The sequence below is a fragment of the Ochlerotatus camptorhynchus genome, unplaced genomic scaffold, assembly GCF_037179485.1.
Source record: "Ochlerotatus camptorhynchus isolate MF236.1 unplaced genomic scaffold, CSIRO-AGI_Acam_v1.1 ptg000291l, whole genome shotgun sequence".
In the NCBI taxonomy this organism is placed as follows: Eukaryota; Metazoa; Arthropoda; class Insecta; order Diptera; family Culicidae; genus Ochlerotatus; species Ochlerotatus camptorhynchus.
The window spans coordinates 708,741-826,462 of record NW_027040780.1 but is presented as its reverse complement, the minus strand read 5'-3'; the positions used below and the strand labels follow the sequence as shown (position 1 = coordinate 826,462).

Genomic DNA, 117,722 nt, shown 5'->3' with positions numbered 1-117,722 from the left:
TAACAAAATCTCCTTTTCTGTGTCTTTTGTTGGGGTGCAGAGGTAAACACGGCCCACAAACAACAAAGGTCACTCTAATATTCCTTCCCTACTCCCACCTGATTGCAAGGACGTGGCCGGCGCCGTTATTGATCTACAACATATAGAGCCACTGAAACTTGTACAATGAGAATGGATGGTCACTCCCAGCCCCATTCAGTTGATTCATTGTACAATTTCACTGATTCTGATCAATCACGGAGTTGCAACTTGCAACCATTGATATGTGCAGTCAATCTAAGCTAAGCTAGCTATTGGTTATCGTATATGTATAGTGTTTATAGTAATACATATCTTTCATTATTGACTTTACATCATTTAATATTATTGTAAATTACATTTTATTATACTTAATTCTTAATGTTAGCTATTATGAGCGGCTCCAGGGAAGCATAGTGCCAGCTTGAAAAGAAATCTGAATCGTTCATTATCTGTTTTGTAAAAATCTTGTTTTTATTGTATCTTGTTACATGGCATTATAACGCATTTTCAATATTACATTACATTTAAATAAGTATTAACCCGGTTACACACATTTCAGGTCATCCAGGTCTTAAATAAGATGGGATCCGTTCATTTTATCAACAGTTGTGATATTGCATCATATGCTGAAAATATATGAATTATCGCGTATTTCTGTTGTTCATTACATACCAGGTGAGGGCTTAATCATGTTTTGCCGTCTAGTGTTTTGGTTTTGAGATGCTCGATAACCTTAGAGGGATCGGTTTTGCTTAATGAGCAGAATATCATGGGTTTAATCCCAAGCTCTCCCACAACATAACACAACACAAACATATGAAGTATCATTCTAGCTAAAAATATTTATTTGCATAATATAACCTGGAAATTTCAGGGTTACATCTTCCTTATTGGGAGCTAAGGAGAGAGAGAGAGAGAGAGCTGCATCATATTGTATGTAAAATAATTATTATTTTCATTGCGGAATACCTGTTTTTTATCCATATTAATGTATTTTCATTATTACGTATTTTAATGTTCTGATATATTTCATTTCTCCATTACATATGTTTACTATATATATATAAATAAATACTGGGTTGGGAAGGAGCATCAGGGTATCATTTGACCTGGAACTGGACGATTGGAGTGGTATGACAACCGGAGTCTAGGAGGGAATAAACACTATCATTTTCTTTATCCTACCGATTCGATTGTGGTGGTGTGAATTCTACTCCAACAGTTTCATGGAGATTGACGCGCCCTTCTTAACAAACCATCCTGTAGGAAGCTTAATAAGTATTGCGAATTGCGTTATTCGATTTGTTGGATCGTATCGTTGGAAGGAGATTCTTAAATTCCCGTGGATTTCGTGTAAGTGTCTCTGCTTACGGGTCCACCCCACCGTTTTTGGCCCTTCATACAGCGATATTGTGAATTCAGATCGGTAGCTCAAATTGATCTTGCTATTAAGTGGAGCTGCATACAAGACAAGATCTTCGAAGGGATGGTGGCTACCTTACATACATACATACATACATGGAATAATCAAAGGGTGATTGCAGATGACTAAGTCTATTTATATCATCATCCGACGTTTGATCAGCTTGGAATTCGAACCTCGATCAATGGCGTGACGTAGGTAAAACAAATCCAAGATCCATGATTTGATTTCTCCGGAAGGTTTTCAGACTTCACGCTCAACTTTTCAAACAGTCCGATCGATTCTCTTTATCGGATCACCATGAGGCATTTGAGGATATTTTCGACACACAGTTTGATGAAAGAAGGAGCGGTCTAGCATCTACGTTTCACTCGAGCGGACTTTTCGATTTTTTTGGAAGAAGAGTCCCATGCGTCTAAAGGGTTCGAAATGAGAACTCATATGTTTTTCCACTTAAGAACTGAAATCAGTATCTAAGCTTAGTCCTAGAAAATTTTCCTAAGATGGCCTAAGCTTAGCTTTATTCTAAGATTGAAACTGTGCTCGTTCGCACCTGGCACACCTCGAATAAAGTAACAGATCAGAACAACTGCTATAATTATTTAATCTCCGGAACCTTTTATACATGAATTGGTTACTTAAACTCTACAACTCCAGAATGTATAAAGCGAGACAGATAGATTAAGGTATCATAAAGACTTCACTCATGAATGGTATCTATATTTTACATTTTGTGTATTATACCTTGCAATGAGCACTCATACATCGGATTTCCAGTGAAAACTAGATGTATGCGTGCTCATTGCAAGACAGCGTACATATATCACGTGATATACGCTGTAATGTGAACGGGGTATAACCATAGAGGTAACTCTAAGACCACTGGGTCCCGAAGAAAATCATTATTCTTTTTGGCTCACTCAGTACCAGAACAACGGTCCCAAGCAGTACCAAGCTATTTCACTCACCCCTGCATGTTCTGCATGAATCCACACACCCCTGATATTATCTGTCAAACTTTCATATAGCGAATCAAAACAAACATAGTGTAGTAATAGAATTTCAACTAGAATAGGGTACGTTAATCGTTTGCTTGGGACCAATAGGCTACTAAAGTGGTGAGCCAATTTAAAATCGTTAGTTTCGTATTGATTGTTGCTATTAGAGTTATCTCTATGGTTATACCACAAACGAAGTGACAGACGACTAACTGGCGAAGAAATCAATTAAAATAATGTGGATCGCTGTAATAGAATTTTCTTAGAAGCTTGTGCCATCATCCACCAGATGGGATAGTATTTTTGTTTTGGTTTTGCACAAAGTTGATTTTGTGTACAATGATTCTTTGACAGTGTGCAAAGAGTGCGTATCATCAACAATCAATACGAAACTAACGATTTTAAATTGGCTCACCACTTTAGTAGCCTATTGGTCCCAAGCAAACGATTAACGTACCCTATTCTAGTAGAAATTCTATTACTACACTATGTTTGTTTTGATTCGATATGAAAGTTTGACAGATAACATCAGGGGTGTGTGGATTCATGCAGAACATGCAGGGGTGAGTGAAATAGCTTGGGACTGCTTGGGACCGTTGTTCTGGTACTGAGTGAGCCAAAAATAATAATGATTTTCTTCGGGACCCAGTGGTCTTAGAGTTACCTCTATGCTGTTATAGCGCTATCTTGATGGTGGTTTCTATGTTGCAATAGGCTACTAAAGTGGTGAGCCAATTTAAAATCGTTAGTTTCGTATTGATTGTTGCTAGCACCGAGTAGGGAGAAAATTCTGAACAACTGTCCACCAACGAAAAGATCTTCACTTCATGAAAAACTTTGCCAAATACATTTATTCTTTATCTCGTCAGGATCTAGTGATGTATGACATGCGAGAACTTAACATGCATACGAGCACTACCTAGTGAAAAGATTTTGAACTACTGTTAATCAGCAAAAAAGCTATCATGTCCTGAACAGCTTTGCAGTTGGAAGTGATTCTGAACTACTCTCCACCAGCGAAAAGATTATGATCTCTAGTACAACTTTGCCCAAGACAGTAATTTTCTATCTGGTCAGGATCTCGAGATTTTCCATGTTGTAACCAATTAAGTCAAATCCCACGTAGTACGGACGCCGTTTACGCGGTTTCCAATAACATTTGCTCTATTATCTGCATTTTTGTGGGTTAACTGTGATAAAATTTTAGCTTGTTTAGTTAAAAAGAAGTTTTTTAATGAATACCCGTTGGTTTCATATCGATTGGTAGCTCGACTGTAAAATGGCAATGGAAAACTCACACTGTTGTACAAAGTACAACGTGCGAGTACTCGTGTTATAAAAAATGGCGCGAGTAACGGAGGGTTAAAGGGGGGTTTCGTGAGAATTGGGCCTTTGGTTGGCTTCATACCTGAAAATTTATATCAATTTTCTTATCTTATTTTGTAGTTCAATTAATTTATTCATCATTTCAGTAAAAACAGTATAGTTCATCAGTAAAGTGATTCAGTAAAAACAAAGAGAATTGCAAATTTGATCATAAATCAATCCTTATTGACTATTTTATCAAGAATATTTCCCCTGATTTCACGAAGTAAAAACTGCCGTTGCAACGGCAATTGGTTTTCCTCAGCCCCTGTGATGATAGTGTCAATCCTGTTCAGCGCTGATTGATCTGGAACTGGTTCGTACTCCTCATCTTGGTTGTCATCTGCTGTAGAAATGTTTGCAGTTTCATCCAGAGTGGTGTTCGTCACGTGTCCTTCATAACAATGTGGATCATGGTTAAGAACAGCATTGACTATGTCAGCATCAGACATGACATCGAATTCCGCATTCTCGTCTTCATTTTTGCCTGCAGCCGCTTTATCAACAACCATCAGTTGAATTGTTACACTATCATCCCTAGAGCACCGGAACTAATATTTGCAATGTTAACATTTCAAAAATATTAATGGAAAATGGTCGAAATTGATCGAGTGCGTCAAGTTAGGAACCGCGTCAAATATGGTGCCTTCACGGTAGCCGTGATTTTAAGCCAAGCTCAACTTTGTCTCTACACACTCGTGAGAGTCGCGAGACTACGATTTTTCTCAAGTTGAGGGGTCCCATGGCGTGGTTGGCTAAGCATAAGCGCATAAGCGCGAACCATAAATTTACCTTACCTAAAATGGTTATAAATTGTTTATAATCCCTGCTAAACTTTAACTGAAATGGTTATGGAACTTTACATGAACGTTTAATGATAAAGTTTTAACCTTAAGTATTATAGTTTTTTGGAAGTGGACCTTACAAATAATGGGTTGTTAAGAACCATTACCATCCAAAATTCTTGTTTTCTCCATACATTTTCGGAAAGAAAACTATGCTAAAACCTTTTAACTTATGGTTTGAGAACATTAATGGTAATGGTTATGGTAACCAGTAAGGTCCACGAATGGTTTTGTAACATCGATCAACTTTATGTGGAATATATCGCGAATTGGTTGCCTGTAAATTACTGATTACCAATTCACGATATATTTCACGTAAAGTTGAGTGATAATACAAAACCATTAATGGACCTTACTGACTACCATAACCATAACCATTAATGTTCTCAAACCATAAGTAAAAACGTTCTAATATAGTTCTCTTTCCGAAAATGTATGGAGAAAACAAGAATTTGGAATGGTAATGGTTCTTAACAACCCATTATTTGTAAGGTCCGCTTCCAAAAAACCATAATACATAAGGTTAAAACTTTATCACACAAATGTTCATGTAAAGTTCCATAACCATTTCAGTTGAAGTTTAGCAGGGATTATAAACAATTTATAACCATTATCGGTAAGGTCATGTGATGGTTCGCGTTTATGCGGGTTCTCAAGCGGATGGTCCATGGGTTCAATTCCATTGATCTTCTTATCGAATTTTGATGTATTTTAATGTGCCTCATGATAGGTTATTATCCAAGTCCGGTTCTGGTCACTTTCCCGGGGCACCCGGAACTTGCCCGGAAGTGGCCAATATGGTCCAAGGTACTTAATTTTTGCCACCATTGATCTGGTTATCGAATTTTGATATAATCTGATGTGTCGCATGATAGGTTTTTATTTAAGTCTGGTTCTGGCCACTTTTCCGGAGGCACCCGGAACTTGCCCAGAAGTGGCCAATATGGTCCAAGGTACTTAATTTTTGCCACCATTGATCTTAATATCAAATTTTGATTTAATTTGATGTGTCGCTTAATGGGGTTTGTTCCTTTCAAGTCAAATTTAGCCTCATGGCCCATAAACGCCGGAACTTGTTCCGCCCATATCTACAAAACCAGTGGTCCGATTCCATAATCCTTTAATAGCGTTCAATGGGACCACTAAAAACATTAAATGAGACCACATAGGTCCATTAAAAAAAAAAAAAATTTATGGCTCGATTATCCGGAGTGAATTTTTTTTCAAGACTCCGGATAATCGAGTCCACTCTGTACTATAAAGAGGTGATTTTTCGGAGAGGATGTCCGGACACGAAGGCATCCTTTCATGAGCTCGAGTCCATTGTATTCCTATTTCATGGTATTTATTGAAATTATTCTGCGTCTGTGAATGATTTAATAAATATATTTTATTATATCCTCCTTGTATTTTACAATATATTCCGAACATTTTAAATTAAGTTATCATAATCAATAACAAACAAATGGCTAATAAAAATCATTTGTCACTAGCTATAATTTTCATGTGTGACCACACATAAAACTTATTGAATGGCGGATGAAACTAATTATGTGTCACACACATAAATAATATTTGTAACATCACATTGCAAAAATTTATGTTTGTGGCACATAATCGAAATATCAGTGTCAACATTTCAAAGGGGCGTAATTGCATTTATAAACAATGACTTTAGCCGTCGATTTCTCGTGAATTAAAACTTACTCATGAAGATTAATGACACCAGCAGGTAGAGGAATGTTTCCTTTACCAGCTAGCATTGTTAATTTGGAGGGATGGACTTTTATTTGCGAGAAATTGATAGCTAAAGCCATTGTTTACAAAAGCAATTACGCCCCTTTGAAATGTTGACACTGATATGAGCAATTTTCACAGTGTGAAAATAGGAATAACTCTTCGGTCATCAAACAATACTTTATTTTTCTCGGATCGGTGCGAATGTTACTTTCGACATAATGAAAATTTGCTCTTCAATTTACAAAAGCAATTTCCCCCTTTTGAAATGTTGGCTTCGAAATGAACTTTATTTTGGGTTATTTTTTATTTCTGTGTTAAAAAAATTAACGTGTATTTGCCCCAACAACAAACGGCTGTCAAATTTCATTCTGTCCCGTCCCAATCTGTCAACCGTCCGCCATCGGAACGCGCGTTTCAGTCGTCTTTGAACAGTGATTTTAGGATTTCGTTGAATATTGTGAATTTGCGTTCAATTAATTGTGTTGAAATTGACTCAAAATGGATCAATACGTACCGGTGCAATATCGGGAAGTACCGATGAGGCAGCTCTTTTCGAACGCGAGCAGCTGGAGAGAGATTAATGTTAGCACCGGTGAGTGTTGCGGCTTTGCATGGCGGTGTACAATCGTGGTGTTTGTTATCCCGAGTGCGAATGTGCTGTAAAATATGGTTAATGATTTTGGTTTCGATGTTTATAGGAGGGATCCATAATATGCTGCAGGATGTCAAGACTTCAGAGCAATGTGGCGGCTATTGCTTTGCCAAACGGGAGGATTATCGCTCGAACCGGTTCATCTATTGGTAAGGCTGAAATTGAATAATTGATCCCGCTGAACGGGGGTGACTATTTGTAAAATTTGAAACACATTCTAGGCGTACGTGTCGCGATTCCATTTTTCTGAGTGAAGTGAGCATGAATCTAAACTTGACGAAGAACAACCTGAAGATCAGTTTCGACGAAAGTCCGATTCTGTCCGTTGACGTTAGCGGCAACCAGCTGCAGGTTTTTGTGCTCATAGTCACTGTCACCAGTGTGCATCGTATTGTTTTGAGACATCCAAAGGTAAACAGTGTGAATCCGGATGGGGCGCTGGAGTCAATTTTGGCAACTGTTACTAGAGATCACATTTGCGATTCGTCTTCGTTTTATGTTATTAGTAATGACATTGGTAAGGTGTATTATTTTGTGTGCCTATGATAGAGAAGTACCTATTGTGTGTGTGTTTTTTTTTCAGGTCAATGCTTACCATCAATCGCGGCTGCCTATCGTGTCGAATATGACACTAGCGATAGCGATGCATTTTTTGCTGTTGCTACGGTATCGGCGCTGTACCTGTTTCAGATGGGAAATCATGGAGGCGTGAAAATGACCGAGCTGAAGCACAATCAGCTGATCTCTCGGTTCTTCTCGAATCTAACCGATGCCTGGAGGTTCGGATATATTTTCAAAATAAATCTGCATAAATGTTACCATTATAATTACTTAACTTACAGGAAGAAAAATGCCAACGCTCCGGATCAAATTGTTTCGCTGATGTTTGATCAACTGAACGGGCAAAAAGTGCTTTATGCTTTCTATCGGAATAACGTTGCCCGTGTTTGGACCACCAGTGGTTCCTGTATTGGCGCGGAGTGCTTCGTCAAAAATGGCGACCACAAGCTGGAAGGATGTAAGTGGATGTTGTATTTAATGTTGATTCTAACTCAATCCTTACGGAACATTACTTTTCATACTTTCAGCTCAAACCAACATGGTTCGGAAGTCTGATAACCTCATTGGTGTGTTCTTGGCGTACTCCGATTGCTCGGAGTTTATCATCCTGAGTCCCTGTTTGGACGACTCGGGTAACGTTTCCCTCGTAAAAGAAACCGTCATCCTAGCTCCCAACTACGATCTGATTGATTTTAAGCTATCCGATCAAAGCATCTGGGCTCTTTGGTGCAATGCTGAAGGTAATTTCAATGTAAAAGTAATTGTGGCTTTCGATCTTACCAGGGCTTTCCAATTTTAGGAGAAATGCAAGTCCTCACGTACTCGTTGAGCAGCGAAATCGACAGCTTTTGGCTTCCGATTCCGCTGGAAAGCATGGATGACAAATATACGGCAAAGCTCGAGAAAGGAACCGATCTGAAGCTGGTCTACTGTAATCGTATATTCCACTCGGGAAGATTCCACAATAACGTCATTGCTAAGACCCTGTCGGTAGGAATAATTGCTTTCCTTTGTTCGTCTTGTTTGGAAATTACTCCACCATCCTTTTTTGCAGATGTTCAACCGAAGTTTTACCTACTCGGGAACCAACATTTCGACCGCTGCACTGAAACGTCACGTTTGCAGTTATATCGACGGCGAGCTGCAGAACGAACGCAAATTGCAAAACATCACTGATGAGGAGTTCATCGAGCTGTCGTCCAATCTGTGGGAGAAGTTCTACATGTGCTGCTCGCAGTACAACTTTGAAGCATGCCAACCGATCGGCATGCTTATTCTCGACCAGATGGACGCATTCTGCTTGATTAGGAAAAAGTTCATCTCATTTTTCCGGCCGTGTGACGAGCTGGAGGTTGCTTTTCTGTCGGAAAATTATCCGGGAAGTGTTGTCGGCGGTGGCATTGCTGGGGGTAAATCGTTGCAGCAGGATGTGGCCGTGCTGATTCGGGTGCTGAAGCAGATCGATAAATTTGTGCCCGAGGATGACAAGCTGGAGATTGAATCGTGCTTGTTCCAGCTGCGTTCAACCAAGGATGTGATGGAGGCCATTGCTGGGTCACAGTGTTTTGGAAATCAGGTAGGTGGTGCTTGGATATCGATATTTTTTAACCTATTTGTAGGGAGTTTGACCTATCTGGATCAGCAAATTCGAAAGCTTAACAGCTACGTGTGAATTCTCTAAGGATGAAAATCAGGGGCCTTGTGTATGCAAGTCGAAACGTCTTTTTCATACTAGGGTACTTACGAAAAACGTTCTGTTTCGACTTCCATAAAAAGGTTCCTGATTCGATTGCAACACTGCATGAAGTGGTGCGCAGCATATTCTCCGAATATTGATCCTCGTGCGATCAAATCTTAAACGCTATGGTCATCCGGAAACTTTGATCAATGCCATTTCCGAGAAAATCCGCCAATTTGGACAATTTGGACAGCTTCGTCGATTTCGGTATGGCGGTTGATAATCTACGGGAACATCAGAAGAATGTAAGCAAACAGGCACACCTAAAAAACGTCACTGCTCCGTGATAGGCAACAATCCAGCCAGTGGCTGAAAGTCTCTTTAATAAAGAAAAAACTGAAGTGGTCAGCACCCAAGCATTCCGTCGTGGAGGTGATCCTTGAGATGTTTGGTTTTGGCAATGTAATGAGTTTACCCGAAGCTCATAGTCACGTCAAGCAGAATATCATTCGGTTGGGCCAACGTCGTCCCACTGACAGAAACATAACCAGGTTGTTCTATATTACCCCGAATTCCCGTGTTGGTCAGGCTGCCACCCTCCAGTGACCATCCGTGTAGATGCCACAATCACCAGAGACTCCAACAAAATCGCTCACTTTATGGGGAAATACTTCACTTCTCTCTCTGGTCTCGGCTCTTGAAGAGTACGACGATCGCTACGACGTCGTAAAAAAACACGTATCGACGAGCTCGTTGGTTAACATCCCCATTGATGAGGACGATCAGCTACTGAAATTAACCAATCTTGTCTACCACTAGTTGTAGCTTTGTCCATGCTACGGGGAATTCGGCTGGTTCAGATAACATCGGATACCCCATGCTAAAGAAACTATCGTCGGAAAGCTAGTCCAGGATCCTTGGCCTTCTCAATACGGAATGGCAAGGCAATACCATACCATAAGATTGGAGACACAGTTTGTTCGTCCCTATCTCGATGCAGAGCGAATCGGGTCACCAGCCCAAAGACTTTCATCCGATCTCGCTAACATACTGCGTCAGCAAGGTGTTGGAAAGAATTATCAACCGTAGACAGGTGCTCTACCATCGCCAGAACGCCTTCCGTCCAGGACATGGCACTGGTACCAAATTACCTCTATGGTACCAAATTTCCAATGAGGTTCCTCTCAAAATGGTTCTCACTGGATTACCTTTATTTTACATCGACGTGCTGAAACAGGAGCTGACGAACACTAAGTGGCCCCAATCGAGGTGAAAGTTCTGGCATCAAAAAACAGCAAGTACGTACGCTGTACTTTGTGAAAGGATCAGTAAAACTTCAAGACCTGCTAAAAGTTAAGGCTCTGTTTAAGACAACGGATGTCCTACAATACTACCGATGCCAGAAGTTTGGTCATGGTGAATCACACTGCAATCTTCTGCCCTTCTGTGTGATATGTGGAGAAAAACACCTTACCAACCAGTGTAACCTGGCGCCGAAGACTGCCAACAGAAGTAAGACACGTTCTCATACCAAGTGCGCGAATTGCAGCGGAAACCACACTGCAAACTATCTAGAACTACCTGGAAAATTTGCAGAAGAAGAGAGCTGCAGGCAGAAAGGAAATCCAGAAAAACAAATCCAACTTTACACTGTCAAGATCACAGGCAGCTCCCAACACATGCATCTGTACCTCATAGAGTATACCCAACCAATCATCTGAACCGACCAACGTATGCCTAGGTGGAGCGGCAGTCATCATTGTCGGTGCCGACCTCGTCAGTCCAGGCCACGTGGGAGTCCACCTCAAGTCCCGATGTTTTCACAATTTCGGAAATCGTGTGACGTGGCGCAAGCCAACAAAATCATTTCTTCATCCATCCCACTGTTGCATACGGATGGACAGACAAAGCGACGAAGCAGATCGTGGGAGGGGTGTGGCAGTAGTGAAACAAAGGGAATTGCTTATACCGTGAACCCCCGGTAATCTGACCGTTCTAAAAATTGCTCAAACGTCAGAAACGGAGCGCAGAATCAAAACAAAACAGCAAATAAGGCTGCCAGAAATTCGCTTTCCTGCTGATCATAGAGTTACTAGAAGTTCAAATTAAAAATTAACCCCGTTATTTGTACGAAGTGTCGTTCAGATTAACGGGGGTCCACGGTACACAAATCAGCATCAGTACGACTGCCGTCGAATCTTTTGGTGTCGATATTCATCAAGGTAATCAGCATACTTGAAGATACGCAGAAGGCAGTCAAAGCCCGACGCAAGGACTTCGACGTGTAAACGGCTCCCCATTGGACACCACGATAAAGAGGAAGCCCTTTGTCCAACCGTGGACTACACAACCAATGCCGACAAGAAATCCGTGATGCCAAGCAGTGTTGGGAAAATATCAAAAAATCAAATCTCGCCAATGCTTAAGATCACGCTTGATTTTCGTAGACAAAAATCAACAAGCAAACAACAGCGGTTGATTTTGCAAGCTGTGATATCGCAGCTCGGAATATCAAGCTAACAAAACTCACCAGCTGCAAATCTCAACAAACTGTGGCGAGATTAAGTTTTATGATTTTTGCTTTACACCCGAACGCAACCGAAACTTCCATAACGACTGGCAGCTTGATTTTTGCACTTTGTGAATAGTTCGCAACATCAAAGGACCTTGTAAAATCAATATCAAACATGATATATTGTTCCAATATCACGTGTGATATTGAGAGTGTATGAGAACGGATAATATCCTTTGATTGATGATTTTGCCAACACTGATGCCAACACTCTGGCAGCGAATCAACGCCCTCAGTGGGAAACGACGCACGACATCACTTCACGTCCAGGTTAACGGTTCCACGGTTTCTCGCAGCCATCGAACAAGTATGACAACAAGTTCAAGCAGAAAGCCAAGCCATCGACCGCATCCATCGCAGACTTCATAATACCCCCCGACACCGCCAGTACCGGTATAATCCAAGCCTTCTCTTGGCAGGAACTGCAGCATGTCCTTCGCTTCGGATATTATCTACTCAAGAGGCTACCAGTACCACGACAGCTACGGACACTAGACCTCTTCAACAAGCTCTGGCTCATCAACGGATACCCCGCAGTATGGAAGGAAAGCTTGGTAGTTCCCATCCCGAAAGCCGAAGCAATACTTCGAAGCTGGAAATTTCCTTGATCACCGACAGCACGCTTTCCGACAATGTTTCGGAACGTATATCTATTTTGCAACTCTAGGGGAAGTTCTCAAGAACGCCTACGACAGCGGTCTGTACACCGAGTTAGTATCGCTCGACATATCGAAGCCTTCAACAGAACGTAGACGCCCTTCGTCCTTAAGCAACTAATCGACTGGAGTCTTAACGGAGCCATCGTTCACTTCATCCCGAACTTTTGTCCAACCGCTCATTCCGAGTCGCAGTCGGCAACACCAAATCCCGGCTCTTCCCCGAGGAAACGGGTGTCCCTAAAGTTTTTGCTTCAGAAAATGCTTCATTCCATTGAATGTCTTTTAGGAAGCTTTCATATAGATACAACTCAAACAGAATCTGTACAATCAACATGGTTTTTCTTCTTCTATCTTTAGTGTAACCTTACCTCCGTTATCCAGTCAATTGAAGATCTACCGAAAGCCATGGCAGTCGTATTGCAGAAACTCAAACTGGACCATGAATCCTCTGCGGATGCCAGTTGTAAGTGGTGCTACCTATTTTTTTGTCACACAACTTCTTAATGGTTTTCTCTTCCACCGCAGACGTCTCATTTTCAAAACAACTACCGTTCGGTGGTCTACTCGGCGTCCAGCTGCTCACGGAAACCGTCCGCCAGATGATCCAACTGCGCTACATGGTCGTCCGCAATCTGATCGTGCTGCAGCATTTACTGTTGAACAATTTTGCACTGAACTGCAACGCGATGGAAATTATCCGTTCCAAGTGCATTCCCGACAGTGAGGTGTTCCTGCAGTCGTACTACGTGATGAATTGGATCGCCGAGTCGACGGTGGACTATGCGGTCGTCAGGAGGTACATTCTCCCAGTCTTGCCAAGTATTGAAAGGGGTTCTAATGTTTCGTTCCTTTTTTTTTTCGCACAGCAAATCTTTGGAAAGTGATGCCTCGCTGGTGATCGGCCATGAAGAGGCTTATGCGTTCGAGTATATTTCGCTGCTGCACCTTTTCGTTGCCACCCGGGGTTTGAAAACCTGCATGGCTACCGAAGATGGTCAACGTATTGCTGGTTGTGCAGAATGGTTCTCGGTACTGCTGGACATCTCCAACGGTTTACTCAGGCTTATGTAAGACCCTGTGGTGTAATTTTGATCCTCTAAGTGCAATTCACAGTGTAATTTCAGTTGGCCCGTGGCAGGGGATTTCACATTTGGCCAGTGGCTCATGCAGGGCGAGATGCATATTTTCATCGAAGAATACGTTCGGCTTCTCAACTCCTGGTGCGAATGGAATAATTGTTCTCGTAAGTACTACAACAATAATTTGCTTAGGCTTCAAAAGTAATTTTACCATTTCAATACTGCTCAGGCAATTTCATCCTGGCCAAATCCTACCTCATGAACGGTGAAAATGCGAAAGCCCTCGATCTGTTCCCTCAATCCGCAAAGGGTATCGTCAAGGAACCATACCTTATGAACTTCACCAAACCATCCGACTCATCCTCGGTACCACCGGATGAGATGCTAAGCATTTTCTACCTGAAAGTAATTCGTCTATTCGAGCACTACGGAGCGTACGATTGCATCAACGTGTTGGCTCAAATTGCCATCGGCACGTCGGTCCAAAGCAAGCAGCAAGCGATGTTCCAAAGCATTGACTTTAGCAGCCATATGGAATTGGGACACTACGAGGAAGCGTATCATTCGTTGGTGTACAATTGCGAAATAACACGGAAGAAGGATTGCCTGCGTCAGCTGGTGTGGCGATTGTTTCAGGCGAAGAAGTTCAACATTCTGGTCGATCTACCGTACTACGGATTGGAAGTCGACTTCCAAAATATCATGGAAATGCATGCACGCTCGGTGGAAATTTCCGAAAATAGTCACTATGACTTTTTGTATTCGTATCATATTCTGCAGGGAAATATGCGAAAAGGTAAGCGCTTTAAATTGACAACCATTAAATCTATTGTTCACTAACCGACACCTTCGCTTCCAGCTGCGCTGATCGCTTACGAAAAAGCCATGCGATGCCATCTAGAATGCAATTCATTGATATTTTTGAAGATGCGTTGCGAAGCGTTGCTCAAGTGTATCAACGCTTTGAACCTGGTAGTTCCGGAGTATTCGTGGATTGCAAAGCCAACGATTTTCAAAGAAAGTAAATCGCAGGATGAATCGGTCAGTCTTATTCGGTTTCGGTTTAGCTGCCTAGAGTGAAAGATCAGTTTTTTGTTCACTTCTCAGGCACCTCAAATTGAAGTTATCAGTTTGGCTGATGTCCGCAAGGAGCTCATGGTTATGGAAGCGGTGCTGGAGATCTCCAAACATTTGGAGGATTACCGAGCGGTCCTGGACGTGGATACCAACGAGCTGATTGTTATTCTGGCAAATGCCAAACTGTACTCGACCGCTTTCAAGTTGGCACATGCACTGGACAAAAGTGTACTACCGGTGTACGAAAGTTTGGCAACGGCCTGTGTAATGTGCGGCTTGCAGGACACCGCCGACAACTGGGACTGGCTACATAAGAATAATCTCACAGGTGAGTTTGTTATGTACCTCGAATCTACGTTATGCGTATGTAGCTTATGTGTTATATACCTGTAGATATGCGCGGAGGAGTCTACCCGGTTTGCCATAATGCCGTTTGACATACAGTCGTTCAGCATAAAGTCGTTTGGCATAATTGTCGTTTTGTATAACATAAAGTCTGTTCCAGTTAGTATTTGGCTGCTTCTTTTTAATTACTGTAGCGCCTCTATCGTAGCAAGAAACTATTGACAGCGTTTTAATCCGGAAGGATTGTTTATTTAGTAGTGAAAATTTCATCAGGATTCATATACTCGTTCAAAAGTTATCGAAGATGGAACGTGACAGACATGAAAAATTCTGCACACTCACGTGGAAAACATGCGTGGAGACATGATTGCAAAGACTCTCAAATTTCCAAAATCGACTGTAAATACCGTGCTTAAACGTTACCGGAAAACACTAACGTTGAATCGTGCAAAGCAAAACAAACGTAGAAGTGGAACATATGACCGAAAACTACGAGCGAAGGTCATAAGGGCAGTGCAAAAGAATCCTGGGATCTCCGGTCGTGATTTGGCGAAAAAGTTCAGTGCGGCACACAGTACAGTGCGGCACACAGTACAGTTCGGCGAATCTGTATGCGAGAAGGTTTCCGGTCGTACCATGCCAGCAAACATCCCAACAGGACGCTGAAACAAACCTGGTTGCCAAAAACCATGCAAGGAAGCTTTACGAGCAAGTTCTGACCAAGTATAACGGATGTATTTTGATGGACGATGAAAAAAATGGACTTTGGACAAATCCCGGGCCAAACATTTTACTTTGCTAAACGTAAGGGGGATGCTCCGGATAAATTCAAATTTGTCTTTGCAGATAAATTCGCTCGCAAGTTGATGATTTGGCAAGGCATCTGCAGTTGCGGATTTACCGGAGTTCCATTTGATTTTTGGGAAATATGCTGATTGAAAATCAGTGTATTAATATAATCAAATCTGTGATCGCAGCCACGCTGTTTTCAATACGGATGAACGGAGTTTTCAACAATCTTCCCAAGGAAATATACATTTTTGTGTATGCAGACGACATTGTCTTGGTAGTGATAGGCTATCCGCAGAAAATTAAAAGCACCCACAAACGCTGTCCTACGGTGGACTAAATCCGTTGGATTCCACCTTTCGGTGAAAAAATGTGCTTTTACTCACATCTGTCCGATGAACCACCATGTACTCCGCTCTTCAATCAGCATTGATGAAAGAATCATGCCCTTCAAGAGGTCTATCCGCATCCTCGGCCTACGACTCGATAGGCATCTAAACTTCATCGACCACTTTAATGAGGTGAAAAAGAGCTGCCAAACGAGGATTGATTTACTCCGAATACTGGCAAAAAGACACTTAATGAACAACCGTAACAATCGTATGAGTGTAGCAAAAAAATTAATCTATTTATTTATTTATTTATTTATTTTATTTATTTATTTTATTTATTTTAAATAAATAAATAAATAAATTAAATAAATAAAAAAAAAGCGGTAGTTGATTCCAGACTGACCTACGGTTTAGAATTAACTTGCCTGGCTGCTCATAGGGTGATTTCCAAACTGGCTCCAGTGTATTATCAGGCCATTAGGGTCACATCAGGTCTTCTCCTATTCACCCCCAGGCTAGCCTGCGTGAAGAGTGGAAGGCTGCCTTTTGAAAAGTACATAGTTGCAACTGTTTGTAAGAAAGCGATTGGCTTTACAGAAAAGACTACAGGGACAAGTGACGAAGTGTCCCTCCTCATAGAGGCGAACGATCTCCTGAATAATACCGCCGACCTGGAGCTAGAGAGGTTGGAACTCACCCGGTCTGTCCATCGATCCGGCGATAAAGAACAGCTTCCAGGCGTTAACCAACTCCCCTGCACTAGTGAGAACAGTAGCCGAATTACATCGAACGAAATACAGCAATCATCAAGCACGATACACCGACGGATCCCGAAGCGATGGTAGAGTTGGTATTGGAATTTCCGATTCGGAGCTGTGCATCTTTTACCGACTACCAGACCCTTGCAGCGTTTTCACTGCTGAAGCAGCCGCCATTCTCGTAGCTGCCACCCTACCCTCCAACAAACCGAGCGTCATATTCTCCGATTCTGCCGGTGTTTTAGCAGCGCGTCAGTCTGAAACAGCTAAACACCCCTGGATCCAGGGCATCCAGCAGTTCGCTCCTAAGGAAACAACCTTTGTTGTTGTCCTCCGGAAGACAGTCCAACTTATACACCAGAAAGGTCCCGGCCCAGGAGATAAAGCGGTGGATCACAATCACGATATAGAACTGCTGGACTAACGAATGGAGACTTATCTATCCGGAAGGTAAAAGGGGATACGAGGAAATTGGAGGATCCACCCGGCCATACCAAAGTCTTCCACCACATGGGAGGCGGAAGCGGATTCAAACGACAGTGCGATACGTGTACAGTGGAGCATTTCTTATGCGAATGCCCCCAGTACCATGGGCCTTGTTCTCTATGCGGGATCTCAGGTAACATCAGGGATACCTTGAGGGATGACCCATCCAGCCTCGCTGCACTTTTCTGCTTCCTTCAGGAGGCAGGTCTGATTAACCAAATTTGATCTATGAAAACCCAAGCAACGACAACGGACAATGATTCGGACCAATATCTGGACTCAAAACTATACCTCGGCAACAAATACTGACTCGGACACGGGTGAACAAAGATATCGAACCAAGCAAAGCACGTCCAAGGACACGGAAATGGACGAATGACGGCACTAAAATTAAATACAGCGACTACAAAGGAACAGGACACGGAACTTGACCACATGACCAAGATTATTCAAAAGGACAGTAACATCGGTAACATTACCTCGGGGTTTTCTTCTGGAAACTCACCTTTCCTTCCTATTAGCTCTGTATGAATTGAGAGTATGTAGTCCCTTTTCGTTTCCCATTCATTTTTCTATCCAAAATTAAAAGTCTTTCTGTAAATCCAGATCTTAACCAAATTCAAATTTAGCACATTTGTTGGGGACCTTACTACAGATTGAAGTAGCAGTGGGTGCAGAGGGATGTACAGTTGACCTAAAATAGTACCCAATTTCTGCACCGAATCAGCACTACTTAAATGCCAATCAAATTCAATGTATTTCAAATCTAGGCAAAATGATTAAGACCGACCCGACTTAATTTACTTTCCATACAGATTCGGTCATAAGCCAAGACAGTACGGACACCACGTGGAAGTTCCTGAAGCATTGCCTTTCGAACGAAACCAAGGACCAGGAAGCGTGCCACGTCACGGCAATGAGTCAGATCATTTCGAAGAATACATTCCCACCTCAATGGTTAACGGATTGGTGTATGGTGAGTAGGAGTTTATCTAATTTTCACGTTTCGAAATGAACACTTTTCTAAAATATATTTATTTTGCAGATCAAAACCCCCACCAAACTGTTTCAACTCTACCTAAACTATGGCCGCTTGGAGGAGGCATACGAAATTGCGGTTAAATTGATACAGGCTCAGCTGATCAGGCGCAGTTCGATTACTGCACTTCATTTCCATCGATTCCTGCTTCCAGTTACCTTGATCGATCGGCTTCAGTATGAACTGGGCAAGGAGGTTAAATTCCAAGAGGTACGAACGGTAGTGATATTGCTTCAAGCGAGAGAAAAAAACATTTGATTTGATTTATTTTTACTTTCAGAAAACAAATCTACTGGAGCAACTTATCGGTCGCATAGCTGAGTAAGATATTCAATTGTTTTTTAGTCGTATTCAATTGGAATAGTTATTTGATAAATGTACTTGAATTTTTTTCAAATTCAACGAATCATCGCTTCATTTTGAGAAAATCCTTTGAATGATGCCTACTTTGGAGCTTTGCACAGCCGGTCTTATGCCAATCTGCAGCTGGGTGGCACTGCTATAGACGTATTCTTGGTTCTCTGCCGGGAATGTAAGAAGCTTCTTGATGTGCAAAGTATGCCCATAGTTGAAGTCCTTGGTAAACTTTTTGATTACGGCTTTCAGTTTATTCAGTTTGTTTTCGATTTTAATGAAAAAGTCAAATCTGTTGATAGTGGAATTAACTTGAGAGTGTGGCTTCATTTGCACGTAAGTAGCTTACCGTCCCACTGCGCCATCGTAATGCTCTAAATAAGCCGAAAGGTATGTAAGCCCCTCATAATCGTAGGAGTTTAGCACGAAGCGCCATACAGTGCCGGTTTCATCTCTGAAGAAATTATGGATTCCGGTGGTAAAGTTCTTTCCAATCGTATACAGTGTTTCCACATAGTCCTTTCGGTTGCTATAAAAATTGGGGGCAATTAAAATCGAGTATGGTTAGAACACTTTCCGATATGCTTACGGATCGTTCACGATTACTCGGTATAGCCGAGCGCACTGCAGATGATACTTGAAATTGGTAGGTCTTAATCCTACGTTCAAAACAAGTTCGTGCTGATCCTCCAGATTGGGCCATACTTTATAAATTCCAGAAGCATCGGAAATGCTTTTGATTTCGAGGACCTTTTGGAAGCGGATCTTAGGTTGGATGCAGTCGATTTTCAACTCATATCTGCGTATATTTAATGTGTCTTTATTCGAATGAATTACCGTTACACATATTTTTCTACTCACCTGCCTGGGGTTCCAGATAGTAACGTAAGATTAAATGAGACGTACGGTATAGTTTTGAGCATTGTCTTGTACTTGGGATACATCTTGAACTCCCATAAATTTCCATGCCCGTCATCAAATTTTCTGACATGCAAAGTTTGCGGGGAGCTTGACCATAGCTCAATGTTCATTGGGAAAAATGAAAAGTCGTAAATAGTCTGCGGTTCCTGCTCTTTGTTTTTGCCAATCTCGCTTAGTAGTTCTTCAACCTGCTGTTTTATCTCAATTCTACGATGGATTAGATGTTTCAACCCTAATCCTTCAACATCCTTGACGAGTTGGTTGACTTTAGTACGCAGCAGTTGATCAATTCCGAAGCTCCGAATGTTCACCAGATTACCATCGCCAAGGTTGTTAGCCAGCTTCCCTATGGATTCGATTCCGTCGATCATCTTCAGATATTCATGTAGCTTACTTATTTTTAGATTTAGATCTGCGCGTATGTCATCGATGTTTTTGAAAGCATGCAAAGCGTGTTCCGATTCTTTTCCCATGCACTGTTTGCAAATGCACATATTGCAGTCCGTACAAACCAACGTCAGTAGGAGCGTATGCTTCTCGCAGCTGTACTTATCACATTGTGCACTATACGCTTCTTGGGATTCTTTGCTTCGACAGATGGCACATCCGTTTTCCCGTTGACATTTCGTCATACAGTCGAAGCAGAGCAGTTTCTTGCAAGTCGTACAAAATACCGGCTTCCGGGCATCGTCCATACAGACCACGCAGTTGGTTTCCGATATTGAAAGTTCCTTGGGGAAGTGCAGCGGAGAAAGGGTAGTACATTGATCCGACATTGTTATCTGAGAGGCTGCAATGAGAAAATACCTTTACGTTCATGAATAATGCATTCAGTTTCTTGACTAGGATGTTTCCGTTTCGATCAGGCACTCTAAACGCTTTGTCGATGTATAACGCGAAGTAAGAATGAGGTACCCGATCCATATACAATGGAGTCTTTTTTTACGCGGCTTTTTTACGCGAATTTTGGAATTTATGCGGTTTCTTTTTACGCGGATTTCCAAATCTACGTGTTTTTTCAATACGGATTCCGGAAACTACGCGGATTCTGGAACTTACGCGGTTTTTTACGTGGATTTTTTAAAGATTTGTGAGGCAAATCAGGGAGGTCCGAAGTGGAATTGTTAAAGATTTAGGCCCTAAAATGCTACCTTGAGGAACTGGTGGGCGTTGGCCAGATTTGGTTTTTTCAGATATAATCCTTAATAGGACCTAGATTATTTAATACTCTAGTAACCTCAAGTCCGTGCTCTGTCACAATGTTTCATTGTGATTAATCAACACTCAAAGGGGTGAAATATCAAATTTGGGGTGAATTTGAAAGAAAGGGAATTTGAAGTGTAGAGCACACTGCCCAATGGATGATTCTGAAGTCTGGCCAAGTGAGTGGGGTATGGGTTTATTTGATTGAACGTCATTTCCAATTTATATATCGATACATTCAAACCATTGGCATTTGAGATAAGACAGAGATAGGATGCGGAGGGCCCGCTTAGGGGAAACGTAACCCATGTTATGGTTTCCATTTATTAAATAGTTCAGATAGGCTGAAAATGACAGGTTCATAGTGAGAAAATGTACCATATGGGACCCGTTCACTGATCAAAATCAGATTCACATCGTCAGACCCTGCCCAAGAATAAGGGGATTGACGATGTCTTGTCAAGTTTTATTTTGAATTTGCGTTTTGCAGTAAATCTCGCGTCCGTGCTCATTCACAACAGTGTGATGTGTCAATACTCACTGGGTTATGTCTTAGACCAGTTCCAGATTAGTTTGCTATTAATATCTTCTGCATCGCAGTTCGCGATAGATTACTAAATATGGGTTCTCTTTTCCGACCATAATAGTGTGAGGGAAGGGGGTGAGTTAAACGTTGCGATATGAGAGCGAATAGAGGCAAATAAATAGGGAAGACAACACCATGACCCAAATAAGTAACCAATGCATGCGGCTCACACTGCACCGGCAAGAGGAAGCAGACAGAAAGGGTAGCTTGTATCTAGGAAAAGTCGTATGTGCAGGAAACCGTAAGAAGGATAAGAATCGTAAAAGGTGTGTGCTTGCTTGATAAGATCCTAACTTTACTTTAAATACACGGTAGGAATCGAATATCCATTTATGATTAAGGTTTTGCCTATTGTTGGGGGAGGTTGTTCATTGAAACTTCCGGTCCGCTTCGTAGCATAGTGCTGACTAAGATGTGCCAGGTGGTAACCCACTGATTACCTGACGATCGGCCAAATTTGGAAGACGTCTGCATTGAATTGTCTCACATTGTAATATTCCGCCCACTATATCACAATCAATTGCGAGTAGCTGAGCGGAATGGAGACAAGGAAAGCATTTGGTACAGGACCATGTCTCTCCCGGCTGGCGCCAAAACAATGAACCTGGAAGCAACTGGATCAAGTTGTCATGGGGCACGAAATGATCCTGTTGCATGGCTTGGAGCTGATGCAATCGAGGAAAGGGGGGGGGGGGGCGGGTTTGGTGCTAATGTTCATAGGCGTAGCCAGATAGGGGCAGGGGGGGGCGACTGCCCCCCCTAAACTCGGCAACACAAAGGCTTTCGAGGAAATGGCGTTCGGTGAAATGGCATTCGGCCAAATTTTCCATGGTAATTTTTTTTTCGCCCCTCCCTAGCTCGAAACCTGGCTACGCCCTTGCTAATATTTAATTTGTTTTTGTATAATTTCAGGTGTTAAGATGGTTCGTTGCCTCTGGATAGTGGGTTTGACGGTGGTTCAGCAAGAATAATATTGAGACATACGGAAATGCAACAAACGTGTCAAAATAACTGCATTGGTAACGAAAACACAGAGGAGCGTACACCTGATGTCACACACTACCCGAGCAAAGCTGAAGATCAAATTGAAATAAAAATTTGCTGTTATGATGTAACTTATTTTGAATACTCCAGTTGATCTCATTTTGGTTGACTTAACGGTTAACACAGCAAAAATGAGAGCAAAATTTTACACTGTTGAAGCAAACGGAAAACTAATGCTGCTTTCAATGAAATCAATTTGATTACTGATTTTGCATTCATAATGTTCAACTGAATACGGGGCTGGAGTAAATGGTTACCATTAATGTTTCTCAAGCTGAAAGACTTGCGCTCCAATATCACCCCGGGCAAGTCACGAATGACCTAAAATGTGTTAAACAAATCAAATAAACAATAATCATTAGCTCAACGGCAGATGAATTTCAATTAAATTTTAAACAAGACGTAAACAGCAGAACTTCAAGTTAAGTTGCTTTCATCTAAAAATTCTTGACTGCATAATGAAAGCACAATATGATATCAGACTTATGTCACAACATTTGAAATCAAAATGAGTTTTCATTATGATAGGAACTGCACACTTTAATATCGATTTGCTTTCATTTTGTTAACCGACTTTGCTCGGGTAAGGTGATGGTAATAAGGTCGGTGATAATATGACATTAACACAAAAGCGAAGATCAAATCTGATTGGTCAACGTACCAAAATTCGAAACTTCGATTAAAACGTGGAATCTGAGCAGCACCAGTGGAGAACACTCAAAAGCTGCAGGGCTCATCAACCGCTGCCTGCGGTATATAACATGTGGCTGGTGGCCTCACAAATGGATCTCAGATGTAAATGTCATCAGAAACCGATTGCAATAGAAACGTCTGCAGGCAAGCGTTTGATTATGAATTAAATCCGCCAGAACATCGCAGCAAAGGTAAATACTAAGGCGGCGGAGCGTCAACAAGGAAATTAAGCAAGCCGATAAGAATTTGACCTGGGCCCAGAATGGAAGTCTTTCACGATGGCCCTGTGCACCTCTGGAGGTTGCCAGGTATTTGAGTACGACGACGATGGACGTTGCCCCTTGGAACGGAATGAAAGCGAACAAACCTGATGTTGCACAACAAGCCGGCGTGTGTTTTTTTTTTTCAGCAAAACAACATAATTCTCTATCTTCACTTCTTTATTCTTTTAATCTCTTACTATCCCCTAATCGGACGCCAGTGGGACCAAAAAGCCTGCTAGTGAAAGGAAAGTCGTTATGCTATACGGTCTAGCATAGGCCACGACTAAATTTCCGTAGGTTCATGCCTGGCTTAAGTGCAGATCGGTAGGCAGCAGCCAGCCAGGGTGTGAACTGAGCAATAACAATAACAATAACAATGATTAAGGTTTTGCCCATTGTTCAGTGAGAGTGGCAATACTCATTGATGAGTGATTTATCGTACCCATTTATTAGTAACTGTTAGTAGCTAATGATTAATTGATTTACCTATTTTAGAATTACCTATACTTCACATCAGAACCTCGTTTCCTTCAATTACTACTCCGTCGCAGCACACACCTTATATGGATCGCTAACCTTTATTTAGTTTCAGCATTATAATCAAAAGGTGAGTTTTAAAAGTATAATTATTATGCATATAGATAAGTTAATGTACCAGAACCTCGACGGACACGAGCCTACCCAGGGGAGGACCCGGATACGACCACCCATGTGTGTCTAGAGTATCGCACGAGCTGACGAGTGCAACGGGAAGGATAGTAGGTGTATAGACTAGGGGGTTGGTCCCTAGATAAGCCTTCTTAGCGGAAGGCACAGCCTATGCACTGAACAATTACAATTACAATTAGAATGCTACCTTGAGGAACTCCTGCTTTAACAGGTAGTCGATCAGATTTGAAATTCCGATAATTTACTTGCAGAGTTCTGTCAGTTAAATAATTTTGAACTAATTTCATAATATATAGAGGAAAATTAAACTAACAAATGCTTTTTTATGTCTAAAAGAGCAACTCCAGTTAAATAGCCTTCAGATTTGTTTGAACGAATTAAATTGGTAACTCTTAAGAGTTGATGAGTAGTTGAATACCCATGACGAAATCCAAACTGCTCATTCTATTCAAAATTATCTCTTCAAAAAGTTTACTTATTGAAGAAAGCAAACTTATTGGACGGTAGCTAGAAGCTTCAGCTGGATTTTTATCCGGCTTCAAAATTGGGACAACGTTTGCATTTTTCCATTTATCAGGAAAGTATGCCAAATTGAAACATCTGTTAAATAGTTTTAAAGGGCGAACACGAAATTATTGCGACACATTCAACAGGGCATAACTTTTTTTTACCATTGGGTAAAAATCAACCAAATTTTGCACACTTTCTCATTGATGTGTATTGTGTACATGCTGTCAAACTCGAAGTCGTGTTTTTCGATTCAACGAAAATGGAGGTGAACCAACGCGAGTTGAGAGAACAAATTCTTTCCAAACACCTGGAATTTCCTGACCTGTCGCACCGGCAGTTGGGAAAAATGTTGAACATTCACCATTCAACCGTCTCCAGAGTGTTGAAGCGGTTCCAGGAGCGGTTGACGTTGGACCACGGCAAAGGAGCTGGAAGAAAACCGGGACCGGAGAACAAAAAGACGGAGGGAAAGGTGAAGCGGATGATCAAAGCAAATCCCAACGTCTCAAGCCGTGATTTGGCTAAAAAGATCGGCATGTCGCAGAGCTACGTCCAGAATGCAAAGAAGAGAGCTGGACTACATACATACAAGGTACAGAACTTTCCAAACCGCGATGAGCGGCAACAATCGACGGCTAAAACTCGGGCACGGAAGCTCTACGAGAAGATGCTGACAAAATATGGCTGCTGTGTGATGGACGACGAAACGTATATAAAAGCCGATTTTAAGCAAATTCCGGGGTTGGAGTTTTTCACCGGCAAGTGCATGTTCGATGTGGACGACAAATTTAAGAAGAAGAAAATGTCGAAGTTCGCCTCCAAATATCTCATTTGGCAGGCCATCTGCTCTTGCGGACTGAGCAGTGAGCCTTTCGTGACAAAGGGCACAGTAAATGGCGAGATCTACAAATCTGAGTGCCTTGAGAAGCGCCTTTTGCCGTTCTTGCAGTAGCACGACCAAGCTCCGCTATTTTGGCCAGATTTGGCATCATGCCACTATTCTAAAAGTGTCCTGGAGTGGTATGAGGCCAATTCTGTCCATTTTGTTCCAAAGGACATGAATCCGCCAAACTGTCCGGAGCTGCGCCCGGTGGAGCAGTACTGGGCAATAATGAAGCGGGAACTTTGGAAGAGCAAGAAGACAGTCAAAGACGAGAAGGACATGTTAAGAAAATGGAAAAAAAAAAACTGAGAAACTGGTACCGGATGACACTGTAAAGACTTTGATGGAGGACATCAAGCGAAAATGCGTTCAATTTTACACTCAAGGCTCCATCGATTAACTTTTCTTTTGATTTTTGAAGTAAATATATGTATAAAAACTACCCTAAAATTTTGGTTTCATTCTAAACATTATAAGAAAATTGGCATGACATTTTCGGTGTCGCAATAATTTCATGTTCGCCCTTTACCATGAAAGACAAGGTACTCTCGAGTTTTTTTTTATGAGAATGTAGAAAATTCTATCATCACCGGGAGCTTTAATATTATGAAACTTTTTAGTTATAGATCTAACTTCGTCCAAATCAGTCCCCCAGGAATCATCAAAAATATTTTCCCGGGAGAAAATATTCAGATAATTAGCAACCTGATCCTCAATAGGAATAGTAAGACCCAAACTGAAATTATGGGAATTCTCGAATTGTAGCAGTAGCAGCACCTACCCCACCCGTGTCCCCTCGAGATCATCAAGTCGACGATGACAGGAGCACATATCGTGGTAGGGGTAAACAATAGTTACAATTTCCAAACCTACGACTGGATGCCTTCCTTCAAATAACAACTGAAGTGCGGTAAAAAATCGGTAGAACTGTTTCAAACACATCGTTGGTACTTGAGCGGTCGGTTTTCATCTCTTTTTACCGGTGTTGGTGGGAGGGGGGGGGGGTGAGACACCCCTCACCATCCCTCTCCAAAGGGGGAGTTTGGTAAAGAGAAATGGTCCATCAGGAACGGTAATAGATCATGCCCTTACAGATTTGTATTGCCAAAAATTCTCTGTGTGTCTAGATGACGTTAGTTTTACTGACCATAAATCACTATTAATCAGCTTCGGTTATAATCGTTCATCCAATATTCGTGCAGATAGATGCATAGTTAAATATGATTTTGGTCGCATCTCCACTGAACTAACGCAGTCCTTAGAAACAACAGTTGATATCGATAGTTTCACTGAGCTCATTACCGGTACAATGGCGAGAAATTCGTATCAAGTGCATACTAGTAACAGATGCCGTAGTAAAGCACCCTGGATTGATGAAGAAGTTCTGAGAGAAATACGGTCTAGAAATCTGTTGTATCAAAGAACCGTTCAATGGCCAGCAAATCATATAGGGTATACGTCCCTAACCTCGGTCTAATATGCAGCCATCGATTACGTTTTTAATCATAACTCATCAATGAATTTACCTGCAAACGATATTCTACTGCTAAATGGTATGCTTAGATATGCTTATCATGTCGTTTGCTATCAGAAACCACGAAAAGTTGAAAAACTTACTTTTTTTAAGACAATAACTCACGAGGGAAATGTATGTAATATGGGTCTATTGTCCCCAAATTGGGTCTATTTATGGATGCAACTTCGTCCTATCTTGTTTGATCCTCAAAAAAACGCTCTTGGTAACGTTTTCTGATGTATTTTTTTTTATCACTATCACTGTTAACTTAATGCTCTTCATTCCTCAAAACATTTCTTAGAGAAAATTTTACGAAAACTACATTAAATCACTCAATTTAAAAATTAAAAATTAAAAATTTCGCTTATCGTCTTTTGACCGCAGAATATCTAAATCAGAACATTGTGATGTTCATTATACAGGTTTGGCAGAAAAAATCTCCCTTCCTGTTCGTTCCTTATCATCCAAATGCAAAACAACATTGTTGACGTTACTCTTATTGCTATATGCTGTCAAATGAATTTCATGGGCCATAGTTAGGAACATAGAAAAGAAATGTGTCCCTAAAGTTGGGTCCATGTTTTACTTGTGAAAACGTTGTTAAACAATTAAAATAAACATAAAATATTCAAACAGCAACTGTAAGTTTTACGTCTAGTGTGTATTATCAGGTAATTCCAATCAATAAATGCCATAATCAGGCCATTTGATGATCGTCAGTCAACCTTCCCATCTTAACCTTATAAGTCATGGCGGCTAAAAACTCCGAACATTGTGATATTCTCAACCAGTTTTATTACTTACGAGAGCTGAAAATGTATTGAAATGTTGTGATATAAATTGATTTGTGTGTGGTACACATTTATCAACCATCAGTGATCAATATTTTCCTTATTTTTTGTGTAATATTCCTTAATTAATTATTTATTTGCGTGATAGGCCGAATGAAAGGACTAGACCCACATTACATACCGTAACCCTAATTCAACAAAATTATAAAAGGCAAAAAAACTATGTTATACGTATCATAAAACAAAAACAGAAATCTTATTACCAAAATTTGATAGCACAAAATCGTTGTAACATAAGAAAGGTATGGAGTATATTAAATGAAATTGTTTTCCACAAACATACTAGAGGCTTCCATAAACGCATACCAGAAATGATTGTCGGTGATACGATATTGAAGGATAAAACGGAAATATGTAATGCTTTCAATAATTATTTCATTAATATACCAAATGAGCTATCCAACAATTTGTCCCAAATTTTCAACCATGATTCGCAAAATTTGACACTACATACAGCCATTCAAAGTTCCATTGTTATGCTACCAGCTACAAATAATGAATTAAGTAACTATGTTCGTGGTCTTAGGAATTCTAGTGCGGTAGGAATAGATGGAATTCCATCCAAACTAATTAAAAATAACATTCCACTGTTTGTTCCCAAATTAACATATTTAATTAATCAGTCAATCGAAGAAGGCGTTTTTCCAAACTGTTTAAAATCTGCTAAAGTTGTGCCTATTTACAAAAGTGGTCAGAAAAATAACACTAGCAACTACAGACCGATTTCAATACTTCCAATATTGTCCTAACCATTTGAAAAGCTCATTGAGCATAGGCTATGCAGTTTTTTTGATCGACACAAAATAATCAACAAAAATCAGTATGGTTTTCAGCCAAATTCTAATACTACTAGTGCTACATGGTGCTACTGTGAACCTTGTCAACGAAATTCAACAGAATATTGACCAACGTAGAATTTGCTCCACGATCTTTATAGACGTGTCAAAAGCTTTTGATTGCGTACCGCACTGTATACTGTTATCAAAACTACAAAGCTATGGTATAAGGAATAATGCTCTAAAACTAGTTGAAACATATTTAAATGGCAGGAAACAACGCGTAGTAATTGATAACCACACACGCTCAGATCTAAATGTTAATTTCGGAGTACCCCAGGGTTCCATACTAGGCCCAATGCTTTTTAATGTTTTCATCAATGACATTTTTGAGCTGCCGTTAAAGGGAAAACTTCAACTGTATGCCGATGATGCTGCGATTGTTTATGCTGCTAATAGTATAGAAGATTTATTTCAAAACATGCAGCACGATCTGAACTTGATACATCGGTGGTTCTATGATAATTCTTTAACAGTTAATGCATCTAAAACCAAGTTCGTGATTTTCTCCAGTACCAACCGATTTTGTGACCTAAATTATGACTTGTGGCTAGGTGAAGAAAAATTAGAAAGGGTTGCTTCTACAACATACTTGGGGCTGATACTACAACAAAACCTTAAGTGGAATCTGCACGTTGATCAAGTTCACCGAAAGTTAGTAAAATTTCTCGGAATTCTTCGACAAAGTAGTCATATGATCCCTATGAAAGAGAAAAAAAATCTGTTCTATGCCCATGTTCATTCACAAATTTGCTACTTAAATATAATTTGGCAAAATGCACCTACTTATGTTACAAGCAAAATATCTACAACTTTGAACAAATTCATGAGAACTATTTTCTGGGAACAATATTTAGACCCGAATGTAAGAACTATTGATTTGTATACTAATAATAACGTGTTGAATTTAAGCCAAAAAAAAAATATTATGAATCGGTTCTATTCATATTCAAAGTAAAAAATAACTTGATCAAACATAATGTAGATTTTCAAACACTAAGTGATACACACCGATATGATACGCGAAATGTTAACAATATTCGAGTTACAATCCCTAGAACCAACTATATTCGATTTGGTTGTATTTATCCCGCTATAGTTAATTTCAATAATTTGCCAATGGATCTTAAAAATATCCCTTCGATTTATACATTCAAAAAGGCTTTGAAAAGGTACGTCACAGAAAATATTGCCTAGACTAAAAAGCTATTTTTTTTTCTATATACCAATCAATATAATTAACTCTCATTTGCACAGTTGAATATCGAAAAAGAACCTCCCAATCAGTCTCTAGACTGCCAATGGTTCATTGTAACTATTTTGTATGCATTGTAATGAATTAGTTAGGGGAAGAAACCAAGAATTGTAAACTATTGTTAATGAAATTTTGTACAAATCTTTTGAAAGGGGTTTTTACGCCTGAGATTGAAACATAAGGAATTATTAAATGTTTCCATCTTGGCTTTTCCCCTTGCCGAAAAAAATAAATAAAATAAAACATCAAAAATTACGTAATAAAAAACCGATTTGTACCTTCCTTAAAAGTTGTCCTAGCTCGCTATTCTACTATCACATGATCTTCATTAACTTTTTGCAAGGCGTCTGCTTATTAGTTGACTTATACATTTTATGAATAAACAGAAATAGAAATTTGCCAAAAGGTATAAGGAGATTTATATCCGTGTAAGATTTGTTGAGCACCTAGAATTGAGATTTAGATGTGTCGCTCCCCTCGGTCATTCCATCTCAAGTGACCGAGTAAATTTGTCAAAATTACATCGACCCTCTCCGATTTGAACCAAAGTTGGTGGAATAACTTATTGTGGACCAATATTGGAAAATCCAAAGTCGTAACACCGACAAACTGACATGAATGATCATACAAAGTATCATCAAATTTATGATCAAAGCACAAAACTGACATCTGCTGCCGTGTTCGCGAAAATTGTGTATCCTAGCCATGAACACGCATATAAAATGTATGAGTTGGTTCGTGTAGTCTATTCCGGGCAAATTATTTTTATCTAGATAACAAATTTCTATGGTTTTGACAAATGGGATCGCTGCACATTTGAATCCGCCGTTATGGATTCTCGATCAAGAGTTAAGTTTAAGTTTCATGTCGGTTTGTCGGTGGTCCCCCCATCCCCTTTTTTGGCGATTTCTAATAAACACCAGTTTTCAATGTTATATATCTCTGCAACCATTACAGATACAGGCGGCATTGGGTACCGTTTTAGTAAGGATTTTGGACTAGGGGTAAGACAGCTTTTGATAATGAGTCATACTGGAGTAAATTTTGAGCAATTCTGAGTAACTCGAGGTGCTCAATATTCAATGCACGATGACATAGCAACCTGTTTGTTTTGTGTGCATTTCACGATTGTCAAGCAAAGACGTTTGACCTAAGAGGAAGAGGAGGTAATGCGGTTGCAAAAACGAACGACTTTTCTGTCAAACGTGAACCAGCTCGTGATTGGCTGATTTGAAGTGCGAAAAATAAAGATACAGATCGATATAGATAGAGATAGATACAGATAGAGATAGACAGAGATAGAGATAGAGATGAAAGAGTAAGAAGCGAATTGTCTCCTCTTCCTATTAGCGTTTGACGAGGAAAATCTATGTCCATCATTCAACAACATTATATTCCGCAGCATGCAAATCTGTGTATGCTTATTATTGGTTGACGATGATAATTATTGGATTTTCAAGTGAACATGGAGTTGTACCCAGAGTTGTACCAACAATCAATACGAAACTAACGATTTTGAATTGGCTCACCACTTTAGTAGCCTATTGGTCCCAAGCAAACGATTAACGTACCCTATTCTAGTTGAAATTCTATTACTACACTATGTTTGTTTTGATTCGCTATGAAAGTTTGAAAGATAACATCAGGGGTGTGTGGATTCATGCAGAACATGCAGAGGTGAGTTAAATAGCTTGGGACTGCTTGGGACCGTTGTTCTGGTACTGAGTGAGCCAAAAATAATAATGATTTTCTTCGGGACCCAGTGGTCTTAGAGTTACCTCTATGGCTGTACCATAATTTGACGTCTTGATAATGCATATGGTAGGCATTCCATTGTGAACATTTTTGCAGATAGCATACCCACCAACAAGATTCAAAATATTTCCAGCTGATGGGTTGATGGAAAGATCATTGTTTAGTCACATATACAAATTCACTGTTCTATCAGAGCAATCAAAACTAGAATTCGCAAGTAATTTTAACTTATTTATATATGTATGAAGCTGAAATTAACAATTGAAATAATACATCCTTGGCAACTCATCATAAATCACGCCAAATAACGGGTTCGTTTCTCGGGATCATATCAGAAATATCTTTTTCTGATTTTCAACTTTATTGTCCCACCATAGTAGAGACCACGCATACAAGAATAAACATTCACACTGAAAAGAAATACAAACGGATTAATGAGTATTTGATGCAAGAATACAAAATAAAATACCAATAGGATCACTCCGACACTCTGACAGATAATGTACACGAAACGAAAATCAATTATTTAATTCATGTGTTTCACTTATACATTTTTGCCAAAGCATCAGCCTTATACATTCCATAGGACAAACCACATAGGTCCTATTAGAATGCATAAAAGGTATGTGTGACCGCTTATACATTTCATTTGACACATGATCTTTATTAACTTTTTGCAAGGCGTCTGCTTATTAGTTGACTTATACATTTTATGAATAATCAGCATTGGAAATTTGCCAAAAGGTATAAGGAGATTTCTATCCGTGTATGTTTATACTTATTTAATTTTTAATTTATGGATAAATATGAGACTGCTTTGATCACTTTTGAGTAAATATGAGTTACTCAAATTTACTCGCTGTGAAAATATTAACTCTGAGTCATGCTTGGCATGCACAGTTGTACACACCAACTGCTCATTTGGTAATAACTTTTCACTCAGATGTTGAAATTTATTTTCTTTTAAAGTAATTAGACTCATAGTTTACTATAGATATGCAAAGATTAGGTAAAGCTTAACATTTGAATCAACACTAATCAATTTAACACTTAAATTCCGAGATGTGTAGTGAGAATTTCTCACCTCATTTTTACAACGGAAAAACAAACATAGTTTACTACTAGCATTAAAATATACTTTTTTTTTTACATATCTATAACAAGCTTACACTCTATTCTATCTACTGCTTCAAAAAGAACTATGTTCCGTCAACTGTGTGCAAAGTTATTAGCAAATGAGCAGTTCGTGACCAAAACTGTGTATGCCAAGCATGCTCTGAGTACAGCCGTCTTGCCCCTAGTGTTACCAACTTTGCGATTTTTGCATTTGAAAACTTAAATTGCAAATATCTCGAAACGCTCCCACTTTTTTTCAAAATCGGATGACGCCAAAATGTTCAGCGGAGTTTTTTTTTTCATAAGAATCACCTTTCGACAAAAAACAACATTTTTCATTTAGCATAGGTATATTGAATTTTAAAGATAACATGTTTTAATTTTTTTAGTTTACTCCGAAATGCTTCAATATAGAAAGTTGATCTTCTTCTTCTTCGTCTTCTTCGTCTTATTCTTCTTTCATTTATTTAACGTTGGTCTCTGTCCCGCAGTCTAGTGCCAATCACCGACGGACATCGATTGCCATCCCTTGACAGCAATCGAATGTGCAGGAAGGCAGCTTCCACACCTGCGAGGATATCGCACCCATTCATTCAACACACATGGGCCCGGGACCAACGGCTTTACTTCCCTTCCGAAGGAAGACGTGACCAGAGATTTTTATGCCTCAGAAAAATCCCACCCACCTCGGCTGGGATTGAACACAGATCCATTGGGGTATTAGAAAGCAGTCACGCTTACCACTACACCACCGGCGCCGGCTAGAAAGTTGGTCTCTTCATTAAAGCCGTTAAAAAACGACGAAATCTGTAGCTTTACTAAAAATCTGAACTTTTCAACTTTCAATCAAACCGAATGCAAACATGTTCAAAGCTGTCCAATAGATTCTTATTATGGGTGTCAGCTAGTGATCCAAAACATTCGACTATTCGAGAGCTTTTGATTGTATCCAAATAACTGATAACATCAAGAGATGTATTCGACAAATCGATACAAAAGTTGTACAATGCTCTTTTTGACACATTATGACAAAGCCACGCCGTACCGCTGATGACTGCATTGAAATGTTCATTATTTTTTCTATAGGCCTTTTTAATGCACCACCAACGCAGAATGCGCCACGCGAGCTTGAGAAAAAACGTCAACCAAGCCGTTTGTTTACATCAGAATAAGGATTTCCACAACGCAAATTAAAGTATTTTTCGTTGGACATCTTGCCAATTTCCATCGGTAATTGTCTTATTTTACGATTTTCCACAGATCTGAACTGATTTGCACATCAACTATTTACACACAAGAAATCCGGAAGGTCATAACCACTAAGGAACTATACTTATTTTCCATATTTCTCAACAAAAATATTCCTGAACACCAGCAGGATCCTTGCAAAAACGATACAGAATCATTTTTTTTCAACTGTAGATCAAGTTTTGAAGCATATCAGATGAATCAACTTATCAGGAAAGGTGAAAAAGTGTTCCACTTCCTATGTCTCACGGAAGAAATTTCTGCTCACAACCGAAGGAGGCGTCTAAATCTCAATTCTAGATGCTCAAAAATCTCACACTAGCGAAACATCTTTTTTCATTTCTCGCATCTACTTGCATCGCGGATCATCTTTTTGCAGGAAATCTTCAGAATCGTCATCAATCTTCTTTCTATTTGTTCAGTATGCGCGCAGCTAGTCACAGCAAAACGAAATCTTTTCTGCATGGTAGATATGTGATGAGAGCTGTCCAATTATTCTTTACAAATTAAATATCAAAATTAAACTAAATACATGCCTCGTTTGAAAAGAATATTTTCGAACCTGGAAGTGTGTATGTAGGTATAACGAATATTTATTTGATAACGGTGATGCATACATGCGGGGCTTATTGTGAGTGAAAGTGACCTCGGAATGGGCGTGACTTTCCAGACATTCTGAAATGGGTTGGTGGATCTGTAATAGAGCTGTCAGCTTCTAACACCCGGACTAAAGCTGTCTCCAATTACCGCAAACGAGAAATTGTAGATGGCTTTCTTCCATAATACCACTGCCGGCCAGTGGGGGGTTAGATTGCATACACACACAGATTTGGAAATCCTCGAGTGGACCGTTTACTAGATTAACGGGGGGCCTCTATTCATAAAGTATTCAAATGTTTCTCTACACTACATTATGTTTTTCATTGCCAGAAAATGATTCAATTTGTAGTCCTGCACTTCTGACGAAAATTCGGATTCGCCACAGTTTTAAAAGACACACGATTTAACTAGCTTAGCATACAGCAAGAGTCAACAGAATTGATTCGGCTAACCAGACTGAATGCTCTGTTTGTTTATTGCAGCAAGCTATGCAATCGAACGAAAACACCAATGTCAGCATAAATCGTTTGATACAAAATCCCTAGTCGGTATAACTATCGCTCATAATATGACTCTCTCCTGTATCTAAAGGAGTTTATTTGAACATGAGCTTACGATACTGACTGCTAATAATATTTTAATATTATGGATGTTTTATTTTTTTTTTATTTTTTAAGCACACATTTAATGAAAAAAATAAATCATATAAAATTGATATACCTTCTACGTTGAGCAGAAACTATTCCTTTAGTGATAAGAAAATCTTAAGCATAGATTTCCGATTCTACAGCCGAATAACTACAATCACAGTCACGATCACGAGAAGTAACAAAAACGCAGTTCATTCAAGAATGATTACTAAGCGACTGCCGCATATCGGTCGGTGCTGATCGTTCATCTGCTGGTAAAGTGGTTGACCGTACCGAAAGCAGAGAGTTTGATGTAAAGAAATTCATTCTGGAGGTCTCAGAATGCTTTATCGAAATTTACACTCAAACCAATTAGTTTAATAGTGTAGATGTATTTTTGTATTTTGATAGTATGGCTCGCTCTGGTGTGTGAAATGTGTATTAGATTGTTCTCTATACTAGGGTGAGTGTGCCAGTTAGTACTAGAAATGCTTAAGTACTGCACTAATTATGGAATATGTAACATGTCGTACATTATCGCAGGGTTATTACCAGTTATGTCCCATAAAAAGATTTATTTCATTGGAACAGATTTTTTGAAATGATGTCGATGCGGATATCTGTAAATACAGATATAGATATCTGAAAAATATATACAGCATTTTGGGAAAAATGTACATATTTTACTGGTTTTTGAGCATTTACAGACAGTTTGGTGCGGATTTTGTGAGTTTTTATAGATATATTCCGGATTTTGCGGAAGTATTGGAACCATTTTCATAGTTGTATTTTCAACTATTGATTAATTTTTTATCACCCCAGTAGTGCTTTTTCTTTGAATGCTAAGACCAGTGGTTTTCAACCGGGGTGAATTTACCCCCAGGGGGGAATTTGGATATACAATTAAGGGAATTATGCGTGAGAAAATATAACATGTAACTATAAGTTTTCAGTCAGAAATTATGCCCAAATTGATGACACTATATTATTTCAGTAACCCGCGATGCTCTAAAAATCTCATGCTAGTGATTCAATACTAAAAATATTATCTACTCGCATAGTTTTTAATCCTTTTGCAGGAAATCTTCTTCAATCTTCTTTCCATCTATTCAACGCATGCACATCCCCCAACATCAAAACAAAATCTTCCCTGCAGCTTAGTTAGAGTTGCCTACCTCGGAGTTGATAGAAAATCATATCCGACTGGGATTGGATCTATTTCTGAGTGAACTATTTGAGCGTAAAAAAAAATTGTTTTCAACTCGAGTCGTAGCTGAGAAATGTTTCGAGAGGGGTGCATGGAACGGAAAATGTTGAAACCACTGGTTTAGAAGTTCTCGACGATATTGGAGAGCTACAGTTTTTGCAATTCTCATCTTTTCAGCGTTTATCAGACACACATGTTACACGCGAAAGCACCAGCTGGCATTGTATTGTAAACATAATCAGCTGGAAGTGCGAGAACAAAGGAGTCGAATGTAAACATGTGAAGAGGAGTAATTAAAATCAAGAGTTGTATGGGGAACATGGGGCAATTAGACTGCAATATGGGGCAAGACGAGCCACGTTGCTAAGCTTTGTCGAGAAATTGGTAAAACTGGGTAGAAGCGATTTTTGTACTATGTGTACTGAATTTCAAATCATTTGGGGACGGGTTTGGTCTCAGAATTTTATGAAATTTTGCCCACAGGCATGCTTGGCATGCACAGTTGTACACACCAACTGCTCATTTGTTAATAACTTTTCACTCAGTTGTTGAAATTTAGTATTCTTTAAAGTAATTGATAGATAAGGTTCATAGATTACTGTAGATATGCAAAGAGTAGTGAATGATAAGGAATCCACAGACAAACAGACATAACACATTGAATATTTTTCATTGTAAAACATCGTCGCTAAAACATTACCGCCATGTGTTGAGTACACTGTGGTAGGTAGTACGCTGAACAGATGGCGGTAGTGTGTAAACATCAAACGCAAGGGAATTTACTATGCGCGCCACAGGTGGCAGTACTACCACCTGAGTTGCTTTTAAATTGACCGTTGCTTATTCGATGAACAACTGTTGAGTGTTATGTCTGTTTGTCTGTGACGAAAATAATCTGAAAAATATTTCCCTCGATAATGATATTTGATCTAATGATTTTTTTATGCTGCAACGCCTTTTATTTTTTACTGAGTGAAAATTTCAGAATTTCCGGTTTAAAGTTATGACCAAAAATCCAATGGCCCGGGAAATTTTGGTTTAACTTCTCTTATTTTTCCGAAATTCGGATACTTTGAAAATCAATATCTCATGAACCAAGTATCGCAGAAAAAAAACCTTTTTAGTGAAATGATAAGGAAATTATCCAATTTTTTAAATTGTTTTTTCATTCGTATAACCATAAACTCTACCGGTGGGCCAAATTTCATAACGTTCTAATACCATTCGGTCTATTACGTCTGATAAAAAAATCCCCATTTGTAAAAATGCATTTATGTGCGTGTTTGAAAACAGCAACAATATTATTATTTTTTGCATTCCATAATATGTTTTAAATACGGAGGCTGAATCCGTTCAATCACAATTCAGCCTGCTTTATTTTTTTTCTGTCATTCTAACAAGCTTGAACTCTCCCAATGTTGCCGGTACTTAATCGGGATTTTTTTTATCAACCCTCTTCGAGCTGCTGAAATATTTTCCCAGTACAAAAATTTTACATTAGAAGAACAATATATTTTATGGTAATAGCCGAGGATTTGTTCGAGGAAAAAAAGATTTTTTTTAGAGTAAAGATACCTGACATCGATTGGTTCAGCCAGGATTTCTGTCTGGGGGGTTTGCAAAAATGGCATAATTAAAAAAATTAATTGAAGTACTACTTAGTGACATCCTGGGAATCAATGTCCACTAATTTCACCAAATTCTTTGGAAGCTATTTCGATTTAGTAAGGTAACAATTAAAAAAATGCATGTCAAATATACTTTCTTTATGGAAAAAAAAAATCCAAAAATTTATTTTGTGAAGAACTATCGATAAATTAAAAGAAATTTTGAATGGACGGAAACTTTTTGGAGAGGTTGGAAAGAGTTTCCTAAAGCAGTCAGAAAAAAAAACTTAGAAAGTTATAAGAAACTTCCAGAGGAAACTGACAGACTCCCGACATCAAGAAGAAACATTCAGAAAAAGTTTAGAGAAACTTCCAGAAGAAATCGGCAGACATTTCCGGAGCATGCCATCTGGGGGAACTCGGAAGGAGCTTTCAAGATAAATCGTTAGAATTTACCAATGTCAGTCAGAAGAATCTTCCAGATCAAGTCTAGAAAAACCGGAGTTAACTTCCAGGAATACTTGTAGGACTCTTCCGGTGGAAGTTGTAAAAAAAAACATCCTAACAAAACTGGAACAAGCTTACGCGGTAAGATGGAAGAAATTTGAGGGAAACATTCCAAGACATCTAAATTAAATTTCCAGGAGTAACCTTAAGATTATTTAAGGGGGGAAGTACAATTTGAATTTTTGTTTTTTCGAAAAAAATTTTGTTGGCTTAATTTACTCTATATGTATCTGGGAATGAGCCTTTAAAAGCATAAAGCCGTCCGGAACTTATTTAAAAAGTTATACGCAATTCAGTGAGTGCATGTCAAATGGCTGAACATGTCAAAGTTGAACTTTAAATGCTTCTACAGAGTTTTCATTCAAATCGATTCCGGTTATCTGTTTTATGTTCATAATTAAATTCTCCACAACATGAATAGAAAAATTTTTTAGATTTGTTTGTTATAACATGTTTTTTTTATAAACAAAGTCGAAAAAAATAGGGTTTTTTTAATTTTTTTTTTCAACTTCAAATTTTTTTGTGAAAAAAAACATTATTTTTACATACGAATTAATTCATGTTGTGCGCTGTACCTTCAAATTTAATGTCCTGTTTTTTTTTGTTTCAGACGTGATCATGGACGTAGGGACTGCACGGCGCGAAGTGCTGCTTTAAAAAATTGACTTCACATTATTTATAATAATTGGGCTAAATTGCAAAATTTTTAAAAAATGTCACTGATAATTAATTTTCATTAAATCCTTAATAACATACATAAAGAATCGCTAACATTCATTTATTTCCCTACTCGCAATCCACTCTCAAAGATAGGCCTCATTTTAGGCCTTCTAATTGTACTTCCCCCCTTAAGGGGAATATAGAAAATAAATTATCAGTAAATTGGAAGAATCTTCCAGAGAAAGTAAAAAAAAATCCGAGAACTTGAAGAATCTTTCAAAGGAAATCAGAAGAAACTTCCGGAGGAAATCAAGGTTATTTGGAAAAAAAACATATATGGAAAAGTCTGCTGACACTTCCTGAAGGAGTTGGATTTAGCGTGTGGATCAAATTGACTTCCAGAGAAGTCGGACGAAGCTTTTGGGGAGTATTCAATAGGTCTTCCAAGGAGTATTTTTTTTAGCTTTCCACCACTCTCGATAAAAGAGATAGCAACTTGGTTGCTTCAGAAAATATGTGTACCATCAAAAGTTTTAAAAGTGTGTAGAATAAATAATTTGCCAGAAATCATTACCTTCTTCTACCTTGCTTTTAAATGAGCTTTCGCCTGCTCTCAGCTTAGTGTTTTTGAAGCACTTCCACAGTCATTTATTAATTCCGAGCTTTCCATGCCAATCATTGCATGAATTTGTATATTGTGTGCCAACGTCCAGGGAAGTCGAGAAAATTTCCAACCCGAAAGATTTCCTCGACCAGACTAGCAATCGAACCCGCCGCCTCCGGCTTGAAAATGCTGTGCCTGGCAATGTATAAAAAGTTCATTAATAAAACTGTTTTTTTAGGTAACCCAAAGGGACTTAATAAAAAACAGTGTACATTATGGTTTACTAAGAGATAGAAAATTTGATGTTTTTCTATTCAACGAAGTTGTTTTAAATAAATTGCTCTACAACTTTGCCGAACATTGTACTGATTTATCTCCAATAAAGTTATGGCTTAGGTACAAACATTTTATTCCTCATAAGCCCTGCGCTTTGGTCAGCGAGCGTATAGGGCGTCGTTGTGCAGATTTGGTTCGGGCACATTTCGAGTATGAGCTAGTTATTGCAGTTAAATCAAAAGTGCCTGAGAAAAATTCAAGTACTTCCGCGGATTACCCGAAGTTGCGATATTGAAGATATGATCATAGAAAAGCAGACATAATACTCTCATAACGTTCATCGAAATCGCTTTTAACGGTAAATTTAAATGTTTCTTAGTTTGTAGTACCAACCGGTGGAAACTAACGATTTTAAATTGCCTCACTACTTGACTAGCCTATTGGTACTACCATAGAGGTAACTCTAAGACAAGAAGGTCCCGAAGAAACGTGCTCAACTTTTTGGCTCAGCTCTGGTATTCTCTTCGGTCCCAAGCTAATCGATGCATCCCTTGAAACATAGGAAAATCCACGAACCCCTAATTTTATCTGTCAAACTTTCATAGCGAATCAAAACAAACATAGTGTAGTACTAGAATTTCTGCTGGAATGGTTAAGCGATTTGCCTGGGACCAATAGGCTAGTCAAGTAGTGAGCCAATTTATAATCGATAGTTTCCACCGGTTGGTAGTACCAACAATCAACACGTCAACAATCAAGAGTACCAGAGCTGAGTCAAAAAGTTGAGCACGTTTCTTCGGGACCTTCTAGTCTTAGAGTTACCTCTTTGGTAGTACCAACAATCAATACGAAAATATCGATTTGAAATTGGCTCACTACTTGACTAGCCTATTGGTCCCAAGCAAACAATTAACGTATCCCATTCTTGTCGGAATTCTAGTACTACTATATGTTTGTTTTGATTCGCTATGAAAGTTTGACAGATAAAATGAGGGGTTAGTAGATTTTTCTATGTTTCGAGGGGTGAATCGATTAGCTTGGGACCGAAGATAGTACCAGAGCTGAGCCAGAAAGTTGATCACGTTTCTCCGGGACCTACTAGTCTTAGAGTTACCTCTATGGTAGTACCGCCACTTGTGGTGCGCATAATCAACTCCTTTTTTTAATTTTTTATTCAGGGGGAATATGATTACAGACACCATGGTGTGGGGATGGGAGAATTTCACTCCCGACCCACTAAACCTTACCCTGTGCGCTTGGCCCTTGACCTCCCCGGAACCGCCCGAAGGCATTACTTCGTGGGAGGGGCCGCTGTAGCGCTATGGCGCTTCTCTAGCAATACTCTATCGATCTAGCCGGGCAGTAGGCAACTGCTGCTCGACACGCCACTGTCGTTGTAATTCCGAAACTATGTGGGTGTCCGCAGTCACCACCGCGCTCCAGTTCTCGGTGGTACCACACATCCTAGGAACGATGTTATGATCAACTCCCTTGCGTTTGACGTTTACACAGTACAGTCATATGTTGAGTGTATACGACATATGGCGGTAGTGTTTACAATGAGAAATGTTCAATGTGTTGTGTCTGTTTGTCTGTGTTATAATATTGAGGTAATGTTAGGATAGAATCAAAACATTGAGAAATGCATCACTTTCAGAAATACTTCACTTCGCAACCGATGAACCATTCTGTCGGCTATAAGAGTACCCAAGTAACCATATACTATATTCGCAATATAGCTTGTATATACTTACTTTGCTTGAGTTTAGTTAGTTGGGGAATCTGATGAAATTGTCACTTCTTGAAACTAATCCCTTTCGTATTTCTTTCATTCTCTTTTCGCACTTTGCATACAACACCATCTCATACAAATCTCTACATTGATTCAATGATGTGTGGACCGCTCATTGGACCAGCTACTTTTGACCAGATGACCATGGCAATGCAAAAAAATGGTGATTGCTATTAGATATTATTGCAGACAGTGACAGATTGTGGACATGAAGATCCAGTGGAGGTGCCAAGCAAAGGTGTTATATCCTAGACAAATGGTAAGTGCCAAGTTCGCTGTTGTCGTCATGGTAGTCGCCGTTGGCTGTACCATTCGTATATTTAAAATTAACCATCAACCGCAGAAACTATATGAATTATCACATCTCTGTTGTTCATCACATACCAAGCGGAAACTTAATCATATTTTGTCTTGGAGTGTTGTGGGTTTCAGATGCTCGATTACCTTGAAGGGTTCGTTTCTGCTTACTGAGCAGAAAATCATGAGGAGTATTATTTTCTTATATTCTACATATTTTCATATAAACATATAAATTCATTGCCTGTTTGAAGCGATTTGGATGGGTAGAGTGGAATTGCCAACTCCTTGTTGCTAACATTTTTGAATTGAAGATGGCCTCTTCTTCCTAGTAATTGGGAGTTGGAACATTTTTATCATTGGAAGGATATTCGCTTTACTCCCGTGCATTACGCGTAAGTGTCTCTGCTTACGGGTCCACCCTCCGTTTTTGGCCCTTCATACATTTGTAAATTGAATACAACCAGGTACGGTACTTGATCAATTCATACAAGGTGGACTAATGGCTGTGCCCTGCAACAATGAGTGCTTTCTTTTATATGTTATTCCCTAAGAGGAAGAGGTGACAATTGGCTTCTTCCTCTTTTATTTCTATCTCTATCTCTATCTTTATCTATCTCTATCTCTATCTTACGCACATGAAATCGGCCAATCAGGAGCTGGTTCACGTTAGACAAAAAAGTGGTTCATTTTCGCCCCCGTATTGTCACCTCTTTTCTTAGGTTATTCCTCCTAAAAATAGATGTTGGACCACTGTGTAGTGGTTCACTGTGGTATACGGGGCTTGGTCGCCTAACGGTGACCGGATTTGCTTGCTGAGCAGAAGATCTTGAGCTTAATCTCAGGCATCTGTGCAATACTGAGTTGATAGGGTCACATTATTTGATTATTAGCCTCTAAAAGATTGAATCGCTTTCCAAAGTAAATCCAGATATAATTCCACTAACAACAACGTCCTTCCCGTAACTCGATTTACTTTGAAAATACTAATTCACCGCGGTTTTCCCAAAGATTGCTAATTTCAAGCCCCATTAATTTGAGTATTTGTGCAAATTTCACTGCATCTGGATCGCAGAGTAGCAATTAATAATTGTACGGTCATCAATGCTGATGCTCATGCTCAAAATGAGCTATCCATTAGAACCGATTGTTAACAACCTTTTTTTTTTACAATGTGATTTGTTTTGTTCGTGAACATCGAGGAAACTACTAAAACTACTAAACCACCCATGAGAGCCCATGATGAAAAAAATATTTACTAGACAGTAAATGGTATGTCTATTAGACTGATGAAAAATTTGACTTTTTCGCTCCACAGTGCTTAAATGGTTTCGAATCGAGTCCTGATTAGCCTCCCAAAGTTACAACTCATTTGGTTAGAAACAGACTTCGCACAAGCCATTTGAAGTTTACATGTAAATTACTATGGGAAATCTCAACTTTTTGTTCATTGCTTTCTAGTCTTTTTTCATATTGAGCTGCGAAACAGTTCGATAGCCATTCTGATGCACAGCAAAAACATAATTTTAATATTACATCAAAGTGGATGCACTTCAATCATGTCGAAAATATGGTGTAATATTACTTGCCAAAAAGGGTAAAATTATCATAATCATGAGCTGACATTACGTTGCTTTTACGGCATTTGTTTATTTGTGTGGTCATAAAAATTACATGAGATTTTCGACATGATTGAAGTGCATCCTCTTGGATGTAATATTAAAATTTATTTTTTGCTGTGTAGAAAATTTTCTCAGCTACAACTTTGTTCAAGACCGTTTCTATGTAAAACGAGACAGGAAAAAGTTATTAATTATTTAAGAGATTGGTAAACATATGACAAGATCAAGCAGCTGCTCTGTAGGCAACACTGTATTTTGCAGTGCACAGTGGTCCAGATTGCAGATTTAGGTGGAATGATATGTTTTGAGCCTGATATTGAAACTTTAGACTAAAAGTCTCTTCTACAAAGTTGTTCCTTATAGTTATGCCCTCATTTTTATGACAATGAATTCTAGGTTGGTTCCTATTATCATTTAAATCAAAAACCTAACTTATTTGTTTGAATAAATTAAGGTATACATTCTTCGGCAAAGTTATAGCTGAGCTAATTTCAAGCAACTTTGTAGAAAACAACTTCTTTGTATCTCTTAAATTGGCCGATTTAGAGCTATTTTCATGAATTGAATTAGGGTGGCTCTAAAAAAAAACAGTTGTTTTGCTCTAGTTTTCTTATTTCAAATTTCTCAGCAAAGGTGTCTTCAAATAACTTTTAGATCTTAAGAAGGCGCAAATTTTTGCTTTAATATCTCTGGTTGGGGCAAACAAAAAAAAGTTTTTCTACGGCATTTGAAAGGGCGTATGTTATTTTCAATAATATGGAAAAATTGAAGGTATGTTATTTTTTAAACTCGTATAAAATCAATTTGAATTTATTCATATTTTTTGCCATATTTGGGTATATCCTTTTTATTAGAAGATATACAGACAACAAAGAATTCATTGTCATAAAAATGAAGGCATAACTATAAGAAACAACTTTGTAGAAAAGACATTTAGTCTTAAGTTTCAATTTCAGGCTCAAAACATATCATTCCACTTAAATCTGTATTCTGGACCACTGTGCAGTGTGACATAGTAGCCATGATTTTTGTGTCCTATTCAACGCCCCAGAAACACCAATGTTGATTGAGCATGATCATGAGACATCAGCGCATTGAACCATTGATAACTTTCGATCCTCATCCTCAAAAAGTGGTCTTCAGCAAAGTTGTAGCTGGGAAAATTTCCTACAAGTACAGTTGAAAGTTTTTGAAGCAGACCGATATGGTGAATTATTAGATAGACATGAACAAAAATCTTGGTTTTACCATAGTAATTCCCATACAAACTTCAAATGGTTTGTGCCATCTCAGTTTCTCACCAAATGGGTTCAAATTTTGAGAGGTTAGTCAGGATCCGATTTGGAATCGTTTAAGTATTGTGGACAGGGCTGGCAAATGTCATTTTCAATGGAAGATCTCACGCGATATTTACAGAGATACTTCTGTCACTATCATTGGATGAGAAAACGATGATAGAGATTTTCTTCAAAATCTCATCGAATTTTTTGTCATGACAGAACGTGACAGTGTTGCGATCATCGTAATTACTAGCTCATTTAATGCTATTAAAGTTACTTTTTTTATAATTACTTTATTTGTACAGGCTCAATCGAATAAACTTTACAGAGCCGAGTTATCTTTTGCGTTATACATTATTACTGTCTTAAATTTAAAGTTAAAGGAACTGGACCGAGTACTCGCGGTTGTCTCGAGGTTAGTGGGGATTTACAATTTTTTGGATGGGAAAAGGGAAGAAGGAGGTTTGAAATGTGGTTTACGATACAACTATTTAATTAATCCTAAAGCATGAAATTATTTCTATTCATCTTGAAAACAAACATTAAAAAAAAAACCCACACGTACAAAATACAAACTAAACACAAGGTTAATCAAACTTACAATCTAAGGTTAATATCCTTAAAGTAAATATATATGAGTTTCATTAACTCCAGATCGCGTCTAGCCAAAATATCCCGAACTGGAACATTAGGTTGTCTACCTCGAGCCCGAAGGGAATCATAAAAATGTGATCTGACTCCACGATACTCCGCACAAGACCAAAGGATGTGATCAGCGTCCTGGTAACCTTGTCCACATTCACAGAGATTGCTGTCTCCCAACCCCACACGGAACAAGTGAGCGTTTAGACAATAGTGATTGGACATGAGACGAGACATCACGCGTATGAAGTCTCGACCCAAGTCCAACCCTTTGAACCATGCAAACTTCGACACCTTAGGGATAATTGAATGTAGCCATCGTCCCAAGCTCCCTTCACTCCATTGATGTTGCCAGCTAACGAGCGACTGCTGACGATAAATAGAGAAAAATTCACTATAGGCGATTTGTTGATCATAAATGTCGCCTTCCATAGCGCCCACCTTCGCAAGTGAATCCGCCTTCTCATTGCTCAAAATTGAGCAATGCGAAGGGACCCACGCGAAGGTGATGATGAAAGAGCGCACGGATAAAGCACTAAGCAGTTCTCGTATTTTCAAGAGAAAATACGAGAAGTGCTTTACCGGCCTAATGGAACGGATAGCCTCGACAGAACTGAGACTATCCGTAAAAATAAAGTAGTGGTGTGGAAGAAGTGAAGCAATAATTTCCAAAGTGTAGTGAATTGCTGCCAGTTCAGCCACATACACAGAACAAGGAGCTTCAAGTTTTCGAGAGGCGCTATGAAATTCATTAAATACACCAAAACCAGCGGACTCCTCTATTAGAGATCCATCTGTGAAAAACGTTCTTGCAGAATCAACATGGCTAAACTTTGCAGCGTATAATGACGGAGCAATCATAGGACGATGATGCTCTGGAATTCCGCGGATTTCCTGCGTCATTGATAAATCAAAATTCACTGAATTGCCGAAATCGGAGAAGACTACACGATTGGGAATATTTCTTGAAGGGCTGACATCCTGTGTTAAATATAGGTAGTACAAAGTCATAAAACATGTTTGAGGATTTAGCTCCAGAAGCTTCTCAAAGTTTTCGATCATCAGTGGGTTCATTACTTCGCAACGGGTGAGGAGCCTCAGAGATAACTCTGAAAAACGGACGGATAGTGGCAACATGCCCGCCAGCACTTCGAGACTCATAGTATGAGTCGAGTGCATGCATCCTAACGCGATACGAAGACAACGATACTGGATCCGTTCCAGCTTGATGATGTGCGTTTTAGCTGCCGACTGGAAACAAAAACTACCAAATTCTAGAACCGATAAAATCGTTGTCCGGTACAACGTCAGAAGATCTTGTGGATGGGCTCCCCACCACGTTCCGGTAATTGATCGAAGGAAATTGATCCTTAGTTGGCATTTTCGTCTCAGATACTCAATGTGGGATCTCCAGGTGCATTTGGAATCGAACCAGACCCCGAGATATTTAAAAGACATGGAATGAGTGATCGGTTTACCCAAAAGTTGAAGCTTCGGTTGTGCTGGGCTATGCTTCCTAGAAAAAACGACCAACTCAGTTTTCTCCGTGGAGAATTCGATACCTAGCTGAATAGCCCAAGTAGACAAATTGTCCAGGGTATCCTGTAAGGGTCCTTGCAGGTCAACCTCTTTTGGCCCTGTGATAGACACTATGCCATCATCTGCAAGTTGTCTCAACGTGCAATTGTCACTAAGACAATTGTCAATTTCTCTAACGTAGAAATTGTACAAAAGGGGGCTTAAACATGAGCCTTGGGGGAGACCCATGTAGCTAAATTGAAAAGCTGTAGAGTTTCCATGAGAAAAGCTCATATGTTTTTCTGACAGCAAATTGTACAAAAAATTATTCATTAATGGAGACAATCCACAAGCGTGGAGTTTCTCTGAAAGAATTCAACGGATACTGAATCAAAAGCCCCCTTGATATCCAAGAACACAGAAGCCATTTGCTCTTTCTTAGCAAAAGCTAACTGAATTTCCGAGGAAAGCAACGCGAGACAGTCGTTCGTTCCCTTACCCCTACGGAAACCAAATTGAGTATCTGAAAGAAGGTGGTTCGTCTCAACCCATTTGTCGAGGCGAAAAAGGATCATTTTCTCCATCAATTTCCGAATACACGACAGCATCGCGATGGGCCGATACGAATTATGATCCGACGCGGGTTTATCAGGCTTTTTAATGGCTATCACCCTCACTCGTCTCCAATCGTCGGGAACAATATTGAGCTCCAAGAACTGATTGTACAAGTTCAACATGCGCCTCTTAGCGACGTCTGGGAGGTTTTTCAGCAAGTTGAACTTGATTCTATCATATCCCGGGGCAGAATTGCCACACGAAAGGAGAGCGAGTGAAAGTTCCACCATTGAAAAAGGGTGACTGATTTCGTCTACCGAATTCGCGGTTTCGCGAGGAATCAACTGTGACGGCACGGAATCCGGACACACTTTTCGCGCGAATTTAAGAATCCATTGATCCGAGCATTCCTCGCTTTCGTTGTTAGTAGACCGGTTACGCATTCTTCGCGCCGTACTCCAAAGCGTATTCATAGACGTTTCGCGCGACAATCCGTCTACAAACTGCCGCCAGTAACCCCGTTTTTTGGCCTTGATGAGGCTCTTGAGTTCGCGTTCAAGAGATGTGTATGCGTCGAAATGCTCGCGTGTTCCGCGTTTCCGAAAAAGTTTAAACGCGTCGGACTTTTTACGGTAAACCTCCGTGCATTGTTGATCCCACCAGAGCGATGGTGTTTTCTTACGGATTGACGATCGCGGCACCGGTCGTGTTTGAGCTTGAAGTGCGCTGTCGACGATGAGATTAGAGAGGAAATTATATTCCTCCAACGGCGGAAGCTCTTCCACTGACGATACTGTATCGTCTATCGCGGATTGGAACTTAGTCTAATCGATGTTACGGGTTAGATCATACGCGACGTTAACGGATTCTGACGAGTTGAACCCACTGGCAATCGAAATTTTGATCGGCAAATGATCACTACCGTGCGGATCCTGGATTACATGCCAAGTGCAATCCAACGATAGTGAATTGGAGCAAAAGGTGAGGTCTAATCTGCTACCATTCGAGGATGGACCAGCCAAACGTGTTACTTCTCCATTGTTAAGTATTGTCATGTTGAAGTTGTCGCAGAGATCATAAATCAAAGTAGAACGGTTATCATCGTACAGCTCCCCCCAGCCTGTACCGTGGGAGTTAAAATCTCCCATGATCAACCATGGAGCGGGAAGTACCGCACATATGTCGAAAAGTTGTTTGCGATTAACAGAGACTCTAGGAGCAATATATACAGAAGCAATACAAAGGCTCTTACCTTTAATGGTAGCCTGACATGCGACAACTTCAATACCGGGGAATTCGGGAAGATTCACTCTATAGAAGGAATGGCACTTTTTGATCCCCAAAAGTACCCCTCCTCCACGTGAATCCTCACGATCCAATCGAATAATGTTAAAATCAAAAAAAGGGAGATCAATTTCTGAAGAGAGCCATGTTTCACAGAGGGCAAATGCATCGCAATTTTTGTTATGGACTAAATACTTGAACGAATCTAATTTCGGAATAAGACTTCGACAATACCACTGTAGAACAGTGATCAAATCCCCGACCTCGTTTGGAAAATTATCCATCGAAGGAGATGATAGCTGCAAGAAGGGGCCATTTTGAAGTCAATTGCTTCAAGAAGGATTTCACAGTGGGAAGCAATGTGAGGACAATGCTTTTCAGAGGATCAGAAATGTTGAGGTATTTGAGAATACCGTCCACAACGGCATCAAATGAGAACAACCCAGATGAAGAAATGGTTTCTGTTCTTAAAATTGGGGCATCAGGGGTTTTGGATGTCCCCGGAAGAGGTGGAAAATCCTGGGTATAGTCAGTTCTGCGGAATCCAGGAGGAGTAGAAGTCTCCTTTTTTCCACCACTCCTTGATTTGGGCAAGCTGATTTGGGGTTCTTTATTTGCAACAATCATTAAAGTTACTTGTACCGAGGAAATCTTAATAATATATTCACTCTACCGATTACATATGGTTGTTTGCTTAAATTCATCTAAATCAGTTAGAAATATTGATGTCAAAACCGCATAAGAATAATTCTCATGAGTGCTTGATCATTGAAAAATTACAAGAAAGTTAATGATAGGTAGTTTCGTCTCGTTATAGTGAGAGGACCTGTTTTCTCATCGTCACATGACGGCCGTGATATTTACCAGCTCTGATTGTGGAGCGAAAATTTCAAATTTTGCATCACTCTAATGTCTATATACTATGTAGAGTACCTACCTATTTCCATGGATATCATGATATTATATTTTATATGACGGATATATCCACCTGCGCTTAAACCGTAAACCAGGTTTAACTCCTTAGTTGAAATATGAGCGCTGGTGAAGAAATCGGTTAACAGGAATCAAAGACTTTTCGAAAATTAGGATTTAAAAATAGTTATATAAAAAGTTTACAAAATTTATTCAATTTCTTTGGCTCCGGCTTACAATATATTTAGGTTAAACATCAATCTTTATCGTCGACCTCCTCACAATCTATTTCACTGGAAGAATCCGTTGGTAGCTCGTTGGGGTTGTTTTGGACTCCATCGACAAATTTCGGAAATTCTCCCGTAGATCTTGTAGCAATCTGGGCGTCCAGTAAAGTACTGGGATTGCCAAAGGCTCTTTCCAAATCCGCAATTCCCGAACTAGTGCTGACGGGTGAGAGTTCTCCGTTCACCAGTTCCGTAGGGCCGAATTTTTGTGGCATACCATAATAGCCGTCGATCATATCCGGTGGAGTTTTGTAAAAACCCGATGATTCCTCTAGAGACATTGGTTTAAATGCGGTGACAGGGAAGCGATTTACGGCATAAGATGGAGGTTGTGGTGACGAAATAGTCGACTTTGGGAGGTAGTTCACGGTGTAGCCATTACTGGGACGACTTGCAAAAGCTGCTGGCCCAACTTGCGTGGGTGGAATAGGCTGGAATTGCCTCATAGCTGGATGAGTTGCACTAAGGTGGGGAGGTGTGTTTAGTAGAAGCGATTGAACCGGAGCGGGCCCGTTTGGAGTTTGGCTGAAGAGCCACAGTCGGTCGCCAACCACCATCGGGCGGGCGAAGTTTCCGATTCCCAGTTGGGAGTAGTAGTGCGACGCCAACTGTTCGACATCGGATGTGTACTTTCGTTTCCATTTGGTCCGTCGATTTTGGAACCAGATCTTGATTTGCGTTTCAGTCAGATGTAAAGATTTGGCTAATGCAGTTCGTTTCGCTACCGACAGGTATTTTCCACGCTCAAATTCTGTTTCCAATGCTTTGATCTGAGCGGCAGAGAAGGCAGTTCTCGGCCGTTTCTTACGATCGTCTGATGTTCCTGTGGAAGATGCAGAAAAAAGAAAACCGTTAGCCTGATGCGCTGAAAATCAATTGACCTGCTGAACTAAAAATACTGATGAAAAACGCTAATTTTAGAGTTGCTTCGTTTTGTAAAAACGTGTTTAACAGAATGAATATTTCTTCTTTTCGACAGCAACGCTATTTTTCGGTAAGAAAAAACCCCATTTCGGTCGCCGAAAAGTCATCAATCATTTCTAAAAGGCATTTAATCGTTTTCTAATTGCCTTTAAACATCACAACGTCGTCAACTGTCGTCTACGTGGCGCATGACGATAGAAGTCATGGACTACAAATAAAGTGGAAAAGTGACTATCTTGCATTAGTTCACAGAGAGATACATATGATTTAAAATTTAATAAAACGAATTTAAATAATACAAGACATATTGTCGCACTTATGTTAAATTCTCATTTGGTGATAGTCGAAGCGCACCGCACCGCGCTGCAACCCCACCCATGAGGATTCCACACAGGTGTGACCTTAGATAGTATTTTATGGCAGCGGCTTGAGGAGCGTATCCTAGAGAAAGAGGTGCCGTGTGTTGGGCGCAGTCGTACCATAGAGGTAACTCTAAGACTAGAAGGTCTCGAAGAAACGTGCTCAACTTTTTGGCTCAGCTCTGGTACTCTCTTTGGTCCCAAGCTAATGGATGCACTCCTTGAAACATAGGAAAATCCATGAACCCCTAATTTTATCAGTCAAACTTTCATAGCAAATCAAAAAATACATAGTGTAGTACTAGAATGTTGACTAGAATGAGGTAAGTTGATCGATTTGCTTGGGACAAATAGGCTAGTCAAGTAGTGAGCCAATTTAAAATTGTTAGTTTCAACCGGTGGTACAACTTTACCTCACATACAGTGTATCAAAAAATTGCCCCTATGCTTGAATGGACAACTTTTTGAATCACAGCGGAATCTAGGCTGGATTTATCGGCATAGTTTTTAGACTTGATTGGCAGAGCCTGTATGTAATTTGAGCAATTTCAGTAAAACACGCAATTTTAAGCTCTTTTTTAGTAGTAGACGGCATCAAGTAAAATTAGCTGCATAAAAATATCTTTATTATGACTATAAGTGAGTAGAATGTCAAATAGTTTAGTTCATTAATTAAAAAAGGTTTTGTTTTAGAATAAAACGTTTTGACGTAGAACTACGTCTTTGTTGACTATACTGGGGTGCAAATCAAAAAATATGTGTGGTGAAGGAGTGTTAGATTTTGAACGCTTGTAACTTTGTCATTTATAGATGAAATTTAAATCCAAATACGCCAATCGATAGGATATTACATTACAAACCTGCTGGAATTTTTTTTTCTTCCAATTTTTCTGTAATTAAACTTTTGAAAATGTACAAATGATAATTTTATCGCTGTTTTCATGAAATAAGCCTTTTTCCCAAACCCAGTCATCATAAACGAATACCACTTGGTTGCACATCATTCTGCTTGAACCTGAAAAGATATAAATCAGCACTGCTCTCCTGCCTCTGCTCATTACCGTTTCGGACGGCGTGGCACTAGGTCCTGCAGCAAGCAGGACCAAGTCAGGTGCCAAAGGTGGATCACGGCGTATTCACCACATTGAGGAATGATACTTGAAAAAACGTGCATGTATAACCCCCTCCCCCTTAACATAACCCGAAAAAGACATGGACTTTGACAATCATTTTTTTCCGGGAAATAAATTTTAAGCAAAGCAGAATTATGTATAAACAATTAATTTTTTACATGCCGAGCCAAAATTTTCAAAAAAAAAATCGCTTAACAGGAGACATACACTCGATTAATTACCAACAACTGATTGTAAAACATATCTGGTACCTCTATATATGCAAATATATAAACATGTATTGGTTGTGGTACAGGAATACCAATACATATAGTATATTAGTGTTTATTTTTTTAAGGGGGGGGGGAAGTATTGTAATTTTGCAGTTTTTAGTTTAACTATAAGATTTAAAAAAAAAATCATGTCAAGTGTAAAACTCAGATTCAAATAAATTCATACATGTAAAGGGTGTCCACGATGAAATTGCCACACTATGAAATTGCTCTAACTTTTTAACCGTTGGGTAGAATTTAATGATAATTTGGGTGGATTTAGTTCATAGTGCATTATTTACATCCTGCAAGTTTTAAAGTCCTGTGATCAAAACTCGCGGAAATGGAGTCGAAAGAACAGCTCGTGCGTGATAAAATCTTGCGCATTCATCACGAGAACAAGGATCTCTCGCATCGTTCCATCGCTAAAACGTTGGGAATCGCGAATTCCACGGTGTCGCGAGTGATTAAGCGGTTCGAGGAACGGTTGACCACCGATCGGAAGCCCAGAAGTGAAGGAAAAAGTATTCCGTACAACACCAAAAATCACAACCGCGTAGTTGGGGCCTTCAACCGAAATCCGAACGCCTCCGTTAGGGATGTGGCTAAGAAGCTGCACCTAAGCCGAAGTTTTGTCCAGAAGGCCAAAACTAAGGCTGGGCTTCGAACGTTCAAGGTACAAAAGGCCCCTAATCGCGACGAGAAGCAGAACAAGTCCACCAAAACCCGTGCCAGGAAGTTGTACCTCAACATGCTGACGAAAGTTGAATGCTGCATCATGGACGACGAAACATATGTGAAGGCCGACTTCAAACAGATCCCCGGCAACCTGTTTTTCACGGCCAAGGATAAGTTCAGCGTTCCGGAGCATGTCCGCACTCAGAAGATGTCCAAATTTGCGAAGAAATTCCTGGTTTGGCAAGCCATCTGCACGTGCGGGAAGCGGAGTGCACCTTTCGTGACCCAGGACACGATGAACGGACAGGTGTACATAAAAGAGTGCCTCCAGAAGCGGCTGCTTCCTCTCCTGAAGGCCCACAACGTCCCAACAATCTTCTGGCCGGATTTGGCCTTATGCCACTACTCCAAGGACGTGCTGAAGTGGTATGCGGACAATAAGGTCAATTTCGTGCCGAAAATGTTCAACCCTCCCAACACTCCGGAGCTCCGCCCCATCGAGAAGTACTGGGCGATTATGAAGCAGCACCTTCTTAAACGACCTAAGGTAGTGAAGACAGTCGAGGAACTGAAGAAAGTATGGGTTTACATGCAAAAAACGGTTGATTCACAGGTTGTGCAGAATCTTATGGCCGGGGTTAAGGCCAAGGTGCGGGCATTTGCGTATGGACTGTAAATAAAATACGAGTAAAATGGTAAAATGAAGTTTAATAGTTATTTCTCAATCCCTGAAAATTTGATGGCAATCGGATGAAAACTCGAATTTTGCGAATCAATTTTGTGTGTGGCAATTTCATCGTGGACACCCTTTAATTTTGCAGTTTTAAGTTTAACTATAAGATTTTTTTTTTAATCATGGCAAGTGTAAAACTCAGATTCAAATAAATTCATACATGTAAGGGGTCATGTACTTACTACGTAAGGGTTTATCGAGGGTTTTTCCGTCGATCTTGTTTTCCGTACTAAGTACCAATGCTACCAACCACTTCCACAGTTGGACACTACCTTTCGACTCATCAACTCATGGCCCGGGAACCAACGGCTTTACTTTCCTTCCGGCTACAGAAGGCTGTTGGGGGGTCTGGAATTCTAACTCATGACCATCCACTTGAGAAGCAAACGTGTAGCTAACTACGCCACGGGACTCTCCTCTGTGTACTTAAATCTTGGATTTGTTAGAGAAAAAAAGACTAAAATATATACGTACCCTAATTAACAAAGCACAAGCAATAAAAAATCTCAAATAGGCCACTAAATACTACAGGGGTGCACCAATAAACAAAAAACAAGTTGCAATAGAAATGAAGAAAAAACCAATAAACAAATGAAAAGCTTCTTTTAATAATTTGAATGTGAGCGGTAAAAATGGCAAAAAGGGCAATAGTAAATACAATACGCTCAATTAAATAAGGATGAATCTCCACTAAATTAGGAAATTTGAGCACTAAATAACTCACTTTCTTCACCTGCAGTTGAACATATTTTCCCATAAAAGTGGCAAAATGAGCAATACCATATTGAATAACCGCAATAAATAAATCTAAAATGTCCCACACAAAGCGCACAGTTATCACTTTTTTAATCCAATTATGCTGTAAAATCGTGATTATTTCCCCAAGAAAAAAAAAATGAAAATATCTTTTAAAAACTGAAAAAGTTCCAGGAACCAGGAGATAAATGTATGCTTGAACATGAGGATGAGCCATCGTAAAATATGAATCGTTCTTAAAGAAAAGAAAATAATTCATGCAGGAAAGTAAAAATGAGCAATTAAAAAGGAACACTGCGCAATATAAAATAAAACAAAATTCCAATGATATTCAGGAAATATTCCTTTAAATTGAAAGTTTATGAGCCAATAATCCAGATCAATTTCCATATGGTATATTCAAGACAGCGATAAGTAGTGATACTGTGTCTTGGCTAACAAAGTCGATGTCGATAATGAAGATTAAAGAATGTGGGTCTCATTGAAAAAGGTACCATTAAACAAAGTCAAAAGAGCACTAAAAACAGCTGTTTGAGCAAAATATACGGCACAAAAGAGCGCTAGAAAATGCCATTTGAGCAATATAAAGGTAAAAAAAGACACAAAAAGCAGAATGAATGTCCCAGGGAAAATTTCAAAAACGCTCAACAAAAAATAAGAAATGGGCAAGAAACGTATAAAATTAGCACTCTGAAAAATAAATTGAGCATTTTATAGGCCATGAAGGTCACTAAGAACGAAAACAATATCTCTTGAAAACCTGCAAATCTTCATCGAACCATAGACAAACAGACATAACACTCGCATATTGTACATCGAACACGCATTTACCGGTCAATTTAAATATGTGTTAGTTGATAACACCTCCGCCGGTGGCCCCCATAGTTAATTTAATCTTGCCTTCATTTGATTGTTGTTAAAAAATGAGGCGATAGTTCGATCACAGTCAAACAGACATAACACATCGAATAGTTTCCACTGTAAACCATCTTCACTAAAACATTACCGCCATCTGTTGAGAACACTGTCACGGGTAGCACGCTCAACAGATGGCAGTAGTGTGTAATTAAATATGTGTAGGTCAATTTAAATATGTGTTAGTTGATAACACCTCCGCCGGTGGCCCCCATAGTTAATTTAATCTTGCCTTCATTTGATTGTTGTTAAAAAATGAGGCGATAGTTCGATCACAGTCAAACAGACATAACACATCGAATAGTTTCCACTGTAAACCATCTTCACTAAAACATTACCGCCATCTGTTGAGAACACTGTCACGGGTAGCACGCTCAACAGATGGCAGTAGTGTGTAAACGTCAAACGCAAGGAAATTAACTATGGGCGCCACCGGCGGAGGTGTTATCATTAGTTAGTATCACATATTTAAATTGATCGTTAAATGCGTGTTCGATGTACAATATGCGAGTGTTATGTCTGTTTGTCTATGGTTCGATGAAGATTTGCAGGTTTTCAAGAGATATTGTTTTCGTTCTTAGTGACCTTCATGGCCTATAAAATGCTCAATTTATTTTTCAGAGTGCTAATTTTATACGTTTCTTGCTCATTTCTTATTTTTTGTTGAGCGTTTTTGAAATTTTCCCTGGGACATTCATTCTGCTTTTTGTGTCTTTTTTTACCTTTATATTGCTCAAATGGCATTTTCTAGTGCTCTTTTGTGACGTATATTTTGCTCAAACAGCTGTTTTTAGTGCTCTTTTGACTTTGTTTAATGGTAGCTTTTTCAATGAGACCCACATTCTTTAATCTTCTTTATCGACATCGACTTTGTTAGCCAAGACACAGTATCACTACTTATCGCTGTCTTGAATATACCATATGGAAATTGATCTGAATTATTGGCTCATAAATTTTCAATTTAAAGGAATATTTCCTGAATATCATTGGAATTTTGTTTTATTTTATATTGCGCAGTGTTCCTTTTTAATTGCTCATTTTTACTTTCCTGCATGAATTATTTTCTTTTCTTTAAGAACGATTCATATTTTACGATGGCTCATCCTCATGTTCAAGCATACATTTATCTCCTGGTTCCTGGAACTTTTTCAGTTTTTAAAAGATATTTTCATTTTTTTTCTTGGGGAAATAATCACGATTTTACAGCATAATTGGATTAAAAAAGTGATAACTGTGCGCTTTGTGTGGGACATTTTAGATTTATTTATTGCGGTTATTCAATATGGTATTGCTCATTTTGCCACTTTTATGGGAAAATATGTTCAACTGCAGGTGAAGAAAGTGAGTTATTTAGTGCTCAAATTTCCTAATTTAGTGGAGATTCATCCTTATTTAATTGAGCGTATTGTATTTACTATTGCCCTTTTTGCCATTTTTACCGCTCACATTCAAATTATTAAAAGAACCTTTTTATTTGTTTATTGGCTTTTTCTTCATTTCTATTGCAACTTGTTTTTTGTTTATTGGTGCACCCCTGTAGTATTTAGTGGCCAATTTGAGATTTTTTATTGCTCATTTCGCTTTTTTTATTGATGATTAATTGTGCTGCCAGAAAAAAAGGGTTGACAAAACTTAAAATAGTGTTGTTAATGGACGATTCCTAACTAATATGAATAAGTATTTTGTTTACATTAATGCTAGTATAGACACACCGACAGCACAACTTCAAGTTTTCGGTTATGGTTTAATCTAGATTGTGTGGATCCGAAGTCCGAAAGAAGCTCCAATTTCAATAATGGTCCTTCGACGATATTGATATGTTTGATTAAAGAACAGAGAATAATGGCATTTTTGTGTGTTCAATATGTGATTTTCAGATAATATTTACTCTTTATTTCAAAATCACTGAGATTGCATCTTATCCGTCGATAAAGTTTATTCGGAAGTTTTTATCCTTCCTCAACATTTACATCTTTAAACTTGAAAAAACACTCAAATTCACTGCCCTAACTATTGACCGAATATGCTGAATCTGATTCAGAAAGAAAGTTCAGGATCTCTTCAAACCCTCATTGCTTTCCAGTTCCGGTTCTGGATTATACATCGCCACGCTTTCACATAGGGGCTGTTCATAAACTACGTAGACAGTTTAAGGGGGGGGGGGTGACAATTATCCACGGCCCATACTAATTTTAAAACATTTGTATGGACAATTGTCTACGCAGGGGGAGGGGGGGGGGGGTCAAGAATCCCAAAAAACTGTTTACGTAGTTTATGAACAGGCCCATACTGGATTCCTGTGTTTACGCTTTAAAGCGTGAAGCCGTTTTAAAACCGCCTTTTTTGCCTTCGTTAATGCGGCACGGCATTTTTATCTCTGATTCAAAAACTGCGCCCAGAACATGAAGAAGTTACGCACGAATTGAGCATAATTTTTACATACATTAGTCAGCTGGCAGTGCTGATAAAAGCAAGTTTAGTATTGAGTCATAATTTCTGTTAGTACACGACATTATCATTTACGAAGTAGAAATGTATTACTACGCGTAAGAAGCTATCGCAATCAATATTTCTTTCAATTTTAACGCAATCCTCACGCAACATTCATTTGAGAATTGATGTTTTATTTTGAATTCGGTGAAATCATTCTAGCAACCTTGTCACCAATCGCAATTTAATTGTTTGTTCCTTTTTTATTTATCCAAATGGTAAAATATTTAATTAATGGTGATGCAATTGTGAATGCTGAGCCATAAGGACAAACTATTAGAAACGAGTTTTCTTTATAATCTCAAGTAATATTTCATATCATGAAACTTTTTATTAGAAGTGTAACTTTCAAACTGAGAGAAAACTGAAGATTATTTCTTCGAATCATTTTTGATCAAAAATAAGGTAATAAATCAATTGAAATATAAGATGGCGCATTTATTTTATCAATTCAAAACTCCCAATTTCACCGTAAATATGAAACTGCATCAAGAACTGCATATTTTTATCACTGGTACGTGTATTCATTGCAAATATCTCTAATAATTATTATAATTTTATCAACGCCTCAAAATGATTATGCCATAAAGGTACTCTGTAAAACAATATTCATCGTCGAAATTAAACAAAAGTTAATCAACGTTACAAGTTAACTTATTTGTATGTAATCTAATATTGTTATTTCGTTACTACTGTGTAACTAGATTTGTAACATTGAATTGGTTACATATCAACTAACATCTTGCGCTTTTTTGGTTGCATTGCTGTTGCCTTCATGGTTACTGTAATGATTTTACGACACATAAAGGGTGTCCACGATGAAATTGCCACACTATGAAATTGCTCTAAGTTTTTAACCGTTGGGTAGAATTTAATGATAATTTGGGTGGATTTAGTTCATAGTGCATTATTTACATCCTGCAAGTTTTAAAGTCCTGTGATCAAAACTCGCGGAAATGGAGTCGAAAGAACAGCTCGTGCGTGATAAAATCTTGCGCATTCATCACGAGAACAAGGATCTCTCGCATCGTTCCATCGCTAAAACGTTGGGAATCGCGAATTCCACGGTGTCGCGAGTGATTAAGCGGTTCGAGGAACGGTTGACCACCGATCGGAAGCCCAGAAGTGAAGGAAAAAGTATTCCGTACAACACCAAAAATCACAACCGCGTAGTTGGGGCCTTCAACCGAAATCCGAACGCCTCCGTTAGGGATGTGGCTAAGAAGCTGCACCTAAGCCGAAGTTTTGTCCAGAAGGCCAAAACTAAGGCTGGGCTTCGAACGTTCAAGGTACAAAAGGCCCCTAATCGCGACGAGAAGCAGAACAAGTCCGCCAAAACCCGTGCCAGGAAGTTGTACCTCAACATGCTGACGAAAGTTGAATGCTGCATCATGGACGACGAAACATTTGTGAAGGCCGACTTCAAACAGATCCCCGGCACCCTGTTTTTCACGGCCAAGGATAAGTTCAGCGTTCCGGAGCATGTCCGCACTCAGAAGATGTCCAAATTTGCGAAGAAATTCCTGGTTTGGCAAGCCATCTGCACGTGCGGGAAGCGGAGTGCACCTTTCGTGACCCAGGACACGATGAACGGACAGGTGTACATAAAAGAGTGCCTCCAGAAGCGGCTGCTTCCTCTCCTGAAGGCCCACAACGTCCCAACAATCTTCTGGCCGGATTTGGCCTTATGCCACTACTCCAAGGACGTGCTGAAGTGGTATGCGGACAATAAGGTCAATTTCGTGCCGAAAATGTTCAACCCTCCCAACACTCCGGAGCTCCGCCCCATCGAGAAGTACTGGGCGATTATGAAGCAGCACCTTCTTAAACGACCTAAGGTAGTGAAGACAGTCGAGGAACTGAAGAAAGTATGGGTTTACATGCAAAAAACGGTTGATTCACAGGTTGTGCAGAATCTTATGGCCGGGGTTAAGGCCAAGGTGCGGGCATTTGCGTATGGACTGTAAATAAAATACGAGTAAAATGGTAAAATGAAGTTTAATAGTTATTTCTCAATCCCTGAAAATTTGATGGCAATCGGATGAAAACTCGAATTTTGCGAATCAATGTGACAACATATGCTACTTGGGAAGCCGTGTACAAGAACGGAAAGTGTTGTGAAACATAAAAAAATGAGCAATGAACCAAAACATTGCTTTTTTGGAGTGTGTTAGTGTAGTGTAGTGAGAGGGTGTGCGTTGGCGGCTTAACATAAAATGATGGCGCGCCTCAATTGAAATGGGCAGCTTTTTTTTTTATCGAAAAAGGTTAAAACTCAGATTCATGTGAGCGGTATACCAAGATAGGTGTTTTAAGTTTTTGTTAATGGCATTCTCAATTTTCACTGTGCGCCGGAATCCACGTAAAATTGGGTACTTACAGTAGTGTCTCTCAAACACACATACACTCGCAAGTATGAGTTTGTATGTAGTTGAATTTTTCGAACTAATTTCCACCTTAATTTCTTCCCACACCAAAACTTTCAAATTTGAGAAAAAATTTGCTTGAAAGACATATTCGATGATATTTAGTTGGTGAATTACACACAACTGACGGTAAAACATATCTGGTACTCCTATATATGCAATTATATTAACTTCTAAAGTCCATCCAACTTTCTGCCCCGCCCCCATTCATAATAAAATGGCGGGAAATCCTGTCAGTTGCGGGGCTTAGAAAGTATGTTTTGTGCCGAATATGTAAAAAAGGAGGGACATCGGATGTTAACAAATGCATATATCATGCATCATAGATAGAGATAGATAGATAGGTTCTACGTCATACTGCGGTCGTGTCTAGGACACATCCCTTTATTTTTTTTTATTTCTAAATGGCTCTAACTTTTTACACACTCAACCAAACCAAATATGTCCAATATTATACCGATCATCGATAAAGAATAAAAATAGATCGAATTCATAAATCTATCTTTATATATCGTGCTTGCACAGCTGTTTTTTCTCTTTAATATGAGAACAGTTATAGTTGCAATTTCTTGATACCTGCATGACCTACAATTGCGTTTAGAAAAAAAAAACACTGAGAAGTTAATATTCAAAATTTAATAGAAAATCATGTGTAACGCTCCACCAAAGTATCTAAAAGTACCTCGAACAAATTATTTGCAAGAAATCAATATGTAAAAAGTTTATGGTTTTAAATTGATTTTTAGGGGCCACCTCAACTTTGCTGGTTTAAAAATAAAAAAGTAGGCACTAAATTGAATATCTCGGCTGCCAAACGGTTTCAGCCAACATGTTATACATATTCTCAAAGGAAAAAAATCTGTTGAGTCGATTGGTGGTGGTCTCATTGGCCGTTGCTTACCGAGATAGAGGGCTGGGATCAATCCGAGTTCCCGGTAATGTAGGAAATGCCACTATCTATCGACATAATTTTACACTTTATTTAACGTATATTACCGGAAATTTATAGTACTAACCTCAGGAAAACTTTACTGGCCTAAAGGAGGATCCGGAACGACCGATAAAGTGGCCACATTATAAACAATGTCCTAGAACCTTGTGATTTCTTTCTATGCCCCGTGGCATGCTGTTCAGAATCAAGAGATCAAAGCGTATTTAATATTGAAACTATATTTTGGGATATAGTGGCCATATTCTGGTTGTCCGGATAATCTGGATTGACCGATAAAGTGCCACGTTATAAAAATTGTCCTAGAATCTTGTTGGAGTATTTAAATAGTAATAGTTTGTTGATACCAGAACAATCAGGATATCGGGAAGGTCATTCTTGTGAAACCGCGTTGAATTTGGTATTAGCGAAGTGGAAAAATAACTTGGCGCGTAAAGATACGATTGTTACTGTTTTTTTTGGATCTTAAACGCGCTTTTGAAACAATTTCAAGGCACTTATTGCTAAGATCATTCAAGCGCTTTGGAATTACGAGTACTGCATATAAATGGTTTGAAAGCTATTACTCAAATTGCCAAGAAGTATGGTCGACTGAAAAACGATTTAACTATTGCCAGTAAAATACAGCTATACAAATCAATCATCTTTCCTCATCTAGACTTTTGCCCATCCATTTTATTTCTGTCCAATGCAACACAAATATCGAGAGGGGGAGAGGTAGCTCATCGATTCTTCCGATTCGCCTCCTAGCATCGTGCTATAAGGTACCAGGCGATAACCAGGGTAGTTGATCGATAGCTCGATGACGTCATTTCGTTGGCGTCTGCAATGGGAAATTCTCATAGCAGGCGTTGACGATGGGACGTTGTCGAGTTGTTGAATAGCAACTATCGTGGTAACTCACCGATTACCTGTCGATCTGCCAAATTTGGAAAGACGTCTGCATTGAATTGTCTCATATAATAATATTCCGCCCAATATATCACAAGAAATTGCGAGTAGCTGAGTGGAATGGAGATAAGTTAAGCATTGGGTACAGGACCAAGTCTCCCCTGGGTGGTGCCAAAAGATGAGCGCAATAGAATCATCAAGTTGCCATAAGGCACGGAATGAGACTATTGCATGGCTGGGTAGTCAAAGTCTTCCATTCGTTAGTCATTTCAGGTGGATTAGAACAGGTTTAGGTTTAGGGTGGGCGTTGGCCAGATTTGGATTTTTCAGATGTAATCCTAGATAGGACCCTGTCATTGAACGTCGCGTGAAAGTGGAACTTAATGAAGGCCTAAGTACTTTTTCGTAGTTTTTAGTTTTCGGATTTGAAAGATCGTCGGTTACAGTGGCCTGCTTACTGAGCAGAAAAACGCGGTCCCAGGTCCTTACATATCAAAGAGATTTATGGTAAAATCGCTTGTGTATCGTGTATTTTGCGAAACTCGTTGTTGTCGTTGGTTCCGGGTTTGAATGGATACACAAATTTGAGCAATGGTATTATGTGATATAAGGGGCTCGGTGGCCTTAGAGCAACCGTTTTTGCTTACTGAGTAGAACATCATGAGTCTAATCTCAGGCCCATCCACATTCAAGATTCGTCAATCGTTTTATTTGTTAATATGACAACATGGTAATAACAGCAACTCGGTGATTAAAAAGGTGCTCGCCTGCCTAGTGGCAAACGTTTTTGCTTACTGAGCAGAAGATCGTGGGTTTAGTCCCAAGCTCCTTCGCGTTATATGATCGTTAGGACATCAATTCAGTTTATCGTTTACCAAAACGAACCCTGCTGCAAACCCAACCCTCTTATCCAACATCCCAGTGATTCCTCGTGAAAGTGCAGAGGTGTTCTCGGCTTCCATCAAAGCGAGTGTCATGTCAACACAATCCTTCCCATTCCTTTCTTGACCTGTGTTCGGGCGCGGCCGGCGCTGGTATTGCCTAATTTAAGATCACCAGTTTTTACACGTTGAGGATGATTGCTAGTCCCAAGCATCGTCTATTGGTTCTCTGTGTAATTACAGCTGATCTGGCAGTAACAGAGTAGCAACCGTGGGCGGTCAATCAAGCTCAAGCTTAAGCTCAAGCTCAATGCAACACAAATATCGAGATTACAGCGCTTGCAGAATAAAATAATGCGTTTGATTTGCAACAGATTCACTTCCTCAACTTTGATGCTAGACGCCTTACAATGGTTGTCGGTGAAGCAAAGCATTGTATATTTGACTATGGTGTTCATTTTTAAAATAGTTAACGGTTTGCTGCCTCGATATATGTGTGATCGAATTGAAAGAGGAAGTGACTTTCATAGATATAATACTAGAAACGCTGTTGAAATAAAAACACCACATTTCTTGACTTGTGCTTCACAAAATTCATTATATTATAAAGGAATAAATGTTTTCAATTCGATGCCTAGACATATCAAACGTTCAGCAACACTTAAAGAATTTAAAAGACATTGCATTTCACACGTTAAAACTGTCGTTTGAACAGTTATCCATTGATTTTATTTATGAATTGACAAATTATGTATCTTGACGAAGTTATCTCAAACGGATTATTTTATATGGATAGCTGTCATAAAGACTGTTTTTAATAATTATTGCAGCACTGCAAAAACTATTTCTGTTCACCATGATGGTAATGATGGATTTTTAATATTTGATTTAATAGTAGATTAGTTTAAAAAAAGTAGTCTACAAAGATTTGAGCCTCGTGCGCGTATTACGGATATAGAGGACTGAATTTAACATCTGATAAAAAAAAAATACAATTTTGAAGCTTATTTGGAAGCTATCTTGAGTTAGTAGTAAGTTTTCTGGCAAATGTTGGGGGTTCGTGAGCATTCCTGACATTGCTGAAAATTATGATAGCATCAGATTGCGGGGTTGCTAGTGTAATAGGATGCTTTGTTGATTGTTCATTAACTCTTGATTGCTTGTAATACTTATGAACACACTTAGAAAAATTCATGTAAATTTAGGTGCTCTGAGAGTGACATATACGAGCGTCAATTTTGACATAAATTTGAGTCACAACAGACGCGAAATATAGCTTAATCAAACCTAATTTTCGTCGAGCAACGAACTTTTCAGTCTCGGAGCACTTAATATTACATGACATTTACGTCTCATCTTTTATGTCAAATATGGATTCCGTCACGTGCAAAATTTCTTATTTGTAAGTGTGAATATTTTAGGTGGACAAAAAGGCGAACTAAGAGGTGGACGCCTGAGCTTTTCCACATCTATATCGCTGTGAAGCAACTGTGAACTCTAGAGGGAATTTATATCTGTAACTGAAACCAGTTCGATTTTGTTTGCTAACCTGGTTAAAATGTCATATTTAATTATCTTAAAGATAAATCGTCCAGCTCAAACCTTTGTAGGGGTAAGAGGTGGGACCATCATCATCATCATCATCATATGGATAAACCGCAAAGGATCTAGGACAATTTTTATAATGTGGCCACTTTATCTGTCATTCCAGATTATCCGGAGAACCAGAATATGGCCCCTTTACCCCAACATATTGTTTCCATATTAAGTTCGCTTTGATCTCATGATTCTGAACAAAATAGAAAAAAAGTCGCAAGGTTCTAGGACAATTTTTATGATGTGGCCACTTTATCGGTCATTCCGGATCCTCCTTTAGGCCAGTAAAGTTTCCCTGAGGGGGTATATGGTGTCTTTACACCATATATACTTAGTACTATAAATTTCCAGTAAAGTGTACAATTATGTCGATAGATAGTGGCATTTCCTACTTTACCGGGAACTCGGGTTGATCCCGGCCCTTCATCTCTGTACGCAAAAATCTCCGGCCAATGACCACCAATAGATTCAGCAGAATTTTTCCTTTGAGAATATGTATAACATTTTGACTGAAACCGTTTGGCAGCCGAGATAGGGTAACCAACTTGAATTGGACCCCTACATATTTTGGACCCTTTTCATATATTTTCCTCGCTTACTGTCTAGTTTCTTCAAATTCATCTGGGTTGATGTTGTAATTACATTCTTTCAATTACTTGCTATGTCTCAAGATCATTAGTTCACCTCAAATTGCTTACAATTGCTCTATTTATGCAGTTTTAGAAAATGTTATCGACAAAGTTTCATGTTTCGACGTTTGTCAAGAGGAATCGGCGTTAGTGTACTTGCTTTAAATTTGGTCTAAAATATACAATTCAATGTTTTTTTTTATCAAATCAGTTTATATGACTTTGGAAGATGTTTTTCACGTGTTTATAAAGATTTTACCTTAAGATTTTACTTAAAAAGCATTAAATAAAAAGTGTCCAAAAAAGATCGTAAAAAAATGTTACCAACTTATTTTGGCCACTTATCAAATGAGAATCATAAAAAGAGCGACAAAAAAAAATTCCGGTTGGTCAATCGTGCTATTATCTCAGATTTCTGTTTAAATTGGTAAGTAAATCAATCAAAATTATATGAATTCATTGTTTTTAAATATATTTCTTGTTTATCAGGCGATTCAAAATGGGAAAAACGGCAAAACACGTAGAGTGGTCCACTCTGAGTTTTCCTAGTTCCTAGTTTTCCACAAAAGTTTTCCTATCTCCCAAACGCATTTAACTAAGGGGCTGTTCATAAACTACGTAGACGCTTTAGGGAGGTGGGAGCGCTTGGCAGATGTCTACGGTCCATACAATTTTTTAAATTTTGTGTTTGAGAATGTCTTCTCCGGAAGAGGGGGGGGGGGGTTGAAATCTCTCAAAAACCGTCTACGTAGCTTATGAACAGCCCATACAAAAAATAATATGGACTGCAAGCATAGAGTCAGGTGTCCGTATTAAGATTTACTTCTGAATGATTTTTTTTTTATGATATGATCAGTTGTTTCCTTATGTTATATTATATTTCCTCCGTTACTCGCGCCAACTTTTGTAACACGAGTACTCACGCGTTGTACTTTGTACAACAGTGTGAGTTTTCCATTTCCATTTTGCAGCCGAGCTACCAATCGATCTGAAATCAACGAGTATTCCTCAAAAAACTTGCTTTTAACTAAACAAGCTAAATATTTATTACAGTTAACTCCCAAAATATGCGGATAATAGAGAAAATGTAAATGGAAACCGCGTAAATGATGTCCATACTACGAGAGTTCTGACTTAATTGGTTACAACATGGAATATCTTGAGACAGTAACTTTTTATATGATCAGGATTTCGAGATATTTTATATGAGAATTTCACGTATATACTAGCACCATATAGTGAAAAAATTCTGAACTATAGGCTTTGAACTCCTGAACAACTTTTTCGAAGACAGTAACTTTTTATCTGGTCAGGATTTCGAGATATATCACATGCGAGAACTTCACATGTATACTAGCGCTATGTAGTGAGTAAATTTTGAACTACTGTCCACCAGCAAAAAGGTTATGATCTCTAGAACTACTTTGGCAAAGACAGTAACTTTCTATCTGGTCAGGATCTCGAGATATATCATATGCGAGAAGTGTATATGTATACAAACGCCACGTGGTGAGAAAACTCTGAACTACTGTCTACCAGTCGAAAAGTCTTGACCCCCTGAACAACTTTGCCCAATACAGTAACTTTCTAGCTGGTCAAGAACTCGAGCTATTGTATATGCGAGAATTACACGTATATACTAGCGCCTCGTAGTGTGCAATTTCTGAACTACTCCACCAACGATAAGAGCTTGACTTCCTGAACAACTTTGCTGCAGGCATTTACTTTCTATCTGGTCAGGATCTAGAGATATTTTATACACGAGAATTTCACATGTATACTAGCACCACGAAGTGAGATAATTCTGAACTATTGTACACTAAGAAATAGGCTTTGACCTCCTGAACAACTTTGCCGAAGACAGTAACTTTCTATCTGGTCAGAATTTCGAGATATTCCATGTTGTAACCAATTAAGTCAATCCCACGTAGTATGGACACCGTTTACGTGGTTTCCATTTACATTTTCTCTATTATCCGCATTTTGGGGGTTAATTGTAATCAAAGTTTAGCTTTTTTAGTTCAAAACAAGTTTTTTGAGGAATACAAGTTGGTTTCAGATCGATTGGCAGCAACAAAATGGCAATGGAAAACTCATACAATGTGTTGTACAAAGTACAACAGCGCGAGTAACGGGGGGTTAACTTTTATGCATACCGTAAAACGGGGTGTAATTGATCAGCGGGGCAAAATTGATCGCTGAAATTTCTCGTGATATTTTTTCATGTGTAACATGTTTTTCGTTACTAAGCGTACGAATGTATCTTTGTATACATTGTAAAAATATTATGCATAAATACAATATTGGGTATACTCAGCGATCAAATTCACCCCGCTGATCAATTTGACCCCGTTTTATGGCACCTTCTTTGAAAATTTTCCCACCTAGACGGACCTAACAAATGCGAGATAGGAAGAAGTGACCGTCGTAATTAATTTTAGGCTCATAGGTTGAAAGAACTTCAGCATGTCCAAAATATATTCGTTCCCATTCAGTGTGTCCAAAATATATTATGGACACTGTCCAAAATCAAGTGGAAGGGTCCAAAATATGTGAATATCATGATGTGAAAAGAATTATTTTTCGAGTATATATCAATAAATAAAACATCTAGTGACATTTTACATCCAAGATGAGTAGCTTTCGAACACAACCGCATGTAAATTGCATAATAATAATAAACAAATAATATTATTTAGACATAAACGTGATCTCACTTCCTCTAGGGGTCCAAAATCAGTTGGTTACCCTATTCAATTTAGTCGCGGTTGTGTCAATTTTTGCCCACTGGCTGAAGCACGTATACCATTATGGCTATAAGTTTTGCCTCTTCAGCAAAGTTGCTTCAAATAAATGTTTTTTCCGGTAAGTCCATCCACATTCAGTACTTCCACGAAATTGGCAAAACTGATTATGGTGGGTTTCAACCTTCTATTTAGGAAACTGATTTTGATAGTATTTTTTTACTTCTATGGCACACATTTTTCCTTTAAATGGCAACGTACGAGGCAATGAACAAAGTTCACCGAAGCAATAGCTTTTTTAGTGATTCCTGATAATCGATTAAAAACTTTAGCTATCGTTGTTACTTTGATTGTGTACGTGTTCATGCAATAATTACTTAAGCACATTTTTTGGGATTTTCAAACCCCCCTCCCATAGACATATATAACAGCCCCCCTCCCCCTTTGTAAGATCTTACATCAAATATTTGAATGGTCTCTATATGACTTGATCACGCTTATGTAAGATATTTCTGAGACCCCCTCTCTCCCATATAAGAAAACGTAAGAGAAAATATCTAACACCCCCTCTCTCTCTAATTGCGGTAAGCTTAAACTTGGATGAAGTTTTAATACCGACCATGTTTGGATGATGTGCAAAATGTTTGCTTTAAGTCGTGTTGAATAACTATGACATCAATACTTAACCCAACCCCTACCCGGCGTGCGATGTTTACCCACGTACCGTTCCAGCGCACTTGCATAACGGGATGGCTGCAACTGCATCATGTGAGGCGTGTGTATGCAGGAATTCGTGTTTTGTACGAAATTGACGCACCCCTTGGAGGAAGACAATGATCCGGTAGACCCCGACATTATCCAGGACTTGACGACTTCTCTACATCAAGGAGAGGCACTCGTTTTTTCTACAAAACTGACACGCTCCATAGAGGAAGAAAATAACGAAGATCACGACACTTTGTAGAACGAAACAAATTCGGAACATGGATCAGGGGTAAATAATTTTGATAATAGTTTTATGAATGACAGGTTACCATCAACTTCTTCACCTAATCTTCAGACCAGTACAGAAATTTTGGTATATTGCCAAAATGTTAACCGCATGAGAAGCGCCGGTAAAATGAATGAAATTAACAAAAATATATTAAGTTCTACTTACTCTGTCATAATGGCTAATGAAACAAGTTGGGATGATAGTGTGAGAAGTGAAAAAGTTTTTGGTAACAATTATAACGTTTATAGAGACGACCACAATTTTCAATAGTCTGGAAAAAAAATCGGGAGGTGGAGTATTAATAGCTATTTCGACCAAATTGAATTCAGAAATCATTATGGCTACTAAATTTCAAGAATTCGAACATGTATGGGTAAAAGCGCAAGTAACAGATGAAACTCATGTCTTTGCTTCGGTATACTTTCCTCCGAACAATGCTCATAAGGACACGTATGATAAGTTTTTTGGAAAAGCGGAAGAAATTTTGTCTAGTTTACCCCCTGAAGTAACGCAATGTTGACTTTATTTCTGATATGGACAATGAAAGCATCTTACTTCCAGTCCTTGGGGAAAATGAAACACTCCATTTCATTTTTGACAAAATTGCAAATTTAGGACTTAATCAAATTAACCATGTGAAAAATCAACAAAATTGTTATTTAGACCTTTTATTAACAAATACTTATGAAGATTTCTGTGTGACTGAATAGTTAAGTCCCAAGCCGTGTTTGTCATAAAGAAGTTGAAAATACTTTGTAATGACTAACGCAAAGAATCACTAATACTTTAAAATACATCATTTAATACATTTATACAACCTAAAAAGCGCAAGACACGGAGCTTATACAACTAAATACTGGTCATATAACATGTTTTGAAAACATCATAAAAACCAGCGACAAAAAAAAAACAATAAAAAAAACTTGAGTATGGGATTCGATCACTGGTCCTTGGCGTGGTAGACTTGTTACTACCTAACTAGACCAACACCGCTTGATGAAAGGTTTGTTATAAGTATTTATCATGTTCTTGCCAATGGCTCGTTTGTTTTCTCGTTCAACACGCCTTCGATCCATCATGAAGACGTTTTGTTAGTAGCAAAGCGGACATCTAATTGCCAGAATGTTATTTAAACGTATTTTCAACTCCTTATAAGACAACCTGCACATTTTCAGTTGTATTAATTTATGAGATGTCATAAAAAAGTATTTTCAACTTTCTTTATAACAAACTTCCGAATACCTCATATGAAACTGTCAATCAATGCATGAAGAGACAGTCCGGTTCAATGGCACCGTCAATGTTTACGTCAATCTGGATTGATTTTGCATACGACAAGTTTTATAGTGGTATTAAAACAGTAAGATGCACGTTCAAATAACATTTAAAGATAAAAGCAAAAGAAAACTATTTTGGAAAATGTTGAATCAAAGAAGTATGAAGAAAACATCTTTATACCTCATATATAACGTGGGATGTTTTCTGCATCTCTAATAATACATTTATACAACAAGCCGTTCTAATTCTTTTTCAAAAAGATGTTTTATGTGTTACTTGGGGTCCCATATGGAGAAATGAAATGTTTCACACAGCAATAGAATATTCTTTATTCGTTCACATAAATGAAAGAACCAACGACTGCGAATTTGATGAAATCATTGATTACAATTCAGCAAATTATGATAACATTAGAAATAGATTGACCAATGTCGATTGGCAAGCAATATTAAGAACTGCAGGAAATGTTGAATGTGCAGTTGATGTATTCTACAATGTGTTGCTTGAAATAATACTTGAAGAAGTGCCAACTAAAAGAAGAAGACGTCAGAGTCATGCAAAACATCCGGTTTGGTACAACAGGGAACTGAACAATTTAAAAAATCAATAGCAAAAAGCGCACAAATTTTATAAAAAATATAATAGTGAAGAACCTTTGGCATACGATTTAGACATTTGCGATCAGTTAAATTTAGCCGTGAATATGGCATTTGAGGAGTACAATTTAAAAACTGAACTTGAAATAAAATCTTGTCCTAGGAAATTCTTCAATTATGTGAAAACCAAATTAAAATCTGATAATTTTCCATCAAAGATGCATTTGGACGATAGGGTAGGTGAGAACTCGGATGGTATATGCAATTTGACCGTGAAAATTTTGAATCTTATCCAGAATTTTCAAGTGACATCAGCGTAAGTCAAATCAAGGTTCATGATATCTTAAAGGGCTTAAACAATTTAGATGCATCTAAAGGTCCTGGCCCTGACGGTGTTCCGCCAGTTTTTATGAAAGCTTTAGCAACTGAACTTACTGCTCCATTATTTTGGATTTTCAATATATCACTGGAATCCGGAAACTTCCCTAAAATATGGAAAAACTCGTTTTTAGTGCCTATCTTTAAATCGGGCAAAAAATCCGACATACGTAATTATCGTGGTATAGCTATAATCTCTTGCATTCCGAAACTTTTCGAGGCGATTGTGAATGAAAAACTCTTTCTTCAAATTAAAAACAGAATAACTACTATGCAACATGGCTTCTTTAAAGGCCGTTCAACAACTACGAATTTGCTCGAATTAGTTAATTATTCCTTGAATGCAATGGATAACGGAAACCATGTAGAAGTGTTGTATACAGATTTCAGCAAAGCGTTTGATCGAATTGACATACCCATGCCTCTTTTTAAACTTCAAAAAATGGGAATTCATTACGCACTCCTCAAGTGGCATGAATCATATTTAACTGACCGCCATCAAATAGTAAAATACAAAGGAAAGACATCAAATCCCGTTGATGTCACTTCTGGAGTTCCTCAAGGCTCCATTTAGGACCGCTTTTATTTATTTTCTTCGTCAATGACATATCTTTCATTATTAAGAAATTGAAAGTTTTAATCTATGCTGACGACATTAAACTTTTTTTGGAAATAAAAGATGCCAAAGACATCATCACATTCAAAGAGGAAATACAGATATTCCATACTTGGTGCCAAAAAAGCCTGCTACAATTAAATATAAAAAAATGTAACTCAATTACCATTAGTAGAAAACGAACCCTACCCGATATAACAATCACTTTAGGAAACCATATCGTAGAAAAGTGTGATAGAGTCAGGGATCTAGGTGTTATTTTGGACTCAAAACTTACTTTCACCGATCATTATAACACAATTATTAACAGAGCTAACAACATGCTTGGTTTCATAAAACGTTTCTGCTATAACTTTCACGATCCGTATACGATAAAAACATAGTACATTGCTTAAATGTAAGATCGATATTAGAATATTGCAGCATAGTTTGGTCTCCTTTTTCAATCACACACGAAGAAATAATAGAGTTCGTTCAAAAGCAGTTTCTATTGTATGCACTCCGCAAGTTAGGTTGGACTGTATTTCCACTGCCATCTTACATCTTACACAGCTCGGTGTATGCTCATAAATATCCAAACATTAAAAAAGCGTCGTGAATTTGCTATGATTTCTTTCGTAAACGATATCGTATCACATCGCATTGATTCTATAGAACTATTGTCATCCTTAAATTTATATACACCATCTAGGCATTTACGAAATAGAAATATATTTGCTACAAATCGTCATCGTACGAATTATGCCAAATTTGGACCCTTGAACCAAATGATGGATACATATAATAAGCACTGCGATAACATTGACGTTACAATGACAAAAACCAAATTAAGGCAATATTTTAATTCCTCGCATAACGTCAGCTAGAAGTAATGTTTTAACTTGTTCTCAAGACATATTATAAAAAAAATATAAACAAAGACAAAATTGTAAACATAGCTCTTAAGACAACAATTGTAAAACGGCCTACAATGATTGACGACAAATAAATAAATAAATAAATGCAGCAAGACACTCTTAGTCGGAATTTCATCCGAGGATAATACCGGTTGCAGCTTATCACCATAAGTGATTACGAAATTTTTGAATAATAATTTGAATCGTTGAATTTATTATTAATGCAACGGATAAATACATCATCAAGAATCTGCGCAGCCAATATGGTGATTTATTTTTGCGCGGTTTTATCACCGACAAACCGACATGAATGACCAAAGAAATTACCACGAAATTTCTGCTCAAAGCATACTACCGACTTACCACTACACCACCGGCCCCGCTTTTCTGTGGAAGTTAAAACATGATCCGAGCAAAAAAGTAGTACTCTTAATAATAGTATGTAATGCTGAATTTAAAAATGCTTTCACAGCAAAAAAATAATTTTAATATTACATCCAAGAGGATGCACTTCAATCATGTCAAAAATCTCATGTAATTTTTAAGCCACAAAAATAAACAAATGCAGTAAAAGCAGAGTAAGGCCAGTTCATGCACTGTATTAATGATAATTTTGTCCTTTTTGGCAAGTAATATTACACCATATTTTAGACACGATTGAAGTGCATCCACTTTGATGTGATATCAAAATTAATTTTTTGCTGTGATTGTTTTGAAAATATCTTCCAAATAAACAAAGATCATCGAAATCACCAAATTTGGCCAGCGACTAAATTAATGTAATTAATTTCAGTCAGCAGATTAAATCGTTTTTCGTCTGGTGATACACCGAGCAATCTGCCTATTTAATAGTTTTTCGACGATGGATTTAGTCGACCAACTTTGTCTGCTGCTTAATCGGGAGATGATTTCAAACCTTAACATGTTTTCTGTAATTTATAAGTCTTGAAGTAGCTTTTTATTTAGAAACAATACATTACAAAATAGTTTTATGAATTTTGTACAAAATTCATCCATTCTAATAGAAAATTTTCATGAAATTTCGTTGAAATTAAACAATTTTGCAAACAATCAACAAAATTGTCAATGGCTATCACAGACTTATCACCGTCGGTTAGTGCTTGTTCCTACCACCAGGCGCGCAGGAGTTTAAGTTGGATTTCTCAATATGCATCATCAAACATCAAATTTCTCTCTGCTGGCTTGTTAATTTTGTTATTTACCTACGGTAGTGATGCTGCGAACATACAAATGAATATCCGGAAGACAGAATATGTCGGAAACGGCATTGCCTACCTGCAAAGTTGCAAAAAGTCTATTTTTTATTGCATAAATCATATATATTTAAGATTATTTTCCCAACTTGAAATGTTGATCTGATAAAAATTTACGAAATTATGTGGCTTTCAAGAGTACCATGTCGAGACAAAGCTGCTGGACAAAGGGAATGTAACTTAAAACTTTAAACGTGATTATCTCGAAAACTCATTTTCAAAGTCGGTGTCCGTGAAAACTCAAAATTCAATACATCCTATTTGTTCAGTTGTTTTTGTATATTGTTTATAACTGTTTATTTAAGGCCTTGATCGTTTGGACTTCGCATATTATTAAAATTCGATTTTTTAGGGCCTTTTAGGGTCTTTTATGACAGTTTTGATCTGTTTTTTTTTAAATTTCATAACTAAGGCCGCCATTTTGTATTTATTTAAATCCATCGATCACCGCTGATTGTTAATGCAACCCATTTGAACTTTTTGATTTCAGACGATTTCTGCTCGTACCAGCGTGGCCAATCCAGAAGATCTTTTAAAAAACGCCGTCTTCTAGGAGCGGCGCCCTGGGGAACAAACACCACCACAATATAATATTATTCGAAGACGAATTCGAAATGTGTGACAAGACAATCGATTTGAAATATGTCGCTTACTTTCCGAGAAAAAAAAAACCCAAAATTTCGCTTTTTTGTCCTTGAAGATAGACTTGTCCCCTTAAAAGCGGCCAAGGCAACTATCAAACTGGACGGAACATCCACGAAACGAGCCGCCAAGGACCATGGCATTCCGAGACAGACGTATCTGAAGCAGAAGTGTCGTCGGGGCAGGAAGAGAAGCAAATTGGTTAGTACAAAACTGTTTCCTTCCCCGGTGAAGATAAAGTGCTAGTGTCCCACATTTTAAAACTAAAGGATCGATGCTATTGGACCACTACCCGCGAAGCCTTGCGTATCAACTAGCGGAACTCAACGGAAAAGCCCATGTCTTCAACACCGAGACACAACTTGCTGGTTGGGATTAGCAGTTGCAAAAGAGATAATATTTACTATTTAGTTCGCTGCTCATTATGCCCTGTACATAGACTGTTCACGGGATTTGAGACCGTAAACCTAAATCATATTTTTTAGCATAAATAAAATAATAGTGTTCTTCTTCCCAATAAGTTTGTCAATACATTTCGTACAGTAATGTAGATTATTAGCTACTGAGATTCTAAAATTTCAGCCATTTTGTATGCTTAATTTAGCATTTAGGTTCTCATTATGCCACTAATCCCCCTATTTTTACAATGCACAATGCTATGTACTAAAGAGATATGCAATAGAACTTTTAGTCAATTTTAAATTGTGAGCGGAACATCAAATTGTGCGTGAAGCAACGGCGAGCCACGGTAATTAAATAATTACTTTGCAGATAATTATTAGGTTGAAATCCAATTCAGGAGCGCCTTTTTTTTAAATAAAATCTACATAAGTAGAAACTTCACTTGTTTAGTAAAAAGTCCCGAACCTGTTGCACTCTCCTCCGATGCTGCTTCACTGCAATTGTCCATCGCCTCCTCATTGCAGCTGGAATCCGGTGATGTTGTACACTCCATGTATTGTTCACTGCTCGAGCTTCCTTCCCGGCGATCCACCGGATCATTCTCACTTTGTATGTAATTTATTCCGTTATTGTAGGTTGGTTTTCCACTTGGCGCACGACAATTATCCGGTTTAGCCAACAAGTGCTCAATGCTGAAATTGTTTTTCATCTTTAGGCTTGTTGAACCATCGCTATTCACACTTTCCATGTTGATCTTAAATCATTAAAACTACACTTCCATAAAAACAGCAGTGTCACTCACGAAGAACCGGCAAGCTACACGTGTTAATCCGTCGACGCACAAAATTTATCTAACACCCAGGAAAATCACCGCGCACTGGTTTTCCTGCGCGCGAGCCGAGAAGTTGTGGATGGATCAGATTTTCCGGGGAGTTTTTGGCCCGTCTTTTCACCATTTCTTACTAACCGTGCATCTTTTTCGCCGTTCGCTTCGTTCACGCCCCTTTTGATGGTTTCATCATTGGAGGGCGTGTCCGTTGGAAATCATTCACATCATTTAGCTAAAGGAAGGCGATAAATCATGCTAATTACCGTCGAGGCGAAGATCACTCTACCCGGACAAGGGAGCGCCGGGGCTGCTGTGCCGGATCTGGCGTGCACTAATTTTCTCGGTTGATCATCACTCGCTGCTAAATGCTGGCTGATGGTTTTGGGAATTGGCATACGGTTCTAGCGGTGACAGATGTGCGTTACGGGTGCTTCGAAGAAGGGATTTCAGCACTGCTGCACTGTTGTGTGGATTGATCTTTGGGGATATTCCAAATTAGCTGCGTCCATCTCCAAGCGCAACATTTTCAGTTTTACTCTTGTTTGATCTTATTTCAAGAAATTATCATCGCTTCATTTCGTCGTTAGTATCCCATATGTTCTGCTTTATAGGCGTGATATTTATTTTGAGTATTGAGATGTTAATTTTTGAAGGTGGAGGATTGCTGCGTACGTGGGACAGTTGAGGGTGAGTGTAGATAGTTGAGATGTCATTTGAAACACGGGAGTGGCAGTGGTAATGAGACCATACGCGTCGCACGTATAGTCATTTAAGTGACTGTAATTAGGACCTCATTTTTCATGCCACTTTTAGAATGGAACAAGTGATTTTAATTAAGCTTGAATATTTGGGGCCGTCAGTCGTGCTGTAGCTTTGATCATCGTATGGTGCTCTGGGCTGTTATGATGCTTAGGTCGGATTCTAGATTAACGTTGGAGCAGAGCACATGATCATCATTTCTTTCATGCATAAGTTTGTGATAATTGAAGCTTGGTGCTTACAGGTAACTCATCTCTATGATCATCGATTAAATTAGTATATTATTGGATGATAGTATCCTGAGGAAAGATCTTAGGAACTCGATCTATGGAAGTTTTGATCGGCAAGATGCAAAAGCTCGTAATTAGGTGGTGACCAATCGACAACAGAATGTGCTGCTTGAGGATCAGAGGCCGTCATTGTCAGCATAATCAACGTACTTTCGACCGTAGACTCATCGATTCCGCTGACTCTAAGAGCATTATTATTCTTAGTACCTATCCCAGTACAGCCTCACAAATCGGTACACCTGGAGATCACCACAACACGCAGAATCACAGATCGACCACGTTTTCATTGATGGAAGCACTTCTGGGATATAATTGATGTCAGGATTTACCGTGACGCAAACCACTGTTGTGCATCTTATAATAAATTCTCATTATGACTAAAACATAATAATGGACACATAGAAGGTCATATCCGTCTGATATCGACGAACGACGATCATTTGAGCGCGTTTCCGATGCAGCGGAAGGATAATTTAACATAACTTATATATTATTATCTCTGCATTTTCGCATAATGTCGGCTTTTTCTTGCCACGGGTGCTACTTTGTGATGGTAAAAGTGCGCCAGAGACTTTTCGTTACCAACAACATTTCCAACGTTACCGGATGAGGAAGGACTGACTGAAGGAGTGTCAAAGAAGCCGTTAACACCAGATCAGTGCCATTGGGTTCATAGAAAGGAACTGACGAATACCTTGTGATGGTGAAAGTGCACCACTTTCCGTTACCAACAACATTTGGAATACTACTGTTCAACCTGGAACGACTTAAGCAGCTACCCGAAGTCGTAAGCGATTACGCGCGAAGTCACGAAGCAACGTTACCGGTTAACGAGGCCTTTCTTGAGGAACAGAACATTAACAGAACAGCAGAACGTGCCATAGGGTTCATAGAGAGGAACAAACGAAACGACTGAGTTTAAAAAAAACGACAAGTTCACCCCACATGACAGAAGTTTTGTCAATATTTCCATAAATAGGTATTACCATAAAACAGCAAAAAATAAAGTTATCTTCCATTTAATTCCACTAATTTTGGTATCCATGACAGCTACGTATTTCGACTATAATGTGCAGTCTTCATCAGTGTCATTCCCACAAAAGACTTATCAAAACCCTAACCCCCTTAAGTACTCATCCTCTAGGTAAAAATGTCAAGATGATAGGTAAATAATCTGATTGTTATAATTGTAACCATTTCCTTATAAGCTGTTTCGGGCTGCTTAACTTGTCTTGAACTGAAATGTAGGGTAACCAACTTGAATTGGACCCCTACATATTTTGGACCCTTTTCATATATTTTCCTCGCTTACTGTATAGTTTCTTCAAATTCATCTGGGTTGATGTTGTAATTACATTCTTTCAATTACTTGCTATGTCTCAAGATCATTAGTTCACCTCAAATTGCTTACAATTGCTCAATTTATGCAGTTTTAGAAAATGTTATCGAAAAAGTTTCATGTTTCGACGTTTGTCAAGAGGAATCGGCGTTAGTGTACTTGTTTTAAATTTGGTCTAAAATATACAATTCAATGATTTTTTTATCAAATCAGTTTATCTGACTTTGGAAGATGTATTTCACGTGTTTATAAAGATTTCACCTTAAGATTTTACTTAAAAAGTATTAAATAAAAAGTGTCCAAAAAAGATCGTAAAAAAATGTTACCAACTTATTTTGGACACTTATCAAATGAGAATCATCAAAAGAGCGACAAAAAAAAATTCCAGTTGGTCGATCGTGCTATTATCTCAGATTTCTGATTAAATTGGTCAGTAAATCAATCAAAATTATATGAATTCATTGTTTTTAAATATATTTCTTGTTTATCAGGCGATTCAAAATGGGCAAAACGGCAAAACACGTAGAGTGGTCCACTCTGAGTTTTCCTAGTTTTCCTAGTTCCTAGTTTTCCACAAAAAATTTCCTATATCCCAAACGCATTTAACTAAGGGGCTGTTCATAAACTACGTAGACGCTTTAGGGGGGTGGGAGCGCTTGGCAGATGTCTACGGTCCATACATTTTTTTTAAATTTTGTGTTTGAGACTGCGAAAGGGGGGGGGGGGTTGAAATCTCTCAAAAACCGTCTACGTAGTTTATGAACAGCCCATACAAAAAATAATATGGACTGCAAGCATAGAGTCAGGTATCCGTATTAAGATTTACTTCTGAATGATTTTTTTTTATGGTATGATCAGTTGTTTCCTTATGTTATATTATATTTCCTCCGTTACTCGCGCCAACTTTTGTAACACGAGTACTCACGCGTTGTACTTTGTACAACAGTGTGAGTTTCCCATTTCCATTTTGCAGCCGAGCTACCAATCGATCTGAAATCAACGAGTATTCCTCAAAAAACTTGCTTTTAACTAAACAAGCTAAATATTTATTACAGTTAACCCCCAAAATATGCGGATAATAGAGAAAATGTAAATGGAAACCGCGTAAATGGTGTCCATACTACGAGGGTTCTGACTTAATTGGTTACAACATGGAATATCTCGAGATCCTGACCAGATAGAAAGTTACTGTCTTTGCCATAGTAGTTCTAGAGATCATAACCTTTTTGCTGGTGGACAATAGTTCAAAATTTACTCACTACATAGCGCTAGTATACATGTGAAGTTCTCGCATGTGATATATCTCGAAATCCTGACCAGATAGAAAGTTACTGTCTTCGAAAAAGTTGTTCAGGAGTTCAAAGCCTATAGTTCAGATTTTTTCACTATATGGTGCTAGTATATACGTGAAATTCTCATATAAAATATTTCGAAATCCTGATCATATAAAAAGTTACTGTCTTCGGCAAAGTTGTTCAGGAAGTCAATGCCAAGGACTTAAGTTCAGAGTTTTCTCACTTTGCAACGCTAGTATACATGAGGAATTCTTGCATATAAAATATCTCTAGATCCTGACCAGACAGAAAGTTACTGTCTTCGGCAAAGTTGTTCAGGATGTTAGGATCTTTTCGTTGGTGTACAGTAATTCAGAATTTTCCCTTTACGTGGCACTAGTATGCGGGTCATTCAGAGATATTTTATATGCAAGGATTTCACGTGTCTTTCAACGTCACCTAGTGAGAAAATTATGTACTTTCCACCAACGATAGGGTTTGATCTCCTGGACAACTTTGCCGATTACAGTACATTTTTAGCAGGTCTTGAGATATATCATATGCGAGAATTGCACGTATATACTAGTACCATGAAGTGAAATATTCTGAATTACCGTCCACTAGCCAAAAGGCCTTGATCCCCTGAACAACTTTGCCCAAGACAGTAACATTCTATCTTGTCATGCTCTGTAGATATTTTATATGAGAGAATTTAACGTGTATACTAGAACTAAATAGTGAGAAAATTCTGAACTATTCTACACCAAGCAATAGGCTTTGACCTCCTGAACAACTTTTTCAAAGACAGTAACTTTCTATTTGGTCAGGATCTCGAGATATATCATATGCGAGAAGTGTATATGTATACAAACGCCACGTGGTGAGAAAATTCTGAACTACTGTCTACCAGTCGAAAAGTCTTAACCCCCTGAACAAGTTTGCCTAATACAGTAACTTTCTAGCTGGTCAAGAACTCGAGCTATTGTATATGCGAGAATTACACGTATATACTAGCGCCTCGTAGTGTGACATTTCTAAACTACTCCACCAATGAAAAGAGCTTGACTTCCTGAACAACTTTGCTGAAGGCATTTACTTTCTATCTGGTCAGGATCTAGAGATATTTTATACACGAGAATTTCACATGTATACTAGCACCACGAAGTGAGATAATTCTGAACTATTGTACACTAAGAAATAGGCTTTGACCTCCTGAACAACTTTGCCGAAGACAGTAACTTTCTATCTGGTCAGGATCTCGAGATATTCCATGTTGTAACCAATTAAGTCAATCCCACGTAGTATGGACACCGTTTCCGCGGTTTCCATTTACATTTTCTGTATTATCCGCATTTTGGGGGTTAATTGTAATCAAAGTTTAGCTTTTTTAGTTCAAAACAAGTTTTTTGAGGAATACAAGTTGGTTTCAGATCAATTGGCAGCAACAAAATGGCAATGGAAAACTCATATGTGTTGTACAAAGTAGAACAGCGCGAGTAACGGGGGGTTAACTTTTATGCATACCGTAAAACGGGGTGTAATTGATCAGCGGGGCAAAATTGATCGCTGAAATTTCTCGTGATATTTTTTCATGTGTAACATGTTTTTCGTTACTAAGCGTACGAATGTATCTTTGTATACATTGTAAAAATATTATGCATAAGTACAATATTGGGTATACTCAGCGATCAAATTCACCCCGCGGATCAATTTCACCCCGTTTTACGGCACCTTCTTTGAAAATTTTCCCACCTAGACGGACTTAACAAATGCGAGATAGGAAGAAGTGACCGTCGTAATTAATTTTAGGCTCATAGGTTGAAAGAACTTTAGGATGTCCAAAATGTATTCGTTCCCATTCAGTGTGTCCAAAATATATTATGGACACTGTCCAAAATCAAGTGGAAGGGTCCAAAATATGTGAATATCATGATGTGAAAAAAATTATTTTTCGAGTATATATCAATAAATAAAACATCTAGTGACATTTCACATCCAAGATAAGTAGCTTTCGAACACAACCGCATGTAAATTGCATAATAATAATAAACAAATAATATTATTTTGACATAAACGTGATCTCACTTCCTCTAGGGGTCCAAAATCAGTTGGTTACCCTATTCCATGACTGATCTAAGGAATCGCAGGTTGATGAGCTGGACAGTGATTGTAATCTTGTAAGCCTGTAGAGTAACACCAGAACACATCTTAATTTGCCTCTCTTGACATACCCTTCAAAATCTAAGAGCATAATCTGTTGGATATTTCCTAATTCCAGAAGTACTTTGAAGTTGTTCTCGAGCTCCTTTACAAAAACCCATAAACATCAGAAGATTATCCTACCATATCATACTGATACTTACCTGACTCATACCGAATATACTTTGTATCCGTAGGACCATTAATTCTAAACGTACGTTCATTTTGCTATGTTATATCAGACGAATATACGTTGAATCCGCAGAAACTGTGTCCCGATTACAGCACACGTAACTTTAAAACTTCCATCCCGATAAGATCTTCAACCGAACCGGGGCTACTAAGTCGATTGTTTCGTTGCGACGTTATTAAATTAGTTTTGGGAATATCCCGAGGAATAGTGTGGTAGTAGTGTTCTACATGATCATCATATATGTCATTTATGTGCTTATTACCCTGAATAAACAATCAAATCTGGTGATTCAACACATTAGGAACTCACTTTCGTAGAGCAGATTTCGTCGCGCTGAGTCACTCGCTTGCCCAGGCAGATTGGCAGTTCCTTGACACGTGTTCATCTATTGATGAAGCCGTCAACTACTTCGCTGAGGTCGTTGGCCGGGCAATAACTGATTCTGTCCCATTGAGGAGACCCTCTCCCAAACCCGCATGGTCCAATGCTCGACTACGGAATATGAAGCGTCTGAGATCGAAGGCCCTCCGTAAATACTGTCGTACTCGTAACCCATTCACTGAACGATTATTTTCAACAGCGAGCAACGAATATCGCACATATAACCGCATTCTTTACAAGAGCTACACAAGGCGTGTGCAGGCTTATTTACGGCTTAATCCAAAGCAGTTCTGCTCATTCGTGAATACCAAACGAAACGAGGAGGGGCTACCAGTCGAAATTCACCTGGGTGATAGAATCGTCAGCAATTCCCTTGAGAAATGCAATCTTCTGGCAGAACATTTCAAAAGCATTTTCAATGACACTACGGCTTCGTTGTCCCAAGTTGCTGAAGCGGTGAGGGACACTCCCAGTGATGCTTTCAATTTTTCGATTACCTTGGTTACAGTAGACCTCGTCGAGTCCGCCATCAAGAAGCTGAAATTTTCTAATGCTGCTGGCCCTGACGGGATCCCCTCAAGCATCCTGAAGCGATGCTGTTCAGAGCTTACAACACCGCTTTCGAAGCTGTTCAATATTTCATTACAGCAGGGGGAGTTCCCTACGCGTTGGAAATCGTCATTCGTGTTCCCGATCTACAAGAAAGGAGACAAGAGAAACGTCGAAAATTACCGAGGGATCACATCACTCAGTGCCTGCTCTAAAGTTTTTGAAATCATCATCCACGACGCATTATTCTCTAGCTGCAGAAATTACATTTCTCCTGACCAACACGGTTTTTATCCCAAGAGATCAGTTTCAACAAATCTAGCTCCGTTCATTTTTTTATGTTTTCGGAGTATGGAAACTGGAGCGCAGGTATATACGTTGTATATACAGATCTCAAGGCTGCATTTGACCGGGTTGACCACTCCATACTGCTAGCTAAACTTGAAAAACTCGGAGTATCCTCGGGTTTAACTCGTTGGTTCAAGTCCTATCTGACCAATCGGGAACTTTGTGTTAGAATCGGATCAGAGCAATCGGACTATTTTACAAACAGCTCCGGTGTTCCTAAAGGTAGCAACTTGGGACCATTGCTATTCTCGATTTTTGTGAATGAGGCCGAACTGATCCTCCCAACTCGTTGCCGATCGTTCTACGTGGATGGTGTGAAGATCTATGTGATTGTTCGTAGCTTCGCCGATTGCTTGCGGCTTCAGCACCTAATCGATACTTTCGAAGAGTGGTGCTCAAGAAGCTATCTCACGTTGAATGTACAAAAATGTAATATTATCTCATTTCATCGCAAGCTGAAACCAGTGGCATTCAACTATACGAAAAATAACCTTAGAGATGAACTAGCCTAAGGCTAAAAATCTCTTTAATAAAGCTTTAAAAAAAAAAAAAGAAAAACGATAATTCACCAACTGCAACGTGTGGACAATGTTCGTGACCTAGGAATCACGCTGGACTGCGCCTTAACATTCAAGCTTCATTACTCGGGCATCGTTGCGAAAGCTAACAGGCAACTCGGGTTCATTTTCAAGATCGCTGACGAGTTTCGCGATCCTGCCTGTCTAAAAGCTCTATACTGCTCTCTAGCGCGATCGATCTTGGAATTCAGCTCGGTAGTATGGTTCCCGTATCAAGCAGTTTGGATAGCGAGGATTAAATCTGTTCAAAGGAAATTTGTTCGGTATGCCTTTCGTCACTTTGCTTGGAATTACCCTGTGAACCTTCCACCGTACGAAGATCGTTGTTAACTCCTGGGTCTTGAAACACTAGAACATAGGCGGACGATTAGTCAGGCCGTGTTCGCAGCGAAAGTACTTATTGGTGATATCGACTCTCCAGGAATCTTGGCTGAATTCGAAATCTACGCACCCGAACGAGTTCTTCGGTCGAGGAGTTTCCTGCATCTTGGACCTCGTGCTGCGAACTACAGCTTGCATGACCCAATACGGTTCATGTCTGGGCGTTTCAACGAGTTTTACGAGTTTTTCGACTTCAACTGTGCAGCGGAAACCTTTCGTCACCATATTCAACGCAGACTTCTGAGAAGGTGAGTAGCAGTCCATTTAATGAACACGTGAAGGATTGCGCTACCTGTTTATTTTTTGTTTCCGGCTCAACTGCATGACGAGGACTTCTACCTGATTCACGGACAACTCTATGCCATAGGAGGATAACTTTTTTTATGCTATAGACTTGATTAATGTTCGTTGTAATTGTATTGTATTGTATTATTGTGATTCATGTTTTTCGAAAAGATATGGGGTTTTTACGCCTTTTCTAGGCTTTTCCCCATCAGGCTTCATTTAGACACGTTAAGTCCGATGAAGAAAAACAAAATAAATAAAAACAAAATAAATAAATAAATTTATTTTACTATTATTTTCATCCGCCGTGATTGGAATCTTTCTCTTGTTTCTCATTATACCAGCTTCCAATGCAACTGTATCAACACTATGAACATGTCCATCATGCTTTTATGGCGTACTAGTGCATTTTTTGTAACTATTCGGCTCATGTGTTGATTGGGTTCAGGTTTTCGATTACCTCGATTGGCGGAACATAAGCTACACACTTAGAAATTCCTATTTTTACACGAGACGTAATTCAGCTTTGACGTAAATCATGGAACGTAAACAAACATGGCATGTAAAATTAAGTGTCCTACAACTGAAACATATGCAAGTCGACGAAAAGAGCGTTTGATTGAATTGATTTTCTCGTCCTTTTCAACTGATTCTTATGTCAAAAGGGCCGCTTGCATGTGTCGGTTTCAGGGCACTGACATTTACATGTCTTTTTCGTAGTGTGTATAGAAAATATCACAAGGAAATCTAGTCAGGTATTATGTGTGCAAAGGTAATTCAAAGCAGTCGTGTTTGAAGCAGTCTATAGAATAGAATTTAAGCTCATTAAAAAAAGGAGATTTTAACTCTAGTAATTAACTGTATTTGTTTTTGCGTTGCAAAAATGAAGTGATGAAATGAAATGATGCACATCTCGGACTTTAAGTGTAAACATTCATTGGTGTTCAAATGTTAAGATTTACCTACTCTTTGCATATCTATAGTAAACAATGTTCCTTATCTATCAATTACTTTAAAGAAAAACAAATTACAACAACTGAGTGAAAAGCTATTAACAAATGAGCAGTTGGTGTGTACAACTGTACATGCCAAGCATGCTCACGTAATTCGAGTCGACTATCAGAATCGAGTGAGAGAAGTCATGTGACCTCACCGTAGGCGTCGCGCAGAATAAGCCTCCTTAGATCATCTTTTGGATCAGTTATATGGAAATATGTCTCCCCTGCCCCCTCTGCTTAAGCAGCTCGTTATCCTATATGTATAGAGTGAGTTGAGTTGGCGTTCTAACTGAAATTTGTTGCAGTGTAATGAATTCATTAACCAGTCAACCTGACCCAGCAGCTAACCCAAAAAGAAACCACAACAAAGTTTGCTGAATGAAATTAACAACATCGTCATGATCATCAGCGTCGTTGTACCTACATCGTGTACATAAATCCACAAGATTAACTGAAATAATAAATCAATTAGTTCATGCTGCACTGCATCCAGTGTGTGTGTGGCAGTTGAAACGACGATGCACCGGCGAGTGTCACTTACGTGGTTCCGTTTTCAAATTTATGTGTGAGACAGAGTAGTAAAGTAGTCAGTAGAGTCATATAGACCGCGTGTTCTGTTGTACTGAAATTCGTGTACCTTCTGCGGAGAAAACTAAGTAGCTCCAGTTTCTGTGAAACTGGCTTTCGGTATGGATAGTTCTTCTTGGATGCTGAGGGAAATATCTTCCAACCATTCACACCGATCTTGCTATGTTTTGACAGTTATTTGACATTAACGACGAGTGTGCGTTAAATGAGTGGTTAATTTAAAAGTTATGACTGTGTCGTACGTAATATTAGTTCACGATATTAAATTGAATTGAAAATGTGGGTTTATCAATACTGTCGAAACGTTGAGCTCATCATAATATATCACTCTTGTTTGAAATTGCTCCTAAACACCGCTTCTCAAATTACAAGTATGAAGACAATTTTACTTGTTTTTCTTGGCTTTATCCATTCTGCCACACGCTCGGGAAATGAATGAGTTTGAGATTTATTTTTAATTCCAAACAAAATTCTACCGATTTTCCGCTTTTCTGTCTATTCTTGCAACAGCAGCAGCAGCCAGTTCCTTAAGTTGTCACCCGTGGTGGGGAGCAGGCAATAAATAACCGACGGGAAACACCGCATCACAGAAGCGATAATTGTTGAGTAATTAGACGATAATTAATTGCCTCTCACGGGGGCATGCCCAGATTGGTTGTACTTTTTAGCGGGAAATCACGAAAAGGCGTTCCATTTCGGTGGTCGTCAGATAGAAAAAAAAAGACACCGGAAAAGGGTACACGATCTAGTTGATTTCTGTGGAAATTTGAATTTGGAGTATTGAAACAAACAACCAATTCATAGCGATCGAAGAAGACAATGTTTTATTACTTCCTTCCGCAAGTTGGTCCTGAAAACATATCTTAGGCATTCCTGACTAATGAAAGTATTTGTATTGTTGAGGTTTTTGTACAACCGCTAGGCGCCACTACTGTTCATCCTTAGATCAATAATTGAACCAATCTGTCATGAGCTATGCCGCCAACTGGCTAGATCCTGTTTGTCCTTATTTTTCCTCCTTATATCCACATGCAGAATGCGGTAATTAACGAAGATGACATGCAGCAAACTGAGCTCGTTTTTGGTGGTTCATATCCACGTTGTTGCTGTTCTGATGCCTCAGTGCCGCACCGCCAGGAGCCAAATTATCACATGTGCTGGGTACGGCCAACGAACGGGACCATTCTGTAGACAGGGTGGAATGTGTGAAATGTATGCTTGAGCGAGTTTTTTCTTCGGCGAGGTGGCGCCTACGTTTTCCGCTCCGGAGGATGGCATCTTATGAGAAAATAATTAGCTGTTTGTTTAAGCATGAACTAAGAGTTTGACTTATGCTATTCGCTAACTGATCAAATTTTGGCATTTTATTGATATCAAATTTAACCTCTTTCCCAAAGGCACGCAAAGACTTTCTGCTTGTAATATTCATTCAAATTTCATCGTCCCTTGCATGAGACAGTCTGCTTTTCTAAAGACAGTCTGCTGATAGGTCTTAATCCTCCAAGCACTGTTGTCCGTAGTCATCGTATTATTTTGAACATTTCAACGCCTTCGATTATCTATAACAACAGGTCAAACCGAGAAGTGTAAGGTTCAGTATTGTTAAAAAGATATGCAAAATCTGCATGGAATCACAGCAAATACTGATACTGTAATGCACAAGGACCAACGTGACCTAGGTATGGTTGACAAAGTGGTTTATCAGTGTTGAAGGGAGTCGAGGGGGATGGCAAATGCCCACTGTTCATTAGGGTGGGTCAACTCAAGCAAGCAAGCTTCTCAAATATTGTATGATCTGTACTCATGATTTAACAATGTCTAATCAGAAACTCAGATTGAAATGGTTTCTATTTTCCAGAATTGAATAAAAAAATCTTCATCAGATTTTCTATGTCATTAGAATTTATTTTAGGGCTCCATAATAAAAAAAAATCCAAATTAAAGCATTTAATTTAGGAATCCACAATCTGCAAGCGCCATCGAGATTTTTCAATTCTTCCTATCCATAATCATCCGTTGCTCTGCAAAGAACGCAATTTTCCAGAAAACTCATTTTTTTTTCTCATGAAACATGTGTTAACTACAAGATGTATCCGTTTCGCTTGGTTTGAACGAAAACGGAGAAACACGCGTGAAATTCAACTCTTTTCCATGCGCCTCCACCAAACCTGTGGAGACTGCGTAGTTGATCCGTTTCGGGTTCCAAGAAAATTATAAAAAATGGCACCCAACACCATGGAGCAGGAGCAGAAGCAGGAGCTCTCGTCGCCCGTCGGTTCTTAGCAATGCGATGAAAAATCGTATTAATTAAAATATTTTTGATATTTTTTAAAGCGTTCGTAACAGAAAATGAAACTAAATGAACTGATGCTCGCTTTTTTCGCCTCTCCCTCAGGGGTTCTGCTTTCGAGCAAGCTGCTCGGGGATAATTATGAAAATATTTTAACGATACTCGAGTATGATAAAGTGGGTGACAATTTATGTGGTTTAGAGAAATGTATATCGTACAATAAATCAACAGCTGAAACAGCTTCATTATGTCGCAATTAACGCTATTAAATGAGGGACCCCTTTCTGCTGGGTCAGATTTTTAGATTCGCCGTTATGCGATTAATTGATTAACGTTCTTAGATTTATATAATTGTTAAAATTTTTGCATATAGGAAACATGAATCGCATTGGTCTAATTTAGCATTTGGCATCTGATTTATTAGGCATCTCACATAATTTCTTCACACTCTAGAAACGTGCCTTCCTGCCAGCCCTGTGAAATGAAGCTCATTAAATTTAAATTAAGATAATTACTGTCGAATAAATGGGGTTTAATCCGAATAATTGCACTACCCACCGTAGGGTGACGAAAGATGATTATATTATTAGAACAAACGGGCGTGCTTTAGCACCGTTAGAAGGGTAGCTGGTGAAGCGGATCAGATAGAGGACGAGAGTCTTTTGGAAAGTAACCCATTTTGTGCGATGCCAAGTCGCTGTCAGTTGGAAGTGAAATGATAATTTATTCAACGACAGCAACAGGGTGTGATTGATTGCCGGCCGCATGTCAACGTTGGTCGATTGGTCAGTCGATAATGGTATATTAATTTCTTCTAATTGGAACTATCAATCTATTTGTGGTCATCAAAGGAAGTTGCAAAATTTCGAATAACTGCAACGGAAACATACATACACTTTGCAAAAATGTACAGTGAAATAACTTATTCCATACCTATAGCCTCTATAAGGTACGTGTGTCTCTTAGCAGAAGTGATTATAATCTGTAATTATTTTTGAGACACATTGTGTAGTACCGCAAACTACTAGATTAGAAATAATCTCAGTGATTATCCACTTCCGGTAAGAGATAAACCTAACGTTTCAACTACCCCACGCGTTTCAACTTGCCCCGGTGTACCTTCGCTCTCTGAATGGGACATTACAAGAGTGATTTTTTTTTTCAAATAATATAGCATTAATTTTCATCCGTAATTAATCGATTTTTTTTTTTTTCAATATTACATGTTTACTTACGAATGGTTTTAGCAAGAGCATGAATGACCGTACAATTCGTAGTTGCTACTCCGTGATTGACCAGCCTCAGTAAAATTTGCTTGTGATCGGTAATTCATTCTTAGTTTGCAAACTCCGGCGAATCAGTACTTTCAAGACCAATAATGGCGCTGGCCACCATCCACGGTTGCGTTTTTGTTAGCGGGAAAGGTTATTTAGATCTGGATTCGCTTTTGAAAGTGATCCGAGGATGTAACCCTGTCAACTTAGTGCTGTAAATGGGCTTCCGATTGAAGCCACGATCTTTTGGTCAGTGAGCAAAAACGGTCACCATTACTGAGGCTACTGAGTCTCTTACATCACAACGAAACGTTGCAATCGACGTTTGTTCAAACCCGAAAACAGAAAGCTATTCAAATAAAACAATGCCTTCGAAACCAATCAACAATGTTTTCAATGGGAAAATGTGCTTTTGTGCATTAGATAATCAACAAGTTCAATAAAATGCCGAATACTACACCATAAAAATGCTTAAGAAAAAAGGGAGGCACAACAAGAAAAATCATCACTATACGAAGATAAAATGTTCTCTATTAAAGTAATTATATGTTCCTGTGAAAATACTGAAATTTTCCTTAAAAATAAGAAATGTGCCAATGCAATCGATTAAATGATGCTGATGATGATGATAATTGTATACCATTTAATGTAGCATGGAAACTATTCCTGTAGCAGCGGACCATTTCCAGTCCAAATCGCAAAAAAATGTAAGTTTTGCCTCGACCCCTTCCGATTTGAATGAAACATCGCTCACATGTTCGCTTCTACCAATGGTTGTAGTTTTCATCTAAATATAGTTTTTTTCTCTCAAGAGTAACTTTTGAAAAAGGCGTATTCAAAAAATCGATTAAATTTTTTTGATTGAGTTATGGACATACCGATGCTCTACCCACGTCCACCAACCAACCGACCGTGGCCTAGACGCTGACTCAACAACATCCCCGTATTCGACTCCATGCACGAGGCACCTGGCGACAAGAATCAGCATATCACACCACATGGATGGAAACAGGCCAACGCTTACTCGACAATGCACTTTGGACACCGAAGAATTCGATGACCAGCAATTGTCAACATAGCAGTTGACGATCGGTTACCACCCAGAGGAGTTTTGCTGAGACAGCAGGAACAACAAACAAAACCAGTTGCAGAGGCAGGAGCGAGCGTAGTTTTTGTTAGGTTCTAGTTGAGAAGAGTTGTTGTTCAGATTTAGTGTTAAAAGTTAAATGTAATTACCTTTAAGGGAATAAAGATAATTATTTTTTTATGTTGCCAAGAATTATCCTGGCATAAGTGGCGCAGTCGTTCGGAGCACTCTACAGTGCAGTGAAATTGGCTAGTTTTGATAGACTCTAGTGCAGTGAATGCCCGACCCGTGGTGAATTCGTGAACCGGAGAAAAATCGAAAATTAGTGTCGGACTAACGACAGCGGACGTGCCGGTTAGTAAGCCAAAGTGACGTGATATTGGCTAGTGCGGGACAGGAAAACTAGTGAATGTAAAAACCCGATCCGTGGTTAGAGCAGAAACAGTGACCTTCATCCCAGCTACGAAGATACACAAACGAAGTCTTACGCCATCCCTCAACCCGTAGGTGACTTGTGCCGCCCGTTCCAAGAAGCTGTGCTGGTGGTTTTCAAACCTTTGAGAGTGCGAACCGTAAGTAATTTAATTTAATTTATCCCTTTCATGAGCAAATTTAATCCGTTGCCAAAAGTGAAAGCACGGAAATTTATTGCAAAAATGGAAAATCAAATGATTGACCTGCAAACAGTGTACAACAACGTGACTCGACGGAGGCGATTGAACCCACTGGCAACTGAAACTTTGATCGGAAAGTGATCACTACCGTGGGGATCTTGGATCACATTCCACGTGCAATACAACGATAATGAGTTAGAGCAAAGTGTGAGGTCTAATCTACTTCCATTCGAGGATGGGCCAGCCAAACGTGTTACTTATCCATTGTTAAGAATTGTCATATTAAAGCTGTCGCAGAGGTCATATATCAAAGTAGAACGGTTGTCATCATACAGTTCCCCCCAGCCTGTACCGTGGGAATTCAAATCTCCCATAATCAACCGTGGAGCAGGAAGTACCGAACAGATATCTGAAAGTTGTTTGCGATTAACAACGGCTCTAGGAGGAATATAAACAGAAGCAATACAAAGGCTCTTACCTTTAATAATAGCCTGACATGCGACAACTTCAATACCTGGAAATTGTGGAAGATTCACTCTATAGAAGGAGTGGCACTTTTTGATCCCCAAAAGTACCCCTCCTCCACGCGAATCCTCACGATCCAGTCGAATAATGTTAAAATCATAAAAAGGAAGATCGAAATCTGAAGAGAGCCAAGTTTCACAAACAGCAAATGCATCACAATCATTATTGTGAACTAAAAACTTAAAAGAATCTAATTTAGGAATGAGACTTCGACAATTCCACTGTAGAACAGTGATCAAATCCCCGACCTCGTTTGGAAAATTATCCATCGAAAGAGATCAATCATTTGCATGTTATGATTTTTTGAAAACATTCAATATTTTTTTTGAATACGCCTCATTTAAAAGTTACCCTGGTGAAAAAAAAAACTTATTTAAATGAATAATGCAACCATTGGTAGCAGCGAAAATATGAGTAATGTTTCATTCAAATCGGAAACCCACAAGTCCGGTTTGAGTTTTGGGCTGGAAATGCTCAGGGGGCTCTTCTCACTATTTGATTTGATCAAGTTTAATAACCTCTGATTATCCTCAAAATGTCACTGTTTGAAGGGCCACAAATTTGATCAGTATAATTTTCCTGGATATAATGTTACTGCTTGTTTATCGCATTCTAGACACACTGGCGGTGTTGCTATTTATGTCAAAGAATCAGTTCAATTCAACCTTCGTATCAACGAAGTTATTGATGACAACTGGTTCTTGGGCATTACAGTTGTGCGTGGAATGATGATGCTTAATTATGGTGTTTTGTATCAATTTCCCAGTTCTAGTGATCAGCGTTTTGTTGATGTTTTAGAGAACAGGCTCGAGACATTCCTTGACTCTAGTAAATTAATTATATATTGGCGTGACTACCATAATTCGAATCATTTGAAGCGTTTAGCTGATTTTTTCAATTTAAAACAAACGGTAGTTTAATATACGCATATTTCCAGGCAAAGTAAAAGTTTAATTGACCATGTTTATTCCAATTTTGATTCCATTTGTTCCATTGCACCGACAAACCGACATGAATGACTTATAAGAATCGCATTCTCCTTTCGCATGCACACTGCGTCGACAAGTACAAGGTTCAAACATTGCGCATAGCAGTGAACAAACAGTATATTGCTCTTGATCAATCCAATATTGGTCAGTGGTGTTGAGTACTTGGCACTGATGAAGTCTGCAAGTAGTAGACGAAATACGCGTATCTGTCAAAAGAAAAGCAATTATAACGGAATTAAAAGGAAATAAACCGACACACTCAAAGCTCTTTATAAAAGTATATTGCTATTTTTGTCCTTGCACTTGGCTAGTACTCCAGCAGTGCTGCCAGCCATTGTGCTGGCACCGTCAAAACATACTGCCATCACCTGCTCCCAAGAAATCTGCATCGCTGTCAGGACCTCAACAATATTATTGAAGATGGTCGTCGCGTCTGTTTTCAACACCCGTCTCACACCCACGAATGTTTCCGTCGGTCGATCATTATCAATATACCTGATGACAATCGCCAACTGCTCGTGGTGGCCACAATCGCGCGTCTCATCTGCAATGATTGCCACTGGATTTCGCAATGTTCCGCAACATTACATTGTGCAACGACGTAATCATGTCATTTTGAATACGGTTACTTGTGTACTGGTAATTTTAAGCACCTTCCACCAAGTGTGTTTTTCAGCCCAGGATCGTAGTTAGCCACCAACTGGGAGGCACATTTTCCGCTACTTCCGAATGTCCACGAAGTGGTCGGCCATCTTTTCAAAGTATGCGCACAATATCGAAGAAACGTCCGCTTTGCCTCTCTAGCAGCAATCATAGCTGTTTTTTGGTGGTCCAGTTCTTCATCGATACCCTTCCTGGTTTTAAAATTCTTCCCCGCTTCCATACTACCAACATGGGTATCACTGCAATTGTGTTTGCCCAGCAACTCGGTCGCTTTCTTCCAATTTCTGAAACCTGTAGGAATCGGACAACTTGGATCGTCCGAAAAGACCTTGCTGCCGGTTTGTTTGATTGTGTAGAATTGGCTCTGGAAATCCAGAATAACATTGAAAATAGTTTTTGAAGTTTCTAAAATTTCTTGGAAGTAAAAGTTACAGTCCGAATAATATTTTGATAGAAAAATATTGTAATAATGTTTTGTGTGATTGCTCTTCTTTACAAGTTAAAAATATAAACCAAAGAAACTATATTCTTCAAGGTACTGGTATTATCTTTTATTCAGTTATCTTTCTGAAATTTTGTGCAGTACGTTTGTGTATATTTTGAAGGCATTGTTACAGTTTATTTTTGACTATTTCAAGGTTTTATAAGCCCTCCCAAGTAACAATTTTGGTTTTATGAGGGTTCTGTAGACCATGATTTAGAATTGTAGAATGCTATAAAACCGCGATAAAACCTGCAATGTTACTTGGGCTTATATGCTATTGTAGTTACACTTTACTATTATCATTGCAAATACGTTGAATTTGGACATTTTCAGCAAAGATTGTAGTTCTATTTTTTTATAATTTTGACGTGAACGTTTAAAAAATATATATAACGATTGGAACAAAAGCACACAAAACTATTTTGACCAGCGAGTACAGGATTGTTAACGGAATGACGACTTGTGCGAAGTATTGAGCATGTTAACCCTGTCCCAAAGTACCGCAGGATTCACTAGAAATTATTCGCAGAATTTTCTTGGAATACTCCTCAAAAATCCTTTGGAACTGTCCTCAGAATTCAATATCCTTGAGGATCTTCTCGGATTTTTTTTAGAACTCTCCTAAGAGCTCTTTTGAAATTCTTCTCAGAAGTCCACTGGAATTATATTTAGAACTCTTCATGATTTTTTCTCAGAACACCTTGGAACTGAATGAGTTAGAAATTATCATAATCATCATTATCACTTTTTTTTCTCAAAACACCTTGGAACTGAAATTTTCCTAAAGTTTCAGAAGAATTTACTCTGTATTCTCCAGCAACTCTTCTCAAAATGAGCTTGAAATTATCCTTGAAATTTTCCTCAACATCCCTTTGGAATTTCATTCAAAATTTGATTCTCTTGGTATTCTTTTCAAAATTATCTTGTATCTGCAGGATTCACTAGAAATTATTCGCAGAATTTTCATGGCATCATCCCCTTCTTCTTCCTAGCTTTTCAAGCTTATTGCGTATGGCATATTAGCTTTTTGCGTGCTCTCAACTTAGTGTTCTAGATGCACTTCCACAGTTATTAATTGAGAGCTTTCGATGCCTGTACCATTTTTGCATTAGTATAATTGTGTGGCAAGTACAATCATATTCTATGCCCAGGGAAGTCGAGAAATTTTCCAACCCGAAAAATTCCTAGACCGGACCGGGAATCGAACCCAGCCACCTCCAGCATGGTCTTGCTTTGTAGCTGTGCCTTTACCGACTGAGCTAAGGGAGGAATCATTCCCAGAAATCTTTTCTTTTGGAACTGTCCTCAAAATTCAATACTCTTGAAGTTCTTCTCGGAAGTCAAGTTTAAGTTGTCCGTCCATTCACCAAAACGTTGTAGTTTTTCTTCCAGAAATGTTCAATAAAGCTTGCCCCTCCATTCACCAGAACTGTGCAATTTTTACATCAGGAATTTTCAATGCAGCAGATTGTTGCAAATCTTACACCAGAAATTTTCAATACAAACTTACCCCCAGCAAATTTTACACCAGAACATTTCAACTGACCAGAACGATGCAAATTTTTCACCGTTAATGTTCAATAAAAATTGCTTCTCCAATCTTCTGATTGGTGCAGATTTCCTTTTTCCATTATGCACCAGAAATTTTCAATATAGTGCTCCTCCTATCATCAGAATGTTGCAGGTTTTCCACCAAATAGAGCTTGCATCTATTTTCAGATTTTTCATCATAAATTTTCCGTAAAGCAGCTTCCCTCCAATCATCAAAATGGTGCAAATTTTACACCAAATTAAAATTCTACAAAAATAAAAATCCAAATAGCTTGCCCATCCGTTCACCAGAATGGTGCAGATTTTCCACCAGAAATTTTCTGTTCATTTCATTTATCAGAGCGTATAATAATACAATAAAGTATGCTCTTCCATTCACCAGAACGGTGCACCAAAAATTGTCAGCGAAGTTTGTTTCGTCATGCACCTTTGTGGTGCAATTTTCAGGCTTTGCCTCTTTATGCACCAGAAAAATGAATAAACCTTGCTTCTACATTCACCACAGTGTTGCGAACTTTCCACCAGAAATTTTCAGTTGAATGTGCACCTTCAAATTTTTAGTGTGATTCAATTTTTCTACCAGAGTTATTCATTTTGATTAGCCCCTCCATGCACCACCTTGATGATATTTTTACCTCAGAAATATTCAATAAAAAGCTTTTTCTTAGATTTACCACCACGAAGGTGAATTTTTACCCTTCTTACAAAGAAGGGTATAGATATCACTTGAAAAACCGACTATCGATCCGAGGCCCGGAGGGCCGAGTGTCATATACCATTCGACTCAGCTCGACGAGATCGGAACATGTCTGTGTGTGTGTGTGTACGTGTGTATGTGTGTATGTGTGTGTGTATGTAACGAAATGAATGCGCTCACGTTTCTCAGCAACCGCTCAACCGATTTGGACAAACTCGGCGCCAAATGATAGGTCTTGGGGTCTCATTGAACGCTATTGAACGGTTTTGGAATCGGTGAACCGGTTCCGGAGATATGGCCGGAATAAGATCTGGTGAATATGGGCCTTCACGCTGGATTTAACGGAAAACGTATCAAAACCATCATGCGACACATCAAATTACTACAGAATTCAAAAATAAGATCAATGCAAGTCGTGTTAAGTGTTCCAGATCACATTGGACATACTTGGACATGTTCCGGGTACCCCGGGCAAGTTGGTTGAATATGAATTGAATTAAAACCCATTAAATCACATTAAAATACGATGATAAGGTGATTGGTAACCTCACCAAATAGACTACACCTGGATATATTCCGGGTACCCCCAGGCAGTGGCGTAGCGTCACTGGATGACACGGGGGTGGGGGGCTTGGTCACTGATAATGACAATAAAATAAATAAACTTGAATAAGTAAGAAGGGTCTGATCACACCATAGGTGGATAAATTCGGGTTTTCCACCTTAAATTTACCCTCTTCTTTTAACCCTCCATGAACACCCTTGAAAAAAAAATTACACCAGTAGTTTTTTGTATGCACCACTGTGGTGCAATTTTTTGACCAAAAATTGCATTGAACTTTGTCGCTTCATGCACCTTTGTGGTGCAATTTTCAGAACCATCTCAAAGGAATTGACGCAATAAAAGGTTCCCATTACCCTTATATCATGAAATGAAGTTATTTTACCTTCAAATCAAGTTATCAAGAGATCAATTTATTTTGTGTAATCTAGTTGAGCAAAAGTTTGTTTCTTTGCAAAACTCGAACAGATGGTATAATTTGGATTTTTTGCGTCTTAAACGGAAAAGGGACAAATGGTTCAACAAGTTTTGTAGATCAAATAGTGACAATCATTGGAATAGGTACACAACCGCTTGTGAATATGTTCAAAGGAAGATTCATCAGCATCAACACAACAGCAAAGATCTATGGAAAATTTTGAAATCTTTATTAAAACCTAGTAATTGCAAACATTTAATGGCACATTGCCAACAACAGCCAGAACAAGTAATTGCATTTGTACGTTTCAGAATATATACAGGGTATATATAGAAGTACTTCAAACTGGATTTTCCCTGTCCGTTCATTAAGCCTTTATACATAGTCAGATGAAGTACTCAACATAAATAAATATATAAACTGAAGTGTACATTGACATGCAAAGATTCAGGTAACTGTAAAATTCAATTAAAATGAATGAAATTTCAAATAATCCGGGTACTAAAATTCTCAATGAACATAAAACATGTTGTTTCAGAATGTATGACATAATACAGTGTACGAAATTAAAACGCAGAACATCATTAATTTCCCTTATTTCCAAACACATTGTTTCATTCTAAATCGCAACAAATTCGTCCTGGAAAGTGGGCGTGCCCTAGGACCCCGATCCACTCGTTTAGCATGTCACACGTCGCGCTCGTTCGACTCTCACACTGGCTGTGCTGAACGTAATTAGCCACAAGCCGATGGGACAATTTTTCACTTTCACGCTTCTCACTTTCTTGATCCTCTTGCTTTGCCCGTTGCCGCCTCGGGCGATGATGATCCAAAGCACGACGACACGATCTATCGTCTCAATTTCCTTCCAGCACACATGTGTGTTTGACTTTTAGGAGAATGTTTGTTTTGCTCAACTGCCAACCAGAACGATAAATTCATCTCAAATTAAGTACGTTTTCGCTGGCGTCGGGCAGCAATTAAGCGTACCGTCGTTATATCGTATGGCCGTGATGATGATGATGATGAAAATGAAGATATTAGGATTGAATCCTTTTTCACGGGTGTGTGAATGTAATGTGACAATATTTTGTTAATATGACACTCTTTTACAATCGAGCGCAAGATGCGGTTGAAAATTTATGTTTTGTTCCACTTCTACGACCAGATTGAAACCAATAATGAATTCCAACACGTGAAGGTGATTTTACGTAATTTATTACACACGTACAAGTGTAACCGGATAAATTGTTGATCATTATTTTTAGTTGAACATAATAATCTATTTACAATGTACAGTCTTGTCGTACCTAATGCTAATGGAACGAAAACATTTTTTTTCCAAAATTAGTGCATTTAGGCCTGATAATACCAAAATGTATAAACTGCGATTTCAGACACCCAAACCACCACTTTTTTGTATGTATGTATGTATATACAATCCAACTTCCACTGTCCGGCAGTGTTTTTATGGAAGAAAAATGTTATTATCTTATACACGGCGAATGAGAACGACCCAAATTTGAGTTTAGTCAACTCATAAATCACATAAAGTGCAGGAACTCAGCGATGAGTAAATTTGCCTAATGTTTTCCCAGGTTTTTTTTCCAAGATTTTCCAGGGAAAAATTCCCGAATTTGAGAAAAGTAAAGATTGGATTCACTCAGTCTATTGGTACTACTCCAAGACTGAATAAAATTTTCGTCAATTTCCTCATTTTCCGGCAGATTTTTTTGGTTTTCCACAGGAAACCATGAGATAAATTTACTCATAGCTGAGTTCCTGCACTTTTGGCGATTATGAGTGAACTAAACTCAAATTTGGGTCGTTCTCATTCGCCGTGTACTGATCCCATTGCAAACAATTTTAGCACGGATGTTGAAAGGTGATAGCTCTGTTGAGATTCAGTAACCCATGCCTGGTCACTCACGTCCATTCCGAGGTTACTTTCACTTACAACAAACCCCACATACACGTAGTACCAATATAAATTGTATATTGGTATAGCGTGTACACTTCCATCATCAAAGCAATTCTTGCTTTGTAGATGGCACGTATTTAGTAGGATGAATTTCATATTTTTATATCTAGTTGTAATCAGTTATACCCAACAAACATTGAGCACTGAATAAGAGCTTATTCAGGCAAAAATATGCTTCTTCAGCTAATTAATAGCTTATTCAGCTTTTAATCGGCTCAAATTGTTTGTTGGGTATCTCACCACTTATGTATTCCCAACAAGCATTTTCAGCTTTATAAGCCAACTTTTCCAGCGTTGTGCTGAAAAGTAGCTGAAATAAAGCTGCAGATACAGCTACAAGCATAAGCTAGCAAAATAGTTTTGGAGAGCGTTTACTCAACTTTTCCACAACCATTATTCAAGCTAATAGCTAATAAAGCGAATATATTTCTTATTTGATGGCTGCTACACAACCAACCACTCTTGCTGAATAACATAAACATCAAAAGTGCATTTTCAACAACTAAACAACCTGTGCTCAACTAATAAACTGTGTTAGCGCTACTTTGGAAGCTATTTTACAGTCAACTAGGTTTATTTTTAGACCTGTGCAGTTTTACAGTTTTTACTCTGCTTCTTTACAAAGCTGAATTAACTAGTCGAGAAAAGTGATTCATAAAGTCGCTACTCAGCGATCTTGTTGTAGAAGGGCATGCAAACAAGGGGTAGGTCACTCCGCACACCAATCTTGGGTCATCTTTTTTGTCAGTGTGCCGCAAGTATGCCGATTGTGCCGGTCATAGAGCAAGCTGCAATTGTTTGTAAAATACGCATCCCGGCAACCCGGTATTTCTGACACCTTGAATGTTTTGGTTTGAAATCGCAAGGATAAATCGGATTGAGGATGACGCGGGAAGTGGCGAGTGTGCGAAATTTCGGTGTTTTGTGATCCATAGGGTAAAAAAGGTCCTGTATTCTAGTGTTTTATAATACCCTCAAAGGCAGACCAGAAACCTAGCCTTTCGGCCGGAAAGAGTTGGAAGCGTTGGGGAGCATTGTTGGAGATCGACTATAGAGGGTGATAAATAGACTTCTTTAGTTTGTTTTGTGTGAATTGCAGCATTATTTGAATTAAGGGTACTAATGAAGTCTGATTAACTGCCTTTTTCTCTTGAGTCCACCCTAGAACCTACATTTCATGTTTAGATCTATAAGTGAACTGCTGGTCTGAGTTCCTCTGGTATATTCAATTAGAAGATGTTCCTGAACATACAGTCAAACAGCACGTAATGTTCTGAACAACTTCAATGACAGTTGTCCAGCAGTGCTCCCATTTTATTTACAACAATCTAATGCCTACGAGATTGTGCCGAAGGTATGATGAAAATGTGCCGATAGAAGTGCCCAAGCTGTGCCGAATATAATTTCGGCACAATGTGCTGAGTGACTTACCCCTTGCATGCAAATTTATTTACGTCAATTCAAAGTGTTGGCGTTAACATGATAAATTCCTAAGAAAAAGGTAAGCAATATTTAACCTGGCGTCAAGAGAAAGCTGTGTAGAGATTATTGGATAATCGGGTAAAGGTTGAGTAAGCGCCTTTCAAGTTCACACACAACTAAACAGCCGGATAACTGTTGTATAGAACCGTAAATAGATATGCAATAAGAGCTTGTCCCAACCGTCCCAAAAGCCATAAGTAGCTGACTAAGTTCGTCAAATTTGCTTGTATAGAGGTTGAGTAAAGGTTTCCTCATATCGTATAACATTTGAATATAGCTTGAAGCTGTATAAATGAAATGAATAAAGCGTTTACATTGCGTAAATTGTTAGTTGGGTTGTGTCCTTGTTGCTGATTTCTTTGCCCGCTGCCGCCTCCGGCTATGATGAACCAAAGCACGAGTCCTGTTGAATAATCGGCATCTGTAGTGGAATAGTCTACTCTCTCTTTCTCTATCACTTTTCGATGTTTTTCGTCACGCGACATTACTGGAAACTGTTACTAAAATTCACCAGCCCAAAGGAAAAATTCTAACCGAAGCAAAAATGTGACAGCCAAATCGAAAATCAACCACTCTCGAGCAGAGCCTACTGCGATCACCAATCCAAGGTACACCCAAACCACCACTTTTTTGCCTCAATATTCTAATTATTATATTATTTTCCTATTTCTTTCGTTCACGATTACTTACAGTGTATCGCAAAATTGAGCGTACACCCTAATGGGTTTTTTTTTTGAAACATTTTCAGTTGATATATATTTTTTAGAATCTTGGCTGGTGGTTAAACAGATATTTAATGATTTTTCGCTAAAGTTTTGGACTTTATTGGAAGAACCTATATGAAGTTAGATTTATTTTAGTAAACCGCTCTTCTTTTCCTTTATTTAATGTCGGTCTCTGTTCCGCAATCTAGTGCCAATCACCGACGGACATCGATTGTCATCCATTGACGGCAATCGAATGTGCAGGAAGGCAGCTTTCACACCTGCGCAGGATATCGCACTCATAGAAAACACCATGGGCCGGGACCAACGGCTTTACTTCCCTTCCCAAGGAAGACGTGACCAGAGATTTTTATGCCTCAGAAAAATCCCACCAACACACTAAAAAAATCTGAATTTTACTGGTGATGTAAACATCCATGCATGCAAACATTCATGCATGTAAATTTCCTTTTCACGTAAACTAGCAGCTTGCAAGAAATGTTGCAAACAAAGGTGGAAAGTTGCATACAATATATGGAATATTGCATGACATGTCTCATAAATTTACACGATTTATAATGTAAATTTGTATGATTTATGACGCTCCATTTATGTGCATCATAGTAACGGAAATTTACACTACTTTTTTTTAGCTGTGAACCTCGGCTGGGATTGAACCCAGACCCATTGGGGTGAGAAAGCAGTCACGACAGCTAGTAAAACGCTCGATTTTCAACTTTTTACTTATTGGACGAATTTTAGAAAAAAAAAAAATAGTGGAATATTTGAACGGGGTGCACAGTTCGAAAAGTAGTGTAAATTTCTGTTTAATATGATGCACACAAATGGAGCGTCATATATCATATAAGTTTACATTATATATCATGTAAAGTTCTAGCACAATTCATGCAATGTAGCAAATATTGTATACAAAAGCCCATCTTTGTAAACAACATTGTTTACAAGTTGCTCGGTTGTGTGAAATTAAATTTAAGTTTACGTGAATGAATGTTTACATCACAATTAAAATTCAGAATTTTTATCTGTGTGGGCCAGTTACCTTCGATGGACAAGCTCAGCTGCGATTCCAGCCCCGGACATCGATGGTGATAAAGTTGCTGTGAGGTGGAACACGGTGTTGTGCTGAAGAATCCAGGGTTGTTCTGTCTTTCAAACACCAATTACGTAACTCGCGACCGGTTAATTAATTAACTACACTTTATTTTAGTGAACATGCAAACAATTTAATTTAAAACACTACATATATTCAGCACTACATATAAATTTAAATTAACACGAATTAAAATTCCTCCGTGGGTCTCCGCGCGTGCGATTCGGTGACTTGGTTGAGGTGGACTGGTCGCAGCTTCCGAAGATCGCCGTAGGTAGTCCGGTGCTTCGTTGATGCGATGATTTCCTCCGTCGATATCTGAGAGTGGGTGATATTCTCACCGCTCTTATCACTAGTCATCCTTATCACTCCTACAGCAATCGATGACGATGATGGTGATGATGACGATGATGATGGCTTCGCTCTCTCCAGAGTGAGTGTTCCTGCGTGTGCTGAGAAAACTGATTCGATCGTGCAGGGCTAGATCGACATATCGGTGTGTGGTTCTTGTGCTGCTTTGGTGCTAGTCGCGTGGGGATGCCATGGTTGTAGTCGGATGGGTCACACTCCTCGACAATTAATAATCGTTATTATGACTAAAAATAAGCAAAATTTCAAGAAGTTTAGTTCATTGAATTTTAAGATATTAAGGTATTTCAAGAAAAAAAGGGTTTTTCTCAAATAGTTCTTACTTTTAATAAACGCAACGAAATAACCAAATAAATACCAATAATTAATAAATGCATGATGATTCAACAACATAAAATTCAGAAACGTATCTTTTTAAATTGGGCTTTCACAGCTGTTTTAATAAAACTTAAGGACATAACATGCAACAAGAAAGACACATGCAAGAAGAAAGATTAAAAAGCACAATTACCTGGAAAATCACAACTGGTCCGTATATAAGCTTGTGAAAATGTTGACTTAAGGTGTATCGAAAACATACAATTTAACAATGTCTAAAGCTAGAACATTTCAAATTAAGGGGAAATTTAACACCCGGAAATATGTTTTCTTTCGGTACGTTTAGATTTTTCTAAAAATAAAAAGCTAATAGAAACAATATGTTTCTTTCCTTTCAGTCTCTGTTCCGCAATCTAGTGCCAATCACCGATGGACATCGATTGCCATTCACTGATGGCAATCAAATGTGCAGGAAGGCAGCTTCGACACCTGCGTAGCATATCGCACCCATTTAATTCCACACACATGCGCCGGGACCAACGGCTTTACTTCCCTTCCGAAGAAAGACGTGACCAGAGATTTTTGTGTTGTTTTTTATTTTGCTAAACTACGGTTAAATTAAAATAGTCAACCAATACATTTTGCTGAAAATATCGTGTGATGCCGTGGAAAAAAGCACCCAGGACTAGTGACTTTTTCCACACATGAAAATCTGTAAATCAAGCATCGCATTATACACCTGGTCACATCCTTACAATCGCAGGGGAGAGGAAGGGAAATTAGTCCAACATCTACTTAAGAAGGTGAAGGGAACCCATACTACCTTCATAGATGCCACGGGAGGGAAGATTTGTGTTAATAGGAAATGGAATGTTTTTAGGAATCTCTATTCGGCAATATAAAGTAAAGATTATCTGATAATGTAAATACAATAAAATTAATACAAAAAGAAAGATCTTACCAAAATTATCTACTATAAGTCTGTCTTTCCATGTTTTCGAAGCTGTTACATACATCATCCTTGCCACATTGTATAGTATAGCACGCGTTTTCTTTTCACACCGAAGCATTGAGACCATTCATCACTCTTTCGCCTGCGTTACTGTATTGGAAGCAAACCTATACACTGAAGTCTTTTTTTACACGGTTTTTTTTACGCGGTTTTTTTTACACGGTTATTTTTACACGGTTTTTCGCGATTTACACGGTACGTTTTTAACGATTTCTCGACAACGATACAACCTATCCACTTGATTCCAATCACATTATCCGTTTCAAGCTATAGGTAATCGAATGGCATACTTAGAAAAAAAATCACAATTTTTGGTGTAAATACAGAAATGTTTAAAATATGTCTATATGGACCATAGCATGTTATAATTACAAATGGCATAAAAATCCGATTTTTTAAAACCATTTAAGCATGTGAAAAATCAAAATCTCGTAGGTTTTTATTTACACGGTTTTTTTTACACGGTACGTATCCCCCGTGTAAAAAAGACCTGAGTGTACTTAATTATTCCCGCCTTAAGTCAATCAGGGATGTCCGACGACTTATGGGATTGATTGGACTCAACCAAAAATCTATCAAGTGCTATAGTCACATAACAGCACCAATAACAGATCTGTTAAAACAGGAAAAATATCAAATGGACCAATGCAGCAGAACATGCACTTGCTGACTTAATGTCGGTACTAACTTCCTCACCTGTACTTGTAAACCCTCGTTACGATCTCCCTTTCATAATAGAGACCGATGCGTCCTAACTGGCTGTCGGAGCAGCCCTCCTACAAGTCCAGCCGAAGGCAAAAGGATAATTGCTAACTTTAGTACGCAAATATGCAGTGACTGAGAAAGAGTGTCTTGCAGTTCTACTTGCTGTTGAAATTTTTCGACTCTACATCGAGGGGACAACTTTCACAGTCTTAACCGATGCCAAACCATCATGTGGTTGTTCACGATTACTGCGGCTAACGAAAATTCTAGACTACTCCGTTGGGCCTTAAAACTCCAATCCTTTGACTTCTCAATACAGAACAGGAAGGGTAAGGACAATGTCCTTGCTGATTGCTTATCAAGGATTAAGACTAATCAAATAGGTGATAATAAGGTGTAGGTGTGGTAGGTGAATGAAACAGGAAAAATATTCTCGTAGTCCTACGTCAACAATGCGGTAGTGCTTTAGACAAAACCCTGAACTTTTTTTTCTCCATATTTTCAGACATTATTTAATTTATTATTAGCACCACTATTCTGTTTCGTCAGGAAAAACAGTTCAGTAATGTGTTCCCAAGGAGCATTATCAACTTAACTGCTTGCGAGGTAACCGCAAAATACCCAAAAATGACTACAAAGTAAACATTTTCGAGGGATACTGGGACTACCCATTAAATGAGTCCAATTTTACTCATTTATGAGTAATTACAACTACAAAAATAAGTAGTAAGTTATCATTTGTGAGTAACAAATACTCAAAATTAATGGGTAATTATTTTCACTCATTCAATGGGTAGTCTCTTTGTAATCAATATCGAGTCTTTTAAAGTTAATTTTGGGTATTTTGCGGTTACCGTGTGCTTAATTTAAATGTGTACACCTGATGATACTGATTCAAAATTTAGTGGCTTTTCACTCAAAATCACAAAAACGTAGGCGACTCATAGACTGTGTTAAATCTTCTTGAATATGAGGAAAGTTGATGAACATTGTACTCACTCTAGGAGTTTACTAATATACAGAATGAAACATTCCTCATATTTGAAAAGTTTTTCCTGGAAAATCGAGGAAAATTTCACCCAATCTATAAGTAACCTACGTTTTTGCTCAAATTTGAGTTGGTTTAATCGGTCATGGGAAAGAAACTAAGCTTTCAACGATTCAGCAGTGCATAAGTTCCTAGCTAAAGCCCACTAGTACTTGTACTTTAGTACAAGAGGGATTTATACCATGCATCTGAGCTTTTACTTGATCGATTCACACCAACCATCCAGCTTACGCCTAATTCGTATGCATTAAGCATCACTTCGACCCGTCCGTCCTTTAGCTACGTAACAATGCATATTTCTCACAAACGTTCGTCGAACCACAAACTGATAACGCTCATTAAAATTCCATTGAAGATGACCTTGTAGTGCGATGCCGATTCAATGTATCGTCATGTGTGGACGTAAATGTTGATAGGAAGAGTTACTGGTCTCAAACCACAGAGGCACTGTGATCACGTAAAGGACAGATCGTAATTTTAAATTCCATAGCCAGGCAGTCATTCGACTTCATACGATGGAAGCGCGACGCGCGCAGGTCTGCATGAAAGGGAAAGTGCTGAAAACGTGTTTGTCGGGCGATGATGGTACCCACAGTTCGAGTGGTGGCAACAAACCAAACCAACCGATCGTCGACGGAGCATGTATTGCCGTTGCGCCGAACATGTTCAGTGTAGGTTTTCTTTCCACTCGGTAGAATATGACGGCAGCTTGCAAAAGTGGGGAACTTGTATACGACGACGGTGCTCCTTCGCGCCCTATCTCCACACACCGCCACCGGCCGTTGAGTTGAGTCGGTTGAGTCGAGTGGTTCGTGCTGAACGCATAATCGCTCCGGTGACGGTCACTTCCGAAATCAAGGTGAACCGAAATATTATCAGCAAAACGAGTTGGCACCCCGCACGCAGGAAGGAACACTTGTTTAGTGGAACGAGATTCGCTGATCGTTCTCGGAAATGTAACATGCTGATCTCCGGGGCTCTCTGGGTGTTTTGGAAGGTTATATAATTTGCTTGCCGTTTTTTTTTTCGTCTCCTTAGAAGAGTTTATTTGTATGATTGTTTGGGATTTTTTGCTGGATTGGTAAAATGTCGAGAAACGTGACAGCGAAGCCGGAATGACTCAGAGGAGTGTGTGAGGTGTCGGAGATTTTGAGATCTTGGGGCATGCTTGGAAAAAGGAATGATCTTGAAATGTCAACCAACCAGCGCGCACCAGTGCGGTTGTAGTCGTTTTCGTACACTCTAAACATGATTGTCTGTTTTTTTTTATTGAAAGTGATTCGATGGCTTTTCGTGACTCTAGGCGAAAGATTGGCTGACTGCTTGTGGGACATGGAAGGGTGTCGGGCAGGAGGTCCGCATGGAGCGGTTGGTTAGTGCCTCGGGGGGTTAAGCTGGCTGACCTTAGTTGAGTTCAGAGTCACCAAATATGGTATCCATCAGCGAGGGAGAGTGGTTTCGTACGAAATGCTTTTAAGAATGAGGATTGACTTGAGGATGTCCGTGCGGCAGAACTCGAGATCGATGACGAGGACGTGGCATTATTGGATCGTTCGATGCAAGCCAAAAGGGAAGTAAAAAGGTACGCTTTGCATTGCATCTAGTCAGGCAGAGTTCACTTTCATTAAGCAGAACGGTGCAAAACGAAGCAGGAAAAAAAAAAATCGCTGGAGATGAAGGTTAAAATCTTTATTATTTCGTACGTTTATGTCCCATTCGGAATTCATTCCACTGCAAGAGAAATGACCATGATTTATGACATCGTTTTGACGTGGCCGACACATGTTTGTTGGAAGTAAATATGTGCATGTGGTTTAACGCAACACGACCGAAAGGGGGAATTCTTCCGTAATGATAATCTCCAGAGCACTCGTATATAATTACACTCTTTATTGGGGAGATTATAATATTCCTGTGTGGATCATGAAAGAGCGTTCCAAAGAGAATGCATAATTTTAGTTCAGTATACTGGTTTAGGTTATGTTTAGGCATAGGCATTATAGTTTTTAATAATTGAGTAGCTTTAACTTACGTTTAGTTTCCCCTAAGTGAGATTTTTCCTCACGTTCTAGTCAGGTTTTAAGTTCGCTCTTGCTGTAAGTAGTTTTAATCTTTAATTTTAGAAGAAATTTCCGGTTTGTCACTAGTTTCTTACCGGTGTGCATTCAGATTAGCTTTAAGTTAGGTTATTGTGTTCAATTGTGATCGTACTGATTCTTCGTTTGTAGGCAAACTTCCAGTTCATGTAAATAGTTTAGGTTTAACAACTAATTTAGTATTCAAATTAAATTATAAATGTAGGAAAACTTGAAATTTCACCGCATAGAAAGGTGCACTGATAGTTTTCACTTTTGTCTTCTGTTCCTTTTTTTGCATACTCACGAGTCGCTGTGGTGACATTGGCATCTGTCACTTCCCTGCAGGGTTACCACCAACACTCATCGGGATTCCAGGGGTGGTATCGGGTCGACAAGCTGCTCGTGATGATCGTAAAGGGCGCGTGCTGTTCGTAACAGCTAACACTCCCCCCGGGTACACCAACGGTAGTTGGTTTACAGATCCTCGCGCCGGACGTCCAGGACCGCCAGTTTAGCTACCGGCCGGTCGTATACTCCGTTTGCTGTTCTTACAGTGGCTGATCGGACCTCACCGTCCCTTCCTTCACGGGTGGCAATCACCTTCCCTTTCGGCCAACAGTTCCGCGGATTCTTAGAGTCGACAATCACCACTACATCACCTACAGCTACTGGTTTCGTATAGCTGAACCATTTCGTCCTTCGTGTGATTACCGGTAGGTAGTCACTGATCCACCGCTTCCAAAACTGGTTTGCAATTACTTGGGATGCAAGCCAATTTTGTCGAAGTGCAGCTCCACTATCGTCGAACGTACTGAGTGGTTTCACGCCATTTGAGGAACCAAGAAGAAAGTGGTTCGGTGTAAGAGCAGGAGCTGAATCTACATCGATTGGAACGTGGGTCAGTGGTCGAGAATTAATTACGTTCTCAATTTCGGTTAGAGAATTCTTCAGCACCTCGTCGGTAGGCCTTCGAGACGGACTGATTACCGCTAGGTTTCGCTTCACGCTACCGATGAGACGCTCCCAGCTTCCACCCATATGAGGTGCTAAGGGTGGATTGAAGGTCCAACTTGTTTCTGCGTTGACGAACTCTTTCATCATAGCTTCTTGAATCAGGTTTACCTCTGCTTCTTTTATCTCTCGCGAAGCGCCGATGAAGTTTGTTCCTCGGTCACTATAGATGACGCGAGGTTTGCCACGTCGAGAAATAAAGTTACGTAGAGCCATAATGCAAGAATCCGAACTAAGGGAGTGCACCACCTCGATGTGCACAGCGCGTACAGTTAGGCAGGTGGCAAGCATGCCCCAACGTTTTTCTGCTCTCCTGCCAACGATGACCTCTATTGGCCCGAAATAATCGAGCCCAGTGTGTGTGAAAGGTATTGAAAACGCCTCCAGTCGTCCAGGTGGAAGTGGCGCCATGATTGGTGGTTGTGGAGTTGCCCTTTCATTCTTGCATCTCTGACAGTTCCTTACTGCCTTCAAATAGTACATACGAATTCGAGGGATGTAGTACTTTTGGCGCAGCTCATTGATAGTGGTTTCATGATTTCCATGGTGATATTTGTGGTGGTAATGGTAAATAACTAGAGTTGTGATGGGGTGGTCGCGTGGAAGAATAATAGGCTTCTTGGCCTCTTCAGTAGCATACTGGCACGCCTCTATTCTACTCCTCATCCTCATAAGTCCTTTGTCGTCAAGCCACGGCGAAACTTCGAACAGAGAGCTGCTCTTTGGCAACGAGTTCGCCCGAGCGTTGAGATCTGCCAGCGCCCTACGCAGAAGTGCTAATTCCTCCGGGTATCTGTCAGACTGAGCTTGCCGGTAGAGGCATGTTTCGGCTTTGCTTATTTCATCGGACGTGAGTGACCCCGTGATGATTGGTCGGTGTTCAGACTTACGCCGGCAGTTATCGATAAAACGGTGAACGAATGCTACCACCTCAATCAGTCGCGTCCAGCTTGAGAAGTCACTGACGCAGACTATTGATTCATGTGGGACATGATGCGCAAGAACGTTGTGTCGGATTTCCTCGTTAGTTGATGGATTTCCTTCCGTAGCTAGTGCCCATTCTGAACGTGAACTCCATAGAAAATCCGGGCCTTTGAACCATCTTCCCTCCGGCGTTAGATCTGGTACCGTTTCCCATTTAGTCGCATCATCCGCCACGTTGATCTTGGTGGATAGCCAATGCCATTCATTCACTTCGGTGATCTCAAGGATTTCACTCACTCGGAAGGCAACAAACGATGAGTAGCGTCGGTGATCCGAGTTTAGCCAGCAGTAAACGTCACGAGAATCCGTCCAGTAGTAGCGTTTTGTGATCTGTATGGACAAGGATTCCAGAATCGTTCTAGCAAGTCTGGCACCAACCAGCGCAGCTTGCAGCTCCATACGAGGCGTAGACAGAAACTTCAGCGGTGCGACTCTTGTTTTGGCACTGACAAGTGAACATTCGATGACATCGCCTTGAACAAAGCGAAGGTATGTTGCAGCGGCGAATCCATTGTTGCTGGCGTCAACGAACGTATGTAGCTCGATTATATTGTGCTCCTTTGAAGAGGTTAGTACTCGATAGTAGCGAGGAACTTTCACCTGCTCAACCTGGGGCAACATTTTAACCCATAGCTGCCATTTCTCGTACTCACAATCGCCGATTACATCGTCCCATTGCACACCAGAGCGCCAAATATCCTGTAGCAAGACCTTTAGGAATATGAGGAAATGAGCGATTAGGCCAAGTGGATCATAAATGCTCATCAACACGCGGAGAACCTCCCGTTTTGTTGGAGGTCTCTGCCCTTTCAAAAGAGCTTCGTCGTATCGCTGCCAGCCAATCTTGTAGACGAACATATCCGATGCTGTGCACCACCACATGCCTAGGACCTTTTCTGTACCCATTATTGAGGATAAGTCCAGATCCTTTTCTCCTGATCCATCTTCGTTCAGGGCTTGAAGAACACGTTTGGAGTTGCTCACCCAATTACGAATTTCGAATCCACCTCGCGCGTGAATGTATTTGACCTCCTTTGCCAGCCGAATTGCTTGTTCCTCGCTCTCTACGCTAACGAGCATATCATCCACGTAATGCTTCTTCTTAATCACTTCAGCTGCTTCAGGATATTCTCCAGAATGACGATCAGCATTGATGTTCTTGACGAATTGCGCGCAACTTGGTGAACAGCACGCGCCGAATGTCATTACCTGCATCAAGTAAACGACAAGCTCCCCGTTTTCGCTCGTCCAGAAGAATCTTAAACATTGCTGATCCTCCAAACGCATGAGAATTTGGTGGAACATTTCACGTATGTCGCCTGTAAGACCAATTGCATGCTCCCGGAACTGCAGCAGAATAGCTAATAGGGAACATAGTTGATCAGGACCCTTTAGTAATGCCGAGTTCAGCGAAACACCAAAAGCTGTGGCTGCAGCATCCCAAACGATCCTCAATTTCCCTGGTTTGTTCGGGTTCGTCACGGGAAAAACAGGAAGGTACCACACACGAGAGTAGTTCACGCTCAGTTCTTCCTTTGAAAGCTTCCGAATGTAATCTTTTGCAACATAGTCAGCAATCTTCTCGTGCAGCGTTTTAGCGAGGGCCGGATCCTTCTCCATGCGACGTTGTAGGCACTGGTGTCGTCGAAGCGCCATTTCTCGATTGTCTGGAAGTCGAATGTTGTCATGACGCCATAGAAGCCCCGTTTCGTAACGGTCAGCTTCGAGCTTAGTAAGGTTGTGTAGAAGAGTTGACGCACGCCCTTCTTCAGCGGAGACAAGGATGTTGTCTGATTTGCAAATACCCATGCTGTCCAAAGAGAAGTACTGCTTCATGGCTTCGTGCATATCTTCGTCTGGAGTGTATTCAGATGAACATATGTGGCATGAGTAGTGTACATGATTTGCACCCTCATCCGGACTCCACCCACCGCAAATTGTCCAACCTAATCGAGTCTTTATTCCTATTGGTTCGTTCATCTCACCTTCTCGACTATTCAGGACGAGACTGACTTTTGCATGCTGCAATCCAATAAGAATCCGCGGACGGGCGTCCCTATAGGACTCTACTGGGATTCCTTGAAGATGTAGATGACGATTACGTAATTCATCGGCATTCAGCGTCTGTTGCGGAAGTAACAGATCTCGAACTGTTCTAACTCCGCTCAACCTGATTCGTTTGGCTTCGCGACGTGTTCCAGATATCTCCAAGTTGACCATTTGGGACTCTTTCTCCTGACGTTGTGTTCCACCTGTCCACTGCAAGCATAGAGGATTCACTGGACCATCTAGCTTCAGTTGATCTGCCAGTTCCTGATCGACAAGCGTAAGAGCGGAGCCTTCGTCGAGGAACGCATATGTGTGGACTGCTCCATGATCGCTGTACAAAACCACCGGTAGGTAACGGAACAGAACCAAACTCGATGGAGATTGATGTGCGTTGCAGCTAGTTGCCGTGTACGTTCCCGGTTTGGGAGATGGTGGATCTACTGGAGAACTATTTGACTTGCTAGGCGATGTATTCGTCAGAGATGACTGATGGTCATTATGGAGTAACTCGTGGTGCTTGTAGGAGCATCCGTTTCGTCCGCAAGGTTTTGCATTGCAGTTGCCTTTATGACGGCGAAGGCACCGACGACATAGTCCGAATTCTCGAACCACTGCCCAGCGAGACTCTCGTGATATATCCAGGAACTGCTTGCACTTGTATACACCTTTACAACTTCCTTTGCATACTACGCACGCATCATCAGTTGACTTCACCGCATTACCACCCGATGCCCTTTGATTTGATACAGATACAGAAAACGATTGTGGTTCGGAGTGGGCGTTCACAAAAGCAGTTCCCTTCCTTGATCCGCGGGCCTCGGTCTTCGTTGATTTGATTTCTGACGTTCCATACGGAATCACCACAGTGCTTGCAGCTTCAGCGAGTGTATACACCCAATTTCCAAAGGTCGCCAAGTTGACCCGGGGAAGCGTCAAGCGATATCGTGCCCAGTCGAGCTTTATGGACGGCGGAAGCTTGTTGACCAGCTGATGGAGAAGTGAGACGTTGTACATGTAGTCCTCCAGCTCACATGCATCGACTGTGGCACAAAAATTTTGCACATTAACGGCAAACTCAACCAGTGCATCGAATTTGTCTTCTCGCAGTGTTGGTAAGGCGTTTATCTTCCCGATCAGTGATTGTACGATGGCTTCAGGCTGGCCGAACATCAGCTTCAGGGTCTTCATTACTCCAGGAACGTTCGATGGATGCATCAACCTGCTCTTTACAGCATCGTACGCCCTCCCTTTAAGGCTTCTTTGTAAGCGAATCACATTCTCCTCGTCCGAAAATCCACACATAGCCGTCGTGCTGTTGAACATCGCTATAAAGATCGGCCATTCCTCGGGATTGCCGGCAAACGTCGGCAGCTCTTTGGAGATTGCTTGACGAGCAGCTATCTGCTGCCGTGAGAAGGAATTGTGCTCGAATGGATCATCATAAGGTCTAACAACCGGTCGAGGACCTGGGACATCTCCAGGAAACTGTGGTTCACCACCGATGTGCTCCGGAATTCGTGGGAGTCCGCTTCGTTCATTACTGTTTCTTGACCAAGGAAGCTGTTGCAAAGGGGACGAATCACGGGTAGCTCTGTGAAACTCACTTCCTCTGACTGATCCTGATCGAACCGATCTCGACTGAGGTATAGCTGAAGGTTCTGATGATCGAGATCTGCCTGGATGTCCCACTTCCGAACGAATTTCGGACTGTTGATCGCAGTTCTCACGGATCCATTTCTGTACACGGTCTAATGCTCGATTTCTGTTCAAGCTATCTGGAACACTCGAGCTAGAGAGCATTCGAATCAATGACAACTCATCAGTGGGGATATTTGGCCTCACATTTTGTTTGCTGACAGGAACCTCCAGCTTTGCACTTCTGGATATAGGTTGGTTGTTGGTTGAGTTTGTCAATGGCTGGAACTTCACCGGAACTGGAGTATCGTCCACCTTCTGCCGTTGAATATCGTCAATCCAACTTTTTAACCGGTTTTCCGTTTTGCTCGCTTGTGATCCCGTATGACTACTTGCTGATCCAGCTTGGCTGTTTAGTTGTTCCAGCAGACCATACTTCTCCTCAAGGTACTGTAGTTCCCTCTCAGCCTCTCGTTCGTCAATCGCCTTTTGAAGAGCCTTTTTCTCTTCCAGCTTCTGTAGCAGTAGTTTTACTGATCTCTGTGAAGCTCCGGATACTACAGACAGCGCCCTTGCTTCCGATTTCTTAGATTCACTGCACAGTGATATCACCGATCCTTTTTCAGACCCTTCATCTTCTCCACTGCTTTGCCTTTTCTGCTGAATGCTTGGAACCGGAGATTTCGCCTTCCGCACGTCTTCTGGAACTTCCACTTTTTCAGGATCCTCCTCTGGCGCTGGCTGAGGAGATTGGACGATCACCACTCGCTGAAACCCTTTTGCAGCAACGCATTTGGGACAACTCCAGCTTTGGTTTTCGATGTCCTGCTGAACCCCAACACAGTTGAAATGATTCCATTTGTCGCACTCGTCGCATTGAACCATCTCCTGATTATCCGGCCCCCAACAGATTTGGCATGTCGTTTGCTGAGTTCGTTTGTCCGTCAGCACCTTTTCCGCATCCTGCACGACCACCTTTAGACCACCAGAACTACTATCACTTCGCGCTTTATCCAACCTAACTTTCGGCACCACACCGCCCTTAGGAACATTTCGATCAGACATCGTTCGCGTAAACGAATATTATAACTTGTGGTTTAACGCAACACGACCGAAAGGGGGAATTCTTCCGTAATGATAATCTCCAGAGCACTCGTATATAATTACACTCTTTATTGGGGAGATTATAATATTCCTGTGTGGATCATGAAAGAGCGTTCCAAAGAGAATGCATAATTTTAGTTCAGTATACTGGTTTAGGTTATGTTTAGGCATAGGCATTATAGTTTTTAATAATTGAGTAGCTTTAACTTACGTTTAGTTTCCCCTAAGTGAGATTTTTCCTCACGTTCTAGTCAGGTTTTAAGTTCGCTCTTGCTGTAAGTAGTTTTAATCTTTAATTTTAGAAGAAATTTCCGGTTTGTCACTAGTTTCTTACCGGTGTGCATTCAGATTAGCTTTAAGTTAGGTTATTGTGTTCAATTGTGATCGTACTGATTCTTCGTTTGTAGGCAAACTTCCAGTTCATGTAAATAGTTTAGGTTTAACAACTAATTTAGTATTCAAATTAAATTATAAATGTAGGAAAACTTGAAATTTCACCGCATAGAAAGGTGCACTGATAGTTTTCACTTTTGTCTTCTGTTCCTTTTTTTGCATACTCACGAGTCGCTGTGGTGACATTGGCATCTGTCACTTCCCTGCAGGGTTACCACCAACACTCATCGGGATTCCAGGGGTGGTATCGGGTCGACAAGCTGCTCGTGATGATCGTAAAGGGCGCGTGCTGTTCGTAACAGCTAACAGTGCATCTTTCGAGATCGAATGCGACTAAAAAGAAAGGCGACAATGATTTTCCCGTTTCCGACTCGAGTAGAAGGCAAAACAGTGAGAAGCGTTGCCAGGTGGTGGAGCTTATTTGAAGCGTTTAATTTTAGGCGGTTTGAAAAGCACCCATTCAGAATGGACTCATTATACTTTTGGATGTCATTCGTTATCCAAGGAACTGTCCATAAGCCAAGTGAGCAATTTTGGAGGGATTTTAGAGTCCCTTAGCCCCCTGAGGGGACAATCATGCATACACGGTTAAAAAAAATGTATGGACCGTGGCTACTACTGTGTTACCTGACTCATAACGAATATACTTTGTATGCGCGGTCCCCCAGATACAACATATACCTCGTCTAATTGAACATAGCATTTTAGACGAATTCGTGTTCCCCCGGATACAACCTATATTCGTTATTTAATTTGACGGACATTGACTGATCAACAAAATGAGCCTGAATTATTTATATTAATGGTATGACCTTTTGGGTACAATTTGTGCTTAAAACCATATTATAGATTTTGTTTTTTTTTTGTAGTGAGCACAGTGGCAGCACTTGCTTAAACTCTACACTGGAAATCTTTCGGGTTGGAAATTTTCTCGACTTCCCTGGGCATAGAGTATCATTGTGCTTGCCACACAATATACAAATTCATGCATTGGTATTGGCACAGATGACACAAATCTAACGTTTGTATTGCAATTCTTCATTGCCCAGTCACTTAAAAAAAAAAAAATAGTTTTCAGAGAAATCTGCCACTATAACGACTTTACCTTCACGTAAGCTATGACGAGTGATTTTGAAAAACTCGGATTGTTTCGCTACAATATAGACGTGTTTTCGTACGGCTGGGATTGAAATGAATAATTCAAGATGAATTTTACCTGCAGATGGCTGGTCATTATCCATGTTTTTTTTAACCGCCAGATGACATTGCACGCATACTTTCCGACCTTCGATAATTTTTGGCAAAGTTCTTATTGTACTCGTCATGAAACCGTGCAGAAATTGGTTTCAAACTCTTGCGACGAATAACTGTAAGCAGATTCAATGGGTTGCAGCACTGTCATTGCATTGTCGCATAGAGGCCTCCATATTGCTTAGCATGGCCATCACAAACACTTTTCAGTTCCGTAACACCAGAACGAAACTTGTAATTGTGTTCCACTGTTCGGGAACACCACTGCGACCAGTAATTTGATCTATTGTAGTATTTCCTGTATCCTTAGTTTAGTGCATGTCGCATTTCTCCATCACTATTGAGAAATGATGAAGTATTCGATTTTTTTTACAGTTGTCATTCTTGCATTTATCTCAAGGATCCGACTCTAATTGAAAGGTCCCGCTATTTATACCCTTCGGAGTGTTGAAACAACCTCCAAAGGCACGCCCCTTGGATTCCTTAGCAACAAAATTAAGGAATGACACC

General features: G+C 39.4%; 3 protein-coding genes across 4 annotated transcripts; 1 reads left to right on the top strand and 2 right to left on the bottom strand.

The window, feature by feature from the left end:
• Positions 1-6,798: 6,798 nt before the first annotated feature.
• Nup160 (nuclear pore complex protein Nup160) lies at positions 6,799-18,830 on the top strand. Its single transcript, XM_065228437.1, has 18 exons — positions 6,799-6,984; positions 7,091-7,193; positions 7,266-7,561; positions 7,628-7,823; positions 7,887-8,062; positions 8,133-8,345; positions 8,405-8,595; positions 8,660-9,181; positions 12,872-12,977; positions 13,040-13,310; positions 13,381-13,581; positions 13,639-13,757; positions 13,823-14,389; positions 14,453-14,634; positions 14,701-14,998; positions 18,196-18,356; positions 18,426-18,629; positions 18,700-18,830. The coding sequence occupies exons 1-18, from the start codon at positions 6,891-6,893 to the stop codon at positions 18,742-18,744; spliced, it is 3,945 nt and encodes a 1,314-aa protein (XP_065084509.1). The 5' UTR covers positions 6,799-6,890; the 3' UTR covers positions 18,745-18,830.
• Positions 18,831-18,833: 3 nt separating this feature from the next.
• Positions 18,834-35,546, bottom strand: LOC135706788 (uncharacterized). 2 transcript variants are annotated; one of them, XM_065228449.1, is made up of 5 exons: positions 35,443-35,546; positions 19,635-20,501; positions 19,363-19,572; positions 19,123-19,302; positions 18,834-19,065 (listed from the first exon to the last, which is right to left on the bottom strand). In XM_065228449.1, exons 2-5 carry the CDS (start codon positions 20,468-20,470, stop codon positions 18,834-18,836), a joined length of 1,458 nt encoding a protein of 485 aa, XP_065084521.1. In that variant the 5' UTR covers positions 20,471-20,501; positions 35,443-35,546. The 2 variants fall into 2 exon arrangements, with proteins under 2 accessions (XP_065084521.1, XP_065084520.1); XM_065228448.1 differs by having other exon boundaries at positions 19,635-20,484.
• Positions 35,547-50,346: 14,800 nt separating this feature from the next.
• On the bottom strand, positions 50,347-76,714 carry lms (lateral muscles scarcer). Its single transcript, XM_065228459.1, has 2 exons — positions 76,298-76,714; positions 50,347-51,224 (listed from the first exon to the last, which is right to left on the bottom strand). The coding sequence occupies exons 1-2, from the start codon at positions 76,578-76,580 to the stop codon at positions 50,371-50,373; spliced, it is 1,137 nt and encodes a 378-aa protein (XP_065084531.1). The 5' UTR covers positions 76,581-76,714; the 3' UTR covers positions 50,347-50,370.
• Positions 76,715-117,722: the final 41,008 nt, after the last annotated feature.

Bases quoted from the DNA above. Each gene is read 5' to 3' on its own strand.
- LOC135706788 (XM_065228449.1), bottom strand. From the start codon at position 20,470: ATGTCGGATCAATGTACTACCCTTTCTCCGCTGCACTTCCCCAAGGAA. The intron at 19,573-19,634 runs GTGAGTAGAAAA...AAATATACGCAG, and splicing joins CTATCTGGAACCCCAGGCAG to ATATGAGTTGAAAATCGACT. The intron at 19,066-19,122 runs GTAAGCTACTTA...CACTATCAACAG, and splicing joins TACGATGGCGCAGTGGGACG to ATTTGACTTTTTCATTAAAA.
- lms (XM_065228459.1), bottom strand. From the start codon at position 76,580: ATGGAAAGTGTGAATAGCGATGGTTCAACAAGCCTAAAGATGAAAAAC. The intron at 51,225-76,297 runs GTTCGGGACTTT...CATCTTCCACAG, and splicing joins ATCGGAGGAGAGTGCAACAG to GAACATCAGACGATCGTAAG.
- Nup160 (XM_065228437.1), top strand. From the start codon at position 6,891: ATGGATCAATACGTACCGGTGCAATATCGGGAAGTACCGATGAGGCAG. The intron at 7,194-7,265 runs GTAAGGCTGAAA...AACACATTCTAG, and splicing joins TCGAACCGGTTCATCTATTG to GCGTACGTGTCGCGATTCCA. The intron at 14,635-14,700 runs GTCAGTCTTATT...TTCACTTCTCAG, and splicing joins GTAAATCGCAGGATGAATCG to GCACCTCAAATTGAAGTTAT.